This window comes from Talpa occidentalis, unplaced genomic scaffold (genome assembly GCF_014898055.3).
Source record: "Talpa occidentalis isolate TD23 unplaced genomic scaffold, MPIMG_talOcc4v2.1 talOcc4.10, whole genome shotgun sequence".
NCBI classification, from domain to species: Eukaryota; Metazoa; Chordata; class Mammalia; order Eulipotyphla; family Talpidae; genus Talpa; species Talpa occidentalis.
In genome coordinates this window covers 22,998,586-23,142,764 of record NW_023600993.1, presented here as the reverse complement: position 1 = coordinate 23,142,764, position 144,179 = coordinate 22,998,586, and the positions used below count along the sequence as shown (strand labels likewise).

At 40.4% G+C, this 144,179-nt stretch overlaps 1 long non-coding RNA gene across 3 annotated transcripts; it reads left to right on the top strand.

The window, feature by feature from the left end:
• Positions 1 to 44,861: 44,861 nt before the first annotated feature.
• Positions 44,862 to 143,470, top strand: LOC119252617 (uncharacterized). Of its 3 annotated transcripts, XR_008550976.1 has the most exons (6): positions 44,862 to 45,014; positions 65,769 to 65,856; positions 69,171 to 69,273; positions 70,440 to 70,545; positions 101,764 to 101,862; positions 143,070 to 143,470. It is a non-coding gene; the product is annotated as an uncharacterized LOC119252617 (long non-coding RNA). The 3 variants fall into 3 exon arrangements; XR_008550977.1 differs by lacking the exon at positions 69,171 to 69,273; XR_005126866.2 differs by lacking the exon at positions 101,764 to 101,862.
• The last annotated feature ends 709 nt before the right edge of the window (positions 143,471 to 144,179 follow it).

The following is a 144,179-nucleotide window of genomic DNA, read 5'->3' as shown; positions in this document are numbered from 1 at the left end:
TATGTGGCTGGTGTTTCCCTGCACTAAAATTGCACAGTACCCAACCTGTACAGCCAGCATAATGACCTGGGCAAATAGGAATACAGCCATGCACTGCTTAATTATGGGGATATGTTATGAGAAATGCATTGTTGGGCAATTTCATCATCACTGTGTGAATGTTGTAGAGTGTAATTACACAAACCTAGATGGTACAGCCTCCTACAAACCCAGGCCCTCTGGTATAGCCTATTGGGTCCACCTTTGTATATGTGGTTCACTGCTGACTGAAATGTCATTAAGAGTTGTGTGACTCTGGAGAGGGCTTATAAGATCAATACTAGAAAAGATTAGGAACAATGATTTTTGTTTTTTTTTTTTCAACATGCAAATTTGACCATGCCATCTCTGCCTCTTAAATCTTGAAGTTCTTCCCAGTCACTGGAATGGAGAAAACTTTTTAAAATGCCCCACCAGGTTTACCTGCTCTGATCCTACCTGATGTTCTAGTCTCATTTTGCATCATGTTCTGTCTATTCTAATCCTACATGCCTCTGGGAGTCCTTTGAGCTTATCATGTTTTTCCTGACTCAAAATTTTGCATAGCCTATTTCCTCAGTCTAGATTTTCCCCTCCCTCTTTTTACTTTTCCTCTAGCTCTTAGCTTGAGGATCATTTTCTTGAGAGAATCTTCACTGAAATGCCGGACCAGGTTACATTTCCCTATCTTACACCTCCCTTGCACCGTGTGCCTCTCCTTCATACAACTGCTTGTAATTTTACATTTGCCTTTGTTATTATTTGATAAATACATATAGGTCATTCTGGACACTAATCATAACAGCTAAATGTATTGGGTGCGCTCTCTGTGCTGGTCTCTCTGCAGATTAAATGAACTCATTTGCTCTTCACTGCGACTGGGTGAGGTTGGTACTATTGTTGCCTAGTCTTATTTTATAGATGAGGAAACTGAGACACAAAAGGAGGTTAATGCCCTAGACCAAGGTTATGCAGCCCAGGGGAACGGAGGCCACATCTGTTTTGCATGCGCTTCATATCCATCAGCCCAGTGTCTGAAATAGCAAAGGATCATGATTTTGTGGCTGCTGGAGTAAAAGGTATTAGAGGTGAATCTCAGAGAACTAGCGCTGGACGTAAGTTTCCAGTCATCTTTGCTGGATAGGGAGGAGGCAGCAGGAGTAGGTTGAGAGACAGGTTGTGAAGAATAACACAAAAGAATGCAGAAGAGAAGCTGTGGGTAAAGAAAGAAAAGACATTTTTTTATTGACCTTGAAGGGTGGTGACAGGCTGACAGGTTTCGAGGTGAAAGGCTAAGTTTAACCGAATACCTGAAAAATATTAGCAAAAAGGTCAGTGGTTGTGACTTGGAAATGGACACCAAAAAGGTGCTCAAAACCCCACTCGTGGATAAGGATGCTTGAGAAAGGGAAGGTGGAGGTGAAAGATGGTCCTCATTTCTCCCTGCTTAATCTTTCACCCATAGATAATACTTCATCAAAGGACACATAGAAATCCTCCAGCCCAGGGGCATATTTCATGAGGAAAGAGCTGCAGTAGGTCTGTACATTCACCTTGACTCAGGAGAAAAGGGGAGGGTGAAGAGAATGCAATTATGATGGATTTTGCTGGGCCACAGGAAGCCGTAGCTAAATAATAAATCACTGAAAAGCAGCCTTACTCTGGGATCGCCCTGATGCATTTTGAAGACCCGGTCTTTAGTCAAGCTCTGAGTTTCTCACAGTGACTGGCACTGTCAGCATAGTAGGCGTGGGGATGGTAGATGGAGCCCAAGAACAAGTGTCATTTCCTGTTGGTGGAGAGGGCAGAGCACTGGAGGAGGAATCTCAGCACCAACTGTTGTCCTTGCCTTTGACTTACCATGTGACCTTGACCAAGGTTTTCATGTCAATGGAATCCAGTGCCCACATTTAGTAAAAGAATGGTTTAGAACGACTGCTCCAGTGTGGAGTTTCTGAAATTCTTGTTAGGGCAGGATTGTCTGTGGCTTTTACTGTTGCTGGAGGGAGAAGAAAGGACACAGGAGGGGCTGTTAAGAGTTTACAACCTGAGGGATGCTGGAGAAGGCCTTAGCGTTCAACGGCTCTGTGGGTCTGTAAATGGATATGGAGACAGTAGTAAGCATAATAGTTTTATGTGTAAACTAGGAGGTACATTTTAACTCCTTGGCAAATTCACAATCCTCCTGGGAGACTTTGCTGTTACTTCTGGCTGCTTTTTTCTGCCTGAGAAATTATGAACAGTATCAGGCAAATAGTTCCTCTTCATAAACCTATTTGCTGATCAGCATCTGATACCAAGCGGGAGAAAAGACCTGAAAATACCAGCTTGGTGATAATCTGCATCCAGCAACGAACATTTCTCATTGTGGAGATGAAGCACCCTATAAAGGCGAAGATTACCTGGTATTGTGAGAGCATTTTTCTCTCCAAGTGCGCTCTAGTCTCCCCGAATCCTACCTTGGGTCTGATCCCATCCCTCCCAGGAGGAACAGTAGACATTTCCCCCTTTCATAGATGGGAGGCATGAAACAACAGGGGCTGTGACTTTGTCCAATGTCATATAACTATGGACAGCAGGAGTGGGCCTCCCAGCCTAGTTCTTTTGGTTTCACCTCCAAAATGCTATGTTTAAGATAGAATTCCTTTGTTGAAGTTAAGCTTAGCCGTGAAACTGAACAGTGAACCCTCTGAGAGGATACCAGCTCTAGAATATATTTTAATTCAGCAGCAACAATGACAGTAACTAAAGGTTGTCCATTTCTTGCCATGCCCTAGGTGCTGTCTTCCTTATTTGTACCCACTCTATCTATCTCCACATCCAGCCCATGAGGTCAGCACTAATGTTACTGCCATTGTGCACATGAGGAACTGAGATTCAGTGAGGTCATGTCACTTGCTAAAGCTCACTTCCATGGTAGTTTGCATGGTGTTGACATAACTAAACTGGAACCACATTCTGGGAGCCACTTTCACTTGACAGTGCTGGACTAGAGTTGACCAAAAGAGAAATTCACTTGGGATTTGCAAGGTGGAAGTGAAACAGAGCCTTCTGTCTCAGAGTGTTTTTATGGTGAGAATCTGAGAGATGGATGTAGAGATGTCATCAACAGGTGCAAACCTTTCTTTACAAGGCTTCTTCCATGCCAAATTTTCCTTCCAACTGCCAGCCCTGCTGTCCAATAGCAGCCCCAGGCCCACAGGCAGCAGCAGGACAAAAGCCTTCATTGATGTTTCCACCAGCACCCCTTTGGGGTTCTATGTTAGCAGTCAGAACAACCAGACTTCCCCATTTATCCAAGGGCTCTGACTGGTCCCTCATGCTGCTAAGCCAGTGCTTCGTTCTGGATGTATCTTTTGGAGGCCACCATTCAGCTCATTGCAAGGGGTTTATAATGTTAGGCAAATCATTTTGGCTTACAGTGCCTCAGTTTCTACAACTCTATGATGTTACACCTGCTACTAGCTCTTTCACACATAATTCATAAGAATGAATGAGTGTCGGGGAGGCTGTGAGCGTCTGCAAAACAAAGCAGTCAGATGGTGTTAAGCTGTTTGATTCCTTCAGCAATAGCCGTCTGTCAGTAAATAAGTCTCCATGCTTTATAGAACTAATGTGTCTTTCAAAGTACTCACTCTCGTGGAGAGAAACTTGAGAAATGGGAAAATTGGGCTCACTATGTGTGAAAGAACTGTGTCATCTTCAGGAAAAAGCTGGTGTACACATTTCTGAGAGCATTATTATGATTACAGAGAGACATGAACACTCACCAACAAAGCGAAAAACCATTGCTGCTAATATGCCCATCTCAGGGACTTGCTCCACTTCCCAGGCAGTTTCATGAAAAACTTTCTCTTGAATTTCCTGAAAAGAATCAATGCCGACTGGATAAATCATCACAGCCTATGCTTCCACTGACAAAGCTGGGGAGGACAAATTAGTGAAGTGTCCATCAGCCTAATGAAAGCTTCCAACAGGTTTGTTCACATCTCCCTTGACCAAGTTCAACTCATCCTTCACGCAGGGAGGAGAGTCCTGAGGTTTCTAGTCATGGGTCCAACCTCAACCTGGTCCTTATGAGCAATTTAATTTTTGGTTTCCCGGGAAATGGCAGATGGATCCTTGTCCAGTATTTGTCTTTTGACAATTCTACGCTTTCGGTTTAATTCTGTCGACACACCCTCACTGAACTACCCAGTGTGGGGTGCACTGAGAATAGGGGGATCCTGCCTCCAGGGACCACAAGTTGGTGGGGGCTGCCAGGAACACCAAGGTAAGCAGGGAAATGCTCTCTTGGAAGACTGCAGGGCACCATGGCAACACACGTGGGCAATAATTCTTTCTTGAATAGTTTTTTTCATAGTGAAAAAATAATTAAGATTTCTGGCAAAAAATGTAGATCAGAAGAATAAAAATGAAATTGCCTATAATCCCAATAATCCTATTGAGAAATAACAATTCTTAACATTCACTCTGTAGCCACATCTGTGTGTATCTTTGTATCTATGTCTATACTTTAATCTGTAACTGGATTCATATTATGCTTGTATCTGTCATTACTTTTTTTTAGATTTATTTATTTATGCATACAAGAGCTGGGGTACAGGCCTGAGATGCAGAGGGTGAGAGGATTCACCAGAGACAGAGTGGGGAACAGAACAGGCAAACTGACCGAAGTACACTGCTGAGGGAAGCAGCGGGCGAGGCAGGAGTGGTCTGCTGCGCCATGTGGGTTGCTCCCTGGCTGGCCAGGGATTGAACTTGTACTGCAGAGGCTGTGGACAGCTTCACAGATTGTGTCTTAACCCCTTGCGCCACCAGGGAGGCCCAGCACCACTTTTTAATTAGCACTTTCAACAGCCACATGTAGTCCAGATAAACTGTTGAAAGTTTCCAAGGCTGCTTTCAACTTCTGTTCTTTCCATGTTGGAGGCCTGCAACCAACATTCGGCCGATGGCCCCACACCCCAAATGCACTTGTATCAATGGCAACCCAGGGGTAGCCTTTACTCTGCAGACCCTGTGCTTTTGAGGGGAGGCAGTTAGAGGGCTGCTGGCCATGTTGCAGAAGACAGAGTGGACATCAGGGCAGGTGAAGGCCAATGTGAAAGGAGGGGTGGAAGGTGAACATCTTTGGTCACACTTCAGTCATTTTATTTCATGCTTAAAAATGCTTTCTGGTTATTTTCTTTGTTTTTTACTTTATGCTACAATTTCTTTTTGCTTTTACTTCCCCCAGTTATTTGGAAGGTATGTATCTTTTTTTTTTAAACATTACAGCTTCTATTCCATTTTTCAAAAATGTTTGGCACCTGTATTTCCCCAAACATCAAAGGAAAAAACGAACCTCTGTGTTCTGACTTCTCCTTCTAAAAAAATGGAAAGGTTATACATTTCTACTTCCTCCTACTCCCTATATTTTTCTTTTTGTTTATATAAGTTGAGGTGGTTTTTTTTAAATTTTTTTCCTTTTTAAAGATTTATTTATTAATGCATACAAGAACCAGGGTACAGGCCAGATGCGTGGGAGGGTGAGAGGACCCCCCCAAGAGACAGAGTGGGGAACAGAACAGGCAGACTGATGAAATACTCTGCTGAGGGGAGCAGCAGGTGAGGCAGGAGAGGTCTGCCTCACCATGTGGGATTGTTGCCCGCCGGCTGGGACCGAACCTGCACTGCAGTGGCTGAGGACAGCCTCACAGCGCCATGCTCAACTGCCTGCGCCACCAGGGGAGGCCCTAAATTGAGGTTTTGTACTTAAATTCTTATTAAAATTATTCTATGAATTCCATGTCCCATATGATGATTACTTTTGATATTTTGTAACAATATATATAACATTTATTTAGAGCCAGCTCTGTGTTTAACTGGGTTCAGCGTTTGCCATGGGTGTGTTTATACTGAAACTTTTAAAATGAGGTTTATTTTGGTCGCCTCTTGGGATGACTAATGAATACTTTAAGTAAAATTTCTACACTAACTGGTAGTGAGAAGGAGAAAAGGAGCCGCGGTCCTCCTGGAGCTGCCGTATCACAGCAGGACTGGAATGCTCTCCTGTTGGATGTGAAGGATCTTGTAGAACAGCAGGATTGGTCAGGCCACTGTGGCTGTGTTGGATCAAAGACAGGGTCACTTCATGCTCATGTCTGAACACAGACCAGCTGTGACATTGTCCAAAACACACATAGGTGACCAGACATCTCCCCGTCCTGGCCAACGTCACAAGTTCCCATCGTATGAACAAGTCTTTTCTAATATCCTCTTACGGAGGCACCTCAAGGCTTTTGAGAGTCCGTTCACCCTCACTAAAGTGAGTAATAAACCCAACTTGTGCAGGTGTGTTCTGAGTGGTCTAACACTGGGGGGCCTTTACAGGTTGATGGTTCCACTAACTTGTATCTCTTTTGCTCAGAACATTGTAGTCCCCTCCCATTCTGACACTGACTCAGTCCTGTGACTTGCTTTCACCAATTGGACAAAAGCAAACTTGAATCAAGCAGAAGCAGGAAAATGCATGCACCTCTTTGCTCTCTCTCTCTTTTTTAAAAGATTTTTATGTATTTATACAAGAACTGGGGTACAGACCAGAGGTGCAGAAGGGTGAGAGGATTCATCAGAGACAGAGTGGAGAGCAGAACAGACAGACTAATGAAATACACTGCTGAGGGGAGCAGCGGGTGAGACAGGAGAGGTCTGCTCGCCATGTGGGACCCTCGCTGGCTGGCCAGGATCGAACCGGCGCTGCAGAGGCTGTGGACAGCTTGACAGCGCCGTGCTCAACCACCTGTGCCACCAGGGGAGGCCCCTCTTTGCTCTCTTTTGAACTTCTACTACCACCCTGAGATTAAGCTAGCATGATGAGGCACAGGAAGTAAGTCAAGTGGAGCCAGATGTCCATCCAAGGCCATGGACATGTGAGACTGCTGAGCTCAGATCAGCAGTACTCCCCAGCTGTTTCAAAATCTTATGAACAAAAATAAAAGTTTGTTGTATCTCCTTAAGGTTTTGTGGTTATTTGTTTTGCAGTATTATTGGGGCAACAGATTATGGGTACAGTTTGCTGTCTAAAAATATATTTCTGTTGACAACCTCTTTGGTAGAGAATTATTGGCTCATACACTTTGCTTCAAAACTTTATAGATTTGCTTCATTGTCTTTTATTGTTAGGGTTTGATTTTTGCTTCTGGTAAAATTGTTGCAATTTTTCTCTTGGTATCACCAATTATTTGTAAGTTGGGTCTTTCATCTCCTTCCTAGTTTTCAGTTTCTTTTTCATCTTTTTGATTTTACATTGCATCTTTCATTTTCTTGGATTCTTTTCTTTTTTCAATCAGCTCCCTTTTAGGCTAAGCACAAAATTCAATCTCATTTCTTTTTACAACATATTTCAACCCTTGTTTCATAGATTTTCTGGCTTCTTAAATTATATTGAGTTACTTATAATAAGTTTTTTTCAAACATGCTATTACTTTGCATTGTCAGGGAAACTTGTTCCTTCTCCAGGGATGCAGAACTTTTAAACATTTTTCTCTGTATGTGTGTCTAGAATATTCAAACAAATGGGTATATGGGTTCTTCCTTATACCATTATCTTCCTCCTATTTAAGACACAGTCTTCTTGTCAAGTTGTCTCAAGTTGAGGAGTGAAAAGGTATATACAGCTCTTAGTCAAACTTCTAGTGTCTTGCAGACACTTACCTGCGAAAATTTTCCTGGATTATCTGTTCTTACTTTCGTCTGTTCTGAACGTGATGAAGAAAAGTATTTCTGAGTAACCTGAAGCAATGTGTGGGTCTTCTGTCAGAATTGAATATGAAAAACTACTATTATCAGTTTTTCTGACTCTTCCCTGTTCTGACGACTGTATAAAATCTCAGGATGCAATGCTGCATTTTCTGTCTCTGAGCAGTGGAGTTGCCATTGTCAGCGGATGAGGAGTTGGGCTGTCCACTACAGGCGCCACCAGTTTCCTGTGACTGTTGAGCACTCGAAATGTGTTTTGTCCAAATTGAGCTATGCTATACGTACAAAGTGTATACCAACTTCCAAAATCATAGTACGAAGAAAGAATGTAAAATATCTCATTGATAATTTAAAAATATTGATTGCATGCTGAAATGATATTTTTATACATATAGTATTCTATTATAATTAATTTACCTATTTCATTTTGTCTTTTTTCAGTGTGGCTGCTTGAAAATTTAAAATTATTTATGTGGTATGTATTATATGTACATTGGATAGTGCTAATAAAGAGCTAATAATAGAGAATGGGGCAAAAATCTATGGTCATTTCAGAAACTCAATTTCTGACAAGCACTGGCCCTGTGCCTCAGGCGTGGGAACACATAGGGCAGGTCTGTTTACCTTTTTCCTGTCTATTTTTTGCCATTTTGTTTCAAAGATCAAAACAAGTGAAGGCCACCAGTAATCTTTTACCCATAATGACTGTATCCGCTAAGTTTAGCCGTAGTTAAATTATAGCAAATTACTGGAAAACTTAGTAGCATCTGACAATGGGCATTTATTTCTCACACATTAGAGTATTAGCCTGGGGCTCTGATCTAGGTCAGACTTGGATGGGGCACCTTAACGCCACTTCTTTTCTCCATGTCTCTCATCCTTTGGCAGGTTAGCCTGGACATGGTCTCATGGTAACGGCAGAGGAGGAAGAGTTAGGGCAGGCTTAATCTTGTAAGCACATTTCAAGTTCCTGCTTATATCACATTTTCTGACTTCCCATTGGCCAAAGCAATCCTTGTGGCGAGCTTTCAATCCTAGCGGAAGGGAACGCTGAAATGACAAAGCAAAGAGCTTGAATACAGAAAGGGATTAAAAGTGGGGCCTCACCTCCCCACTGTGACTAGAGGGGATTCCTCCAAAAGTTGGGGAAGTACTATTTTGTCTAGTTCCCAATGATATTCCAATGTTGCTTCATAAGAAGGGAGAACTGCCGTGACCTTGAAGTCCCTCACTGTGTTTGTCAGTGGTAAACTGATAGGATCCCTTAACCTGCATTTGAAGCAGGGTATAGAATTGTATTAGTATCAGAAAATATTTCATTCTCATTTTAGATAATTATTGCAAAGATTTTTGTTATGGGGCCTCCCTGGTAGCGCAGGCGGTTGAGCATAGCTCTGTGAAGCTGTCCGCAGCCTCTGTAGTGCTAGTTCAAACCCCGCTGGCCTTGGAGCCACACTCATGGCGAACAGACCTCTCCTGTCATGCCCGCTGCTCCCCTCAGCAGTGTATTTCATCAGTCTGCCTGTTTTGTTCCCTGCTCTGTCTCTGGTGAATCCTCTCAACCTCCCAAGCATCTGGCCTGTATCCTAGTTCTTGTATAAATAAAATAAATCTTTAAAAAAATTTTTTGTTATGATTTTTAAGCTAGTAAAGATAGTTTTCTTACAACAATTATTATTTTATTATCATTATTATTATTAGCTTTTATTAGTAGTAATATTTATCACTTGGAGAAACAGCAATGCATATTGTTACCAGGGGTACAAAGAAAGCTGGAATTATTCAGTAATGTCTGTTTGCCCACCCGAGGATGAACTTGTATATTTGGAACCATGCTGATAGTTCCTTATTGGAACAGCCAGCTAGATAGGAGGAAATATTCAGGCCAAATGTTTGTTTTCAGTCAGTCTGTTTGACCATATTGAGAAGGGGTTACCAGCTAAAACATTGCTCTGGATTGTGGAGGGTGATATGAACCATGGAGTAGTTTTGTTTGGAACTAGGCAGAAAGGATTTGGATCTCAATTTTGCAACACACTAGTTGTGTGACCTTGGGCAAACTCCTTCACCTGAGAGGCTCCTCCCCTATTTATAAAACGGGTTGACACATTTCCACCCAACAAGGCAGCTGAAAGGATTAGGTGATGCAGCACAGCACTTAGCAGAAGATATGCCTGGGAAACTGTTCCACTGTGTCCATATGGGGGATTCCCTAATGGGTCCAACTCTGTGTTTTATTGACAGTGAGAGTCACAGCTCAGCTGAAATATTTTCTGCTTGCATCTTTTTCTCATTTTTTGTACATTAATTTATGCATGTATTCTTTTCTCTACTTGCTCATGCCTTGCGCAGACACTTACTGAAGTCTCATAGGTTGGGTTCTCCCAGAGAAGACACTGAGAAGGAGTTTGGGTAACAAAGTATTTGTTAGGGGCCAATACCTATGAAGGTAATGGGGGAGGAAGTAGGGTCAGATAGAGGAAAAAGCCAAATGAAGACACAGGATAAGTGGGAATCTAGAGATGTGGCTGTTGGAACTGTCTTTTGGCCATAATTGGTCAAGATGGCTATGCCTTTCTCCCCCATCTTGCTCATCAACTGGAGGAGGGCTGCTCTGGGAAAGGTATTGTTACAGGGCAGCCCCGATATTGAATGGGTTGCCTGGCTGTGGGTCCTCACCCGCGCGCTTCAAAGGGACTTATTAATACTCCACTACAGGCACACACAAAAGGTTAATAACAGGTTTATTTACAAGGGAAAAGGAAATAAGGAAAATGTACAACTCAGGGAGAAAATAGGGAAATAAAGTCTTTAATGCGTCCTACTGGATCTGCTGACCTGGAAACCCAAAAAACACTCTTAGAGCTGGCCGGATGTTGCGAGCTGGTGGAGAGCCAAAATGGGGGAACCCCTCCAAGTCCACGTGTCTGGCTTTATACCCACCTGGCTGGTTAACTCCACCCTCAGGTCCCAGCCACCTTCCCTTTGGTGGTGATGGGATTTGGAGTTCCCAGTGTCTTTGGCTTTGGCCTGGGGTAGGGGTGGAGTCCACAAAGCCTGTATGGAATTTGCTTTAGGACATCCTTTTCCCCCTAACAGTATGACCTCAGCAGGGTCAGGCACAGCTGAGTCAGTCTCAGGGGGGCTGAGAGACGAAGGCTGTGATTTGATGACACTCTATGCAGAAGGGCAGCAGGTCTTTCCTTGAATGGCATATAGGTGACATCTGTGTCCTGCTCTGGTGGCTGCTGTGGACAGACCTGTGTCCAGACCTGGGCTGCAGGGCCAAACAAGAAAGACAAGTCCCTTCACCCTGTGGAACTTAAAGCCTAGGCAGGGTTTGAGAATTTTTATTTGTCTCCATCTTTCAATAGAACTATCTTACCACAAAGCTGGGAGAAGACTGTCTTCAGTTATTACTCAGGAGGAGAAGAAAACAGATTCTTGGCTATGTTAAATCCCCTTCTTAAAATTATTTTCCGCTGATTTCAATAGTTCAGTAACTACTGGTTTTTTGTCTTGTGCCGGGCACAGTGTTAGGTGCTAAGAGTACAATGGTGAGCAGTATAATGTTTGTAGGAGCGACAGACACATAAAAAGAACTTCAACATAAATAAGAAGGTATGAGGTAAATATCAAGAGACACATAAAAATGCTCAGGCTAGGTCAACTTCCCCTGATCTGGGGGTCAGAAGCTTCTGAGCTGAGAAGGGAGAATATGAGTCAGCCAGATATATATAAAGTTTCTACCATAAGTAATTTCCCTCTGATTTTATAGAAAAGGAGACAAATCTGAAGCCTTAAAACTTTATGGGAAGTAGTCATGCCAAGAGTATCAGGATATTTGGTGGGACAAATGGATTTTTATGATTGTCAAATAAAGGTTCTCAAGAAGTTTTCCTTCATTTTAAGCTTTGAAATCTTAAAAGGTTCTCCTGTGGGGACAGAAAACTTCCCACTGGACGATGCTGGTTCATTGTAAATGATTTCACTCAGTGTGCTAAGTAGCAATCACACCTCTAAGAAGACATCTCTAAAGAAAAAAAACCTGCATGGTTCTAAATGCTATGTAGTGCACCATCACCTGATTTATCTGCGTTCTCTTGAGTTATTTCTACTTCCCAATAGCATTGCGAAATCCTGAGAGAGGCTGAAGGTAGACAGGCAAATGTCTAAGTGTGTCCCATACTCACACCGCAAGGCTTCCCTCAGCCTGCAATTCCCTCGATTTTTGACTCTTTTGTCACAAATATTAGGATTCTGAGGATTAGGGATCTTGAGCAAATTATATTATATAGAGGCCATGTGTCCTTACAAATTTTAGAAGTGTTATCAAGACCACATGCGAAGACTTATTTACTAATAGAAAAGCTGGGAAATTTCAAAGTCAGATGGTCTATTTGCAAACCTGAGGTGAACCACACTACCACAATAGCTGTTCTGAACCACACTGGCTAGCAGGGTTTCTCTGTACGGATGGCTCCAGTACAGAGGATATTAAGTGTATGCAGGGATTGTGTTGTCAGCATGTCAGGTCTAATTATAACCACCACCATGTATTAGAAATTTGTCAGGTGAATTGTGTCATGTGTAACCTGAAATCAGTCAGTTCACCTTTTCCCTTAGGCTCTGGAGGAAGTGGACCCACATCCTTCTTTCTCCTGGTTTAGGAATTCCATGTTCTCCTGAAGATTTCTAGAACCTCCTATGGCTTTAGCTGTCTCCTGGTCTTCTCCAACCTCTATTTGACTTTTGTTGAGTTTCTTATTCTCTGCTTATATTCTTGTTCTATATCAGCCCTACTGTCAACCCAAATGAGAGTCAATGGCTTTTTATCCTTGAGTGTCTTTTTCTCTATCTTCTCCCAAATAGCTACACTAACTGTATAACTGCTTTCACTGGAGATGTGTCATGAGATAGTCAGTATCAATAATACTGGATTTCTCTTAACCGTTCCTACTGCTGGAATTCCAGGTACCCCACCATGGTGTAAGGTATTCCTTTTTCTTTCATCAGTCTCTAGACCTCTTTTCTTGCTCATCTGATTTTGCCAACCAAGATTATTGTTCTTTTTCTGCTTGATTTTTATGTGTATGTGGAGAGATTCTGTTCTTTATTATTTAATTCTAATACAATAGCACTCAACCTTGGGCTGCATATTTGACAATCCTAAACCTTAGATACCATCCCTAACATTTCTGATTTAATTGGTTTGGTGTGGTGTCTGGATCCAGGTTTTCAAGAAAAAAAAGAGCACTTTCATGTGTTTCAAAATATGCAGCCAGGGCTGAGAAGTACTATATACCTATAAACCTCACCTAGCTCATGTCTTCAGAGATTCATCTGGCCTTACAGTGACTCTGCTACCAGATTTTAAAACACACACGCACACACATACACACACACACACACACCCCCATCATCACACATAGATTAACAACTTCTAAAGGTATCTTTCAATGTCCAAGTCATATCTATCAATTTAGGAGACAGAGTCTCAAGAAGGCCGATAACTTGCTCAGATTTGCAAAGCCAGGAGAAATTGTGGAGGATTTTAATATAGGAGAACTGTGAAATTCCAAATCTTGTTTTGCTTTTTTTTTTCCTCTCTCTAGCTTCTGTCACTGCACCTCCTGATTCAAGGAGCAGAGGTAGGATGGGCAAATACTGTGTTCAGTGTTCTCCGCCCCTTTTAGTTATCACTGCTGCTTCCACCCATTCCTGCTTCTCCCACTCCAGTATATTCTTGTCTATTTCTCTCAGGCATATGTTGTTCTTTCCTCAAAAGGTCTTCCTCAGGGCCGGGTGCAGAACTCCTCACTTATTCCCAGTAATGTGTTTCCTGTGTTAATCCTGGTTAACATTTATTGAGAGCTTATTATGTGCCAGGCACATTGAAAACCACAGAGGCTAGATAGCTTGGCCAAGGCCAAATGGTTAGTAAGAGCAGAGCCACAATGAAAACCTAAATGTGCTAGTCAGACTCAATATGCACAGGGATCACCTGGGATCTTTTCAAATGCAGATTCTGCTTCTGTGTGTCTGTGGGGGCCTGAGAGCCTAATTGCTAACAAGCTGCTGGGCAGTGTCGGAACCGTCCACCGTCTGTGCTCTCAGTGGCACGACTAGACAGCCCTGCTTGCATTTCTGTTTTTCCTATTTAAAATAGCTGAGACCTTGCAAAGAAGGTAAATTTCTCACACAGTACCTGAAATTATTTTTCCAGAGTAAAGTGGGCATGGGACATTCTCATCCAAAGATCCAAGACTATGACAAGGTCAGAGATTCCACTTAACATTAATTAGATTACTTAATTAAAAAAGCAACTATTACTCTGATTTAAAAAATAAGGTTCCTCTAGGATAGGGCAGTCACAATTGATGTAGGCAAGGTGATTTAGCATTGAAAGGTAGGGTGTTTGATGTTGAATAGTGACAGAGGATGTTTAACATCTGCCCTTTTGTCACTTCTTTAGTCAGCTGGGTGAGAAATCTACTTTGGCCATCCCCATGCTTCTGTGAAATGCAAACTGCAAGGGGAACATTAAAGACAGCTTCTAACAGTTGCATATCATTCCACAGAAACTCTTTTACCGAAGGCAATTTCTTCCACAATAATTTTTTTTTTTAGTTGCAGTTCTTCATTTTGATGTTCAAATTCACTGAAGCTCCGTGACTAGAGCAAGGGGTGATTAGTGTTTGAGGAAAACCACTTATCATTGAAACCTGCTGCTGCTGCTGCGGAGAAGGGCAGGGCTGCCCACACTAGGCAGGGTGTGGATTGCCAACTGCACATGGGAACGGCTTTCATTGCAGGAATGGGCAGACCTCCGATTTCCTCCTGAATCCAACTAGCATTGAGCGCTTGTACCCTACATGGAATACTTAATTACAGAGCAAAGTTATGGGTTCCAGTTGACGGAATAATCCAATCAATATTGCTTACTCCAAACTCTAATTTACTTGTCTTACAACTCATTAAATTTGAAATATTATTGATTTTCAAGTAGAAGGCTTAAAGGATAAATAAGTACATTTTATCTTGGGGACCTTGGTTTGAGTTTGATCAGTGGACCTGCAGGCAAGAAAGCTCAAATCTCTTCATTAGTCTGTGTTAGCTGAATAATCACACCAGACATGCTCCGCTGACGCAGATAAATTGCCAGAACCCCATGTTTCTCAGTCGCTCTGTTGAGTGGGCCATTGTCCTGTTTCTGAGGAGGTATCTTGATGGCAGGACATTGTGAATTGTAGGATTTGGAGGGAGATCCTTCCGGAAAGCTCGCACACCTCTGAAATCTACTACCTTGGTATTCCACAAATTAAAAGATGCCATGGTCTTTGTCCTTTGCCCTAGAAACTGTCTTGCTTGGTTTCCAGTAATTGTTTCTGTCTTTCCCCTTAATAATCTGGTCATATTCTCTTCTTGTGGTGTATAAGCAGCCTGCGATGAAGTCTCTGCTGCAGCCTACTCTACCTGCTGGAACCTGACAAGCCATGGTTACGTTTACCCAGTCTACCCACTGATGGGGATGGGTGGACTGGTGTGATGCAGGGATGGCCAGATGAATTACATCTGTGTGTGATGATTTTCAGTCTCGCTTTTTAAATATAATTTTTAGGGGTGGTGCCTATGAACATGATCTCTAACCCCCAAATTTTTGAAAAAATTTCAACCCCTCCCATCCTGTTTTCTTATTTACCTCACTGCCTCTCCTCTCCATAGGAAACACTGTTTCAAATTTCTTTTATATCTTGCTAGAGTTGCCTTATATGTACTTAAGCAAAAGCAAAATAATTTCTCATTTTTTTCTATTTTTAGAAAATGTAGCACATTATAACACTGTCCAAAACAGTTTTTTTTTTAATTTACTGGCATATTTGGGGTATTTTTCCATATTAGCACATAGAGAATATCTCCTCTTTAAAAAAAAAAGAGCTGGATCGCTTCCCATCCTGTGTCTGTGCCATAATTTGTCTATTCAGTGTTCTATAAATGGGCCTTTTGAGCCCTTCAGATATTTTTGCTATTACAAACACCTCTATAGTGAAATAATCATGCACTAGTGTACATAAGTGCAAAATGACTTTGTATAAAAGTCATTTTCCTGTTGTGCAAGTTTATATATGAGATAAATCCCCTAAGGTGGAGAGCTGGGTTGCAGGGCATATAACTTTGCTGCAGGTTTTCCACCGGTGTTTTGCTGTTTACCATCCCACCAACCATGTGTGGCAAGCTGAAGCTGGCAGCTTGAATCCTTCTTGGTAAGTGCTTGCATTTCTAGGTCAAAACTGTATGTTTGGGCTGTAAAAACAACACAGTCCAGTTAACTTATTGGAATGGATTGAAAAACTGGGGCATGGACTTTATTTAGGGAGACAAGAGAGGTGAAGAACAGCCAAGGATGTGCCATGTACTTGAGGACACAGTGCCACGTGTGCCACAAGATCTGTGGCCACTGGGCATCTCTCTGTTGCCAGGGACCCCACCCCCAACTTTACCTGTTCTGAACCCACCTGGGTTTCCCTCCTATGTGGAGGAAAGGGAAGGGAGGCTCTGCAAGCCCCTCTTTGGTTCCTAGCAAGAAGACCATTTGGGCATTGGGCAGCCAAAACAAGGCCCACTATGAAGTTGAACTTACCTCTTCATCTTTCATCTCTCTTACCACGAGGGTGCCTAAATGTATTTTCTTGGATTATTTGGATTTCAGAATCTGTGTTTAAAAGATCTTCTAGCTTTAGCCTCTGAATTGGACCTAGCATTCACCACTGCCCTCAGAAGGGAATTAATGCCACATATTAAGACTCAGTCAGTGAGTCTCCCTCATTTATTGATCACCTTCTGCATGCAGAGTAAGCACATACTTGGCAAAGGATTTGTTGTCAGGAATCCTTCCATCTAATTCTGTTTCAGGTTTTCTGATTGGTGGTTAGCCTTGGGCAAACCATTCTTCTTAAGCCTGTTTTCTCAGCCACGGAACAAGGATAATAATATTGACCTAATTTCTCTGGTTGTTGCAGGAATTCATTAATTGATAACTGTAAGGAACTCTGAAAATACAGTACCCTACACATACCTTTGTTTCCAAACCTGTTTTTCTTCAGCACTCCTGCTGCTTGTCATGTGATTTGGCTTGGCATGAGGAAGGGAACAGATGAGGGATTGGGGCACAAACATGACTGGCTTGGCATATAAAGAGAGGTGCCTGAGTCAGCATGGAAGGAGAGTAGTTAGCGGCTAGCAACTGTCGTTAAGGTTTCCGTGGTACATCACTGCCCGGGTTCCAGCAATCAAGGATCACAAAAGCACAGATGCCCAAGTCCTAATTGCTTTCTCTGGTTGTCATTCTCATACATAAATAAATTAGCAGCCCAGTCCTTGACACTGATGGTATGAGGAGCCCACCCTAAGCAGCTGTTACAGTGTGTCTGCTATTAATCACTCGCTCCCTTCAATGGTGCTGACCTTAAGGTGAAAACCCCTTGCTCTGGCTCTAGCCACAGAAGAGCAGTCAGCCCCATGAGTATGTGCACGTTCTGGGGAGAGAGAAGCTTTGATTTTTATCATTATTATAATCACAAATATAACATTTTCCGATCACATTAGGGTTTACAATGCATTTTTACCTTCCTGCTCTTCATTGAACCTCAGCAATATTTTGAGGCAGGCAAAAATTGGTTATCTCCACTTCATGATAGAAAAACTCAAATTCAGAGAGGTTACTGGACTGAAGATTATATAGCTGGGAAATGAAATCTTTTGCCTGGCAAGCCTAGCACTCTGTGCTATATCATTCTTTCTTTAAATGATAAATAACTGTCTCTAGTTCTCTCCTTTGACATTGAATTGCATCGACTCAGAGATGTTATAATATTCACCTCCATTCTCAAGTATGTGCTCACTATAGCCACATAGTGTGCTAAATGCATTACAGGCAGAACATCATCTAATCCTCATTCTTCTAGGGAAGTATCTTTGTCCGGTGGTGTTAGAGATAAAACAGATGAGGCTCTAAGAGGTTAATAACTTGTCCAAGGACACACAGGTAGGTTAAACATTCACCTGCAATTCCATACAATCATCTTAGAAGATGCCAGCAGCCGAGTGCCCAGCAATGCCACACATGGGCATGTTTTCTCATGTTTGAATGGAAAACAGCAGAATTTGTCTCAGGCCTGGGCGTCCTGGGCTGTTCCACTTCAGCTTACCTCATGGATGTGTGATTATTTCATTGATTTCAATAGGAGAGTGGTAAACCCCATGTGGTGAAGGCGGCAGGGTGTGGATTTCAGTAGAGGAGTGATGCAAAGTGTCACAAGTGTGTGACTTACACTGTGGACTGTCAGGCTCCTGTCCTGGTCCTGCTACCTGCTGTGTCTGAAGTGTCCCTGCCCGCCTCGTCTCCCCTGGGAGGCCATCAGACCTACAACTCGAACCTGGCTGCTCATCACCTTTGATTTTAGCTGTTTCATTTCCTGCCTACAGTTGCTGGCTTCACACATGTGTCTTGTCTTCATTTTCTGTCCCCAGGCTCCAGTGGTGTCAGGGATGCTGGTGGGAACACAGCAGATCCATATACTAGCTGCGTGTTTTTTTTTAAAGATTTATTTATTTATGCATACAAGAGTTGGGGTACAGGCTAGAAACATGGGAAGGTGAGAGAATTCGCCAGAGACAGAGCAGGGAGCAGAACAGGCAAACGGACTGAAAACACTGGTGAGAGCAGTGGGCGAGGCAGGAGAGGTCTGCGCCAAATGGGAATCTCCCTGGCCAGCCGGGAATCGAACCTGTGCTGCAGAGACTGTGGACAGCTCCACAGTGCTGTGCTCAACCTGCTGTACCACTGGCGAGGCCCTATCTGTGCATTTTGGGGGGGGGGATCAAGAAATTGTTTGGGGGAGCATGGGGGAATATTCCACCATCCCTTCCTGTGACAGTTCATTTCTGGAGGACTCTCAAGATCCCTGTACCACCTTCTTGTACTCCCTGGGATCACCTTAGAAATAAACTGTGTACCCACATTCTTGTCTCAGGTTATTCTTTTGAGGGACCCAAACTAGGGAAACACACTTCTTTTCTAATAGCTTTTAAGGGATCATTCACATGATCTTTCTTCTAACCTGGGTGGAAAATGGTGTGGTAATTAGGGCTTAGATTTGAATTCCCTTTATTATGTGAGCTTGAACTTGGGGAAGTTACCTAACTTCACTAAGCCTTCATGTCTTATTTTTAGAAGGGAAATTGAAACACATTCCTCATGGGTTAATTTCTGTGTGTATTAAATGTATGAAGTAGTGTCTGGTGTTCAGCAAGTGCCCAGTAATTGTCTGCTATTGGTCCAGTTACTATGTACTGTGGTGGCTGTCAACGCAGGGTTGGGAATGGGAGAGAGTTGTTCACATCCAAACTCATTCTCTAATGTTGAGTGGCTTTTGACAAGTTTCTTAACTTTATTACCATCACTTTCTTTATCTATGCAACCAGGCCAATAAGATGAACTACTTCATGGACCTGTGAGAGTTAGTATTGTGTAAGCAGGTAATACATAGCCTGGTGCATAATAGTAGGTGCTCATGAACCAATAGGTGTTATTATTGAATCTTCCTGGTCTCCAGTGGATTTAATGATCTCCTTATATTTTTTTTTTTTTAAAGATTTATTTATTTATTTATTTATTTATTTATTTATTTATTTATTTATTTATTTATTTATATAAGCACTGGGTACAGTCAGAGGCGCAGGAGGGTGAGAGAATTCACCAGAGCCGGAGCGAGAGCAGAGCAGGCAGACTGATGAAGTACACTGCTGAGGGGAGCAGCGGGCGCAGCAGGAGAGGTCTGCGCGCCATGTGGGACCCTCTCCTGGCAGCTGGGGATCGAACCAGTGTTGCAGAGGCTGCAGGCAGCTTCGCAACCCAGCGCGCAACCGCTGCGCCACTGGGGAGGTCATCCTCCTCATATTCTTTCTCTGCTTCCAGTGCACCTTTAAATGAGGGTGATGTGAGCTTCCCTGTCTCTCCCCAAAACTATAAGCTTCACTTGGTCAGGCCAAGTGTGGAGGAAGAAGGGACATCAGGGGAAATGAAGTCAGACTTGGTACTACAGACCTTGAGGACGTGGATTTGAAGGAGACAGAGATTAGTGAGAAGAAAAGACGGCCAAGTCTTTCCTCCCCTCCCTGAATCATCTGATGATTTTGTCTTCACATTTAGGCGAGAGGACCGGGGAGGGTCACGCTAGAGTCCAAAGAAATCACTTCTGGAAGCCATCTAGTGGATGGTGAAACTGTAATTTCAGAGCTGAGGAGGTGTGAACTGAAAGAATGTTAACTGGCACTTGCTCTAGATGCAGCAGGTAGGAAGGCAAATGAGGAGCAGGGGAGAGAAACTGGCCTCATGTGACCAGTCGCCTGAGGGGGCTCTTGGTTATGGGAACTTTCCTGGGATGACAGAGGGTTGAATTGGGGAAGGGGCAATAGTTAACCTTTTTGGTTAAAGTCAGATGCTCTTTCTAGAAGGCACTAAAGGCTTTGCAGAGGTGGGAGTGTTAGCTCAGACCTTGCTTTTCCAAAAAAAGCCATGAGGGCAAGCCAGGGAACAGGACAGAGATCGCTTTTGGGGGCAACTGGGCATGGAGCCATCTTGACTGTGTGTGGGTGGAGGCCCAGGAAGCTTTCTCTGAACTTCTTTCCCTTCAGTGCCATGTGTGATGACATCCTCATATCGAGGCAGGTAAAGCTGGACATGGCCTGCAGAGTAGGAGTGGGGGGCAGCAGTCTTGCTAGACTGATGGCAGAGGGCTGCTGTCTGGAGAAGAGTCTTGGCATCACCTTAGGACTGGCAAGGGGAGTTGGCATCTTCACTCCCTGCCCGGTGAGTGACTGACCAGCAGCCAAACCTGGCTGGAGCTTGTGGCTGGAGTGTTGGCCCTGATTTGCCTCAGAGATTCCCAGAGAGATTCCGTTCCTCTTACTCTTTCTTGCACCTCCATCTTTCCCATCCCTCCCCATCCCAGCTAATCCTTCTGTGCTGTTTTAGAAGAAACTAAGAAAATGGTGTAGAGGGAACAGAAGCCTGCGGTGGTTTCTGGGTTGGAGGTTGTGGCTGAGGCATTGTCTGCCACCTTTGGGGCAGACAGGGACCTTTGGTGGGGGGAGCAGCTGAGGTTTGCTGCAGCTCTGGACACGATAGAAACGTAGGGATGTAATATGGCTAAGGGTCCCTGCACCCAAACACCAAAGCCAAGCAGGAATCCACTCATGGCTTTTTGTGACCAGAACGACCCTCCCTCCAGAGATGATGTTTCTCCCCTGTCCCCACCTAAGCCCCTAAAAGTAAACTCCCTTGCGTTACTTCTTACCTGTCTGACTACTCTTTAGTTTACTGTGGGGTCCATTTTATATATTGGTGTTGCTGGGGTGCAGGCCAGAGATGCGGGGGTGTGTGTGTGCAAGAGGACTCACCAGAGACAGGTGGGGAGCAGAACAGGCAGATTGACCGAAATACACTGCTGAGGGGAGCAGCGGGTGAGGCAGGAGAGGTCTGCTGCACCACGTGGGTTTCTCTCTGGCCAGTCAGGGATTGAACTCGTGCTGCAGAGGCTGTGGATTGCTTTCACAGTGCGGTGCTTAACCCCTTGCGCCACCAGGGAGGCCCTGTTGCTGGGGTTTTGACTTGGTCTTCTTTTCTTCTCACTGACTTTCTCTGTCTTCTTCAAATCCAGGTCCTCAGGGTCTGTTGTACCAAGTCTGGCTTCATTTCCCCTGATGTCCCTTCTTCCTTCACACTTGGCCTGGCCACAAGCAGAATGCAGTCACTCCTTCCCCGAACTGTTCCTCCTTTTGGAATTCCCTACCGCAGCGAGCGGCACCTCCTCTCACACCGTTTGCCCTTGCCTCCACGATGGGCGCTCTTCTTCCCTCATCTGCTCCTGTCCCCAACACCCGCACGCCCCTGCATCTCCACAAGCACATGCCCCCAGGTGTGCTGCTTAATTTCCCCTTGTCCTCAAGGTCCGTTCTTCTCTTGCCCTCCCTGCTCTGTGTCCAAAGCAGCTGACTTCTGGGACCGCATCCTCTGGTCCTGGGCTGGGATCAGCCAGTGGGAGGCCCTGAAAGGAGAAAGAAGCTGATGTGCTTATTCCTCCTGCTCCCTTCCTGCTGGGCTGTGGTCTGGCAGGAACTGTTTCTCCCCCTGAGGCCTGACTCCTATTGGCTGCCCTCTAAGTTCCAATAACCAGGACTTCCCTTCGTCCTTTCGGGTCCAGCAGTGGCAATAGCTTTTCCTGCTGATTTTAGGCCTGTGTGTGACTGTCTCTTTTGGTGCTGCTAACTCTGCCTAGACTGTGCACAAAACATGAAATGCTCTTGAGCTAAATCTTGGAACACACAGGCGTGTCTTGCTAGGGTGCTGCAAGACACACCAGGTCATAGTGCTGCTATCTTGTCTATATTTATGAACTCTAACCTTGATTATTTAAGGGGCTTATTTTCAAAATTGAAGGCATGAACCGTCCTAGCTTATGGCTTCAGTCCCATCCCTCAGCCTTGTGTCTGCCTTGACTCTCCAGTGGTTGTTCTCACCAACATGACATGGAATTGTCAGTCCTGTTCCTCGGCTTTGTTTCCTGCCATGGGTAGCACTGATGACCCTGTGGGCTGCCCTGCAGGTCGCTCTGGGGTGTTCACTTGGATGCTGACTGACTCTGTAACATGTAGGCGATGGCACCTGCAACACCAAAGCCAGCACAGCACAGGCGCAGCTGTGCTCAGTCTGATGCTCTGCCTTCGCTGTCTGGAAATTCTTAATACTTTTTAAACAAGGCCCCACATTTTCACTTTGCACTTTTCCTGCAAATTATGTAACTGTTCCTGTGTATCATATTAAGCAATGATTTCGGCAGTGTGTGGACATGGCAACGGCACGATCCTGAATCACACACAGAAAGAGCGACTTCCTCTCCAGTTATCAGTCAGTTCTTCTGATGATTTCAAGGAAAATATTTATTTTGGTGTCAGTCTGTTTTTCACAGCTCTCTTGCCACTTGCTATTCCCCTGCTTTTTAATACCTGAGTGGGCCTCAGGTCCTGGACCTTCAGTGGGTTACATGGTAATATCATTTTATTTTCGTGGCAACTTTCTATTTGTGGCAATACATGATAGGATAGGAGACTAGCTTCCTGTTTATGAAACAGATATGAAGTTTTCTTTAAAAGTGAATTTCAAGAACAAATATGAATCAGTTAAAAGTAAGATGTTAAGGAAACAAGTGTAGAGGCGGCATTGGAAAGAACAACAATTTCCAAGACTTTGTGAGTTATTCTCATTAATGTGGGAGACATTAATTTGGGATAGAACCCATACTTCCTTCTCCCTTCATCTTCCCGCGCTGATCCCAAGCCTAATCTGTCCTTGGAGACTCAAGTGAAAGTCTATTCTAGGAACAGATATGAAAACCAGCAGAAAGAATGACAGTTACTCTCACTTAAAGTCTTTGATTTGATTTACATAGCTTTGGTTTTAACACTTACACATCTAAACCACAAATGGGTCCGAAAGGAGCAGAATCAGAGGCAGGCTGACTGCTTTTGTTGTTCAAATCATGCATTTATCTATTGTCAGGAATGCAAGGATATAAACTCCAGCAGTGCCTGAAGTAAGAAGGCACATATTTCTCCACAAACCTAGAACTAGAACTCAAGTTTCAGTGCTCAGCTGAAGGAGCTGGTCAAGGAGCTGACCAGGAATGGCTGGAGGGGTTTGAGTTCCCAATAGCCCATTCTTGGAGTTTCTGCCTGTATGCCCTCTTGGGCTGGCAATACATAATTTATATTCATGTTATGATATTTAAGGTGGCAAAAACTTTCCCTACTGGCTACATTCTTCATCTTATTACACCCATCATTGATTTCATTGGCTGGCATTTAAAAGAGGAAGCTTGTTAAACTAAGCTGTTATGCTTGTGGTTTTAGAGGTTGGCACAACAGATACTTCTAGGGATGGAAGACGTGTGCATGATTAGAAATGCATTTCTACTAACACTATCCACACTTCTAGGAAAAAAAAAAATCCTCATCAGCACAAAGAATCTCTAAGTGCATTTGCAGTAGCCAATTCCCGATCTCGCTGTCCTTCAAGCCAGCAATGGGGTGTGTAAAATTATTTCATTGCCTGGGAGAAGGGGGTTTGGTGCAAGTTCCCGTATCCAAACCCATAGTTTATTTAGGAGACATGATGTGGTCTCATTTCATCTCATTCCTCAGAACTTCTTGGTAAGTCAGGTCAACCACAGCCTTCTCTTCTGCCCTCAATTTCATGCTCAGCTTGGACAACCCAATACAGGAAAGCCAAGTGCAGAAGAAAAATTAATAATAGTCCTAAGGATAAAAAGTGAAAAAAATACTAGCTGCCTTTTCCAGGCATGATATGAACACCTTAAGTCATATTTATAAGGTCTTAGTACTATTGTTCAGGGCAGCATTATTCTCACTTACGGGGAGCTGATCATTGACCTGTTTGCCCTAATATCCATTTCTTGCCCTGCTCCACATTCTTTATGCTCCCTGGCCTATAGCCCTTTCAGTGGCTTAGCTAAAAGGAGGCATCGGTATGGAATTGGGGGGAGAAAAGAAGCAAGAGCCCAGATTTTCTCTCCCATCCTCTGCTCTTGCCTTGGGCAGCACCTCTAATAGCTGAAGCCACATCAGCTCTGTCGGTTGCCTCCAGCCTCGTGGTTCATCATTCTGACTTTGTCTTCTACTTGCTGGGTGGTCGCAGCTTCATGCTCTTAATCTTGCATGGCCTCCAAGTGTCTTTTTGTCTCTTTAGCTCTTACAAATACTAGATAGAAAACCCACCCATTCTCTGAGTTCAAGCCCCTTGTTTGAATGTCCTGTGCTGGTTTCTGGTTTCTTGATTGGCAGAGATTAGCAAATTTTTCTTATAAGGGTCCAAGTAGTAAATATTTTATTTTATTTTTTTAAGCTTTATTTATTTATTTATACAAGCACTAGGTACAGTCAGAAGCATGGAAAGGTGAGAGAATTCACTAGAGCCAGGGAAGGGAGACAGCCAGAACAGGCAGACCAATGAAATACACTGCTGAGGGGAGCAGCCGGCAAGACAGGAGAGGTCTGCGTGCCATGTGGTACTCTCACCGGCGGCCAGGGATCAAACCAGTGCTGCAGAGGCTGTGGGCAGCTTCGCAGCCCAGTGTTCAACTGCTATGCCACCAGGGAGGCCCTAGTAAATATTTTAGACTTTGAAAACCAGGAGGCAAAATGGAGATACTTAGGTAGTTATTTAATGAGAAAACAAATTTCTGCAAATTATTTAACTCATAGGTCATGTAAAATCAGATCAGGCCAGACTGGATCAGCAGATTTTTGACCACTTCAACATGGCAAGGAGAGGATTAAAACTCATTTTAAATGATTACTCTTTTTCCTGGTCTCTTATTTAGGTTTTCTAAATTCCTGCTATGAGTGAGACCATCTGGTATTTTTCTTTTTCTTTCTGGCTTATTTCGCTGAGCATGATCACTTCCAGCGCCATCCATGTTGCTGCAAATTGCATTTGTTTATCTTTTTTGAATGCTGAGTAATATTCCATGGTGTATATGTACCACATCTTCTTGATCCAGTCATCTATTTTTGGGCATTTGGGTTGTTTCCATAGCTTAGCTATTGTAAACAGTGCTGCTATAAACACAGGGGTGCAGATGCCCTTTGGAATTAATGTTTTTGTGTCATTTGGGTAAATACCTAGGAGTGGAATTGCTGGGCCATATGGAAGCTCTATCTTTAGTAGGTTAAAGAATCTCCACACAGCTCTCCATAGTGGTTGGACCAGTTTGCACTCCCACCAGCAGTACAGGAGAGTTCCTTTTTTTCCACAACCTCGCCAACATTTGTTGTTGCTAGTTTTTTTAATATGCCATTCTCACTGGTGTAAGATGTAAAAATCAAAATCAACAAGCAACTATAAACCAGAGACACACTACGGGGGGAAGAGAGGGCAGGGTGAGGAAGGATTAGGGTCAAAATAATGGGGGTGCAATTGAATGGGGAATATAACCAAAATGAAAATGCAAACATTGTGCAAAAATGATGTAAGAATTATATAAAATAAAATATTAAAAAAATTAAAAAAAAACTTATTTTAAATGATGTGAAAATCATTGAAAACCATTATCAAGAAGAGATGATGTGGTTGGATAACTTTCTTAAGAAAATCACTGTGGCGGGGGCCTCCCCGGTGGCGCAGCGGTTGAGCGCTGGGTTGCGAAGCTGCCGGCGACCTCTGCGGCTCCGGTTCGATCCCCAGCTGCTCCCCGGCCACCAGAGGAGGGTCCCACATGGCGCGCAGACCTCTCCTGCCGCCCGCTGCTCCCCTCAGCAGTGTACTTTGGTCCTTCTGCCTGCTCTGCTCCCCACTCTGGCTCTGGTGAATTCTGACTGTACCCAGTGCATGTATAAATAAAACACGCCTCTATAAATTTAAAAAAAAAAAAGAAAATCACTGGCTGTTACGTTGAGAATAACAGGAGAGCATGAAGAGATGCAAGGAGATGAGTTAAGGTGCCTCTGTAGCGATGCCGGCCAGAGAGGGTGGCAACATGGACAAGGGTGGCCATGGAGATGGCACAGCAGGTGACTGGAGTGGTATGTTCTCAACCCTGAAGCCAGAACGACTGTCTGAAATACAGATCTGGTCATATCCCTGATAAAAGCCATCTGCAAGTCACAGATTGTCCACAGTCCAGTGGGGGTGCCTCAGGGACTCAGTAACCCTATATTTCAGTTCCCTAAGTAGGGACATTGATAGAGATGGAAAAGGAACCTAAAAGAAGACTGAAGTGGTGTTTTCTGTGTTTCTGTGTGGTAGCCAGGAAGCCAGGCAACAACCTTTCCTTTGGATGGATTTGGAAATGATAGAAGCTACTGCTTCTGTGTGATGTTTTCCATGTTGTTTCATCAGATTTCAGGCCCTAGACGGCCAAAGTCCAAGGGATTTGCACCAAGCACAGTTAAATTAAAAGATAAATGCATGCTTTCTCACAGCACTACAGTGACTGAGAGCATCATTATAATTTAAAATTCCCATTTATAGCAGAAGTTCTTAACCTAAGGCACATGGAGAGAATTCAGGCATCTTAAAAACTTGGATTGAAAAATATTACTTATTTATTTTCACTAACATCTGAATGAAACTTAGTGCTTCCTTCAGTGATAAATGTAGGTCAGAAACCCACAGTAGAATTAACAGTTCCACTAGCTATTACAGATATTTTCATATCCTGTAACTATTGTTATATATATTTTGAAATATTTATTACTTCCCCAAATCTAAGCTATGGTATCTACCATCTTAGTCAGTGTATAATAAACTATTACTACATCACCAATTTGTTTTAAAAAATATCTTGGTAACTGTATTTCAATATAATTGGCTTCTTTTGTAATCCTGCATATTTATAACCTTAAAAAATGTTATTTGGAGAAGGGGTGCTGGCATCACCCCACTGCTGAAGCTGAAGGCAGAGCACGTTCCCTCCAAGTCTCCACTTCTACAAGCATTGCTTCTGCACAAGCAGTGTTAGTGAGTAGTGTGGGTTCTGGCTTGGGGACAGCTGTAAAACAGAGTTCCTGAAGCTTCTCTTTCCTTAAGCACCTAGTGCTTAAGAGCGAGCCGACTGAGGCCTTCTCCAAGACAGAACCACTTAGCTAATTGTGCTGAACTCAGGGCCAGACCTCAGGGAGAGAAAAGCAGCCTGTCTGGACCCCTATGGCAATCAATTATTCCCAAGGCAAAAAGATTGATCGCTCCTGCACGTCTTGGTCCAGTTAATAATATTGCAGATGCTGTTTTAATTCCAGAGCACATAACAACCCCCAACCTTTCTTTTGAACCTCTTTGCCTAATATGGGGGGTAGGATAGGGAATCCCAGAGACAGAGCAAAAAATGCCATGTGGGGACGATTTTAATACCTATGCATCTTGCTCTTGTTCATTTCCATAGCTTATCCATTTTTTCTAATCACCAATTTGGATTTGCTTCCATTCTTTGATCACCTTCCTAAATTTTCATTTCAGATCAAACAATCTTCTTCCCTGCATGTTCTGAAACTTTTGCCCAACACAAATCCCTCAAAATATCTTGTCCTTCTCAGTGTCACTTCTATCTTTAAAGATTTTTTTATTTATTTATGCATACAAGAGCTGGGGTGTAAGCCGAGACATGGGGATGAGAGGTGAGAGGATTCACAGAGGCAAAGTGGGGAGAAGAACAGGCAGTCTTTATTAAAAAACACTGCTGAGGGGAGCAGCAGGTGAGACAGGAGAGGTCTGCTGCACCATGTGGATTATCCCCTGGCCGGGGATTGAACTCGTGCTGCAGTGGCTGCCATAGCTTCATAGCACTGAGAGTTAACACCTTGTGCCACCTGGGAGGCCCCTCTTCATCTTGAATGGGGCTTGAGAAAACAGAGGCCTGGGGGAGGAGTAACAGATTGGGAATGGGAAGGAGAAGCTGGCTATTGCTTCCCCTCTGCTGGTTGCTAAGAGACCCTTCCAACTCCTTCAGGACCCTGAGAAGACTTTTCGTTCCTACCCAAACATCAGGTTTCTCTGACATTGCAAGGACTCATCCTTGAGAATAAAACCAATTCCAAGCCCACGCTGAAAGTTCAGGTTGAAGTGACAGTTTCTAGTGGTCTGTTCTGTAACTGCAAGGGTTGAACATTCTTTGTCTGATTGCAGAGCTTAGCTGCCCTGCCCGCTTCTCACTCACTGGTAATTACTCTCCTCTGCCCTCCTAGTAGCTTGTGGGCTGCTTTTTCTGGGATGGCTCAGAGAGCACTGCCAACACATGGCCCCACTGGGAGCATCCATTAAGGTCTTGGGGGCCCTGGAGACCAGTGTAGTGGAGTGGATGTCTTGGTTTTTGTCTTTGTTCCAAACATGAAATCCCCAAGACAGGCAGTGTGATTTTGACCTAGGTGTGGGATTACGTAATTCCAGCATTTCCGATGGGTGCACCTGTGTTAGTAATGGGCTCCGATGGTCCTGCTTGGGAGCTGAGATGCTCATAGCAGGCTTGGCTAGTTTGCACTCTTCTCTATTGATATTTCTTCCCCTTTTTGCCTCTCAAACCCCACCCCACAAACCAGAAGCCAAATATACCATCGGGGTTCTGGAAAGACGCTAAATTCCACTCAAATAGGACAATTTAAGAAGGATGCTGTGGGAGGATCACAAGGTTGCTGAGACACCAGGGAGCAGCACCAGAGAAGCTTAGACCTTATGGAAAACTAGAAGGATGGGGAGAAAGCCTGTCCCCGGGGCTGTGGGAAAGCTGGAGGCCTCGAGGGGGGCGGCCTGGCAGGGATGGGGCTGACCCATGGCATTTCCTTCTATTGGCCTGTGATTGGATCCTTTCAGAAGCCAGAGGGCAAGGAGTCACTTAGGGGGGTCCTGGAGAGGGAGCAGAGCTGAGACGGGTGGAAGAGACCTGCGGAGGGAGTGGGTTGTGGAGGAGGTTGGCTGCCAACCGGGAATAAGTGGAATTGAAACTTCTCTCACCTCACGCCTTCCGCAGTGTGGAGCCATTCTTTGCTTTTCTCAGAAAGGTCTGATCACACATAAAGATAAGGAGGTGAATTTTACCGAGGACAGCATGGGGCAGAGGAAGGCCTTCGTCACACACTCCATGACAGTGCTGTGCCATCTCTTCCCAGTGAACTGTCCCCCCACCAAAGTATGTTGGACCCTACAGATGAACTGGGCTTCGCTTCTTGCTCCTGTTCCTGTGTGGGGCCAGGCCCCTCGTGCCTCCTCTCCTTAGCCTGTGATCTTCCTGACCCACACACCTTGGACACTCCTCTCAAAGCAATCTATGTCTGTCCTGGCTTGGCCTGATTTGTGTTCAGCAAGTGTCTGGACTTACTGAAATTGTGAACTACCCTTTTTTGGAGGCAGTTGGGGAATTGTTTTTGTTTGTTTTTGCAGAGCAGAGAACATAAAGACCCTGAGCTCTTAGTTTGTACGATGGTGAGAAAGATTGATGGGACCTCGGAAGACATTGAGATTTTGGACAGGTCAGATATTTTAACTAAATTAAAAAATTTCGAATGTGGTAAAAGTATATATAACATCAAATTTAGTGACATGAATTTGCCTTTAAACTTAAATGACAAACTTAAATTTGTCATTTAAAATTATTCACCCATGTCATAGCATGTGACAAGATTTCCTTCTTTTTTAAGGATCAATTAATAATCCATGCACCACTTAAAAATGTTTCAGTCAACGAATTCCACGTATATGACCTGATTCCAGTAGATGCCAACATAGAGCCTCCGCGTGTAGGCTATACCATATAAGCGCATGTAAGCACACTCTGTGACATGTGCACCATGATGCAATCACCTTGTGATCATTTCTCATAATGCATCCCAGTCATTGAATGATGTCTGACATTGTTTATTCATCTGTCAATGGATATTTGAGTTGCTTCTACCTCTTGGCTACTGTGAATAAAGCTGCAGTGAACATGGGTATACAAATAGCTCTTTGAGAGCCTGTTTTGAATTCTTTTAGATATATACCCAAAAGTGAAATTGCTAGATCATATGGTAGTTCTATTTTTAGTTTTTTGAAAACCTCCACACTGTTTTCTATAGTGGCTGCATCCTTTTATATTCCCGCCAACAGTGCATGTGGGTTCCAGTTTCCCCGTTGTCAACATTTAATTTCCATTGATTAAAAAAAAATATATAGTTTTTGGTTAGAGGCCAGCCTAATGGGTGTGAGGTTAATATCTTATTGTGGTTTTGATTTTATTTCTCTGTTGACTAGTGTGTTCGAGCATCTTTTTATACACTTCTTGGCTATTTATCTTCTTTGGAAAAATGTCTCCTTAAATCCATTGCCCATTAAGAAATTGGATTATTTTTCTTTGTTTTTGTATTGAGGAGTTCTTTGTATATTTTACTTTATTTTTATTTTTTCTAAGGAATAGCTTTTTTGTTTTAAAGATTTATTTATGATTACAAGAACTCGGGTACAGGCCAGAGATGCAGGAGGTGAGAGGATCCACCAGAGACAGAGCGGGGAACAGAACAGGCAGACTGACTGAAGTACACTGCTGAGGGGAGCAGTGGGCAAGATAGGAGAGCCATGTGGGCAGCTCCCTAGCAGGGGATGGAACCCATGCTGCAGAGGCTGCGGACAGCTTCACAACGCTGCACTCACCCCCTTGTGCCACCAGGGAGGCCCTCTTTGTATATATATTACTTCTCAATATTTTCTCCCATTCTCTAGTTTGCCTGTTTACTCTGTTGATTTTGTTCTTCAAAGGCAGTATCAGGTTTAGCTTAGCTTTGCTGATCATAAGAATGTTTGGGCTCTTATTAAAAATACACATTCTTAACTCCTTCCTCTGGAAATGCTGATTCAGGAGACATAAATCAGGATTCATGAATCTATAGTCTTAATAAGAACCTCAGGCAATCCTCAAATCGAGCAAGCCCAAACACTTTGGATTCTACCTAACAGTGTGTCTCAGTTGTGGCTGCACAATAGACTTCAAAGAGGTACTGATATCTGATACCACTCCCAGAATTTATGAATTAATTGAGAATAATGAACTCTCAATAAACAGACCTGTTGGGATTTTAAAATGACCTGCTGGGTTGAAAACCATGGCTGTCTGCTCCTCCAGGTCAGGACCCTGCTTCTGGCAAAGTGCCTGGCTCAATTTGTATTTGCTGTACTCCAAACCTCACTTTATTTTAAAAGCAATTCTTAAATTTCTTTTATTTGAAAGTGGTTCTTTTTCCAGTGCAGTGGAGAGTTTTATAGCTATATCTGACACTTGTGGCCAAAAGTCTTGATGTTGTGGTGGGGAAGTTGAAAAAAACCTGACTGTCAGTTTACTTAGCAGCCGACCCAGTAAAGGTTACATTTTTTGCAGCAAGATTTGAATTCTTTCTGCAGAAGTTTGCTGCCACAATAGAACAAAAGAATGAGCCTTTTTTTCACTGGGTCATCTACAGTGGTTCTAACACAGCTCCTTGTAAATTACCCTGGACTCTGGGAAATATTGTCTCTCTTCCTCACAACGACTTCTTCTCAAAGATTGCTAAATAATTATTTTAAAACTATTTCTGCACTACCCTGTGTATTGTAGATATGTGTGTTGCTTTGTGGATCTAAAGAGCAATTTAGGGCAAAAAAAAAAAAAAAAACCTAACTGGTGAATTTATGATTAAGTTCCATTTATCCCTCAACAAACAAACTAATTAATAGGGGTGTCTGATAAGGGAAAATAATATAAGATTAAGATCCTGGATCTGATTCTTTGCCCACTATTTGTATACCTCTTGGACATGACATCTAACCTCTCTGGGTCTCAGTTTGCTTATCTGTAAAGTGGAGTTAATGCCTTCCCAGGCTATAAGAGAATTGAATGAGGCAAGAGCTAAAAGTTATTTGTCAACCTTGGTATGCAAATAAAGATTAGGCTCTACGTGGTTGTAATTACTGTTATTATTGGTGTTATGTGCTGTTATATTTGTCAGTGTGCATTTCTTTCTCAAATTTTATCTTTTAGCATCAGAGAGGCAAAGTCTTTGCCTTCATAGTGCCTGGCAAAGCCCAGCTGAATAACAGTCATCAGTATGTGAAATATTGTGTGCAAACTTTCTGTCTCCATTTATTCACTAACTTGTTCCAAAAATACCACCAGCCTCCCATCAGATGAACACAACTGGACCCACAGCATCATCTTTTTCCTTTAGCTTTTTCAGATGACAAGTACTTTCCAATTTTCTCACTAGTCACAGCAAGTCAAACAGAAGAGAAATTGCATCATCATTTATCCACAACTAGAACCCATTCATGTTCAAGCATGGACATTCTTGCTCTTAGGTAGATTTTAAATATGTTTATTGCTACAGTGGATGCAAAGTCATTTTGTCCTGAAATTATATGTGCATGTATGTACACCATACATCTGAATTTATATGTACATGTGATATATGTATATGTGTAATTTCCTTCAATTAATAGGAAGAGTTATTTTAAAGTATGGATAATTTTTGGATTTTAGAGTGGGAACTTGTGACTGAGAGATTGAAGGTGTGTGCTCTTGGAAGTGAGAGCCATGGCAGGAAATGATAACTTGTGGACCTGAGAACTTCTGACATTAGCATATGTGGAAGTAATGTTTATATACAAGGTCTTATGATATGATAGACAGGAAGGAGACCTTTATTGAGCACTTGCTGCATACTAGCACTGTGTTAGTGATTGCATTTCAGGTTCTCATTTGATTCTCATATAATACTGCTGGAGCGGTCTCATTTCTGCTGTATGCAATAGGCCCAGGTGTATAAGTGACTTGATCAAGATCATACAGCCTCAGTGATTTGTTTGGTTTCAATCTGTAACAAGTTCTCTTCTACTGCTCTTATTCAGAGGAAATCAACCACAGGGACACTAAGAAGAGATGAATACTAGAAAACTATCAAAGGGAGAGAACAGAAAAGAAGTTGTTTGACCATAAAATACATAGAAGAAAACATAGGCAAAACACTCGACAACATAGGCTTCTAAAATGTGTTTGTGGATTCATCTCCAATAGCAAGGAAAACAAATGAAAATATAAACAAGTGAAACTACATCAAACTAAAAGGCTTTTGCACAGTGAAACAGACTGTCACTAAAACGAGGGACACCCAACTGAATGGGAAAAAATACTTGCACACCATACATCTGACAAACTTTTGATATCCAAAAGCTACAAGGAACTAACACAACTCAATAAAGAGAAAACAAACAACCCAATCAAAAAATGGGAAGAAGAGCTAAATGGGTATTTCTCCAAAGACCTACAGATGGCCAACTGGCACATGAAAAAAAATGCTCATCATCACTTTTGGTAAAGAAAATACAAGTCAAAACCACAAGAAGATATCACTTAGACCTGTGAGAACAGCCCATATTGGAAAAAAACAAACAAACAAACAGAGACAACATGTGCTGGTGAGGCCACGGAGAAAAAAAGAACCCTTGTGTGCTACCAGGGGGAATGTAGAACTGGGCCAGTCCTTATGGAACAGTGTGGAGGAGTTTCAAAACATTAAAAATAGATCCATATTATGATCCAGCATTCCAGTCCTAGGTATCTACCCAAGGAAAACAAAACAAAAAAAAAAACAGTTGAAAAGGACACACACACTCCTAAGTTCATTGCAGCACTATTTATAATAGCCAAGCTATGGAAACAACCTTAGTGCTCAACTATGGATGAGTGGTTCAGGAAGATTAGGTATAGATACACAATGGAATACTACCCAGCTATACAAAGAGATGAAATTTTGCCATTTGTGAGAACCTGGTTGGAGCTGGGGTTGGGATTATGCTAAATGAAATAAATCAGAAGGAGAAAGACAAATACCAGATAGACTCACTTACATGTAGAATATAGAGGAATCAAACAAAGGATTAGATAAATGCACCAACAAACTACTGACAAACCCTAGAAATCCCACTGCAGAACAGAGACTACCAGAGATGGGTGAGAGAAAAGTTGGGAGGGAGCACAATGGGCTATGGGGATGGATTGAAGCTGCTTTGGTGGTGGGCATAGTATCATAACAACACTTGAAGGGGGAGGTCCTATTCCTCTAAAACTCGAGCAGTGATGTAGACCAATGTTATCTCAATTAAAAAGAGAAACAAAACATGTTTGATATCTCAAATGGTGCCATTAAGAGTCATTTATGTCCCATTTATGCCTAATTACCACATCACACAATCATGATTATGATTAAGTATCTGACAGATGACGTTAGCTGTACATTTTATTTGATCAGAATAAGGACGCACAGCACATATAAGCTTCACTTTCATTTCTTGTCCATCCAGTGCGGTCATTTGTTCATAACCTCAAGCAATAATGATTAACTTAGGCCAATGGTGTTCAGGCTAACACCTGTAGCCCACACATAAGCCAGGTAGAGTCACTCTAGCCTCTGTGTTCATCTTAACAGAAGAATAGGCCATTAATTTGCTAATGATTCCTCCCCGCTGTGTACAGGTATCATTAGGACAAACAAATACACTTAGACTTAAGTGACTCAAAGTTGCTGCCTTTCTTATTGAATTTGTTTAGATTGGTTTTTAAATTTTGTCATTATGATAAGTCTGTGTTCACAGTGAATGAGCAAATGAATTTGTTGTTCTTGGGGAGAAGAGAGAGATTGTTTAAAATTGCAAAGAATTGGGGAGAGGGAAATATAGCTGTGAAGTAAAACGTAGTGGATTATGATTCAGGACCCTTGTTCTGCCCCTCTTTGCTATGTATGTGTGGCTTTTCTCAACAACTAAAATGAGGATTACAATAATTATTTAATGTGGGATGTTTTAATCCCCCAAAGTAACTCTGAAACAAGAATTTTGAGTGCGTTTAGTTAACTTTGGAGGTGATTCAAGGATACACAGTGAGAGAGAGTTACAGCTTTGGGCACCTGGGGCCAATGCCATTGGGACTCTGTATTAATTTATCTACTAATGTATAATAAATTACTCCAAAATTTCATGGCTTAAAATAATAACAACTATTTATTATCCTTATATTTTTTATAGTGGAAGGAATTGGGGAGTGGCTTACCTGGGTGGTTCTGGTCAGGAACTCTCGTAAGATTATCGTCAAGATGTTGCTTGGAGCTGAATTCATCTGAAAGCTTGAGTGGGGTGGGGCATCCATTTCCAAGGTGATTCAAGCACATGGCCGGTGAGTTTGTGCCAGTTGTTGGCAAAAGGCCACAGCTCCTCGATGTGTGAGCTGCTTTGTGGCTGTTTGTGTGTTCTCATAGCAGGGTGCCAATTTTCGTAGGAACAGTTATCCAATAGAGAAGCAGCCATTTCATAACCTACTTTTGGAAGTCACATAACATTCCTCTGTAATGGCAGTCATTAGAAGTGAGTCACTTAGTATAGCCCACCTTTGAGGGGAGGGGGATTAGTTTCCACCTTTAAAAGGAATGAGTTTCAAAGAATTTGCTGATGTAGTTTACAACTCACACATACTTGTGTGACTCTGTGGAACACACTTCAGAATTTTCCTTCCTGAGAGTGGATGAAGCTGGGTTATTTATCATAACTCCTATCACTATTGGTTGAATTATTTTTGTAGAGGCAAAAATGAGCGAGAGTGAGATTATTCTAGTGGGCTCAATGGTGCTAAAGAGACATTCCTTGAGGTTCCAGAGGTGCTTGAAGGTTCCATGTGGACACGCTGTATTGCCTGGCCTGATTCTCGTCCGTAAGCAGAGCCACGAATACTCACTCAGCAGCAGGCCAGTTCAGGGATGTGAGCTCAGTGTAAGCCTAATTCTTACCTTATTTCCATGTATGATGATTGTAAGAAACTGCCTTTTCTTGCCTCATTTTTTTCAACTGAAAATGAGATGAAGATTGTGTTTTATTTCTTAGCACCCCTTGCTTGAACTAGCAAATGATTTCCAAATGCCATGTAAATGGGAGGTATTTATAAACATACACACATACACTTGTATCCACAAAGACAAATTGCACCCCTCTCTGCTCTGCTATTTCTGGCACTAACCTTCATTTATAATGCCATATTTATGTAATTACAGTGCTGTAGTGGTGGATCATGATTTCAGAATACAATCATAATCGCCATCAGGAGAAATGGGGGAGAAGATGAAATTCAACGAATGCAAAGCAATTAAATAGTCCTCATGAATGAGTTTTCCCATTGCCTCATATATTCAGGCGTTGGTGTGTTCTGCCTCTGGGGGTGTGTATGTGTGTGTGGTATATGTGTTTACACACACCACAAATCTGTGCCCAGGACTAGTTTTTTATTTATTATTTAAATATAAAATATTAGTACATAAATATGTATTTATTGAACATAAAATAGAAATATAGATTTATAGTATTATAATTATTTATTGTGAATACCCAGTGAAGTGGCTTATCACTTGGAGATTCCCATTTTTCTACTCAATTAGATCTTTTCTGTTTATCTTGTATCTTTGTGTTCAGGGGTTTGGCAACAGAATATAATTTTTAATGGCCCATGTAGTCCCCTTGCAAAAAGGGACAGTTTCGGGCCTCCCCAGTGGCGCAGCAGTTGAGCGCTGGGTTGCGAAGCTGCCTGCAGCCTCCGTGGCGCCGGTTCGATCCCCTGCTGCTCCCCGGCCACAGGAGGAGGGTCCCACATGGCACGCAGACCTCTCCTGCCGCCCGCTGCTCCCCTCAGCAGTGTACTTCGGTCCTTCTGCCTGCTCTGCTCCCTGCTCTGGCTCTGGTGAATTCTCTCACCCTCCCGCGCTTCTGACTGTACCCAGTGCATGTATAAAAACAAAACAAACAAACAAACAAACAAATAAATAAATAAAACATGCCTCTTTAAAAAAAAAAAAAAGTTTATCTCCCTCTTTAAAAAAAAAAAAAGGGACAGTTTCTAATGCATTATATTCCCAGTTACGTTGTTTCAAGTTGTTTCTCTGTGCCTGAAAAATAATTTCCTGCTTACAGACTCCACCTGTCCCTCTATTCTTGCTTTCTCAGCCCCCTTTCCTCCCATTATCCTTTTGCAGTATCCCTCCACCCCCATCACTGACTGAGATGCCACAAATTCAATAGAGTCCTATTTTTCTCTGCTGGGCAACTTGCCAGCTAGAAGCTCAGGGGCCTGGGTTGCTTTGTGTTGGGGACACAAAGCCTCTTCTGCTTGCAGTATTCTTGTGAACCTATTGAAATACTGAGTGAGTCCCTTTGCAGTGCCTGGAAAACCTAAATCTTTCTCTTCAATTTCTGGCTTGGGTTACAGGGAAGGCACAATATACTTCACCAGATCTTAAAACCTTAAAGTAGTTTGTGCTTTCAATTTGGAAGGTACTTTTTTCTTCCAGAAAGTTCCCCAGGTCTATCTCATATCAAATCCTGTTCTGAATAACATATTTTGACGCATTGATGAAAATATTTATTTTCAGTGTATTGCACTTTTACCAGATTGGGGGAGATTTCAGAAGAAAAGGGGTATTTTAAATTATTATTGTTGTTAACATGGTTGGGTTTCAAAGACTGTTCACGCATTACTCTGGACTAAAAGCTCATTGCCACTCTTTAGATAAATCATTTTTATCATCTCCCTTTTATACTTCTACTGTTTGTCCCTGACTACTATGCCCCTTTGTGTTTTGGGGACCAGGAGAAAACATAGGGAAGGAAGGTGGTATGAGAATGTAAATGGGAAGTCCACTCCCTTTCTATTTTTTCACTGAGTGTCACACACACAAGTCTGTGAGCATCCCCACAGATGTGTCTCCTGTACCCAGCGTGTCTTCTGGAAGGAGAGTGTCAAAAATATCATTTTAGCCAGTTTACATTCTGCTAGCTTCAGAATTTCATTTTGTTGGCTTTATAGTTCTCAAACTCTTTTTAAGGGTCCCTGAATGTGGATCTTTTTTGTAACAGAGAGATTGGGGAGGGAATGCATTTGTGTGTATCTTCTGATCTACTGATATATTATTCACGACTAATTAGAAAGCTAGAAAATAGGTTGGTTCCAGGAAATTCATTCCATTTCATAATTGAAGTGATAGTCTATTAAAATAATTAAAAAATTAAATCGGTTTCCTTTATATAGATTCTGTTTGCTGATCTAGGGTAAGGAGACCTGCTTTCACTAAGAATTCTTTTCCTCTAACTCAGTTCACTTCCTATTGTACCTTCTTTGGCTTTTGAAAACTTAGTCCTGTTTCACTGCTGGGTAAAGATCTCCTGATAGCATTTCCCTCATCTGTTGGTATCTGCACATATGCTAATAAATTAACTGTGCAGGATTGCTGTGTTAGAGTTTTGGAGTGGAATCCAGTGAACTGTAGCAAATTATTTTTATCTCCTGTTGCCTGTTAAGCAGTGGTTGTTATTCTAATATCTATATTTTGCATTTAGCTGTTTGATCCTCAAAGCCCAAAGGTAGCTGCCATGCATAGTTTTATGGTATTGGAGATGCCAGTTGCAGCTATAAATTCTTCTGGTTGAACTACATCCAGTTGCCACAACCTGAAAATATGTTCAACTATATTTCCACCCTGCACACCTATATATTGTGGCCTGTAGTGATATTACTTCCATACACATTCTTCTTTCCCTTCCTCACAAACCCACTGATTGCAAGATTGTCATGTTTCTGATTTTTTGGCACTGCATATTTCTGTTGCTACCAGGCATCGTTCTTTGATTTCCTTTTAACTCATATCCTTTGCCAAATTTCCTGCAGCATGTTTCTGTTAACTGCAACCAAAGGACCTAACTGAGAACAGATTTCTCTAGTAGCATGTCAATCTCTGTCCATGTCTCTGCTTTCCTTGATGTTATTTTTGAATGATTAGAATGAAAATGTAGATGATATCAGGGTCTAGAATGATTACAATAAATGGAAATGTGGATTAAAATATGTGCAACATTACTAATAATGGTGATTATACCTCAGCTATTTAGGTTAGTGGTAGAAGCATGTGTTAGAGTAGTAATAATAGCCTGTGTTTAAGGATTAACTATAGGAATGCTCCACATGTGGCATTGTTATCCCAGAGATAAGAAATTGAGGCTCCAGGTGACTCAGCTAACATTGGATGGTGATGGGATTCAAACACAATTTCTGACTTACCATAATGCTATTGGCAGTAACCCAAACTGTAATCTTGGGGAGTTGGACAGGGAGCAGTGCCAGTGGGGCAGTTCTGAGTCCAAAGGTTGTGGTGTAGTGTCAGAATTTGGGAATCTGGCTGTTTTACTCTAAGAACAAAGCAACCTGTAGGGTATTATTAACGCTAAGATAGTGTTCATGCATCACAAAAGTCAACATAGCAAAGATGTCAATTCTCCCTGAATTGATCTATAGGTTTCATGCAAATCTTACCAAAATTCCAGCATAGTTTTTAACAGACATAATCAAGTTTATTAAAAAATTTACATGGAAATGTGCAGGACTTAGAATAGCTAAAATATTTTGAAAAACAGAGACGTGGGAGTAATCACTTTACCTGATGGTAAGGCTTACTGCATAGCTATAGTATTCAAGACGGTGTGGTGCTGGAGAAAGGATAGATATTTAGATCAAAGGAATGGAAAAGAGAACCTACTTATAAACCCACACACATATGCCTCGCTGATTTTTGATAAAATTGCAGAAGCAATCCAATGGGGATAATGGTAGCCTTTTCAACAAATAGTGCTGGAACAATTAACCATTCATAGGCAAAAAATAAAACAAAATGATTGAAAGAACCCAATATAAACCTCATATATTATACAAAAATTAGCTCAAAGTGGATCTTAAGCTTTAATGTAAAAATATTAAATATCTAGAAAAAATATAGGAGAAAAATTTCAGGACATTGGGCTAGTAAAGCTCTCTTAGACTTCAACTCAAAGCATGATTCACAAAAAGAAAAATTGATAAATTGGATATCACCAAATTAAAATTTTGCTCTATTAAGTTGTATGAAGCTACAGACAGGGAGAAGATATTTTGGGCCACATATATGACACAGAATTTATATTTAGATTATTAAACAATCTAATTAGAAAATGGGCAACAGGCATGAATAGACATTTCACTGAAGAGAATATACAGATGGCAAATGAGCATAAGAAAATATATTAAACATCATTAACTATTAGGGAAATGCAAATGAAATTCACAATGAGACATAACTACATACCTATCAGAATGGTAAAATATAAACAATAGTAATGACATCAAATGCTAGCAAGGGTGTGGATAAATTGAATCACTCATGCATTGCTATGGGGACATAAATTAGTACAGTACTCTAGAGAATAATTTCACAGTTTTTTATAAAGCTACCACATACTTACCATACAACCCAGCATTGCACTCCTGGGCATTTATTTCTGAAAAGTGAAAACTTATATTCACACCCAAACTCATCTGTGAATACTCATAGAAGCTTTATTTGCTCCACACCCAAACTGAAACAACCCAAACATGCTTCAGAGGGTGCACATACAGGCAAAATATGGCACATCCACGCTGTGGAATACTACTCAGCAATAAAAAAGGAATTGATAGTCACAATAACTTGCATGGCTCGCAAGTGAAAAAAGCCAGTCTCAAATGGTTGCACTCTCTGATTCCATTTTTGATTCCATTTTGATAACAGCCTTGAAATGAAAAAAAAAATCATAGAGGTGGAGATCAGATTAGTGGTCATCAGAGGTTAGGAAGGAAGGAATTGACGGTGGTTATAAAAGCGTAGCATGAAGGATCCTTGTGATCAAACCTCTGTATCTTATCTATGTTTTTGACTGCATGGTTCTATATATGTGCTAAAGTAGCACAGAACTAAAAACAGGCACACACACTGAGTACTTGTAAAACTGGTGAGATCTGCATAAAGTTGGTAGTCTCTATGTCCTAATGTCAATTTCCTGAGTGTGGTATTATACTGTAGTTATGCAAGATGTCTCCATTGGGGAAACTGGGTCTACAGTTTCTAAGAGTCTACAGGCAATCTTTCATTCCTACATGTGAATCTACAATTACCTCAGAATGCAAAGTTTAAAAAAGCAGGTGAGTAACCAATACAGAGAGGACCTCAGGCAGTAACTGGTGTAAAGCTGGTGGTCACCTATTCCCCAGGGTAGGCCCGGCCAGCTGCACCTGGCTCCACAGCCCATCTTCTCCCCAAGTGATGCTGTCTTCCACTGACCCCCATCCACAGGACTTGGCATCACGGTATCTTGAATGTAGGTTTCCTTAAAACTTCCTAAATAATGAGGTCTTTTTCTGATGTCCATTTTCTGTGAAGTCTCTCCATTAGATGACTTTATGACAAATCTTTTATACTACTACTTTATTACCACTATTATTTTAACATATTACACAACTGAACTACAAAGCCAGATCACAAAGGGGGCACAAACAGAGTGCAACGTGTCAATGAATTTACTGCAGCATTCCTAACTTTGACCTAAAGATTCAAAGACTCCACATTCAAAGTTGATGGTATAAACAGACAAGAAGAATGGTGAATATTAAACTTCTTTTTGTCTTTTTCTCATTAAAAATAAAGAATGAAAAAAGTAATTACTGTATAACATGAGTTATTAGCGTTCTAGAACAGAATACTGAACATCTCTTCAGTGGAGAAGAAAAAAGTTTTCTTTTGATTTATTTACTTTCCAAAACAGAATGAGGACTTCAGAGGTCAGGGCAACATAACTGTAGTTCTCTGAGTCACTATGGTAAAATAAAAACTTGGCAATTGTTTGTCATGAATGTTCAAGGATTTCTTTTCCCACTTGCCACTCAGAATAGAAGCTAATCATAAAAATAGCTGTTTGACAAACAAAGCTGTTTCTGTATCCCTTCTAAGATCTTAATGGTTAGTAGGTAGTGGGCCGGATTTTTTAAGAAGGCAAAGAATGTCAGTTATTTTGCCATAGTCTTTCTTCCTTAAATTTTGCCAGAGTTCTACTTTGGAAGTGTTCAACATTGAACAGTGTTAAAGTGTGTGGTTAACCTACTTTTATATGTTATACACCTATCCAACAAAGACCAGAAAGGAATAATGAAGGATAAATAAAACCTTAAATTGGGCTCACACTGTAGATTGCATGTGAGGTTAAAGTTGTGTACCTCTTCTATAACATTCATAAGGAAGCTGCTTTTAACTATATCCTGAGGAAGTTCTGGAGATAAAAAATATCTTTGGAAAGATTATGCCAAGCCATGAGTAACTTCCTAAATGATCCCCCTGATCTTATGGGATAATGTTTAATATTAAGGCACATCGCTGGCATAGGAAAGACACTTGTTCATTGTTAACTGCTGTTGTCATTGTAACCATTATTAATTTTAATCATCAGAGTTTGGGAGCAAGAAAAACGTCATTGGATAGTCTCATTTCCTCCCTGTCTGTTCTGTTTCCAGGAGATCAGAAATGGAATGAGATCCCACAATGGTAAAGTTTTAGCATCATCCCCTGACCTTTCTCCCTTAATGTGTGGAGGAAGAAATATGGCTTTCATGGTCCCTGAACCAGGGGCAGATAAAACATCACTCCCTCTAAAAAAGTCTCGTGTACTCCACAATTTTTGGTTACAGCATTGGATCCCCTGAGTCTGACTACATTAGTCAAGCACGCTAGCCTGTACTCATATCCTTGGAATATTCTGTGAGAATCAAGTGGCTGGTGGTATACCCTGGCCCTTTGAGGTCTCTAATCATAACTTTCTTATACAGTGAATATAATGATTCTTTGACTTACAACAATGTAGTTTGTTTTGCTTAATGTTGAACTCTTATGTCAACATCTTCAACGGGTCATGCTGAGTTGGGCCCAGTAGTCAGAGAAATTTCTCTAAACAATATTTACCCAGTAAGAGAAGATGCTACGATTTCATTATTTTGGACTGCTATCAGCTCTACCCAGAACCCAATGCAGCCACTTACCCTTGCCAGGTCTATCTCTATTTTACAATGTCAAATTGGAGTAGCACACACAGCTTTATTGATACTGCCTTTTGGAAATGTCCCCTTTACTAATATGTTGGGTTCTTGGAAACATGATTTATTTTATCCTAACAAAAGCCTATAATATCAAATGTTAGCAGAGGGCTTAAGAATACATTTTCAATGATTCATTTCTTGTTCACTTAGCTATTGTAAATGGATAATTCCAAAAAATGAACGATAGAAACCTATTTATTTTTGACAAGTCCAGTTGGAATGTCATACCCACCATACCCCCCAGTCTTTCTAATTCCTATACCATTACTTCAGTGATCGCTCCTAGGTTATTTATTCCCAGAACTGTATCTCAAGTTCAGATTGCAAACTGAGTTCAAACCAGAACATGCAACTGAATATATACTATGTGTGAGGTGGTCAGTTAAAGAAGAAATATAAATGTGTAATACTCCTGAATGTGTTCAACTGTCCATAGAGAAATACACATTAAAATGTGATGAAATGGAAAACAAATTAATGGAATGATGGAAATTTGTGAAAGGACCAAGAATAAAGCTCCTAGATATTTAGTGATTCTTGGTGGCTTCAAGTCATAAAATTATACTCTTAATGATTTGATACAAGGTTCTAGAAGAGATGGAACTAACTAACATCCTGTGCCTTTCTGTTGGTTATGTTTATTGGGCTAGCATTGTGCTGGGGGTGGGGACAGGCAAGAGACATTTATGACAGTCCTTGACTTTGAAGACCTCGGAACTGTGGTGACTGAACTAAATAACCAAACAATTAGAAAACCACTGAAGGCAAAAGTTTTTTCATGCTCTAAATTTGAAAATGGAACTTCCATGAAACAAAGATAGCATTAGGTAAAGTAATGAAAGCCTTTCTGAAAAATGGGGCATTTGAATTGGATCTTAAATGACGTTTGTGTACAATTTCAGGGAGCAGAGGCAGAGCATTTAGGATGGGTATCCACGTGAGCCCAAAAAGAGAGGCAGGAGGAGTAGAATATATATGAGAAATAGCAAGAACAAAAGTTTGGTAAATGTGGGGGACCTTGAGAGGAAGTGAAGAATAAGATAATGATGCCAAGACTTGGTTATGAGGCTTCAGCCAAGGGGAGAGGTCTGGAGTCAACTTAAAAGGAGCTGGAAGGGATCATGCTCAGTGAAATAAGCCAGAAAGAAAAAGAAAAATACCGGATGTCTCACTCATAGCAAGAATCTAGAAAACTTAAATAAGGGACCAGGAAAAAGTATAACTATAAGAAAGAAAATATCAAAATCAACAAACAACTATGAACCAGAGACACTCTATTGGGGGTGGGGGGTGGGGGGCGGGGAAAGGAGGGCTTGGGGTCAAAATAAGGGGGTTGTAATTGTAAGGGGAATATAAAAATAAAATTTAAATAATAAATTAAATAAATAAAATGTGTACAAAGACCTCAAAAAAAAAAAAGGGGGGGGGCCATGGACAAGCTTTTTATCTCAGTGGACACTTCCTGAGAATTCTCTGTGTGTTCTTAGGGTTCTGAGGAAACAAAGATGACTAGAACATGGTCCCACCATGGAGGAGTGTGTAGGTTATAGCAGATGATAGATGTGAAAGTGGTGACTTAGGTTCAGTGGGAAGGATGATTACAGAAGAATGGGGAATTCAGAAACCTGGAGCACAAAGCCTGAGACAGAATTCAAACCAAAGGCAAGGGTAGGTCTAGCAGTTCTTCTTAGTGATGGTTGGGTGGTTTGTAAGTACACGATTTCAGCTGCGGTGCATCAGTTGAAGTTTTGATACAAGAGGAGAAGTTGAGATTACCAGATTGAGCAAAAATTGTTTTTCTCAATATGTCTTCTCCAATATTCATTGTTTATCTGAAATTTGGTTTAACTGGGCATCTGGTAGCTTGTTTGGCAAACTTAGGAAAGTTCGGTTTTATATACCATTATAATTTTATTAGTTCACTTCCTATAGCAAAGAAAGTACAAGTCAGGAACACCAGCTGAACATTCAAAGGGACCGTGGCCAGTTTGATTTGAGTGTAGACGTGTGACAAGTTCTTGAAGGAGGCCTTCATATCACCTCAGTTAAATAGCGTACAAGAAAGTATCACTTTGGCAAATATCCTTACAGGGAAAAACCCTATGTAATGAAACTTTTACTGAGTTATAATAAATTCTAATAAGGGTTCTCAACAATAACATTTTTTTTGATCTAAACATAAAGAAATAAGTATAAGAAAGAATAAACTCTGCCATATTTTCTTGTCCTGGTCATTGCTCCTAAATGTAATTTATCCTCTACAGTTGATGTACTGGACTGTGTACCGTTTTTATTTCCAGATGAAAGATGATAGGGGAGGTAGATTCTTCAAAATTTTATTATTTTGGAGTCAAAGATTCTAGCCGATTGCTATCTCCTATCTCCAACATCCAGCAAAATCTACTTAGCTCCCCAACTGCTTGCCAAAACAAAGCAAAATCAAACAAAAACATCAAAGATTCCAGAAAATTGGGACAGGTACAGGGGATAATGATTAAAGAGTAGTTTTGAGGAGACTTTGACATCAATTTCATTCTCTTAGTGTGGTCATGGAATTCTTTTTCTGTTTCTTTTACAACAGAGAGGTTTGACTTCAACTCTGCTTGTTACTAACTTTTGAAAGCTAGGGATGTGATTTCTTACCTTGTTATTTATATAATAAAACTCTGTAGCCACAAAACCATTTGAAACCCTGGAGCATTTGTAAGAATTGGGTTTTTGTTGAAGTATGTCATAAATAAAAGAATGGTTTAGCCCACAAAAATGCAAATCATAGTAAGAGGACACATGGAGGATACAGGGAATGGTCAGGCATCTCCGGTGGCAAGCAACAGAAATCCTTTAAGAAAACTCAAGTGAAAGGGGTTTATTTAAGGGGGCTCTAAAAGTTATTCTGCAGGATATGGCTGTGGCAACAAGAATATTTGATATGCTGCTCTCTGCCTCACTCCCTTCCCTTTCTGACACACACACAATTTTATTGCAATCATCCCAAAATGAAGTCAGCATCTTAGTTTGTTTACACATCTTCCTTGAGTACTACACTCACGGCTAAACAACTCGAATGTTGGTGTCTGAGTTCAACTTTCCATGAAGGGGACTCTGAATGCTTACCTTTAATCAAGTGTCCATCAACAGGATGTGGCAAGAGTCCCATGGTTTCCATCTCCTTAGTACTGACCATGGATATGGACAGAGTTGGACAAAGCAGCCAAGCCAAATGATATGATTTAGGTGTTTTCTCCTGTATATTTTCCTCTAATTGTCCCCAACCTGAAAGGGCTGATGTTGTGCCCTAATGTTTATGAACTTTTGTATATTTTAATCAAGCTCTAAATTTACTGAGTAAATCCTTCAGAACATTTGGCTTTATATTGTGGGTTTTTTAATATTTTTTTATATAATTCTTCTATTATGGGTTTTGTGGTGTAGCTTTCTGCTGAAGCCACTCATATCATGAACAGTATTGGGATGGAAGTATTATAACTAAGATCATTTCAAAGAGTTGCCTAAGGCAGTCGAATTTTCAAGGTCATGTGCTCTATCTCAGCTACAGACCTAGTCTTTCTGCAGACCACTTTCTGAAAGTGTGGAAGCAAAGAAATAGGTATCTTCTGATTATTACTGCTCTGTTCCAGTCAGAGGAATAATGTCACTGATAGCAAGGTGATTCAGGGAGGAGGGGCTTTCCAGATTGTACCTTAGACTAACCATGGGGCAGCCATGCTGGTTACCTTCCATTCTCTTTTCTAAAGTAGGTCAGATTTAATGGTAATGCCATCTTAAATCTAAACCCCCTTTTGTCCTATAAACACTCCATATTACCATGATAAGTGAGGACAGTGCTTGATGCAGCTTAGTGTTCAGTGGGAGAAGGAGGAATCTCTCTAAATTAAACTCTAATCAAAGGCTTGAGGCTTAACAAAAGACATTTCACTGAATAATTGGTTATAGCAATTGAGTTTTCTAGAGATAATTTTTTTGGCTTTCACTCAAGTTGTAATGTGCATTGTGTTCGAATGGGAGTAGACAAGAGGGAGTGGAGATGGCCTTTTACAGGCTTCCAGTTAAGCTTTTAATTTACACTGGTTATCTATATCTCTGGATGCTCCCACATCATTACCTGTGAGATAGTAGAGAGAAAAAATGGCATTCTATTTTCTGCACCCTTTTCTCTTTGAGATCTTGCATCTTCATTTAAAAGCAATCAGGCAGGCAGGTGAAGGGATTGGAAAAAGGATGACTTTTAATAGCTTTTGAGATCAAGATTCCAACATCCTCCTTAAAGACTGGCCCAGACCTCTCTGATATCCAATGTGGTACTTTCAGTTCTACCTTGTGTGATTTAAGAATTTCACATTTTTCAGATTAAAAATATCTTAAGAAATACAACAGGGTATCAGAGGTGGTATAATTAGGAGAGAGAGTACTCTTCCAAATCCACCCAAATTAATTCTATCAGTCAATTAGTATATATTTTGCCTGTGACATTAGTCTCAGTCTCTACAAAATCTATTAGGACTACACTTAAGGGAAGTAATTAAATATTGTACAAGAAAATAAATAAATTTAACTGAATAAAAATGGTTTCTATTAAGACATTTATAGGAGCATGCTACCCACTTGGAAATGCTGGGTGTTTATTTTTTTGATTCTACCATCACCCTTCTCCTTTCCAAAGGGTGTTTGGTTGGGTGGATGCTGGAATCTTAATCTAGAGGGTAAACCAGGAGAGTCAAGTGTTGCATATCTGAAAGTCCCAGTACAGACACCAAGCTCAATAAGGCAGGTTTAAGACCAAGATCTCAGCATCACTCAAGATCTGAGTGGCAGAAATCAAGACCAAAGTAAGTGGAAAACATTTGGGAAGGGACAGGGGATGGTGCTTGGAGAGATAAGTTGGAAGTGGTCTCAGGAACTGGTGTTAGGACTCAACATTTCATCGTCTTGTGAGAACATTCTAGAACAATGGTCCTAGTGGAGAGTCCAATAATGTCAGCCTGTGACTCTTGTGTCAAGCAGTATGGTGGTTGGGACTGTTGAGCATGCCTGCAGAGTATCAAAAAGGCTATGAAAGTCCTCTCTGCAGGAATAGCATCAACCTTCTTCATATTGTCCCATAACAAGAAAAATTTCCCCAAGTATTTGAGCCCTGGGTATCCATGGATTACTATAGCTCTGTGATGAATCCAAAAACTCTTAAAAAATAATGAACTAATGATGCTATGGCAGTGACTATTTGAGGCACCTGTGGTGAAACAATGAGGGCGTGTCTCTGCTTTGACCTTCTCTACCTTGGTCCAACAAAGCTCACACCCGCTCACCAAACGGTATACCAAAGGTTATATGTCCTGTGTGTACAACATAGCAATGATTTAGGGAGACAAAAATGGTGTAATTTTGCTTGTGTCTTGAGGACTCTAGGAACAGCAGGTGTGTATTAAGATACCTGACTACTTATTTCATCTGTGGAGCAGGGTGGGGGTGATCCAGGCAGAGGGAAACTGAATGACTGGGGCCAAAAATCAGATTCTATGAGCTGATCTTACACAAAGGAGGGTGGGGGAAGAAAGAAGGCATTCTGAATCATAAGTGCCATGGGAAAGCTAAGGATCAGACAGCAGGGACAGCACATATATTCATGAACCCAGGAGTCTGTGATAGAAAGATTAGGAACCAGAGAGGTATCAGGAAGATAAGAGTATGAGCCATCAATTGCTAAAATAACGAGGAGTGAAATTTACTAATTTAATACATCTTTCAGTCATTTAACAGGTGTTCATTGTTCATTATACAACACTTGCTTGAAAGCCTAATATGTTCTAGGTTCTGTGCCTAAATCTTGGGACACAATACTGGTGGGATTCAGACATCAACATGGTATGATAATTACTATGACTTGAAAGAGGGTTATGAGAATATGTAGGGAGGGCACTTGAGGAGTTTGGGGGAAAGGGGGAGTTTTTTTTTAAATGATAGAGAAAGCTGAACTGAGGTTCAAGGACCAGGGATTAAGTGGAAGATGATCCTTTCAGGCAAAGGGAATGATATAAGTGAAGACTGGCCAGTAAGAGAGAGCATAGTATCTTGGTTGGAGAGAATGCAAGTGTGGGATGAGGATTCAGATGAGGCCAGAACCAGAACTTGAAATGCCTTCTAAGCCATGGCAAGGATGTTGGATTTTTGAAAGCCATGGAGAGCCATTGAAAGGCTTTGAAGCAAGAGAAGTTCCATCGGAGCTGTGTTGTCTGGCTGCAGGTTCCATAATTTACGATTGAGATGGTAATGAGCTGAACTGAGAGGTGGCAGCGGAGCTAGAGACAGACTAGGTTGTTAAGGTGACAGAGTTTGGTTATTGGCCAGAGAAATGAGGGAGAGTTGGGAAGCACAGGTGACGACTGGATTTCTAGATTGTAGTCATTTCCTGTTTGGGGAACTAAAAAAGGAGAATTGGCTTTGGAAGGAGGCAATAAATTCAGTCTTGGATAGGTAGGGACTGGGAAGTGACAGTGCCTCTTTGGGTGAGGTTATTCACAGCACTAGACAGTGGCTCATGGTCAATTAATGGCCTTGGTTATTTTTCTCTCAGGCACAGAAGAGGATCTGCATGGAGCAAATAAGGAATTTGGGCTGGAATGTCGGAAGGATAAACCTTGAGCCACCCTATAGATTTATAGTAATAAAACCTAGCCTTTGAATGCAAAGAGACAAATAAACAGGATCTACATTTCAATGTAATAAAAGAAGTCATGGGATTTCACTTGTGCTAATGGTACTTGTTTTATGAAGTCCTTGACATGCTTCGGTAGCACAGCAATTTCTCTGTACTGTGCGTTTCAGGGGGGAAATTCCTGTAGGGGATGGCTCAGAATGGTATATTTCACAAAAGACATGCCCTCTCCCTGGGCAGGTGACCCCCTGTGCATCTGACTTTCTCCTTCTCGGGTCAGTATTTCAGCGTTGTCAGGATGCTGTCTGATGTCTGCCTGTCTTGAGCCCCAGAAGATAGCCATCTGTTGAGCCCTGCAATGTTTCAGCCACCAGTCATGCATCGTTATTCTAGCCGTGCATGCTGTTGCTTGTAGAATTTTTTATAGGTGGAGGCCTAGCTTATGTTCTGAATTAGATGCTTTCATCTGCCTGTGGCAAATTGCAGCATATGCTAGTAGAAATTCCCTCCTGGGTGATACTTGAAATATTTGGGATATTAATTTTTTCAGACATCCCACTACTCTTTTTAAACAACTCTTTATTACCATTCAGTCTTCAAATGTAAATGTGTACGTGTGTGTGTGTGTGTTTTGAACTGTCTAACACCAAAAGCATTTTCTACTTTCTCATTATAAACCTTCCCTTTGCCCAGAAGGAGAAAACACTTGTGGGAGAAGATATACTGCATATACTTCATATATATATATATATATATATATATATATATATATATATATATTTGTATATATGTATATATTCATACATACACTGACCTAACCTATTTAAGAATGCTTAAAGGTTGTATTCTGGCATAGTACATTTGTAACCTTAATGTTTTAAAGAGGGAATCATTTTGAATTTAACTCAATATCAGTGATACCTGCAAAGGTATAATTCCACTTAGTAGTTCCAGGTTACATGAAAACTCTAGCTTCAGGGGGAAAATAGCCAAAGGTAAATGGGGGTGGTTTGAGAGAGAAATGCATTTCAGAGGAAGATCAGTTGATGAAGGTTCATGCTAGAGGCACTGAAAAATAATCATTTCTCCTACCTCTGCCTGGATCAGAAGGACTCTATTCCTTGAGTTTGAAGACAGGCTCCCGTAGGGTGGGTTGAGCATGCTAACTGAAGGGGAACGTCTTAGACAGCAAGAATTTCCTCTGCTAGAAAACCTTTAGGAATCTTAATGTATGGTGGATTTAAAGTTGTGGGAGATTTTAACTACAAGAGATTGGGTGAATGTATACTCAATCTTGGAAACAGAAGTGAAATTAAAATGAGTAGCTACCTATGAAAGACTCTCCATCAGCCTTTGGATAAAGCCCAGTGTTCTCAAAATGACTCATGAAGCTTTTATGATTTGATCCCTGATTGCATTTCTAGCCCTATATTTTGTCATTCTTGCCCACCCCTTCCACACCATGGTACTTGCTTTAAAAGTTACTTTCTTCGACAAACTATATTCTCTCTCCAGGACCCAATGTGAGCTCTATATTCTACTTCCTCCATGCATGTCTAACTCTGCTTCAGTCTCCAAGATGGGTGTCATTTTTCTCTCCAAAGTCTTCTTCCCTTTGTAGATGTCCCTGTAATCTCCTGATTCTCCCCTTCTATAGCAAGTACAACACTGGATTGAAACTACTTGTTTAATCATCTGTTTCCCTGTCTCCCACTCCCAGGTGCTAGAGTAACTTTTGTAGAATCAAATTGTTGATCTGATGAAAATTTGAGAGAAAAGTGCTGAATTGTAAGCAATTGTATATTTCTTCAAAACTGTCTCCATCTGTGCCTCCTATTTAAATACACTTTTATGTGAATATTAGGCAATATTTATCCTTAGGTTTTAAACTAAAGCATGCTGTTGTGAAAGAAAGAATGTAATTTAAATGCTATCCTCTGTACTTCAATTATAATTTTCTTGGAAAAACTAATCTAACAAAACAAATTTTATTCCCAGTGAATTGGAGAAGCATACCCTCATGAAATAGTCGTGACTTAACAATAAATGACCCTGGTGCTTTTTTCAAGATTCTATAGAAGTTTAGTGGTAAAAGATAGCTCTATCTTCTTGTCTGTAAAGTTATAACTTACTAAGCATAGTTGTTGAGTGAATAAAATGAAGTCATGATTATAAAGGACTAGCTATGTCATCTAGCACATAAACAAAAATGTATAGTGACTTTTATATTTATAAACATGACTATAAGAGATTGGCTTGATCTGTTCCAATAGGTGATGATTTTAGAGACAGGCTTGAAACCTCATAATGCTTTCCTTATTGCACTTTTGAAATATTTCACTGTGTGCATGAGTGTGTACACACGTGTGTGTGCACACATGTGACCTTGCTGTATGAACAGGACTGCATATCAAACAGAGGGTTAATTTTCCAAACACCTTTCCCTGGTAATCTGCATTTTCATTAACTATCTACTGACCTTACCGTGAAGTTCAAAGCATCGCGTAGGTGTTCCTGACACCATTGAATACACTAATTAAGAATTGTGCTCGGAAGATAGAAAATTTTGAGGGTGTGTTCATAAAGTTCTAAATAATAAATTGAAAGATAGTTTAGTGTTCTCATTACAGCCATCTGTGTTAACTTCCCATTATAAATTGAAATAACTATCTTATTTTCCAAAACACCTGTTCTAAAAGGCAATGTACTTTTTACATAATCAGAATGACAACACTTTGAAAATACTTCACTTTGCTGGAAAGTCAGTTATGTTCCAGAAGAAATTTTCACCTTGGAGAGGAGAGGTAGGTTCTCATAGGTAATAGGGACAATGAATCACCAAACAAGCCCCCAAATAACATATAAAAAGGTCTCCCACAGATTTCCTTTCCTTTTCTTTCATTATTATTTCTAAAAAAAATCAATATATCCCTTTGGTTTTCTCCCATTTTACACAATCATTGTAGAAGCCAAGGTGTGATCAGTTAACAACTATTGAATTCTGAAAAAACTAGCAACAAAGCTTGCACCTTACATCATCCACAGAAATTGGAGCAATTTCCATTATAAGCTGGTGGATAAGACACTTTGTTTGTATAATCCATTTTCCTCCATGCTGACTACTTGTTTTGTAAGCAGTTCTGGTGGGTGGTGGCATGATACCCTAGTATTTCAATACTTTTCCTGCCAAGCAAAATGGCAACAGGCATTTAATGATGTAAGTGTATTTGAAGACAAACTTCAGTAGAACTAAAATAAGAGAATTCTGGTTTACAATGGTGGCGCCATTTTCTTGACATTGTTTACATAACCAGAGAGCAAAAGAAATATCAGTGTTTGTTTAAAGTAAGACAATTTGTGAGGTCTGTCACAAGAAGTAGAAAGATTTCTTTTCCTTTCTGGTTTCCTTTTAGCTATCTCCATAAAACAAAGGAATTGCCAGAAACCTTTAGATGCTTCTTCTCTCTTCATGAAAAGAACTACTTAATTGAAGTTACTGACTTTGCTTTTCCGTTCAAAAATCACCTCTACCCCCAGCGAAGGATGTCGGGGAAAGATTTCCGCCTTCTAGGAGGCTTAGAGAATTATAATTATCTGTCCCCATGTAGTATATACTTTCCTTTGAGTACATTAAAAAGCCATAAGATGCAAAATATATAGCACGTGTACTTTAGTACCTTTCAAATATAGGTTCTTTGAAGGCATGATGAATAAGTTCAGGGTGGACAGAAGGGAAGGCTGCATTTAAATAAATTTTGAGCAATTTTAAGATTCTGTGATGCTGTCACGTGTATCATGTCACTCCTTTGGGCTGACTGCCAGCTCACTTCCAATGTCATTTCTTCTCTGTCCCATACTCAGGCAGCTTCGTGTGCCTTCAGTCTCCTCCTCCTTAAAGGTGGAAAGTTTGCAGGGCGCAGGCAACTTGTTATTTTGGAGCAGACAAAAATAGTTTGTAGTGATCTGGATTTTGGATTGCTGAGTGGGGAAGTGTGGGTGAAAAGAGACTGGGACTCATAGAGAGTCATGTCAACCTTGCAAATGAGTGTGAAGTTGATCCTAAGGACAAGTGGGAGCCACTGAACATGTTTATATGGTTAGATTCTGATTTTAGAAGCAACACTGTTAATTCTGGGAAGCTGAATATGTGAGCCTATTTTATTATTCTTTGTACTTATCTATATTTTCAGAAATTTCACTCAGCTGAAGCATAAATAAAGCTCACTCTGGCTATAGAATAAAGGGAATTAGAGTAGATGAGTGCCTGTATCTGCTGGAATTTTGTGAAAGGGATACTGACAGGAGACAATGAAATGTGTTACCTGTAACAGCACCCCAGTAGCACTGGGGATACACAAATGGTTGAGGGGTATGAAGGAGGTAGAATCAGGATTGGATGTGGAGGGGAGTGAAGCAAACAGGTGTCATTGTTTCTGGAAGTGTCAATGGTATGAGTGACAGTGCACCTGGGAAGACAGGTGGAAGATGATTCTATCCATTTGGGACCCTTAGAAGTGTTTGTGAGTCATCGGAGCAAAGACGCCTTACAGGCAGTTGGATTTTTGAGTCTCGAGCACAGAAAAAAGTTTTGGACCACAGAAATAGACTTGGGCATTGTCAGTTTGTCAAACCCATAGGTGTGCATAATATTACCAGAGGAGTGTAAGAAAAGTGGAAAGCAGCCAGGGTGGATGATAAAAATCCTAGGTTCATTTACACATACTGCAATGTTAGAAGAAAGGATGCATGCAGTGAGCTTGAAAGCTGGCAGGTGAGAAGGTTCTCATCTGATGGCTTCTGTTTTCTCTGAGAAGGATCAGGAGAGGGACTTTTATAAGTTAAGAGGGGGATGGTAATATTTAGATTGACATTTGCCAGCGTGCATAATTGAAGAGAGTGCTGGCCATAGCAATGTAGAAAGACTCCAAGCAGCACTGAAGGCCCAGTGGAGGCTGGAGACCATGAATTTGCAGTGAAAATGGTATGGGGGCAGAGAGAAAATCATACTCTGTGCTAGTGCTTAGGAAGTATTTGTTGAATTTTACAAAACTAGGTAGGTAAGTAGATAGATGATACATAGATAGATAGATAGATAGATAGATGATGGCCAGATGGTTGAACTTACATTGAACTGTATCTTTACCTGAAATTAATTTATTTAAAAAATTAAATCATCACATCAACTAGCTATTAGTTCTTTTCTCACAAAAGGAGAGAAAAATAAAATAATTCCCTTTAAATGAGGCTCTTAGAAGCTTAGAAGTCAGACAAATAGATGCTATGCCTACTAAGCTTATGCTATGTGTTATTTTCCTCTGTGCCTTCATTTCTGTAAGTCTTCCTAAATTGGGGTAAGGAGATGAGAAGAAAGAGGGAAAAGAAGAGGAGGATGAGGGAATGTGGTGAAGATAGAAAGAAGACACCCTGATGTGGCTTTAGTGTCCCAGAACACCAGTACTATTAAGAATTCTAATGTTCTTTGGGCTCACTGGCATTTCTTTATCTGGATTTTCATCTTGTGGCAGTCCTACTGGGTCCCGGCCAGTTCACGTGGTGACTTTGTAGTTCACGGCGGTGACTGACAGCTTCCCCAACCAGGTTTGATGTTTGACAGACAACTACATCTCTCCCGCTAAGTGTTGGGTCTGAACTTCTGCACGGCTTTGCAAACCCCAGCCCGGGGATTCCTCAGGCTCCTCAATCTTTGCCTGACCCTTCCTTTTCTTCCTCCTTTTATCTAATTTCTGGATGGCATTTCATACGTCCTTTTCTTGACAGGAAGAGTTGAATCCCAACTGAATGATCGAGTGCAGTGAGTTGTCTTGATGTGAGTGACTGGTGTTTTCAAATCAGGGCAGAGGGTTTGGCGGGGGTGGGAGGTGGAGGTGGTCACCTGAACCATCCTTCCATGGAGATCTGCTCCTTTCCCCAGAGAATAGTCACCCTGGTGACCCTAGAGACATTACTTTTGGTAGTTTCAGTCTAACATCTAATGGGCCATGTCATTGCTCACAATTGGCCTTAAATCATGAGCTCTTTAACCATGTCAGAGAGGAGCTGAGAGATGGACAAGATTTTTAGACTAAACTGCCCTGATTCTTGCTGAATTATTGTGAATTGGGGCTATTGCCATGAGTTGAAATTCTGTGACACCAGACCAGGTTTTAGGATATAAGCTTTTTTCTTTGACAGTTGTACACAAATCACGTGTCCATTTTATTCATTCATTAAAGTGTTATTGCATGCCCACCATACTAAAGTGACTGCTGTCTTTCATGTTCCTGTGGGCTGATGTTTCTGCCTGTGATTAATACCAAGTATTTTGGGGGAAGAACTAAGTAATGCTCCTGTTTATTGAGCCCCTTCCATAATCTGTGCCACATCTTCTCTAGTCTCACCAAGAAGGCATTGAGGTAAGAAGTAATGAGCCCATTTCACAGATCTGAAAACTGAGACCTAGACATATGAAGTAATTTGCCAGCAAATCCCAGGACTGGATTTGAAGCCTTTTTTTACCCACCTTCAAAACTCATAATTTTTCCACTAGTGAATGGAGAAGAAAGAGAAATGAAGTGAAGTCTTCAATATTTGATTATTTCCCAACACAATTGTATTTTGGCATAGGTATCAACCAAGAACTCCTTTATCCTGGGTAAAAATCTCTATGAGGCTTATTTTCTTAGCAGTGAAAATGCATGTGAGGTCACAGATTGGTGAAAAATTTCTTAGTAGGAGGGTAAATGTGAAGACCTCGCTTACAAGGTGGCCTAGCTTGAGAGCTCTTAGCTATCTTGAAAAGCTATCTGGGTTATAAATCTTTATTTACTTTGCACTTACTCTCCCATGCACTTGACACTAATAATTAATTGATGTTAAGCAAGATGTTGAGCAGAAGGAGAGAGGGGGTCATCTTGGTTGAATGCTCTTGGGGGTCCCTTTGCCCATGTCATTTGTTTAATCCTCATGCATATTCTGCAAAATGGAGACGAAGAAACAGAGGTAAAGGATATGTATAGGAAGTTGATCAAAAGAAATTTCAAGATTTGAAGTCCAGTATACCTGGCTCCAAAGTTTTGCTTTGGACCAGTCTTTTACAATAGTAAAGATGGAATTTGAGAAAGTGTCTGGGGCTGAGGAGAAGGCAGTAAACTAGGAGTTAGATATTCTTTCAACAGGAGAGCAAACCTCTAACTCAATCTCCTGGGCTTTTGCTGTTTGCTCTTTATTTCAAAGGGGTGCTAATTTAGCACTGCAAAAACTGACTATAGCTACATGCACCCTATAAAATTTCCTTATTGGATACAAAAGAATCTGGCTCTTTCTTCAAGAACATCAGTATCTTGCAATGTATACTGTTTGGAAGCAGGAGGCTCAGTTGGAGTCCTGGGTCTGCTGAGGAACTGTGCATCCTGGGGGAAGACCTTTAAATTTACTTGGGTAAAGTCCTAAAACTCTTAACTTCTGTGCCTTTAAAATGGAAACAAGAGTACATATTGCATTCATTCAATCATTTATTCATACATACACCTGTTCCTTTGCCAGGCCCTGAGCTAGCTTTGAGTGTTGAGGGGTGAACAAGACAAGATGCCTGTTCTCAAGTTGCTCACAAGCTAGTAAGGAGACTGACCAGTACAGAGATAAGATAGTTTGCACAGGATCACAGCTAGACAGGGATGGCCTGGGGTGGGGAGAACCATCTAGACTGGCTGCTTAAATGAGGATCCCTGAGGTGATTGCAATAAAAGACCACAATAAAAGATGAAACCAGTGGAGAGAAGTGTACCCAGGGAAAGAAGCAAACAGAAATGAATATGTGCTTGATGTTTGAGGAACTCAAGGAGGACCTTGGATGTCTAAGGTCATAACACAGTGATATTTGGGAAAAGGTCTTGTGTATTTTATTAATTATATGAAAACTACCTATTATTTTTATTTCCCCTTTTCCCACTCACCTTTTATTCTTTCCTCCTGCCTTTCTTCTTCCTTCCCCTCCCTCCTTCCTGTGCTCCACCCATGCCAGTGCTCCCCAAACTCTGATTCACAAAGAAAACAAGCAGTATTTTAATTTTTTTTAACTTCTAGTCTGTTGTGAACTGATACTTTTATAAAATGTCCCAATACTGTCAAATAACAACAGAGTTTTCCAATACTGATCTTGACTTCTGTCCTTCCTGCACGCTGGGCTGGACCTGCCTAGTTCATAGATCGCAGGCCACAACTCCAAGAGCACCTGCCTACATAACAAGACATTTCTGGCTTGACCTTGCACTCACAGGTCGGGATGCTGAGCACTCAGTGAACTCTGCTGACCCACTGTGATGTCTGGTGTAGGTTCCAAAGAGCATGAGGGGAGAGCATTGTGCCCTGCTACGCTGTGCTCAGGAAGGAGCTCCTGGTGGACGGGATGATAGCTAAGATGAATTGAGTAGGAAGGTAGAGTAGGAGTTTGCCAGGTAGACCAGGAAGAGAGCAGACAAAGTGGGGCTGTAACTTGTCAATGTCTCATATGAACAAGAAGCCTTCTATTTTAGTGGGGCATGGAATTCAAAATATGCCCCAGGCATGCATGGAAAAAATCAAATCATATTCTGGGCCTCAGCATATTATCCGTGAATTCTGTAGATCCTCTAGCCTCTCAGAGACTAAGGCCTAGGGGTTGTTTGTTGTAAAGAATCATCCCTAATTTTCCTGATATTGTATAATAAAACAGGCCAATTAGCCTCGAGCCAGGGCAGCACTGCAGGAGATTTCATACAGACTCAGGAAGGAGAACAACCACGGGCGGGTATTTCCCACTGGGTCTCAATTCCTTTCTACTGCACTTAAAAAGCTAGAGGAAGGTGTCCAATAAGGATAGAATCTTTGCCAAGGTGAATTTCAAGCTAACACGAAGGGCTTGGGCAGTAATGGCCGACTCTTAAAGGGTGGCTGGACAAGGCTATTAAAACTCAAAGTGAGCACTGGATATTTGTAGCGGCCTGGCTAGTTCTACTGTGCTGTGAAACTTAAATGGCAGAGAGTAGCAGATCCTATACCCTGCCTGGGTACAGAATGAATAAATCCCACATTCCCAAGAGCAATAATGTTTGTCAGCAGTGACCAAGGGATATCCCGCACAGAGCAGAGAAGTTTTAATCACTAGGGGGGTCTCCGTTCTGCTAAAACACAACACAACACAACAAAAACAACCAAAAACCAAAACCAGAGCCTCTTGGCTTCTCAGGACAGGAAACAAGAGTCCTTTCATTTTACCTTAATTTTTGAAACAACCTAAAATCAACAGAAATTGTTTGGAAGCTCTAACTGGCGGAGTGTTCCCTTAGGCAAGGGGATGGAGTTGCTCTGGTCTCTTTTTTGAATAGCTATTTTCAGTTTGGCAGACTGAAGCTCATTATGCTTTTCTTGGAGACGTTTTTTTTTTGCCCTGTGATAAAAAAAAATTCTTGAAAATTTAAAGATTTGAAAAGAGCCCAGCAGCCCAGCAGTCAATCTTATCGCTCAGTCTCAGGCTCTGTGGGTACCACAAGTGTCTCCATCAGTTAGAACCCTGTTTCCAACAGGGGAGCTCCACATCTGTGGCAATTTCAAGCAGAGTCAAAAGCTTTGGGCTCTGGAGTCTTATAGACGCAGGGTGGAATTTTAAGTCTGCTGCTTCCTAGCTGGCCTAAATCATTTCGTGTTTCTGAGTTTTACTTCCGTCTATGTAAAACCGGGTATGATCGATTCTGCAAAATATCCTTGTTAAATTTTAAATGAGATCTACCAGGTGTCCTTCAGCACAGCATGTGGTCCATGGTATAGGATGCCTTTAATTAATGCTGGAAGCCATCATCATACTATTCATTATTACCTTTTCAGCTGACTCACATCTGGGGGGCCAGTGCATCCTCTGCCCAAAGCTTTGCTGCATGTGATAGGTGGGTTACTTCCCTCAGTGAGCTGGCCAGGTATTTCCACATTTGTTTGATTTGATGCAGCACTGAGCTTATCCTGTCATGTACACAGCTCCGGCAGACATAGAAAAAGGAATGAAATGACAGAAGGAATCAGTATCCATTAAAGACTCACAAAGGGCCCTCACACTTCATTTTGCAGCAGGCCCACACAGTAAGTACATCAGCTTCAGGTCACCAATGAAGAAAGAGGTCCTGCGAGGTTAAGAGGCTTGCTTAAGCTCACACGGGAAGTAAGCTGAGTGACGTGGATTTGTACCCAGTCTTTGTGTCTCCTACAACTGGATGCATCTTACAACACATAACACCTCTTTGCCTTTGATGAGTTCACCAGCTAGTTAGCATGAGAAAATGCACATATTGTTAGGCAGGGCGTAGATGAGTAGAAAGCTGTGAGATTCAAGTTGGAAGGGCAGTAGCTGAACATGCCAGCCAGTTTGGTTGCTTTGTCTGTATCCTCTTGCCTGAGGCTGTATGTCACAACCCCCGCTGAGTGAGCAGTGGGAAACATATGTGGGCCCAATAGTTAGAAGAGGCTAGTTCAGTGGTGGACCCGTGACCCAACCAGGGATTTGCCGATTCTGGTTGTTTTGAACATGGAGACTATAGATATCCGGAGTTGGGTGCTTAATTGGGCAACTGTGTAGAGCCAGGAGTGGTATACTAATATTCTATTATTATGGAACAAATTACTATTTAGAAATTTGAAACAACACTCACTTGTTAGCTAACAATTCTGTAGGTCAGAAATCCAGGCTGTGCGTGGCTGGGTTGGCACGGGACTTACTGTTTTAGAGGGCTAAAATTGTTGCGGCTGGGGCCTCCCCGGTGGCGCAGCGGTTGAGCGCTGGGTTGCGAAGCTGCCCGCGGCCTCTGCGGTGCCGGTTCGATCCCCGGCTGCTCCCCGGCCACCGGAGGAGGGTCCCACATGGCGCGCAGACCTCTCCTGCCACCCGCTGCTCCCCTCAGCAGTGTACTTCGGTCCTTCTGCCTGCTCTGCGACCAGCTCTGGCGCTGGTGAATTCTCTCACCCTCCTGCGCTTCTGACTGTACCCAGTGCTTGCATAAACAAACAAACAAATAAATAAATAAAAACATGCCTCTATTAAAAAAATATTTAAAATATTTAAAATTGTTGCGGCTGAACTGTGTTTCTCGATGCAGGCTCTGGGTAAGAATCTATGTCTAAGCTCTTTCAATCTTGGCCAAATTTAGTTTCGTGTGTGTGTGTTTGCAGAACTGAAGTTCTTGCTTCCCTGCTGGCTGTTGACTGGGGTCTGGTTAGTTCCCAGAGCCTGCCCACAATTCTTGCCATGTGGCATTCCTCATCTCCAAAGTCAGCAATAGATAATCTCCCTCATATTTAATCCCTCTCACACGTCTAATCTTTTTCTCAGGAAGAGCCCTGGCCCTTTTGAGGTTTGCCTGACTAGGTCAGGCCCACATGCACTGCCCCTTGTTTAAAAGTCAACTGTGCCTGGGCCTCCCTGGTGGTGCAAGGGGTTAAGACACAATCTGTGAAGCTATCCACAGTCACTGCAGCCTGAGTTCGATCCCCTGCCGGCCAGGGAGGTGACCCACATGGTGCAGCAGACCTCTCCTGACTTGCCTGCTGCTCCCCTCAGCAGTGTGTATTTCAGTATCTCTGCCAGTTCTGCTCCCCACTCTGTCTCTGGTGAATCCTTCACCCCCAACTCCCCTGGCCTGTACCCCAGCTCTTGTATGCATAAATAAATAAATCTTAAAAAAAAAGTCAACTGTGCCTTACATAACCTGCCCATGGGAATGAAATCTTTCTCATTCACAGCCCTGGAGCCCATGCAGGCATGTACACCAGGGTGTGGGGAAACTTGTGGGAAATACTAGAATTTTGCCTTACAGAGATGAGGTTGTTATTTGGGGAGCCATATGCAAGCAGAGTAAAGAAAACCAGAAAGGAATCAAAAAAGAGAGAGACAGAGGACAAAGAGAAAAGCAGCAGCAGACTCTGAGAAACAGCCAGGCCAAAGTCAGGCGAGCTCAAGAGTGGGGCCCAGGCTTAGCCGCCCTCTTTCTCCTGATACAATTTCATTTTCCAGCCCCCATAAAGTTCATCCTCTAGCCCTTGGGTTCCATGAAAGACTCCGGTGTACTTGTAATTAATTCTCCTTTATGCTTTCGCTCGCTGGAGTTGGTTTTTTTTTTTTAACTGAGTGGTTATGAATCTCCATCTATATACTCAGATGTAAAAGAAATTCATTTTCCTCTGTCTGTAAATCAAATTAATTTCTCTTTTGAGCCACTTCCACTTAGAAACAATCTCAATCAATTCAGAAATGCTCAGCTTTCTCTGATGCCTGAGTTTAGGGGAGAGGCACCTACCGCCCACCTGCAGAAGCTCTCACTGCCCGCCCCCCATAACCCCTGGACTTTTCCTGTCTTACAGGCCACAGACCTCCACAGCCTGCACCTATGCCTCTCATCCTGCTCTTGCTGTGGTGGCTGGGGCTTCTCCCTGCATTCCACACTCCTTCCTGGCCTTCTCATTCATCTTCCCTGGATTATCCCTCAATCAATATCCCTCAGTGGAGCCCTCAGTGATGGGAGCAGGCGTGTGACTCTGCTTGCACTTTCATCTCACCAGAGGGAAAATTCTGAAGACTGTGTTCTCCATGGGTTTGCAGAGTGAGAACAGACACCCAGAATGGTGGCAACCTTTCTTGGCCACCTTTCCATCCCTGTCTCGCTTGCCACTTCCCTGCTAGCATGTCCAGGGATCAGCTCTGGAGTGAACTCCTTACTTCTGGGGCAATGCAGCCTAAGACTGTTACACAGAGCTGGGTCTTTGCAGGAACTAGACTAGTCCTTGATGTCAACCGGCCACAGAAGTATGCTTGTGTGTCCATCTCCCTGTCATTTCTCATGAATCATGCGATAGATCGTCTTCAGAGAATCTCCTGCCATCCTCACCTTCTCCTTGCTACTTCTGGCTGCCCAAGTCTCTCTTCATGACTACTTTGCACTGGTGGATCAGTGGGAGCCCTCAGGATGTACAAATATACACTCAAAGCGAACATTTTGAGTGGAGTTTACAAAAGTGTGAGCAGGGTGCAGGAAGCTACCAGAGATAGCACAGGGGATAGGACATTTTGCGTTGGGGGCATTAGGGGATCATTGTCACTGGAGGCCTGAAAGGGCAAGGAAGGAGTGCTTGTAGGCATCTGAAAAGACCAATGGTATGAAGAGGGCTCCCCTATAGGAGTGCAGACTGGACTGTCAGTGGTCAGGTGAGGCGGGCTTCTGTGTACTGCTGCCAGCGTAGCCCACTAGGGGAACTGGCTGAAAGCCAGAAGTCATGGCAGCCAGCTGGCATCACCGACATACATCAGCCTTCTGGGGAGAGAGGAGGTAGAGAGCACAGAGCAGACCTGGAATCTGGGGGACAAGGGGAAGGTGCACGGCATACCACCATTTTTCTCTGGAAGCACACTGTTGCACAAGGGCTCTCTCTAGGAGATGGGCAAGAACACAAATCTCATTCATGTGCACTCAGATCTGGGGTGTGTGTGTGTGTGTGAGAGAGAGAGAGTGTGTGTGTGTGTGTACGCACGCGCGTGCGCATGCGCGCACACCCACACACACATGCTGTCTTGGCAAGAATATTAGTTTCTCATAGCTGCTCTAATTTATTATCACCACCCAATAAAATGACTTAACACGAAACATTTTCTCTTACACTTCTGGAGGTCAGAAGTCCAAAGTCAGTTTTACAAGCTAGATAGAGTGAGACTGGTTCATTCTGATGACTCCCAAGGTGAATGTTTCCCTATGTTTTCTAACTTCTAGGGGACACCTGCAATCCTTGACTTGTGGCCTCTTACTTCATTTTCCAAACATAGCATTTCCTCTTTGCTTCCATTATCTTATCACCTTCTCCTCTCTGTAGTCAAATCTCCTCCTGCTTCCTTCTTATAAGGACACTTGTGACTCCATTTAGAGAGAGCCCTTTGGGGTGATTCAGGATAGTCTGCCCATCTCAAGACACCAACTTAATCACATCTGCAAAGTCCCTTTTGCCGTATAAGGTAACATATCCACATTTTCCAGGGATTTAGAATCTGGCTATCTTTGGGGGAGCATTGTTCCATAGGCATGGACTCTTTAGTCGAATTGCTTAAGTTCAAATCTCAACCCTGCTATTTACTAGCTCCATGAAATCAGACACATTACTTAGCTTCTCTGTGTTTCAATTTCATCATCCGTTAAATTAGGAATAATAATAATGTACTTTGCATCATTATTATAAGGATTAAATGAGGTAGTGAAAAGCACTTATTCCAGACCACAGTGAACATTCAATAAATGTTGGTTATTGTCATTTTCACGGATCTTAAGTAGGGCTTGTGCTATGTATCTGTCGCTTTTGCCTGCCAGGTCCATGTTCTTGTTCTGCAAATAACACTTCTGTTTTTCTCTGTCCACATTTGCTTCTAACCCTGGGGATGGGTGTGAGACCTAGGCATAAACTCACTAATAGAATTTTCCAGGGTCTTGGGAGCCAAGTTGCTCCAAACAGTGTGAAGCCCTGCCTTTCCTAGTAGTGACCAAAAGGGAATATTTCCATGGTGTTGCTAAAAGCAGAATATGTAAAGCTGTTGCTATAGGTTTTCTTCTTCCTCCCTCCCTGCACCCCTATGTTTATTGCAGCACTATTTATAATAGGTAAGACTTGGAAACAAGCCAAATGCCCAAAAATAGATGACTGGATCAAAAAGATGTGGTACACTACTAAACATATAGCTTCCATATGATCCAGCAATTCCACTACTAGGTATTTACCCAAAGGACACAAAACATCAATTCCAAAGAGCACCTGCACCCCTATGTTTATAGCAGCACTGTTTACAATAGCTAAGGTATGGAAACAACCCAAGTGCCCAAAAATAGATGACTGGATCAAGAAGATGTGGTACATATACACCATGGAATATTACTTAGCATTCAAAAAAGATAAACACATGCAGTTTGTAGCCTCATGGATGGCGCTGGAAGGGATCATGCTCAGCGAAATAAGCCAAAAAGAAAAAGAAAAATACCAGATGGTCTCACTCATAGCAGACATCTAGAAAACTTAAATAAGGGACCAGGAAAAAGAATAACTATAAGAAAGTAAAAACCAAAATCAACAAACAACTATGAACCAGAGACACTCTATGGGGGGTGGGGGGCAGGGAAAGGAGGGATTGGGGTCAAAATAATGGGGTTGCAATTGTATGGGGAATATAAAAATAAAATTTAAATAAAAAAAAAGATGTGGTACATATACATAATGTAAAACTATTCAGCAAAAAAAAAAAAAAAAAAAAAGACAATCTAATGCCATTCACGGCAATGTGGATGGAACTAGAGGGATTTTGCTCAGTGAAATAAGTCAGAAGGAAAAAGAAAATATCGGATAGTTTCACTCATAGGAGGAATATAGGGGAACCAAATAGGGAATCAGGGAAAAATACAATAACAATTTTAAAAAAACACAACAAAACCAAACAAAAATAAACAATCAACTATAAATCAGACATTCTGCAGGGAGGGGGAGGTGGAGGGATCAAAATGAGGGTGGGTAGAACATAAGGGACTAAGGTGATGGTACATGGGTGAATTGGTGGTGGAAATTCTATGGGTACTACATGTGATGTAATATATATACAAATAAAGAAATTAATTTTTTAAAAAAGAAATGAATTTTTTGCTGTAGCCAAGGCCCATTGGTCTTCCTGAAGATTAGGATTCTCCTCTTTAGTGCTGTTCCCTGCTTTTCAGATAATGCTGCTGACAACTAGATCCAAGAACTTCCTCCCTTTCCTGGGTTCATCCATTTCTCATCCTTCCACAGGTTCCCAGGTTACATGTAAGTCTTTGCATTGTGTTTATATCCAAAGATTTCCATCAATGTACAAATTAGGTTTTTATATTTATATGCTGTTGGCTCTTTTTCACCCACTAGATTATCATTCTTTTTAGAGGTATGGGTCTAAACTGAGACATGGGGTACATACAAATATAAAGCAACTTGAAAGTAGTTATTGCTTTGAAGACTTTGTGTCCTAAGGTTGATAATCAGAGCAATGGACCAGCGAATACAAGCCACACAGAGAAGGATGGAAGACTGTGTTGTGAGGACCAGTTAAGCTTGGCCACCAGTTGTATCTGGATCTGAAGTCTACCCCTATGATTTTATCACTCTGGGTGGGTTACTTAATCATCTCATCTGCCTCTCAGGTTCTTAACTAAAAATTGGGAATGATACTAATTCCTCACAATGTTGCTGTGGGATTATAGCTATTATGTGGGAGGATCATAAGTATTGAGTAAAAATTATGTTAAGCACTTAGCCCAGAGCTTGACTCATAATGAGAACCTAATAATATTAACTATTTTTATTAGTGTATATATAAAAGAAAGTAAGACATTCATAATATATACACAGGCTGTCTAATATACATAAGGTGTGGAACCAGTCTAATATATACACAGTGTGGATGCTGAAAAAATATATATATATTTCACCCTAGAGACCAGGTAACTCTTTAGTGAGGATGATTGGCATGGGAAATGAATCTTCTATCCATTCGGATCTTAGTCAGGGACCAAGAGCCACAGGTTTTGACACATGGTGTCTGGATGTGGTCAGGATGTAGAAACATCTTACTGGTCAGATTGGGACATATTAGGCCTCACCAATTATTGGGGTACATACAGGACAGAGGGTCACTCTCAGAAGAGTGACATCACAGCTAGTCCAAGAATCAGAGCTGAAGTCCAGGTGCACCCTGGTCTCAGCAGAGAGAACAGACAGGAAGTATCATTGTGTTCAGACAAACCCCCCACAAATCACACATCTCCTCATGTGCCAACTTCAGCCTGCCCTGCATCTTTATGTGGCCTGGCACAGCCATGATTCTCTTTCTGAGAGCTGCCACCAAGTGCACCCCTGAAACACTGTCCCTGTGGACCTGATCCCACCTTCTGGCCATTGCTGGTTGGACAGATGGACATATCAGTCCCTATGCTGGGATTTGGAATTGGGGATGTGTAGTTATTGGTGAGCTGAATTGAGGACCTGGAAATTTAAGTGCTTGGCACAGTTATTCATGGGATAGTGAAGAAAGCAAATTTGGAAACACTGAGACAGATGTAGAAAGCACAGAAATGAGAGAAAATGGGAGGGAGGGACGGATGGAGGGTGAGAGAGAAAAAGAGAGAGAGAAAAGTGCCTCAGTCCTAGTTCTTGGTTCCATCAGGGATCTTAGATGTTTTTTGAGTCCTAACAAATATCACTCCCTCCTTTTATTTTGCTATCTTGAGAGACATTGTTATTAATTACTGAATCCATCTAAACAGATAACACCCAACTTTTCCATTATCCTTTTTTTCCCATTAGCCCCTAATTTAAAAATTAAATTTCTAAATTTAGAGATTTCTTTTCAATTAAGGACACTGCCTACACATTAATTGCCACCTATCATATTAAGAGAACGTATTTTCAAGGTCTATACTGACAAGTAACAATTTCTAGAATATATAAGGAAAATTAAAAAATCAACAACAACAAAAAACAATTTTCCAACTGAAAAATAGGTAAAAGATAAGAGCAGACAATTTATAGAAGAGGAAAACCCAGATGGCTTTAAGAAACGTGTTTCAAACTCGGTAATCAAAGAAAGTAAAAGTAAAAATAATAGTGCTATCACTTGGCACCTATTAGACTGACATAGTCTAGAACATTTGGATGCGGAGAGAGCTGGTGGGTGGGTGGATGGGTGCTGCCATTCTGGGGTGTAATCTGGCATGTGGGTCGTATGACATCTGTGCACTCTGTGCTGCTCCTGAATGTATTCCCCCCCCTCATTTCCCCCACTCATTGGTCTTCAATGGTGTGTAGAGGCTTTATCATCCCAGAATTCTTTGTGGTGGTGAGCAAAGCATCCTTTGCTTCCAATTGGAAGCAATTCCACTACCTGGGAACTGCAGACATGAGTGGTTCTCAACAACCACAAGAAATGCACTGGGGTGCACGTGGCAGTGAGGCTGGGCATGGAAAAACTACCAATCAGTAGAACTTGGAAGAGTCAGAATGAGATGCACAACAATCTATCTAAATATAATGAAAATATTCTCAAAGCCAATAGTATGTGTTTATAATATGTACTCTAAAAACATGAACATAGAAGCTGATGGGAAGGGGAAGAAGAGGCAGAAAGGGAATAAATAAGTAAAGAAATCAGAGAAGGGTCTTGTACAAACAGATCCTGGCAAAGTTTCAGAGACCAGTGGATCGTGTTAACTCCATCCTTTCTGCAGAAATCCACATTTTCCAATGTAGGGCTAAGTCTAGGGGCCCGTGCTTTACCTAAAAATCTGATAGTATGGGAGTGGTGACTCATGGGCTCCCAGGCAGCGCCCTCTTTGTGTTGCTCACACCCTGTTTTCTGTCAGATGAGCATGGCTGATGCAGGTGGACTTGGAGTTTTGTTGTGTTCCCATTTTCTCCACTATTTCCTGGCTTTGAATTGGCAGGATGTGTTATTGCTACAAGGTTCGATCTTCTCCTTTTGTCTGTTTAATTCACTCCTGTTTAATTTAAACCTTGCTTTCTCTTTCTCCAGATTGTTTGGGATTCAGACTCATTGCCAAAGCACTCCCGGATCACTTCCCTTTGGCATGGCTCACAGAATCAGGCTTAGCACAGTCACAGCCTCCTTGTGTGGGGGTGTTTTGCATGATCATCTTGTAACTGACCACAGTGCTGTCACAGGGGGCCTCAGGATGTACCACAAGATGCATGTGCCATATCCTATAGTCTGAAAGAGCCAAGCAAATCCAAGTGCCTCCACTGGGCACAAAAAGCAGTGGCAGTGTTGAATGTGGCTCTTACCTTGGGGTACAGCTGGCCCATGAGAGTGTTCACAGTTCCTAGGCAGGTTGGATGGTCTTGACTAGACACTCCAAGTGCTATTTATGTAGTGCTTAAGTTGTTGATTTTATGAAAGGAGAACCCCCCCCACATAAATTATGAGTCAGTTTGAGGATCCAGTCTCACTGATGGAAATAACATGCAACTATATAAAAAGAATTATATTGTACTTGTTAGTTTTTTTTGTTTTTCTTTTTTATTGATAATACTCATTCTAACCAGGGGACACTTTTGATTGGTCTATGCAGACACTACCCACAATGACAATCAGCAACTGCTTTTGGACTGAAGGCACTGGACACCCTCTATCTTGTCACCATGCTGGTCAGAGGTGTGATCACTCAGCCCTAGGTAATACCCCATGCCTGCATCACCACCTTCTCAATGCATGGTCTTCCCACCATGGAAAGTGAATCTCTTAGACAATGGGGTTATCACTTATCATTGCTCTTGGAATGCAGTAGAGAGCATTTTCTAATTTTGTCACTAACCAATTATGGTAAAATATTTTTTTTTTTTTTTTGGTGTCTGCATGCACCCAGACCACAAGCTTGTTCAGGAAGAGAAACTGTTCACCTCTGTGCTCTCAGTGCTTGATCTACAGTGGATGCTCAGTAGGTTTTACTACCTGAGATGGTTTTCTTCACCGGAGAGCTGGTACTGGCCTTGTGAAGGAGCATGGCAAGGTTGAATTTCATTAGAAGGTTTAAGACTGCACCAAGTCATAGGTAGACTCATTTTCATTATATCAGTTTTCTTTTACTGAAACTGTGCTGCCTAAAAGTCCACCCAATTCAGTAGCTGAAAACTACAGTAGTACATTTACCTGTTCTCCCATTTTCACACATGTATCTACATACTGGTTGACAGATCTTGGCTTTGCTCATGTGAATGTGGCTTGAATTTGTGGATTGGGTGCAGGGATACTCTATATCCTTTTTGCACTGGTGAGCCACATGGCACATACCCTTCTCATTGTAATAACTGAATATTAAGAGCATGTGTGAAAATATGTGCTGCATCTTAAGATCTGTGCTTGGAACTGCTATACCACCACTCCCAAGCCATATGGCTGAGCTGAACATCAGTGCACAGGGAGATGGACTTTAATTGGAGGAGCTGCAAAATGACAAGGCAGAAAAAGTATGTGGTAGAGAATTAGAAGTGACAATGGTACAGTGTGTTTATTTATACATGTTTTCCCCAATAAGCACAGGTTGAAATATTGGACCACAGAAAATGTGTGAGTGTGTGTAAGACATGAAAAATGAGGAGTAACGAACGGTCCATGTATTCTGTGATCTCCCATCTTACTAACTTGTAACTCAGGCATGATAATTGCTGCTCTTTCATTTCAGTTGAATTTGGCTTGCTAACCCCTTCCACAGGCACAGTAATAAAGAAAAACAGGTCACAAAGCTGTTCCGCTAATGAAGCAGAGGTCTAGGTGCTTTACAAGGGAAGGGTTGAGTGAAAGCTGAAAGAGTTACACACTTAGGTCATCATTTCAATTTCAGAAACTGTCGCTTTCACCTGCTGAGGAAATGATCATCTAAAAAGGACACACACAAGGGAGAAGAAAATTGTCCAAAGAGGCTGCAGTTGTTCACTGACAAACTAATGGTGAGTTTTTCTGAAGGGCTTCCATTTCCTCAGGATGCCAACATTGCATGATCATTTAAATGAAATGTTTTGACCAGCATGTTTGCAGGCAGTGCCTATTACTTTGTCTTTCAGCAGGTTACTTTTCAAGCAGTAAAAGAAGCCTTGGGGAAGAGTTGCAACCAACCATATGAGCAACTTCAAAACCCCAAGACACATTACCAAATTGTACCAACATGTGATCAGATACAGAAAACACGCAGAAAGGTCCTGCTGGGTGCAGAGGCCCTCATACCCCACCTCTCTTCTCTTCTTCAGAAATTAAGTGTTAATTTTCATTCTCCTGGACAATGTTTACATATTTTTTATCCATTTGTTTAATCAACATTTATTAAGGGTTTACGATGTGGTGGCAGCAGACTACGTTCTGACTAATGTGACCAACCACATCATTTTCCCCAGGACTGGGGATGTCCCTGGACAAGGGTCTTTACGTTTTAAAACGTGGATAGTCCTGGGAAGACTTGGGAGAGGCGCCCTATTTCTGAAGCAACGTAGTGAACAACCCCAGTCTGCAGCCTCACGAAGCTAACATTCTAGCCAGAAAGAAAACCCCCCAAAATGACACAAGCAAATGAAATCATGAGAATCATGATAAATGCTATGAAGGAGGGAGGCAAGGGCTTGAGGCAGAAAGTAATGGGTGGAGCCTACTTTGTATGTGGCAACCGAGGAGATGTTTAAGCTTAGGTGGAAAGGGGAAATTGGTGCTAAGAGAGCACTCAGAGGGAGGGAATAAAATAAGCAAGGGTCCTGACGTGGCAATGAGCTTGGTGAGAAGCTAACAAAAGGCACTGGGCCGGGGCAGGGAAAGCTGAAGACAGGAGTTCTGGGTGAGGCTGGAGAGTGAAGGAGTCTTGTAGATTTTAGGTGGCAGTTTAGATTTTTTTTTTATAACTTTCATTGATAAATAAGATAAATTCAGGGCCTTCCTGGTGGTGCAAGGGTTTAAGCACCGCACTATGAAGCAATCTGCAGACTTGGCAGCACGAATTCGATCCCTAGCTGGCCAGGTAGCTACCCACATGGCAAGGCAGACCTCTCCTGACTCGCCAGCTGCTCCCCTCAGCAGTGTACTTCAGTCATACTGCCTGTTCTGTTCCCCACTCTGTCTCTGGTGAATCCTCTCACCCCCCACATCTCTGGCCTGTACCCCAGCTCTTGTATGTATAAATAAATAAGTCTTTAAAAAAATTATAAAAAATAAGATAAATTCAAAAGTAATAAGTATATTTTTAATAAATTTTCTCACACTGAATATATATCTGCGTAACCAACACTCTCATGAAGAAACAGAACACAGGCAGCAACTTGGGGCCACCCCATTGTCCCCCTTCCAGCGATGTGACCCCACTCCTGCCAGAAGAAACTAAACTTCACCTAACAGCTTTCAGTTGTTTTATCTGTTTTCCAGAATAGTATACAGAAATCACGCGGTCAGCGTTTTTTGCTCAATGGTATGTTCTTGAAATTCAACCATATTTTTAATGAAATTAAATTTTTTTCATTGCTGTTGAATAATCTGTTGTGGGACTATCCCCCAATTTTTGTATCAATCATCATTAATGGACCTCTGGTTAATTTCCAGTTTGGATATATTTATGAATAGTGCTGCTGACAACAATAGTGTACCTCTCTTTAGGTGTGTGTATGTACATATTTCCAGAATGCATATATTTGTACCTAAGGTGAGGTTGCTAGGGTAGAGGGTATACATGTGTTCAGCTTATTAGATATTAACAGTTTTCCAGCCATTTTGCACCAAGTTACACTCACCAGCAGTGTGTGTCCCTTCTAGTTGTTCCACAGCCCCTCTGCCATTTTCATCCTAGCTATAGCCTCATGGGTTGAGTGGCCTTTCCGTGTAGCTCTAATTAGTCTCTGAAGACTAATGAGGCCCAGTCCCTTTTCATATGCATGTTAGTCATTTGGGTATTCTCTTTTGTCAAGCATTTATGTATGTGGCTCATTTTTCTATTGAGTAGTCTCTGTCTTGCTGATTTGTTCTGAATTCTTTTATATTCTGGTTCTGAGTCCTTTGTCAGATACATGCTTTACAAATACTCCTCTCAGTGGGATGACTTTTTACTTTTCTTGACGAGCAGATGTTATTAATTTCAAAGTAAGCCAGTTTATCTTATTTCCCTTCATGGCTGGTATTTTTTGTGTACTGTTTAAGAAATCTACAGATTCCAAGATAAGTGTTTGGAATTTCATTTCATGGGCAATCAGACAGGAATGAGCAGGAGAATGACGTGATTTGATTTACACTTGTAGAAGCTCATGTATGATGTTACCTAGAAATGAGAATGGGGGTGGAAAGGAGTTGGGTAAGGGAGTCCATGTGGGGGCGAGTGACATTAGCCTTGGTGAGAGACGATGATGGCTCAGAATTGAGAGGATTCATGAATGGTTTGGCTGGGGTGTTGTGGAAAGAAGTGGATAATCAAGGATGATCCTGAGGGTGTGGTTTGGAATGGAGTGATGACATTAACTAAGATGTGGGAATTGAAGGCACTTTGGGGTGATAGGGAAGAACTTGGTTTTCTTTTTTTTTGTTGTTGTAACAAAGTGAGATATTTTGTACATGTTAAGTTAGGGATGGCTCTGAGGCATCCAAGTAGAATGTCCCTAGACATCTAGATACACTAGTTTGGATCTAGATTTGGGGAGAGGAGTGGGTAGGAGGAAGACGGGTTGGTAGAAAGTCTGAACTCAAAAGCTCTTACAGCTTTCCTGATCTCCCAGGGGAAATATTCCTTTATATTCTTTCCTTTATATTCCTGTGTACTCTGTAGTTATTTTTTTGTCATGATATTTATAATTTTTAAAAACAAATCTGTCTCACTCCAGAGTCTGAGACTTTATTGAAAGATAGGTAGCAGATAAAGTGCCTGTACTTTGCATGAGTCATTCATTTTTGTTAATCAGATGAAGGGGTTTCCTTAAAAAAAAGAAAAAATCACAAAACTGAAAAAAAAATTGAAATTAAAACTTACCAATCAACCAGCTTTCACAAAATGTTCTGTGAATTTCAGTAATAAGTCAATAGGATTTTTTTTAAGCTTCAGTACTTGAGCAAATAGAAGAGTATTCATTTCCAGGATATTCAGTTTGCCTCCTGACAGACTAAAAAATGATTTTGAGCTTGGTGCCTTGACGCAAAAGGGAGGGCACCGGTACATCTGAAGGCATGCTTATTGCAATAGACTGGCTGGTCTTTGTCAGGATAACAAGAAGATGCAAATTTCCATGACAAAGCAGAGCCAAAACAAAAGCAAAAATAATTGGGGCAGAGAAGAGAATTGACACATTTTTTCCAGCTTGCTAGTTCCTATGATGTTAGCATCCCCCAAAGTTAGCTCTTTTAGGAGACAAGCGGAGAGTTGATGCATTAAACAGAAGTCGTGGTTGTTTCCAAAGCACCTTGTCAGTATCACGACCCTGCTTCTGCTCAGGCTGATTTTAGGGCTTCTCAGGGGAACATGAGGCTCAGGGGTCCAGAGGAGAAGAGCAAAATTTCAGGATGGTGAATTTACCTACCCTGAGTTTGGAAATGCTGCATCTCTGTGTCTGCACAAGTGGTAACCAACAGATACATAATGTGATCCACATTTGTAATTTAAAAGTTTTCAATTGCTGCATTAAAATTGGTAAAAAGAAGGGAAATTTATTTTAATCCTGTATATTAGTTAACTCAGTATATTGCCATTGTTATCATTCAGCATGCAATATAAAAATTATTGAGCATTTAATGTCATTTTTTGGTATGAAGTTTTCAAAATCAGGGATGTATCTCATTTCCAACTAGCTGTGTTTCCAGCGCTCAATAATGATGTGAGGTAAGTGGGCAACATATTGGTTGATGTACATCTAGTCTTAAAAATTCATGCAGATCCTGTTGACATAGTGTTTCCCAGAATTTTGGCTTTAATATGAATTCTTTAGACCTTTGTGAGGTCAAGAACATTTTCCTACACTTGCATTTTCTTCCTAAAAACATCCCAAAGTCTCAATTTGAATTCCTCTCTTCTTACAGCTGCTCCTACTCACACCATTCCTTGGTTCCCGTTTCTTCTAAAATCAGCTGTGGACCAGAATTAGTCCTGCTCTATCCTCCATTTCCATAACACAGGGTCCCAGGTGCTCACCATATTGGGTTTTCCTATTAATGTTATATCAAAACAGGAAATTAAAATAACAAATGTAGTAAAGGTACAGCATTGAGAAAAACTTAAAATCCTTCAAACCTTTGCCAGGTAATGCCCAAATCTTCAGTGAGATGGAAGCTGAAAGCTTTAACAATACCCCCTCTTTGGAGGATCTTTGGCATTTGTTTCAAAGGATGGGGCTCAACAAGGTGCCCCCTACTTCCCCACTACTCCCGCCGTTAGTGAAGGCCAAAAGTTGACTTCCTAATAATAGTCTCTCTTCCTGGCTGTCAGTCCAAGGAGGCAGCAAAGCTGAGATTGACAAGCAGACAATCTCTGAAGGGTTCTGAACTGACTGATATCAGCTCATTGAACCTCCGTCTCAACCAGGAATTACAACCAGGAATTACTTTGGATTTTAGCTCCGACAGGGCAGACTGGATGTGAGCAATTGCGTGGCTTGAAAAGGGGCACAAGGTTATGATGAAATGCGGGGTGGGTGTTAATGGACTTGGATCAGGGTGGCAAAAGGAATTGGCTCCATTAGCTAGTTAGAATTTAAAGGACTTTTAAAGAGGAAATAAAAAGTGAAACCAATTTATTTCCATGCCAACAAAGATAAAAGAGCTCTGTCTGAAGGCAAACTCCCATCACCTCATGCCTCTCGCATACCACGGCTGACGTTAGCAGCTGGGCTCCAGCACATCCTGGCAGGCTCAGTGCCGTGACAGCTCTGTGTTCTGAACACTCACTCTTTTCTCTTTCCCTGTCTGCAGTGAAATGTTTGACAGGCCCAACCCAGGGGAAATTCTCTCTTCGTGACCTCCTCAGAGAGGTCTCACCTTTGGGAGATTATCGCACTGAACTGTGCAGTTGCCTGGGAGTTAGGAAAAGTTAAGTAAGTAAGATGGCAGCTCAAGGCTCACTCTGAGTCAAAGGCTAGCCTGAGGCCAACTCCTGGCTGTCAAGAGAAGGTTGATGAGGAAACTGTGGTCTTTTCGTTAGACATTCATAAAAATAAGAATATACTCTGGATTCTGTCTCCAAAGACCCTTTGTGTCCTGAGATATCAATCATTACCTGTCTTGGACACATAATCTGGATATTAATAAATGATACAGGCAGCCATCCTATGCCTCTGTAAGGTGCCTTATTAGTGTGGAGTATGTAGGGAGACTTTATACTTGGCAGTATAATCAAGAACTGTTGTGTGGCAAATCTATTCCTAATTCACTTTAATATGTTTGGACACTCAGATAAATGAAGGGAGAGGACAATGTGAATGCCCAATCATTATGAAAAATGTTATTCCTATTGTGAGCAATTAAGATGTATTAAGCCCATTTCATGTAAGAAATATGTAGATCAGTTTCATGTAGGTTAATCACCTAGTTGAATGTAACGTCTCATTTTTTTCAAAAGGAAGATAAAAGACTCAGAATTCATTGGATGATGAATGCAGTCTAGGATTTAGATGATTTTCCCTGCCAATACCATTCTAGATGCTCTTATTGCCTCCTGTCCCAGTGAGAAGTCTTTTCTAGACTGTTGGACCTTACCCAGAAGCCATCTTTACTTCTTCCTGGGGAACAGAACTCCAATTTTATTCAAGTGTCTGCTGTTATTATGTGCCAGGATATGAGTCATGATTGGGTTAAATGCTCTGCATTAATCTCATTTTCCTTTGTGATTAGTTTATGGTTAGGCATGGACATGTGACCTGCTTGTGGTCAATGATGTACAAGGAAAAGATACTGTGGACCGCTGAAAATTATTTTTCTTTTCTGATAAAATGAGAGGGACTTCTGGGCCCCCTGTCCTGTTAGATGAACTTTAGATGGAAAGTCTATACACTTTGCTTAAGTTGGCTTCCTCAAGAAGTCAGTAGTAAGAAAAATATTTAAGTTCAGGAGGGTTTTCTTGAAAACTTTAACAGGGAAACATCAGTAGGAAAGTGGGGTCAGTAACAGAGAAAGGAAGGACGCCGATGGAGTGTGCAGTAATGAGGTTGGTGCACGTCGGACCTTCCGTCCCTAAGGAAGTCTGGGAGAATGTGCGGCACATACTGCAGAGTTGTCTCAACCAAGAGGTGAGGAAACCAGAATCTTTATCCACCAACTCCCATGAGGCATTGTCTGAGTGAGGGTTCCAGGGTGCTGCCTCCCTAGTACTCCCACTCTGCTCTTCAAAGGGGAAGAGAGCACTCTGGTGGCCAGAGAGAGCCAGTAGGCAGAGCGCTGCAGGAGGTGGCTGTGGGAAGCCTTTGGATCAAGGTGCATCAGAAGGGTGATTACTTAGGAAAATGGGTGCACCCTGGCAATTTTGCAAAGTTGCACAATGTCTTAACTCCAGAATCATCTTCCTCCAGGATTCTTTTTACACAAGTTAATAAACCACTACTACCAAGTCATTTTCATCAAGGTGACTTCTCACTTAGGGGCAGGGCTATTAGGTTGGCAGGTGCCGGGTTTAGCAGTTGAGTTGTTTACAGTAAACATCCATTCTGTTGGCTCAGGTGCCTGCTTTCTCTAGTCAGGGCCATTGCTGTGCCACTTTGATACTATGTGAAATACCTGTTTATAGAATCTAACTGGTATACCCCCTTCTTGTTCTTTTTGCTGCTAGCCTTTTCATCCCCTATTTTATCCACAGATTAGTGACTGACAAGAAAATCATCTTACAATCCCATTTTCATCTTACCCCTCTCTTTCTAGAACCCATAGTCTAAAGATGAAGTTTTTAACAAAATATTCATGGTCATTTCCATTCTGGCCCCAACCTTGTCTGATCTTATTACCCATTACTCTCATACATTAATAGTAATAATAATAATAATGATAAGAATAATAATCTACCCTCTCCATTTATTGAGTACTTACTCTGTGATAAACATTATACTAAATAAATAGTTTACATGTATAATAATCATCTAATTTTCAGAAGTAGCTTCAAAAGGTGGGTAATATCATCAAAATCACTTTATAAATGAGGAAACTGAGGTTTTAAGAAAGAAACAGATTAAGAGGAAACATTAAGAGGAAACAGATTCTAGACTTTTCTAAGTAGAGACACTGTGCTATAATCATTCCCATCTGGGCCTTTTGCCTTTATCGCTACACTTATATATTTTAATCTGACCAAAACCTTGTACAGTTTTTGCATATATATTAAGTGCTCAAAAATATTTGCTAAATAACTGTTCCCAAAGCTCCATGAGGAGACTAACACAAAGACTTTTTTTCTGAATCTCTCTCTGCCTGTGTCTTTCATATCACTTTGCAAAAGAGGAGGAAATTATCCCAAGACTGATAAGAAAAATAATAGTAATCAGAACTAACTGATTTAAATATTTATTGAGGGCATGTAGAGAAAAAGAGATTCTCATCCATTGCTTGCAGAAATATGAGGTGTCTTCAGAAAGTCATTTGACAGTTTCTATTAAGATGAAAAATATTTTCTTAGACCCAGCAATTACAAATTGTAGGAGTTTCTCCCATGGAAACAAAAGCTCTGGTACATAAAATGTAACATATGTAAAAGTGTTTTTTACAACTTTGTTTGTGGTGGCAAAAGCTGGAAAATATGTGAATGTTCATCCATAGTGGGGTGGTAGAATAAAATATCATTCATAATTTCACCACGAAATCTTACCCAGACATGTGAAGAGACAAAAGTAAAGCAATTCAAGACAATTTTGAAGAATCGACACAAGGTAACGTTGGGTGAGAAATGCAAGATGCTAAAAGAAATGTTTAATATAATCTTGTTTTTGTAAGGTAAATAATGTCTAAAGCAAAGGTATATGTTTGTGTGCTGGTGTCTGCAAAGGATTATATGAGTAAGGAAAATATATGAAAGACAGCAAAATGTTAGCATGGATTAGCTGGGATGGAGTGCCACTCTGGAAAGGGGGAATCAAGCTATTGATAAAAAGAGAAAAAGGACATTGTGATAAAGAAAATGATCACAGTTGTGCTTCTAGGCAAAATTAGCTGTATGTGTGGATGCGCCTATACAAACATTAAACTAGAAGTAAGAAAATAAAACAAAAATATTTGACAGCAAAACACCTTTTTAAATTCTAACATTCTGCAAATTATAAATAAGAGATATCAGATATCACCTTAAAATTGGTGAAGGGAGAAAACTTTTTCCATGGAGAAGTTCGTTTTCCTTGGTCAGTCTGTGATCACACCTGTCATCCTGTCTGCCTTTGCAGAACATGTACAGACTTGGTAAGGGTCATTTTTCTCTCCATAGGCTTGATGACCTCATATTTTTCTCTTCAGTGGAATGTAGTTTATTCAGGCATTTAGCGACTATTAACCTGAAGATGCAATACATTTTTTTCTGGTTCCCTGTACTGGTCCCTCCAAGTTACTTCGAATCACTTTACAATTTTATACGTGTTTACATGTCGGCGTAACACATGCACACAGTGAGATTTGTTTTGAACCTAGTAAAGTCCCACCTTCATTTCCTAGAAACCCCAGAAGCAAAAAGATGATGAAAAACCAAGACACAAGTTCCATTTTTTAAATTTTATTTTATATATTTTTACATCATTTTTCATTTTTGCACAATGTATGCATTTTCATCTTGGTTATAGTCCCCATACAATTCCCACCCCCCTTATTTTGACCGTAATCCCTCCTATCCCCCCGTAGTGTGTCTCTGGTTTATAGTTGCTTGTTGCTTTTGATTTTTTACTTTATTATAATTAGTCTTTTTCCTGGTCCCTTATTTCGGTTTTCTAAATTCCTGCTATGAGTGACACCATCCGGTTTTGGATGGATCTAGAAGGGATCATGCTCAGCAAAATAAGCCAGAAAGAAAAAGACACAAATTCCATTTTTAGCAAAACTCGAAGACAGAAAAAAATTCCAAACTGTGAGTCTGATGAAAGGTGTGCTGAAGAGTGAGTCAAGGAGGGGGTGCTCAAGAGGGGGAAGAAAGAGCACAGCTGGAGAGCTCAGAAGTAGCCAGAAATAAGTTATGTCCAGGAGGGAGGACTCTCTTGGGTAAAAATCTAAACCTTAGCAGTTGCCAGTACTCCCCAGCTTAGATTCCTTTCAAGAAATGGAGGAGAAGATTAAATGAAGGTTTAGGTCTATAAGCCATGTTTGCAGGAAGGTGTCTGTTTTTGTGGCAGCGGAAGGCTATGTCTTTGCACTCCAAGAAACTCCACAGCTGTCTTTCTTCATTATGGGAGAGGGAAAGAGTAATCCAACACTCTCTCTCTCTCTCTCTCTCTCTCTCTCTCACACACACACACACACACACACACACACACACAAATCCAAACCGTATTCAAGTACACCTGGAACAGGAAATCTACACAGCACAGACTTCCCACACATGCTTGTTAGAGAAAATACCTACCTGCTTTGATGCTGAGTAATGAAACATGTTCAGCACATCATCAATGCTAGGAAGAAAACAGCAAAAGTGATGGAAAACAGTAGACAATAGTGGCAGAGAAAGAGCCATATTCAGAAGCAAGCTACTATCTAGCAAATAAACATCACAACCAATTTTCTAACACAAATTAAATAAATTTGATTGTCTGGTCATCTCTATGGAGCTGGGATGTAGAGCAGTCGTGTAAAGATAGCAAGAATGCAGGAAGATAGCAAATATGACTTCAGCAACAGAAAAAAGAAAACAATAATAAACATTAGCCATTCTATAAATGAACATAAAGCCTTGGAAATAGGGATACATCAAGGTTCAGTAATTTTGTGACCAAAGACTGCCCGAAGCTGCAAAGAGTTAACAGACTAACAGAGAGGAAGTCTTTGTGCAAAATTGCATTCACTGAATTTCTTATAGCTTCAAATACTGCAAATAATACCTTACATCTGTGTAATGATCTGCAGATAACAATTTACTTGCTCTCTTGTCCTTTCGCTGTCCAATTCCATTAAAATTTGCTCTGCTCTCTTATAAAAAAAGTTTTAAGGGGAGAAGAATTATATTTAGCAGGTATAGAAATTAAACGAAAGGATTGCTTGTTAAATCACTGCTATTTCTTTCTCTTCAATGCTTTTTTGTCCCTTTTCCTTCCCCTCCCCTTTTATTCCTGCTGGGAAAGCTCAGAGCCCTAAGAAGTTTCTGAGCACTGGGGAAATCATCTTCATCAAGCACACCTCATTTTTTTCAAGGGGAAGAAAGAAGGGTGGTTGACAATGTGGGCTCTAGAGTCAAAAAACTCAGTTTAAAATCTGAGCTATGTCCCTTTCTGACTGGGTGGTCTTGGATGTGGTTCTTAACTCTCATATACCTCAGTTACCACATCTATTGGATGTGTATTGTAATAGTACCTACTTCACCAGGTTATGGGAAAATGAAATGTTTTCAGGGAAAATAAACACTTATCCCAGTGTTTGGTGCCCAATCACCATTCATAAGTACCAGCTAATGTTACTGCTTTTGTCTCTGTTCACTCTGCAGTTAAGGGAACAATTATCAAAGCTTTGGCATCCACAGTGGTGTCTGCAGCAGAGCTGTAACACGGGTTGGAAAAGAGGGCTTGGGGTGTGCATGACTCTCAGCCTCTGAGAACCAAGTGTTTTCTTTCCCTTGATCTCTGCAGGATGGAGACTGCCTGCTCCATGGGCCACAATGGCTCCACGTGATGTTGATTTCTGTGTGTGGTGGGTTAGGGCCAACATTTCTTTAGGAATTCCACTTTCCGCTGACTTTTCAGTGAAGATGGTAAAGATGGTTCCCTACAGCTCCAGGAAAAAGTAACTCCTGGGTTTTGTTATTTTTGGAAAACTTGTCTGCGCACTTCTTTGCTGGTTAGATAGATAAGACTTCTGCTTGCTAGGAGATTTCCGTGTATTTGTAGAGCTTCCAGGAAGTATTCGTAATGCTGCTTGAAATGTGACACGTCGTAAGGAATTGCTTTAATCTGATTGTTACAAATAGGATTCGCCTTATCTCAGAGTTTGATAAAACAGTTCTTGCTATACTAGCATTTATGCTTGAACGTATGAATATCAGTAATTTACCAGGTTTTGCCCACTCTGGGTTTATGAAAGGTTCATCAGGTCTAGATTGTCTGTCTATAACCACACTCAGAGAGAATTTTTTTTTTCTATCTTGGAATTTCTAATGACAATAGAAATACTAGCTAAGAATGAACTGTTCCACACTTTAAAATTAGAATATGTTATATTGACTATATATGAGCTTTAAAGCACTAGGACAGGGCCTCCCTGGTGGCGCAGCGGTTGAGCGCTGGGTTGCGAAGCTGCCTGCTGCCTCTGCGGCGCCAGTTCGATCCCCGGCTGCTCCCCGGCCACCGGAGGAGGGTCCCACATGGCGCGCAGACCTCTCCTGCCGCCCACTACTCCCTTCAGCAGTGAACATCGGTCCTTTTGCCTGTTCTGCTCCCCGCTCTGGCTCTGGTGAATTCTTTCACCCTTCCGCGCTTTTGACTGTACCCAGTACAGGTATAAACAAACAAACAAACAAATAAATAAATAAAACATGCCTCTATAAAAAAAAATTAAAAAAATAAAGCACTAGGACAACACACTATAAAAGATGTGTATTAATAGTAAATTCTCATATAAATTTGAAATATCCCCTTTCTAGGGAGGGAGTAAAAGCAGGCTTTGATACACCTAACCCAAGCAAATGGACTTTATTTTATTTTGGTTTGATTTCTTCTGTAAGGAAGAGAATGTTTTCCTTGACTCTATCAGGAGTCCTGATTGGGTCTGAAAGTTAAATGGACAAGGACAGATTAATTGGAGAAAAGCAAACATTTATTTCATACACATTTTATGTGACGCAGGCGCCCTCATTTAGTCATGAACACTGGGGAACAGACATGAGTGTTTGGTGTGAGGTTTGTTCCAGTGGGCAGACATGGGGAGGGTGGTGGTGATGGAGTGTGAGGTCAGTACAGTAAACTGGGGAGACTGAGCAAGGCCTGTCTGTTAGCTTTCTTTTCAGTGCCCCTCTGTCTTCCTTGAGAAGGGAACCTCTAGTTTTTATGACCTATTTCAGGGAAGAAAAGCAAAAGGGAGGAGGTCAGAATAACCTTCCTGCTTCTGCCATTTTCCCAGATTCCTTCAGCCTCAAATATTTCATCAGCCAAGAAGCCATGATTTGAGGTAGCATCTCCTAAGCCCTGTCACTTCCTCTCACTTTTTCCATGTTCTGCTCACCTTTCTCAGGAGAATACTGAACTCTCCCTGCTGGGATGTGCTGCTTTTCTCCCAGCCTCTTACTATTCGCCCCAAATTCCTAGACTCGATGCCCTTACTGATGTTCCCCTTCCACCCAATGCATCTATGGAAGTGTGGTCCCAGAAAAATACTGCCCCTTACTTTATTAATTATCCATATGACTGGCCCTGTCTGTTCCTTTGGAGTTGGGATATTTTTCTTCTAAGAAAATAAAGACTTTTCGAACTGATTCTTCAGTACCGGTAGGAAGGACTATGATAACGGAGATAATGAAGGTGGTGCTAACAGTCACTGCACTTCCTCTTCCTGTCCTCCCCAAACAACCTTGTAAAGAGGTTTTCATATTCTTTAATATTTAAATGATATTTTATATAAATTATATACAATATAATTTATTATTAATAATAAATATTATTTAATATTTAATGCTAGTATATGTCTTTTATAGACTACAAACTTGGAGCTAAGAGAATTTAAGTAACTTGCCCAAGATAACATCACTAATATGTCTTGTAGTCGGTACTAAAGTTCAAATACGACTGTGTAAAGAGTGCTGTGTTTCAACCACCAAGATAATAATAATAATAATAATTAAACATTTACCAGTATAATTTTTTTATAGAGGCATGTTTTATTTATTTATTTGTTTGTTTGTTTGTTTGTTTGTTTGTTTTGTTTATACAAGCACTGGGTACAGTCAGAAGCGCGGGAGGGTGAGAGAATTCACCAGAGCCAGAGCGGGGAGCAGAGCAGGCAGAAGGACCGAAGTACACTGCTGAGGGGAGCAGCGGGCGGCAGGAGAGGTCTGCGCGCCATGTGGGATCCTCCTCCAGTGTCCGGGGAGCAGCCGGGGATCGAACTGGCGCCACAGAGACCGCGGGCAGCTTCGCAACCCACTGCTCAACCGCTGCGCCACCAGGGAGGCCCCTATCAGAATAATTTTAAATGACAAGATAGATTTGGCCATGGCCTAATGATCCAAGTTATAATTACTCTGAATGGTAACCGACTGGAAAGAAATCTGAGGACTGATTTCGTCCACACCTGACATCATTCTCTCCTACAACTGGACATCAATTCCTTAATGACTGCTTAGAGTTCTTCAATAATTATAAAATTTAAGGATTTCATTGTCTTCACATACTTTTTGTTTTCTATTTTTTTAATGATGAAAACAAATACTGAAACCTTAATTTTCATTGAACTACATGAAGGGGCTATATTTGCAGTAACTCAGACACAGTAGATCATAGGCAACAATTCATGACCCTATTATAATTTCTACCATCTATGGTATGTCTTAGGGATGCATACCTTTTTGACTCCTTTGATGGCTTCTAGAATGCTGTTCATATGTAGGGCACTTGAATGAATAAATAGTGAAATGAGACTATTTAAAATATGTGTTTCCTGACCTTTGTGTTGTCCACATTGAGAAGAGTTATTTCATTCCCACCCATTCAATTTTATTTTATTTTATCCTCCCAGTGTGTATGTTCTATTGATGTTGATGGGATTTCTCCCCCTCTCTGGCCCACTGGGAAGAGAGGTGACATGAGCATATTACTGGAGTCCTATTATCCTGTCACATAATAAATGTGCTGTTATATGGCAGCTTGAGAGTTGGTGCTGTGAGTGTTTATATGCACAGCAGTGACATCATCCATACTCACTTGGGATTTCTTTAAATTTCTTCTTTAGTCCTGGTTTTGTTTGCAAGCTCTTTTAAACATTTGCATGGTTTGACTCTCAGGCTCTGTGATGGTCAGGCATGGAGCTGAGCAGTCCATGGGGCCAAGGCAATGCCATGTGCTTACCTGCAGGTCAGGATGCACTAGGACTGTTCTTGGGACATGGTCCTGGAAGACCCATGTGCCTCTTCCCTAGGCTGACTTGAGTTTTGTGGATTTCTGAGGCAACCAATCTTAGAGAACACGAGAAGTCTATATAATTTTAAATTGTATTACCCCATTAAAACATATTTTGTATTCCGTGCATTAGTTCATAAGCATAGACCCACTATATGGCAGCTTGATCGACATGATGCAATCTACAGCTCTTGTCTGGAGGCCCCTGAGCTGGTGTGGAAGAAGGAGCTCTTTGCAAATTGTCTCTGATCAAATTGTGTTTTCTCTTGAATTTGCCAACAGCTCAGTGGTGCCCTGCAAGTAGCTATGTTGTTTCGATCATGGACCTCATTTCAATAATTCTTAAGTTTACACTCAGGGCTAACTAATAAAACATGGTAAGGTCTCTATTTCCCTTAACTTGTTTTAAGATAAAGAGATCTTCAGATCTTTCCTTTCCAGGATCCACCAAGGTGGAGATTTTGCAGGGGAGGTAGTTAAAGCAGTAGTTTCTGACTTTGATATTTAAAGTTTAGAAGTAGCAATGAAAATATCTCCTCATCCTAAATCACCGACTTCTTCCCTAGAATCACCTTCTTCCTCCAATTTTTATTTCCTCTCCACACCAATTTCCTTGATTTTTGTTTTCACTTTGTAATATATGTATTTTTGTAAGTTGATTAAATATTTTATAGAAATGAAGTAAGGTGTAAATAAATGCACTATTATATGAATGTATTTTTTAAAAAACATGCTTTGTCCTTACTTAGCTTGTAGGCTCTGTGGTCACCAGGCATGAATCTGAGCAGAGACACTTTCTATAAAGCAGAAGTTTGGATCTGACTGATCAGAGTCAAAAACATTTACTGGCTAGCATTGTGGGTGCAGTTCCTGAGCTTTAAATGGCAGGCAGCCCTTTTTTCCCCTCTCTCATGTCCATTTCTACATATAAGGTGCCATCACAACTTGGGGGAAATGAGAGAAAACTTAGAGAGGAGATAAGAATTTAGTTGTATCTTATTGGAAGGAAGAAGTTGGGTAAGGATATTCTGGCAAGAGGAAACAGAAAAGCCAAAGAAATTAAAATAGTGACCTTCAGGAACTGTTGGTGCTTTGGGACATAGAATGTGAGACAGTAAGGCATGGTGTCTCTGAGTTAGAGAATGGATGGCTCTCTGAAGGTGTTTTATGATATGCAAGGAATTTTTTTCTGTTGGGGCTACTGATGGGGATTAATGAAGAAAATGATATTATGGGATTTTATATCTTAGAAATACCATTTTATATTAGTGAAATGTGTCTTACAGTCTGAAAAATTAGACTGAAAATGTTAAGTAATGTGTGCCTTATTTCTAACAGAAATGGAGTGAGCTCAGTTATGTTCAGTTGTTAGACAGAAAAGTACTCTTGGAAAATGGTAATTACCAAGCTCTCTGCTCAGTGCTAGGCTTATGAACACCTCAAGGGTAAGACTGTTCTTCTAGCCTCTTTTTTTAAGAAAAGATTTATTTATTTATGCATACAAGAGCTAGGGAACAGGCCAGAGATGTGGGGAAGGGTCAGAGGATTCACCAGAGACAGAGCGGGGAACAGAACAGGAAGACTGACTGAAATACACTGCTGAGTGGAGCAGCAGGTGAGACTGGAGAGTCTGCTTCACCATGTGGGTTGCTCCCTGGCTGGCCGGGGATTGAACTCATGCTGCAGAGGCTGCAGATTGCTTCACAGTGCGGTGCTTAACCCCTTGCGCCACCGGGGAGACCTTTCTAGCCTCTTGTATCTTAAAACTGCAACAAATCTCAGAGTAATCTTCAACTCAGTAACCTCATTTTATTTATCAAGAGAGACTGGTGCTTACTGTTTATTATACTTCAAGCTTCTCCGGTCCAGACCAGTCATTTTCCTATCAGATGTATGGGTTCATCCCAGGCTTCACCCAACTTGGCATTGTAGGAGGTGGGTCCACCTCAGGGCAAATGAATGAGAAAACTAAGCATGTAGGAAACCCAATATCTAGGAGGAAAATGAACTGAAAAATTATATAGACTATCTCAGTAGAGAGTCGGTCCAAAATAGTTGGCAGAGAGGCAAATTCCAGGTCAAAGGCAGCAAAACACAACTAGAGGCCTCATGGCAGCACCAGTAGATTCAAGACAGGAGCTGTGGGGCAGATCCGTGGCAATCTTAGAGGTGAGGAGGGTCTTGTTATAAAGGGAATATTATCATGATTATTAAGGAGAAATTCATTAAGCATCCTGCATTATATCCTTTTTTTCTTTTTTTTTTTAAGATTTATTTTATTTATGCAAGAACCAGGGTACAGGCCAGATGTGCAGGGAGGGAAAGAGTATTCACCAGAGACAGAGCGAGAAACAGAACAGGCAGACTGACGAAATACACTGCTGAGGGAAGCAGTGGGCGAGACAGGAGAGGTCTGCCATGCCATGTGGGTTGCCCCACGGACTGCAGGGATGGAGCCAGCACTGCAGGGGCTGCAGACAGCCTCAGAGTGCTGTGCTCAACGGAGGCCCTTTTTCTTTTTTTGAGTAAATGCTACTTGATTACCAGGAAAGTAGTTAGATATTGATTCAAAAAAAGTGTGGACTAAATTAAATCTACTGATATACTGTGTTGGAGCTGAAACCAAGATTTAGAAGTCATTGTAAACCAGTTAGGATACTATGTTGTAAGCAACAGAAATGTCATTTCAGTTGGCCCATTCGATAAAGAAGGTTTATTGTTTCATGCACCTGAGATTCCAGAGGCAATAAAGGCTCCACGATGGGATGATCCAGGAGCTTGATGTGGCAGCCAGGTCTCAGGGGCTTCCCTTTTTCTACTCTGGCTTCCTTGGGATCATTTTCTGCCTAAGCCTGGTTTCTCTCATGGTTTAAAGATGACTACCATAGCCAGTGGGGTGACAGGGTTTCTGCTCAATTCTGACCAGGTATAGAGATTGCAACTGTTCTGCTCAAGCCCTGAGTAAAATCCTAATTGGACTGCAGAGGTCACATACACGAGTTCATGCTTGTAATAAACCAACCCTGGACCACTGTTGGAGTGAGGGGGAGGTTGAGCTAATTCCATAAAGCAAATGAACATGGGTGGTATGGGGAGAGGTGGCTGCCCAAATAAAACCTGGGTCATAGAGGTGGAAGGTGGGAAAAGTATTGGGTGGGCAGTCAGCTGTGTCCATTGATAATTTCTGAACTGAACTGATGACATCTGAACTGAACTTTCAATACCTCTTACTCAGATTCTAGATCCCAACACTAGGGACTCTGCTTCAGTAGGTCCTCATTTTAACACAACTCTACTAAGAGTCTATCAATGATCCACCTTTGAGGCCCACAACCATACATGACTTCGGAAAAACTGAAAAAGAATGTTAATACGTTCTTTTCTCTTATAATAACGGTACGAGTTAATAGCCTAAAATTTAGAAAATACAGAAAAGATAAAGGAGGCAATTCCTTCCATGGGAAATACCTGTATTTCTCAAAGAGGGATAGTATTTATTAAATGAAAAAGTAGTGAGCATGACCTTGGAAAAATATTTCCATTCTTTTTGATGAATGCTTTACATTTCATTAGAATTCTTCTACATCTTCAGAGCAATTTTAGGACACTTGCCAACATCTAATGGTTCTGCTGCACTGTTAACACATAGGGACAGAGGAGCCTTGTCGTATCATCACAAGACTGGCTTTATGGAGAGAGTCATTAATCAAGGCAAGTAGGGCACTTTGCAAATACCCAGGTCTGGCGAAGACGACCACCCCGATTGAGTACACTTGTAACTGGGAGAATCTGAATGTAATACAGCCTTCCCTGCAACTGACAGGGCTTCAGCAATGACATTACTTGAAGGATTTCTCTATGGTTCAGGCTTGATCTTTTAGTTTATGTTTTGTTAAAGATGAGCCATGTTCGGTTGCACACACTGTGTTCAATTGCACTCCCCAGCTTTGGGCCGGAAGGAGCTCTTGTCACTCCTAGCTCTTTGGGGAAGCCCCTCCTCTTGCCTTAGGGGAGACATGTCCACACCCTCTTGGAAGAAATTTTGATACATGGAAGAGTTTGTGGATGTAGATAGATTTTTAAATGAGCAGAATGTGGTAACAAAATGCTGTGAAGTCATATGACTGTCAATGTCTCCCAAGAAAGATTTCAGGAAGTCACTTTATAGTCCATGAAAATTATAGTCATATAGCAGATTTTGCACTCTTTTTTATTGATTTTCTTTGTGCCATGGAGTCTTTTGAGAATGTTAGAAAAGTTATAGATCTTCTTCCTAGCAAAATTTATAAGTATATGAACATTTCAGTGTAATTTTGGCCTATCCTTGGATAGGTTAATGGAGCTTAGATTGAGAAAGATCACCTCTTGGATGAATGGTTAAAAAGTGAACTCTTCTGTTAGACTACCATAATTTATTTAATTACCCGTTCTGTAACTTGTGTGTTCTTTAGCAAGCTACTCAATCAATCTCTCTGTCCCTCAGTTTCATTATCTATGAAATGGTAATATGAGAACTTACTTCCTAAGCTATTGTGGCAATAAATGATATAATATCCACCAGGGATATAGTGCTGGAGGGAGACACAAGGTTAAGCTTACTGTAACACTTTTTTTGGCTCACTGATGTAAAGGAAGTTGTTATGGATATTATCCACTAGATCACATAGCATTCCCTTTCAATGAGTTTCTTTTATCTGCTATTTAATGGGAGAATTGTGAAGAACTTAATTTAAGTAAGGGAGTGATATCAGAGTTTTATATTTTCATTTTCTTTGCATTATACATGCAGAGGATGTGCAACAAGGAAGCAAAGCCCACTCGGGGGAAGAGAGCACTAGTCTAGGATGACACTTTGGGCACACACCAGGGATCACAGCAGGGACCACGAGCAAGGATGGAAGAGAGAGCTCTGTGGTATGGAAGGTGAAGGAGAGAGAGGAAATGACATAATACTGAGATTTCTATCTTTCATGGCTGCATGACTTAGTTCTAATTAGTTCTACTTAGTTCCATTAATCAGATAGCAACAGATTTCTCTTTGTTTTTCTTCTAAGGCACATATAATAATAACAGCAAAAACTTTGTTTTGAATGCTTGACTGGGAGAATTCTGTGGATGTTGACTTAGGATATCTGGGGAAAGTTGGATATAAGAAGGGGTTTGGGCTGAATTTTTATGTGGGAGTCATCGACACAGAGGTGATACTTGAAGTCCTTGAGAACTTAGAATAGCAAGAAAATGGCAAAATGAAGAGTGGCCAGAAATACGTCATTGTTTATTGAATATAACCAAGCAATCAGTAACTGAAGTAAGCCAGAGGGGAGGGAGGAGGAAAAGTATGATTTAGGTCACAGACTGTAAAAAAGGGGAGATATGGGAGCTTGCAGTAAAATCACATGACTCTAACTTGTCATGAGAGGTTAGAACTGAAAGACAATTGATGTTCTCCAGAAAGGTTTCACTAGGATGTTGGAGGCAAACTTACCAAAGTGAAATGACAAGGGAAAGGGACTAGGGAAATGGAAATTGTGGATGAAGATGACTTTTTTTAAGTCTCTGGGCTCTGCCATCAAGGTGTGAGGGTATCCAGAGAAGAATTTGGGGAGGGAAGTGTTTAGGGGGTGAGAAAATTACTAATGGGTGAAATCTGGATTTTTTTTCTTCCTGATGATTTGGCTTGCAATTAGTGAGCTGGCTGTCCTACTCCCCATTCAAAGAACTTCCCATATAGACATTAACTGTTGTCCAGAGACCCACAAAAGGCTATTACATTGATTGACTTCCCAGCATCTGTTTCTCAGAGAATATGTGAATACTGACCCCTGGAGTTGTGCAAAGCTATTACTTAAGCCACAATTCTTGGAAAACTTCAGTCCATCAGTGTGTCCTACATTCCTGGCCACAGTGATGGTTATGGATAAGTATATCAGTGGCATCCAGAATAAACCAGAGCCAAAGGTACTTTAGGACTTTTATTTAAACTCTCAAAGTTGCAGGTCCATACCAGGAAGCCTGACTGCTATTGGCAGTCGTTTTGTGACCATGAAGGTGGAGAATCTGTGGGGAGTAAGAGCTGAAAAATAGAGGGAGGGAAAATGGCCCTCTCTACATCAAATGAGCCGGGGCATCCAGCCCCCTGCTATGCTTTTCCAGACACTGAGCCAACAAATTGCGTTTATTGCTTAGGCCAGTTGGAATTAGGTTGCTATTTACTTATAATTAAAAGCATTTTAGCTAATACACACTTCCATTTCTTTGAACACAATTTTAGAAATAAAAATTAAAATGTCCATTTATTTTTTTGTACACTGCTGTTTACAGGGATATTTCCCACCCATTATCTCATTTGATCCTGATCAACAGTGTGTCATTTTACAGATGAACGTCATTAGTGGACAATTGGGAGTGAGAATTTGTAGTTCTGACTCTTATTCTCTATATCACCATGTAAATATCTTTTTAAAAGACAGCTGAATATTGAATTAGTAGTTTCATATTCCACTGCAATATCTGTCTCCATGTTATGTTTATATTTTTATGTATAGTCCTGAATCACTGAAGCCCCTGCAAAGCTGTGGCCTTTGTGAATAATCAATGCCTTACTGTGAAAATGCATCAAATATTAATGCTTAGCAAGAAATCACAAAGTTATGTTAAATGCTTTTAGCCAAACATGCTCAGATGGTGTACATTCTAGAGACCAAAAGGAACCTGAAGGTTTTTTCTTAGACTTATTTTAAGATTATTATTATTAAAAACATTTTTAATGCCCTTGTTTTTGAAAATTTTGGAGAATGGGAGAAGCAGAAAAATGGTAATGCTGAGAAAAAGAAGACCTGATTTTCAAAGGGACATAGTGACAATTACATACTTAAAATTTAATATGGAAAAAAAACCAACAACAACCCTGGAACAGTTCTTGAAGGTGGTCAGTGTTGTTCGTGGAAATTTAGAGAAGATTTTGACAATAACCATTATCAGTCCTGTCAAGCTAACTTGGTCACTGATAACATCAGTCATATCAGCAGCAACAGCTTTTTAAGTCCATGGTTATGGTTTGACAGCTCAAAAGTATTCCTTATTATTCTGTAATTCCAATGGAACTTTTGACAGTTTCCTGTGGTAGCTCTTCAGTTATAACGTGTAGGTTGTAAGATCAGAGGGTTCACTAGATATACTGGCAGTTTTTATTTATTTTTAAATTTTTTTTATCTGATATAATTATCACTCTTTTATTTATAAATTTTCAATTAAGGTACCATAGGTTTACAATACTGTATAGGATCAGAAATTTGGGATCATCCCTCTTCAGATATATGTTACCACACCACTTTCTCCACCAGCACACCCATACATATACAGGTAGTTTTTATTTTTTTTATTTATTTTTTTTTTACAGCTCTTATAGTAAGAAAAAAATTTTATTTCAAAATGACAATTCCAGAAAGATGCAAAGTTATGTAGAAACACAAGGTTATAAGTATTTTTTCAACAAGAAAGAGTTTTGTTTTATTTTATTTCCCTTTCCAGTCAACAGAACATTACCACACTTCAATGAGTCTCTGTTTTTATAATTTAAAATATTGGCTACCTTTAACAGTCTTGGTAGCTTTAACTAGTTTTACTAGTACTTTTTTTTTTCTTATATTCCCCATACAATTGCAACCCCCCCATTCTGACCCCAATCCCTCCCCTCCCGCCCCCCACCCCCCAAAAAGTGTCTCTGGTTCATAGTTTTTTGTTGATTTTGATTTTCATTTTCTTATAACTATGAATAACTACAGGTAGTTTTTAAACATAACCAATGAATTGGTGTGTGTGTGTGTGTGTGTGTGTGTGTGTGTGTGCGCGCGTGCGCGCGCACGCACTGCCTGGAAAGGATCTTGATTATGCACTTTAGTCTTTGCAAGTCTCCCCTTTTATTTCATCATTAGGCCCCTTTCATTCCAACTTTCAGTGCCATTTCACATCTGCAACATTCATTCTGGTGTATTTAAGAAATGAACTTCCTACCCGCCTTCAAAATGTTTATCTAGATTTTGGTTAGCTTTGAAAATATATGCTAGTTTAAAATTACATATGTTTAAGATAAAATCAAATTCTCTTTCTTTTTTTTCTTTCACTCAATATTATGCTTTATTTATGTGCACTTGGCAAATTTAGTTCATTACTCTTATGACATACTTTTTTTTTTTAATTAATAAATTTTATTTTTATATTCCCCATACAATTGCAATCCCCCCATTCTGACCCCAATCCCTCCCCTCCCGCCCCCCACCCCCAAAAAGTGTCTCTGGTTCATAGTTTTTGTTGATTTTGATTTTCACTTTCTTATAGTTATTCATTTTCCTGGTCCCTTATTTAAGTTTTCTAGATCCCTGCTATGAGTGAGACCATCCGGTATTTTTCTTTTTCTTTTTGGCTTATTTCACTGAGCATGATCCCTTCCAGTGTCATACTTTTTATAGCATTCCATCACAAGTGCTTGTTGCATTTTACCTACCCATTCCTCTAGACGTGCATCTTGCTCTCCCAAACAATGCTGAAAGAAACATCCCTGCACTTGTGTGCTTGTGGACTGTATAAGTGGTTCTCTGCAGCATATACCCAGGAATGAATAATGCTCAATTGTTCATCATGTCGTCTGAACTAGCTTATATTTCTGTCAACTGTTTCTCATGACTTCTATGCATTTGGTATTTCCAGCTTTCTAATATGGTAAATGTTGTGAGCATAGAGTTGTATCTTAATTATCTTCTTTTAGCATTTCTCTGATTAATAGTGAGATTGAGTATCTCTTCATATTTCTCTAAGTCCTTGGTGTTTCCTGGTTTTTAAAGTTCCCAGTCATATTGCTATAGATCAAATGTTTGTGTCCCCACCACTCCTAGTTCATTTGTTGTGACTCTAATTCCCAAAGTGATGGTATTTGAAGGCAGGACCTTTGGGAACTAATTAGGTCATGGAGGTGTGTAGCCCTTATGAATGAGATTAGCAACCGTTGAGAAAAGGCAAGTAAACCATCTTAAACCCTTTCCACCAGATGAGGCTGCAACTGGAATTTGTCATCTGCAAGCTAGAAGGGCTCTCACGTTAGCTGCCACCCTGGCTTGGACTTCAAGCCTGTGAACTGAGGACAATAAATTTCTGTTGTTAATAAGCCTCAGACTCTGTGGTTACACTGTTACAGTGGCCTGAACTAAGGCATATATCTATAGCCCATTTTTCTTTGCTTTCTTTTGCTGATTTTCAAATTTTCCTTACAAGTTCTAGATACTAGTCTCCTGTGTGTTATGAATAACTTGGATATCTTTTCTCTGCTACCTGTCTGACAATTCTCAAAGTTGTGGCCAAATCAACCCAGTTCTTCCTGTATAGTTTATACCTTTTGGATTCTATGGAAGAATACTTTCCCACCTTAAGGTTTCAGAGATATTTTAATATACTGTCTACTTTTACCTTTATGGTTTTATCTTTTCAATTCATGTCTCTAATATGCTTAGAGTTTTGTACATGCTGTCATATAGGTTTCAATTTCAATTTTCTCCAGCTAGTAAGCCATTTTCTTAGCTACATTTACTAAATAACCCACTCTGTTCCTCCTTCATTTGGGATGCCACCCTGTTGTAGCCCACATACACTTGCATATGTATGAAAATCTATGTATACATCTTTGGTCCTATTTCTGGACTCTTATATTTCATTGATCTCTTTTTCTCTTCTTGAGTTAGTGATGCATCTTAATTTATGTAATATAGTTTTGTACTATAGATGTATATCTTGCTTCCTAGTGAGATAAGTAAACATCTTCGCACTTATAAAATTGTTTCAGGGTTTTTGTGGAAATATTAAAAACATCTAAAATTCAGTTTGTCATCCTCAAAAATACATCCTCAAAAATACTTCTGAGTACTGAAATTAATTTAAAATGGTTAAAAAGCTAAAATTAAATTTACTGGAACCTAGGGCATTGGCACTCCTTATTCTGTGGCCCTCATATTTGAACTAATAGAACACCACTGACTTTCTTGGATCTTAATATATCCCAATCTCCCATAATTTTGTTTCTCTGGAAAACTCTAATACAATGTGCTATTAAGTTGAAAGAATTTTATAGCAAACACACATATGCCCAAATTAACAATTAAAAAACTAAAATTGAAATAAAAATTTTGTCCATTAAACATACCAATAAGAAAATGAATAGATGAGTCACAGACTGGGGGAAATTAATCACATAATATATATATATATATATATATCTTGTATATAGAATATGTAAAGAATGTGTATAATTTAATAAAACAGATAGTCTTAAAATGGGCAAAATTTTGGACATGTTAAAAAAGTTATTAAATTATCAATAAGCCAATGGAAATGTGCCAACATAATTGTTCAACAGAAAAATACAAAATAAGATCACAGTGAGATATTATTATCCACCCACCAGAATGGCTAAAATTAAATAATTTACCTAAACAAATGTTGGCAAGGATGCAGAACAACTACAAATTGTTGGTGGGAGTGTAAAATGGTATCACCATTTTGGGAAAGAGCTGAGCATTTCTTAAAAAACAAAATTCTTAAGTAAATACAAACCTATGGCGCAAGAAGTTTCACTCTCAGATATTTATCCAAGAGAAATAAAATATATGTTTATGCAAAGACTTATGTAAGAATGTTCAATTTTAATCATAATACACCCAAAGTGGGAAGAGCCTGAACAACAGGAGAATGCATAAGCAAACAGTGGCATAGCCAAACAATGGAATGCTATCCATTAACAAAAGGAACAGATTGCATTAAATTCAGTGAAAGAGACCTTACATAAGGAGTATACTTTACATAATTTGGCTTACATAAAGTTGTTGATTTTTTTTTTTAAAAGATTTATCCACCTATTCAGTCAAGTACTGGGGCACAGGCCAGAGGTGTTGGATGGTGAGAGGATTCACCAGAGACAGAGCAGGGAGCAGAACAGGCAGACGGACCGAAAACATTGCTGAGGGGAGCAGCGGGCAAGACAGGCAAGGTCTGACATGCCACGTGGGCATCTCCGTGGCCAGCTGGGAAGCGAACCCGTGCTACAGAGGCTGTGGACAGCTTCACAGAGCTGCACTCAACTGCCTGCGCCACCAGGGAGGCCCTAAAGTTGTTGATCTTTATGTAAAGATCAGGCAAAATTTTTCTATGGTGAGGAATAAATGAGTGCTGTGGTTGACTGTGATAGTGGGCAAGGATTTGCTAAGTAGGAGGATGTTCTATATCTTGTAAAGGCCTGAATCACAAGTTTATATGCACTGTCAAACATAGTACATGTGCATTTAAGATCTTGCATTTCATAACATGCATGAAATGTATTCAGGTGCATTTTATCACCAAGGGGAAAAAAAACTGAAAAGAAATATTGAACTTTAGTTCTTTAGTTAATATTTTACATGTGAACATATTAAGAGGGGAAATGGACTGATGTTTGCAATTTACTTTGAAATGCATCCCAAACTATGATGGGTTAATAAATAAATGTATAGATATGTGAGAAAGCATTTCTAGTAGAATATTAATAATGGAATCTAAGTGGTAGGCATGTATGGTGTGTGCTATAAAATTCTTTCAACTTGGTAGTGCATTGTGTTAGTGTTCTCCAGAGAAACGGAATTAGTGGAAAATTGAGATATATAGGGATAGATATGTATATTATGTAGTTTATTATAGCTATTGCATATATAATTTAAACATTATATTTATGTATCATATAAGGAGATTTATTATAAGGGATTAACTAGGTTGATTCTAAAGGTTGAGAAATCCCACAGTCTATAAGCTGAAGACCCATGAAGGTCAGTGGTGTTATATTAGTTCAAGTATGAGGGCCATAGCATGAGGGATGCCAATGGTGTAGGTCCCAGGCCAAAAGCAGCTCATCCAGGTAGAGACAGAGAGAGAGAGTCCAACTTTCCTCTACCTTCTCGTTCTATGTGGACCCTCAGTGAACTGGATGATGCTCGCCTGCATTGGGGATGACAACCTGCTTTACCTAGTCCACCAATTCATGTGCTGACCTGTTCCAGAACCACCCTTACAGGCACATTCAGAGCAAATATTTTATTAGCTATCTGGGCATCCTATGGCTCTGTCACATTGACATAATAAAATTAACCATTACATTCTGCTTCTTGAGTTTTCTATGTAATTGATCATATAATTTTCAGATACTGTTTGGAAAAACTATGTTTTCCTTCTTTCACAGTCTTTAACCACCTCTAACACTATGTTAGACATGATGATAACATGCTGTGTATTAGCTTGTTGACATCCTTTCCGACCTGTCTCGATGTGTTTAACTGAGGAGGGTGCAGGGAATGCAGCATTCGTTTATCTGGAGCCAGCAGTGTTGCAGAAGCTTCCTGGTTCAATAGGGAGCTTCCAGATCATTTTTATCTCTCATTTTAAATAAAAATATTATCTAGTATTTGATATACACAAAAGAATAACATATATGTAAGTTATAAGACCTACCTATATATAAACACCTGTGTTGTACCCACAACCTAACTCAAGAATTAAAATATCAGCACCACTGAGTGTGCCTGTTAGTGCTTCCATAGGAAGCACCTCCCACCCCAGACTTAGCCTCTGTCTTTAATTTTGCTTATAAAACCCTTTGTTTATTTTTTTAGATGCTGTTTTCACATTTGGGGTGAGCTTGCTTGAACTTTCAGATGTGGTATTATGGTATATTTTTTGCTTGCTTTTAGATGTCTCTAAAGGTATCATCTTAGTTTCTCAGTTCTTGCTTTTTCCCTCAATAATATGTTTTTAAAATTCCTTACTATAGTTATCTATAGCTATAGCTTATTCAATGGGTAATGCTATAAAGTAGTCACTAGTTGAATATTCCATAATTTATTTATCCATTTTCCTGTTGATGAGCACTTTAAACTATTTCCTTATTTGCTATAGTCCCATTATTAACATCCTAGAAACTATATCCTAGTATATATGTTCAAGAGCTTCTCTAGGGTACTCCTAGGCAAGGAATAACTATGTCTTAGGATAGTGAACTCTTGGACTTATGGGAAAAAGCCAAATTGCTTGTGTAGTTGCTCTAACAATTTGCCCCCTCCACATGCCCATGAAATGCATAAAGTTTTAATTGACTCACTCTTTGGGGTACAGTATAATCAGAGTTCTTTTTTGCTTATCTAGTCTATTTAAAATAACTTCATAGGATTTTAATTCATATTTCCCTCATTGATGACATAGTTACTCACCCTTTTTTTCCTTTGCTATTTGTAATTCTTTTCTGTGTAAAATATGATTGTCTTTTGTGCATTTGTTTATTCATTGAAGATTTTTTCTATATTTGCACATCAATGCTTTGTCTTAAACATGTATTTTGAAATATCTTTTTTCCTATTTTATGATGCCTGAATACATTGACAGTGCTTTTTTTTTCAATGATAGGTATTAATTTTAATGTAGATTTTATCATTCTTTTCTATTATAGTTAATGATTTTGTCCATTTGTTTAAGAGCTTCTTTTCTACCCTTGGGTCATAAAGATATTCAATGATTGCAACAAGCTGGTCTTTTTCATTTTCTTTTCTGAAGTTTTGGATGAGAATTGTTCTGCCTTCTCAGGATGAACTAGGGATAATATTTCATCTTTTGTTCTCTGCAAGAGTTTGTATTTTTGGAAGAATATATTTGAAAATTTGATAGAAACTTCCTAAAAAATATCTTACCCGTGGGAAGGTTTTAAATTACTGAGTCTGTTTCCTTTATGGCTCGAGTACTGTTTAGGCTCTATTTCTTTTCAAATCAATATTGTTAAATTGAATATTTCTAGAAAGTTATCCACTTTATCTGTTATCAAATTTGTTGGTATGAAAATGACTTACAATGTTTTGTGCTTTTTAATCTGCTGAATCTGCCTATATGTCTATCCTTTCATTCCTAACAGTATTTATTTTTGTCCCTACCTCACTTTTTCTTCTTGCTGAATGTTACTAGGCCTTTGTCCATCTCAATAATTTTTCAAAGAGCTAACCTTTGACTTTTTGATCCTGTTTTTTGATCTTCTCTGGTATTTTCTTCTTCCTCTCAGTTTTTGGGTTGACCTTGTTGTTTTCTAAATTCTTATTTTGCCTGTCTAGTAAATTAACTTCTGATCTTTCCCCCCAACACAAGCATTTAGAACTATAGATTTCCTTCTGTGCTGTCTGTAATCTCAGACAGACTTCCCCTAGGAAGATCTCCCTAGAGGCTTCAATTTAGGAAAAAACAGACAACGTTTAGCATCATGGAGACAAATGTGGATGAAAGCCATAAATAAGAATATCCAAACAGAAAGCAGCAGAGGTAGCTGATTGAATCATGAGGCCAGATCCTTATGCTTCATGGTGCATTAAAATAAACAAAAAAGACTCTTTTAAAAAGCTGTTATAAGCAAGATTTCCTATACTTATGACCAACTCTAGTCCTTACTGAGAGCATTTGAAAAGTTCATAGTATAGAGACTGACTCACATTGTCTCAGTCTATGACTCAATGGATCGTAGCTGTTACCACTTTGATGCCCTCCTGGAAGTCATATTTGCTTAGAGCATATGGACTAGGCTTATTAAAACATCCTCTGGATGCTGTAGGTATTTTACATTTAGGACTTCTAGGAGGTCAAATCTTTTCCCTGAAATCAGGTTACTCCCTGGGAATGAAATCAGGGGCTTGGGAACAGAATTAATAGATGGAGTTTAGAATTTATTCCCCAAAAGAGTGGTTGTGTCCATTGGAGCCTTCTGTGAATGAGACTGCGGAAATTCAGCAGGTAATTCTGTTTGGTTGACCTCTAGGTCATTTCAATCGTTATCCATAAGGCAGAGAGGATAGCTTAAAGAAAATTCTGGGTGGATACAGCTTACAAAGTTTCCTGCCCCATGTCTAATCAATGACTGCGCTGTTCATACAAATGAGATTTTACATTGATCACATAGCTGTAATTGAGTACTTCACTGTCTTTTCTGTGCAAAAAAATGGCTATGTTCATCTTGTCAAGTGGAATAAGATGATTACGTACACTGTTGTTGGATAATAGTTATCCCATCAATAAAACATGATTTCACATCTTTCTAAGGGAGCTAAAGTACTAACATTTATTTTGAAATAAAAGGGAAACACTTAGAAAGCCTTTATATATAAAATTCTCCAAGCCATTGAAAATATAAGAGATGCATTTGTAAATTTACCTTTTGATGTGTTATAGCTAACATAAGGCTGAGAAAAATAAAATAATAGCTTAGTTAAAAGGAACAGAGGGAATATTGAATCTGAAATCTTCCCCTCCCTGCTCATGTTAATTATGAAAATGATTGCAACTCTTGACTTCTAGTACCCACTCATGCCCTTCCCAAGGTGCCTTTATCACTTCTCCCATCAGGGGTGGAACCTAGAGCCTGCTTATGGCAATTTTTAAAAATAGTGGACCCAGTGGTCTATGGTAAACAACTATGGGTACATTGGCATTGTGGTTACGTACATCAGAGGAGGTAAGACCCTGTTCCCGTCAATCATTTATGGTGTTGTAAAACAATGTTACCTTGATGAAAATGAAAATTTAAAGAAATAATAAAATGGAGATTTCCCACATTCTTTGACACTCTTTCTATTGAGAGATAAGACTATTTCCTCTCCCCTTGAATCTGGGTAACTGCTCTAAGAAAGGAATATGGTAGAAAAGGTACTATATTGGTTTCTGGGCCAAATCTTAAGAAACTAGCAACTGCCATTTCTAGTCCATTGGTATCCTTGCTCTTGGTCCCCAGCCAGCACACTGTAAGGAAGCTAATCTGTCCCCTGAGGTCTCACAGGGAGAATTTGCAGCCATGTGATTGAGTCATCTTGGAGTAGAACCTCCGTCCCTAGTCGAGTTGCCCAGCTGACATCTAGTGGAGCGGGGATGAATTGTCCCAGTAGTTCAAGTGGTAGATCTGCTCAAATGGCACATCTGTGAGGCAAATAAATTGTAATTATTAAAGAATCTACTAAGTTTTGAGGTGATTTGTTATAGACAAACAGATAGTTGGAATGTTATCCTGAAAGCGAGCTGGCATTGTGTTTTGCTTTGGCCAATAAAGTGTAGAAGAAGTTATGCTGTGGCCAGTTCACATTCTTACAGGCTCTGGGAATGTCCGTGTCATTTTGTTATCCTCCCCTCATGGCCTTTGGAGGATGAAAGACCAATGTCCGGCTGCTTGTTGCCCTAGTCAATCGCTACCCTACTGCCAAAAATGTAAGACTATCTGAGACCATTCAATCCCCCATTCACTAACCACAGATGCATGAAGAGGCAGCAAGTCTGGCCCAGACTAGAACATCTTCAGTGTTCCTCTTACTGGAATAGTCTTGGTCTCTATGTGAATGAATGTTGTGAAGAAGCTGCAGATTACTCCTGTGGACCCTCTCTGCATACTTACAGCTACAACCATGATGCATGTTGGATGTCATGCTCAGGAGTTACATTAGGATACATGTTTGTCATCTGACAAACGAAGGAAAAAGAATGTTCTGGGTATGGCAAACTGAAATAATCACTGATTGGCTTCCCTGGTGGTGCAAGGTGTTAAGTCTCAGCACTGTGAAGCTGTCAGTAGCCACTCACTGCAGGCCAGGGAGCTAACCCACATGGTGCAGCAGACCTCTCCTATCTTACCCACTGCTCCCCTCAGCAGTGTATTTCAGTAGATCTGCCTGTTCTGTTCCCCACTCTGTCTCTGGTGAATCCTCTCACCCCCCACCACCCATACCTCTGGCCTACACCCCACCTCTTATATGCATAAATAAATAGATAAATAAATAAATAAATCTTTAAAAAATAAAATAATCACTGACATTTACTATCAGTATGAGACTGTGATTTTAATTGAAGTAATACTGCATTTTAACTTATGCTTTTCAGGTATGCATCATCACAAATCAACAAATGTGCATGCTACATTAAGTTCACCACTAAAAGCCCAAGTCTATCCTTCATTATATAAATGATGCCTTTTATCAGGTAACACATCCACTCTCACCCTTCCCTTCTAACCACTAATTTGGCTTTATTAAAAGTTTATTTTAATACACGAATGATTTTTTAAAAATGGAATGCACAGTCAGTGGAATGCAATATAGCACTGAAAATGAGGGCACTAAAACCACATAAATTTGTGGAAAAAAATCTCACACATATGATATTGCCTGAAAAAGCAACTTGGGTTGCAAGCAGGCATTTTCTACTAGACATCTCAAGTTTTTCACCAGCTCACTATGTAATTGAACACTGATATTTGGGTAAACTTCAAAAGGTGGTTGATCTTAATTTATTGATAGTTGAAATACTTATTTTATTAATTTCATAAGTGCATTTTCAAAGTTTGATAAATTCATTAATATAAAAATAAACTCTAATCCAAAGCCATCTGTCACAATCAGTGAGCTTTTAATATTTTAATAGATAATAATTCTTGATAAGTATGAGATGAACATATATAACAATGAAGTTAGACTTTAGATTTAATTTCAGTAGTTTCATGGATACTGCAATTACATTGCAGAATAAGATGTTCAGAAATTTTATTTGTGCATTTATTTAGAATATACTTGTACCCTAATCCAAGAATTTGGGCTCTACTTGCAGGGCCTGGTTTATTTCCAGCTCAGTTTGTCTGTGGGAACTAGAGTGCAGCAACAGGGCAAACGCCTCACATTAGGTCTATTAAATTTGCATTACAGAGGCTGTCAGAGCTTTAAAGCTGATTCAGACTTACCTGCAAATGCTTCTGAAACTGTGACTTTTACTCTCGAATATCTCAAATATCTTCAAGATTTGCGATTACATCAGCTTTATATCCTTCACCCTAGGAACTGAGTTACTTGCCATTTTCCATGTTTTCTGAAATTGGTCCACAGTCTTTTCTTCCTCTGTTGTTTAGCTTTTGCTATAGGTTACATTAAATCACATCTTCCCTTTTGGAGGTTTATGCATCCACAGCCTTTGACGTGTGACTTTGCACTATATATGGAGTATACGTCCCTTCCTCCCCACCCTCAATTTGGGGCTCAACTGACCCCAATTTGCTTTAGCCAGTGGAATTCTAGCAAGCTTGATATGAGCTGAAGTTTGCTTGCATGGTTTAGTTTGTTCTATTGATCTTTTTGTCATCACCATGGGGAGAATTTGTTTTAGATAAATAGTCCAACGGTAGAGCAGATCTGAAGAACTGAACCCTACCTACATCTAAAGCAGAGTCCCCTCAGCTGACTTGCATGCCTTTGAGTGAGATAAATGTTGACTCTAGGATTTGGGGGAGGGGGAAGGTTGTTAAATGCCAAAAACTGACTAATATAACTTTCATGCTGAGTCACTCACAGCTGTGTAACTCCAAATAGTTCATAGTCAGGAAATTTGGTAAATTCTGTCAACAAATACAATAATTATTTTACAATATTATAATAATTGAAAACATCCTATAGATCTAATAAGTATCTAGTTTCTTCTTTTAACAAACTATGGATTTAAATTTCTCCTTAGATGTTTTTAGGCATTCTGTTTCTTTTCTGTTGTCAATGTATAATTTTCAAAATGTTAAAAACATAATTCCCATACAAATATAGGATGAATAAATGTCAACTATTTAGTCAACTCAGTAATTAGGTACAAGTGGGATAGTAATACTGGTTCCATGAACATAAAAGGAACAGTTATTTCTAGACATTAGCAAAAAGTTGTTAAAATAAGGTTGCTAGGCAATATACAAACCTGGGAAATGTTCTACAAGCCAGTATGACATTAACCTTTGATATTTTCCTATCTACTGGGCCATAGAAGTAGATGAAGAACAATCAAACAAGCAAATGTTTTTATTCAGAGTTTGCTGTAGCAAGGGAGTCAGTCGACATCACTTACATTTTTTTTTAAAGATTTATTTATTTATGCATACAACAACTGGGGTGCAGGCCAGAGGTGCTGGTGGAGGGAGTGAGAGGATTCACTGGAGACACAATGGGGAGCAGAACAGGCAGATTTACTGAAATACACTGCTGAGGGGAGCAGTCAGCGAGATAGGAGAGGTCTGCTGCGCCATGTGGGTTAGCTCCCTGGCGAGGAATGGAACTCAATCCACAGTGACTGACAATAGCTTGAAAGCACTGAGACTTAACCCCTGTGCCACCCAGAAGGCCAGATCACTTGCCTTTTAAAAGAGTCTCAAAGGCAAGCATAAGAGTAGGAAAAATTCATAGCAATAAAAAAAGGGCTTAAGGGCTTCAGTCCTGACTGGTAGGGCTATTGATACAAGGAAGTCGTAGCTCTAATAACTCGAAACAGGGCATCATATGCCATTGATTGGAGGTATTTGTATGGCTTTCTTTGATCTATCCTAAGATGGAATTAGGGATAAAAATTAAAGAACATGTCAGTTATCGATTCAACCTTAGCTATTTTTGGCTGTCTTTTTACAAAAGTTGTTTGGCTTCCTGGATTGTTACTGGAGATAGCTGTCTGACTTCCTGAGCTATTTACTATAGACAAGGAGTTGGTTTCCTGGGCTGGTTCCTACTGGTCATGGGTCAGAGTTCTATTTTTATATATGGTTTGACCACTATCCATTTGTATATTTAATTTCTCAGTATAGGTATCTACCAAATACCATATAACTTCATGGTGGTGGAGGTCTATTCAAATAATAAGTTGTAAGTCAAATACAGGTATGTTTTCTTAGAAAATTAAATTTTTTTTGTGTTATCCCATTATACAAAATTTTAGTATGACATTGAAAGTCGTGCCACATCATTTTTAACCCTATTTCTGAGTTTTTGGATCATTGTTTTCTTAAAAGTATAAATAAAATAAAGTACAGGAAATTGTTAGCAATTGATATATCGGGAAAAAATAGAAACTGTAAGGACTGGTTAGAAGCACTGTCAATATATCAGCATATATTCAATCCACAAAGAAAAGACAATATTAAAAAGATCTATGCTGACTATGGGATGAGCAACATTCTCCAATTGGCTTTACCAAGTGTACAACTTGTATTTTTAAATCTTTGTCTGATTTAGTGGTTTACTCTCTTTCTCAGTTAGTTCACAATCTGAGAGTTGGAGAGACAGATGTTGTCTATTTTTCTTACCCCATTTCACACTAATTACTTCCTACAACATCTCATTCAATAAACAAGATAAAAAGATCTATTTCACAGATTCAATTGGTCAGCAATGCGTAGAAACCTAGGCACACAAACTTTCTCTTTCAACTTGAAATGCCACCTTCTTGCAATGCATATGACTCAGTTTTGCAACTTTTTTTTAAAGATTTATTTATTTTTATACAAGAATTGGGGTACAGGCCAGATGTGTGGCAGGGTAAGAGGATTCACCAGATAGAGCGGGGAACAGAACTAAAGAAATACAGTGCTGAGGGGAGCAGCGGATGAGACAGGAGAGGTCTGCTTTGCCATATTGGATTCTCTCCAGTCGGCGGGGATCGAACCCACGCTTAACAGTGTGGCAGACAGCTTAACAGTGTGGCGCTCAACCACCTGCACCACCAGGGAGGCCCAGTTTTGCAACTTTTTTGATCAAACTTGTAAAATTCTCAAATTCTTTCCTGGTAGGTGGCTCAAGTGTATTAATTCACATGTCTTTGATAATTAGACAAAATCATGTGAAATGGACAGCATTCCATGCCATCTTTAGGGTGTCTCTGGTATTATGTAAACATAAAAACTACATATAAACTTGTTAATTATGGTTGGCATCTAATTATGCAGATGTTATGCATAATTATGCATTATGTTTTATAAGACAGTGTGGTGGCATTTTTAACAGGGAAATGTCTTCAAAATGTATTAACTTAAATATGAATTTAACTAACTGGCTTCACCCATGAGAAAAACAAACATCTATTTTTATGCTTAAAATTTTATTTGAACTGAGTTTTCTCAAATATTATTGATATTATGTAGTTTACTATTTCCTATGGTGTATTTTGTGCCCCAAATATCAATGACTTGACTGTCCACTAGATGTCAGTGCACCCCCACACTGCAGTTAATGGTAGAGTATCCATCTGCTGACAAAAATTGAAAAATCTGTCTGCGTGAGAAGTCACATTGCCTTCTTCTTGGTGGTATGAGAGATGCCATAGTTGTACTTTCCATTCTTTTTCATACAGAACAGGGGTGGATTGCATTTATCATAGGCTGATTGTCATCTGCAAACTGTACTCAATAATCACTTGCTTTCCCCCTTATTAAACATGACCATCTCCACCAGAATTTGAAGAGGGTAATCAATGCTTTGTTTTGCTGTGTTAATGACACAGAATGGAAATGAATGCTAGTATCCAAAGACACACAAATAAATGTGTCTCTCAATCATTTGACTCATTGTAATGATCTCCAGAATGGACCATTATCCACCCAGTGATTACAGTCATACTGCCTCTTATCACTTTAGCTGTAAAACCACTGAAACTCAATGACATCTTCCCAACACAGGCTCAGAGTATGTGTAGAATGCACAATATGTAGGCTAATAGAATCATGTTTTGGCTTCACATGAACAAGCATTTTAATCAGGATTCTCTGGTGTAGTCTCAGAGGTATATGTATGGTTGATAACAATGGTTTCTGATACTCTGCATGGGAACAATTCAGATTAGCAGTCTTTGAATCATATCTGGTTGAGATGAAGCTGAATTTGCCAAAGTGTGCTTTAAGGACATTGTAGGATGTGAGCAGATGATGTGAAGGTGTAATAGAGTATAGTAAAAGGATTCCAAATAATATACTGGGAAAACCAAAATCAAACCAATGTCTTTTGTACTCTGTGCATTATGAATAGCCAAGATGGGGATATAGAATGAAGGATTTTTCACTTTTTTTAAACCTTAGAATAATTTTTTTTTCAGAATAATTTTTAAAAAAAAGTTGATTTTGAAATGTGAAAAAAGACTGAAAGACTTCGGACATGCAATTAGATACTTTGTCTCATAATTCCTTCCCCATCCCCTTGCTCTTTCCTTCCACATCATATGTTGAAAATATATTGTATCAGACACAATGTGGAAAAATTGTAACAATGTAGATGCCATACAAAGAATGAAGGGTTTAATCTTTGTACTTCAGTATATTTTGCGTTTAAAAAGTTTCAAAACCAACACACCATCTGAATTGTTTGTTCACAGAGGTGACCATCAATGATTGCCACGTTTTTTCACTGGGGAAGGAAATACTTCCCTATGCATTCAAAGGAATCTTTTCACATTGTTTTGAAATCTTTTAATGAGTATTGACAAAAAAGAGGTAAGAGAAATCTAATAGAAAAAATTGGAGTTGTTGGCATGACAGAGAAAGTGTTTGGAACAGAATTAAGTGATCCACAGAGTGTGCCTTAAAAAAAAAAAAACAACACAATATATAAAAAGGACCATTAGATGCAGAGCCAGGGTAAAAATGCAGAGAAATTGAAAGTATGTAATGGGGCACATCAGTGTCTGGTGGAAAGCAGGGCTTTAATTATGAGAGAATTCTTCATTTGCTATTTCTCTCCTGTGAGCAATAAAACAAGGTTCCTTAAAATGCTCACTGAGACTTGAATGAGGCAATCCTCAGGCTACTAAATATAGATGCAACAGTGCCAAAGCTGGGCCTCATTTCCCCTGGGAAATTTCTATGTGGTGGGCACCATCTGCTCTCAGACCTATTAATTCACCCCCAGAGTCATGTCCTAGGGATTGAGAATTCTTGCCTTCCTTTACATACTTTCTCGCTATTTGTGACAGATTTCTAGGGTTTTCTAATAAAATCACAGAAAAACTGGAGGAAGAGTTGTTGAGGTGTAAATATTATCTTTGCTATACAACCAGTATTAGTTTATTTAATGTTTCTTACCTCAGTCTTTGTTCTAGCAAGGCCCTCCACATGGGATGGTACTCTATCCCAGCCCTCACTTTCTGTTCACTGAATTCTTAGTCTTTTTTCAAGATTCACTTCAGTAATCCTGTATTTAACCTATCCTTTCCTGAATGAATGGAAGGAAATATCACCTGAATCATTCTGTGTCCTGAATCTCTACAGGTGTCTGACATTCAGTTGTAGTATTGTCATTGCAGATGAGAAGAGAAAGAAAAAAACTTTTCTCTTCTCTTGGGTTAAGTAACTGGGGCTTGTGAATTAAACTTACTAAAGATAGATTAATAGGAGAAAATACATACAAAGTTTATGTGCAGGAGGGCTCAATACAAAAGAATTAAAAATCCAAGGAAATGGCAAGACTTGGAAGCTCATGAACTATTTTAAGAAAAGGCAAAAGCTTGTGGAGAAGTGAGTGGACAAAGGAAAGGGGAAATTTGTGTTTCTAAGAATGGTAAATTGTGGGAATGCTTTTACATATGGTAAAACTAACGAAGATAGAATTATTTATTTTAGTCCAAATTGTACAGATTCATCTTGGTGCTCACTTTCCCAAATTCTTAATACCAATAAGCTCTCCCGAAGAGATGATTGATGGCAGTCCTCATTTCTCCAAAGTTTCTTTTCTGCTTTTACTCAAAGGAATTGCTGAGAAGGCTTTTTTCCTCATCTGTAGTCAATTGTCTTCAGTTAAAATGCACCTTAAGCCAATGTGGCATATTTTGGAGTGGCATATTCTGATCCCATCTAGCATTTAATTTTTTTTTTTTTTTTAGAGAAAGAAGTGAATCCCAAACAACCATCCTAAGAAACAGAAATTACCACTCAGATTTTATAGCTGAGGGAACTAGGAATCATAGAGACTTAATGACTTGTCTAAGATCACAAAGTAAAGAGAGCATTCAGCTGAGGTGTGTGTTATGGTTAGATCTGGGCAATATTGCAATTATGCTAATAATAGTATAAGGAAAGACAATAAAGGACAAGTTACTTAAAACTGTGAGAGGTGATTCAAAAACCATTTCTTATTACTATGTTCCTCTTCCTGATGTATGCTGCTGCTGGAAAATTTCTTATAACTACTTGTTTATCTTATTTTTATTTCTAGATACTAAGCTCCTTTGAGAACAGGTAATTTGAATATTATAATATGCTTTATCTTAGCTCATAGTACCATTTATCCCAGAAAATCTGAACAAGGTAAATTTGGGGGAAAATAGAATGATTTTCTAGCAACTTCTTGCCCCTTTGCCCTTTTCACCTCCTTCTGTATAATGCTCTCAGGAGGTGTCCTATCTCCTCGTTGTTACCACCCACTAATATGCTAAGCAGGGATTGCAAAACCAGATAGAAGTAGGCTGTGTGTTAGACAAAATGTAAGGTGCTTGTGCTGCAGTTTACTATCATACTTTCCAAGGACATTGCCTTAAGACCAATCTGATAAAATGAAATGGAGAAAATGATATACAACTATGAGTATTTAGTAGCAGGGAAGAAAAATTTCAATGGGCTTGATTTTATTTAGTAACCATTACATTCTTGTCTAAGTTCTTAGGCCCCCCAAATACCCAGTGCCTTTATTTGCCTATCTTGTCCAAGACATTCTATTCAACACCAACAGAACACACATCCTTCTCAAATGCACATGGACCATTCTCCAGAATAGGTCATATATTATGCCACAACACAAGTCTTAATCAAGTTATGATTAAAATCATACCAAGTATCTTGTCTGACTTCTGAACAGAGAAAAATCCATGACCAGATGACTCACTTCTGGATTCTACAAAACATTCAAGGAAGAATTAATACCAATGCTTCTTAAACTTCCAAAAATTAGAAGAGGAAAGAATATCTCCAAACTCATTTTATGAGACTATCATTACACTCATAGCAAAACTAGACAATGATACCTCAAGAAAAGAAAATTACAGGCCAATATAGGGAAGAATATACATTCAAAATACTAGCAAGCCAAATTCAACTGTGCATTAAAAGGAACATACACCATGATCAAGTGGGGTTTATTCTTTTTTTTCTTTGATTTCTTTATTTATACATACTAGAACTGGGGTACAGGCCAGAGGAGGGGTCATAATCTCCATTTTCCCAAGGCCTGTCAAGTGATTCTTAAACATCAAAATTTTGATCTATTTTAAGGAAGACCACCAAGCCAGGTCAACAACAGCAGAGCACAAGCTGACAGCTTCCAGAAATTTCATGTGATATTCTCCCCAATGTCAAATTTCTACTTGTGTATGTTAATGTAAATTAGTTTGGAGAATGAGATGCTATATAAATGCTAATTACTCCTGGGCAAACTTAATCTCCTATTTACCACTTAGGGAATTTCCTTTTCAATCCACCTGTAAAGGAATAGAAGAATCTTTTGTTATCCTTACATTGTTAATTATAATAAGAGTTAGACATAGCGCCAAGATGAAAGAAGAAGAGATAATATCCAATATTAGTGAGGTATAGAGGAACAGGCATACTGTTGGTGGAAATATAAAGTGGTGTAATAAAAAATCTTGTCTTACAATTTCTCCTTATAAGAATTTATCCTCCAGAAACAGGTGTAAGACATGTATAAAAATAGTCATTGAAAAAAAGATAGGGAGCAATCCAATTGTCCTTGAATATGGAATTAACTGATCATATTATGGTATATCATATGGTGCATCAGTTCAAACAAAAGAAAATCTTCACACACTAAAACAGAAATATCTTTCTAAGATGTAATATTTCCAAGACATTGTTAAATATATGGGAGAAAAAATGTGGGAGAACAATATGAAAACCAATTTTGTTTTTTAAAGAAGATGAAAATAGAATACTTTAGTGTATATGTAAAAAAACAGTTGAATGTAGGTGCTCTGAATTGTTTACAGTGACACCTCTGTTTTATATTTATAATGAGAAGAAAACAAGGAAGGTATGTTGATACCCTAGTAAATTGCACAGACAGAAATCTAAAACAGGTCTCTATTTTCTTGGCCTGTGCACTATAGTACTTGAGACAGCTTGCTGTGAGAAAAGCATGTTTTGATTAATAAGACATTTCGTGATCAAGAAAGTTAACTAATAGGAAGTAACTAGCTTGTCATACAAGCAAAATGAAATTATTTACTATACAAGCAAGTAAAAACTATACCAGGAAGATATTTAAGCCAGACCAAGTTCTTATACATAGCAGGGACCAAGGAAAATGTGGTAACAAATCTGAAGACGTGTGAACCTGTCTCTCTTAATCATACACACTGTTGTAAGCCAATGTCCCCTTAATAAAGAAATACTACCAAAAAATCAAATTGTAAGGAACAGTGGAATAAAAGCAAATCAAAACCTCTTAAAACCGAAAGCAACTGTTTCTCATAATAAGATGTATAGTCTATAATTATATTCTTTGATATATCCTGTACTGAAGAGAAGGACAGGTTTTTAGAATGAAGTGTGAAATTGCTCTTACAGCAATCCTCTATTCCCCTTCCTCAGAAAAACAGTGAGTAAGCCAGGTTGGAAATTTGAGTGCAATGATATAGGTAGAATTGTGGGCAATTCAAGGGCATTGGATTGCTCTGGGGGCATGTTAACATGTTACCTGGGGACATGTTAACAATAGAAGCCTGTGTCTAGTGAGGTGTCCTATAGAAATCCAGGAAGGCTGCGCTCAGGCTGTGGGAAGCCAGAGGACATGTATGTTCCAGGCTGGAGGATGGAGTATCCACAGCCCAGGGACTGTGTACCTTTCAGTTTTGGGGACACCAATGCCATGTGTGAGTGAGGTCTTGTTTCTCCCTGCCAAAGAGACGTAATAAGGTATTAATGGAGAGTTAAAACTGGGAGTCTCAGGTTGTAGAGCTAGTCTTGGCTGTATCACCAACTAAATCGCTGATTTTGAACAGCCTTTTTGAAAAATGAAACTAATGGTAGTGCAAACCTAACTCGATCATTCATCAAATCAGGTGGTTACAGGGATTTAAATGAGATTTGCTTACAAAGTGCTCAGCACAAAGCTGACACATAGTTAGCACCTAGCAAGTGGTTATTAGCATTGTTATTGATGAAGTGTTATGATCCGAGGCCGGTATTCTTTTACATGGTGTATTACTTCCTCTGTTTCTGTATAACAAATTAGAATATTTATGATCTCACGATTTCTGTGGGTTAGTAATTTGATAGTGACTCATCTGAACATTCTTCCTGGGATCTCCCACAACTCATTACAATCAAGATTTCTGTTGCAGCTGTAGTTTTTTGAAGGCTTGACTGGAGTGGCGGACCCACTTCCAGGATGACTCACCCACAAACCTGAAAGTTCAGACTGTTATTGGAAAGAGTCTCAATTCTTCACTGTGTGGACCTCTTCCTAAGGCTGCCTGGCTTCCCCCTAGAATGAATTTTTCAAAAGAGTATGGCAGAAACCTTACTTTCTTTTTTGACCTAGCCTTGGAAGTCACACTCCTCACTTCCCAAAGTCCTACAGGTTACACAGGTCAGCCCTACTTAACATGAAAGGGGACCATGTAGAGATGTGAATACAAATGAAGCTCTAATTCTCACTTGACCAACATCCCATTTTGAGACAGTAATGGGCCTCCTGCCCTTCTCCAAGAGAGTACATTCAAGGAAAGATAGATGTATATATGCAACAAACCAGGGCAGGGAAAGAAATTTATAAGCCAATGTCTTAGTTCTTGGGTAGGCAGCAAATAAGCATCAAACTCATAGTATTAAACAACACTTACTGTGTGTTATCTATATGATAGGGATGTACTAAATATTTTATTTGTAGTAGCTCACTTAATCCAACTCTGTAAGGGAGGGGTGTCAATCATCCCATTTTCCAGATAAGGCAACCAAGATAGAGAGAAATTAGTAATAGCCCAGAGTTTCCCAGGAGTAAAATTAGAGATTGGGTTTCTGCTGTGACAGACTGACTCTAGAGTCTATACTTTTAATTTTGACTTGTATCAGTTCAACTAGGGAAGTAGAACCATCATGAATATTATAGAATAAGGAAACTATTACAAGAATCGATCTTACCAGTTGTAGGAAGAATTATAGAAGTAAAGGTCCACTAATAAAAGCTGAAAATCAGAGCTTTTTTTTTTTTAAAAAAAATTCTGCTGAATTAAACAACAGAAATTAATGTTCTCATGGTTCTGGGGGCTAAAAGTGCAAGATCAGGTGTCAGCAGGATTAGTTTCTTCTAAGACCTCTCATTTGGCTTGTAGATGGTCTTGTGTCACCACTTGGTCTGCATTCCTGTGTGCCTGTGACTTAATCTTTTCTTATTATTAGGCCATCACCCATATTGGCTTAGTATCCTCCCATGTGACCTCAGTTTTACTTTAATTACCTATTTAAAGTTCCTGTTTCCAATATGGTTACATTCTGAGGAACTTTTGTCCCCAAACAGGTCACTAACCAGCCCTGGTGGGGGTCAATGAGTCAGAGCTTTCAGGAGAATCAGGAAGCTACTATACGTGTCCATCTGCTAGAGTGGAACAGCAAAGGGAGCTGATATAGAAATTCACGGAGATTTTCAGCTCTCCCTTCCCGTCATCTGTGCATTCTCACTGGAGGGTGTCCTGAGCTCCCTGCTGCTCATCAGGACAGACAGTGTGAAAGGTGTGTGGAAGTGTATCAGGGAAAATCAAGGACAAACTGGAATCCATTAATGCCTCTGTGTCCACCCCTGCTACCAACACTGACGTTCAGAGCATAGTGGCTGCTGCTACTCTACCATGTCCAAATCTCACACAACTTCTCTTTGACCACTCTAACTCAGGCCACATAAAATAAAGGATTCTGGGAAACAGAGTTCCAAACATAACCAAGTTGCCATAAGAACAATACAACACAGAATATAACACTATATCTCTGGTTGTTAAGTTGCCTCTGAAAAATAGATGTCTATAAAATCACTTCAGTTCTGAAATACTCTATATTTGAGTTTCCATTGGCCAGCCTCTTAGATACTATTCAAACCCATTAGCACCACAAATAAGCCCTTTGCAACAGTACTGAAAAGAATTACCAATTCATGGTTGCACAAAGTAAGGGGAAATAACTTTTATTAAGTGCTTATTGTGTGTCAGGCACTGTGCTAAGATCTTTTTTTATGTGTTATGCCATTTAATTTAATTGCTATTCTAAACAGTATTATTGACATACCTGATTTGCAGATAAGGGAACTTAGACTCAGAGGAACAAAGAATTTTCCTTGTAATCACATATTTAGAAATAATATAATGGCTGATTTTTGCTGCATTCTTATTCTGTTCCTGGCACTGTGATTTAAAAGCATTATCAATTTTTATGAATACTATACTTAAGTTAGAGGGTATTGTTATTTCTACTTTACCTTGGAGTATAATGAGACACAGATTATTTCAATACCTTGTCCAAGGTCATACAAGTATTCAGTGGTAAGCCCACATGCGGCAGAGATACTGGTACTCATCAGACATTCCATCTTCTCCCTGTTAGCTCCCAGAGTCCATTATAGTTAATTTAGACACGTGACTATCAATGGACAATGTGCTGTAATCAGAAGTAATTTATATCACAGCTGGGCTGAAGCATAAAGTGTAGGTGAAGTTTCCCTATTCTTGCTTCTCTTACTGCAGTACCTAGACATGTTCCATTTGGTGGAGGTTCCATCAGCCTGGGTTCCTGAGTAACTGTATGGAGCAGAGCCACCTATCTTGATAATGTTATAGGGCAGCCCTGATATTGAGCGGGTTGCCTGGCTGTGGGTCCTCACCCGCGCGCTTACAAGGGACTTATTAATACTCCACTACAGGCATACACAAAAGGTTAATAAAAGGTTTATTTACAAGGGAAAAGGAAATAAGGAAAATGTACAACTCAGGGAGAAAATAGGGAAATAAAGTCTTTAATGCATCCTACCCAATCTGCCGACCTGGAAACCCAAAAAGCACTCTCCGAGCTGGCCAGATGCTGCGGGCTGGTGGAGAGTCAAAATGGGGGACCCCTCCAAAGCCCACGTGTCTGGCTTTATACCCACCTGGCTGCTTAACCCCACCCTCAGGTCCCAGCCACCTTCACTTTGGTGGTGATGGGATTTGGAGTTCCCAGTGTCTTTGGCTTTGGCCTGGGGTGGGGGTGGAGTCCACAAAGCCTGTATGGAATTAGCTTTAGGACATCCTTTTCCCCCTAACAATAACAGTATTGGATATATAACATAAGCAAGAAGAAAGCCATTTTACATCAAAATTTAGGGGTTAATTTGTTGCTGTAGCATAACTAGCCTTTTCTGACTAACTCAACCCTTGCTGGTCTAACTCTGTGATTCTGCCTATTTTTTAACCACTAAGCTATGTTATCATCCCCCAGAGACAGGGCTGGGAATGAGCACCTAAATGTCAAATAATATATGTGATTACTCTTTAGAAATATGAAAGCATAACATAGGTGTAAAATATTGAGAAATCATCATGTCCCATCTGGTGACAAGTACTGGACTCACCAAAGTCAATTAGGTCAATCAATGATCATTTCCCTTCACAGAATTTCAAGGACTGTTTGTAATATATTACCTGGGAAGCAGAGGTGCATTTTCTAGAAGTTCTGGGAGGAGAAAAGGAGGGTGGATTAAAATGTAGAGCAGGTGACAGCTAACTCTGGACTGCCCTCTGTTTTTGGAAACAGGATTTTATTGAAACACAGACACACCAATTCACTCATTTGCTCATCCCATTGCATTTTGTCTATGGCTGATTCTGAGCTTTAACAGCAGAGTATTTGTGACAGAGACCTAATGGCTCACAGTGCCTAAAATAGGTGCTCTTTGGACTTTCATAGAAAAAGTTTGCTCATCCCTGATCTATAGGCATTAAAATATGATGCTAAGGTGCAGAACTTTCCCCTAGGGATCCTGAAATACTTTCCATATCTTTCCAAGGGATTTTCTTACCTCCTGCAAAATACCCTCATGTTAAATTAAGGCCTTAATGGGCCCCATAAAAATGCAAATGATTACCTGCTAACTCATTACCCCAATTAACACATTGGCACTAATTCCTTTTCCAGTCTTTCTTGCCTCTAGTAGTTCTCCTGAGGGAGAATAGTGAACTGTGGAGGGAGGAAAGAGTTGCGATGGGTTAGGGGAAATGTTGGCAGCCTTGTTAAATTAACAGTAGCATGGCAAATAGAGAATCAATATCACTTGCTTCAGAATTTGGGTCCTATCTTGCTGTTTAGAGAACTCATAACCATTCTTCTGTGAGTAGATCCTGCTTAATTGCTAATTCCTGTTCTCAGGGTTTGGGGTGCAGCAGCTTTCTGATCTAGGGGAACAAAAAGGTACAGACTCTCATGAATGATCTAACATCAGCTCTTGGGAGTAACTCTTAGCTCTTAAGTTCCTGTCACACATTATTCCTCTGCCTGGAGTCCCTGACCCTGTTTTCCCATTGGCTAAACTTTATGCAGATGTCAGAGGTAAGGTTAGGTTCATTTCCTCCAGAAAACCTTAACTTACTGGCCAAGAGTAAGTTAGTTCTTCCCTTTGCCTGATACTACTCCCATTACCAATACTTCCCAGGCTATTGGGGACCCTGCCTAGGGTCCATTCTTCCAAGGATTCCTTTCAAGCCCCTTGTAGAATGGACTCGTCTCATGAGGCGAAGAATCCTGGTCCTGCTTCTAGATCATTCTTTGAATCGCCAGATCCTGAAATATCTGTCCCAAATGGCTTTAGTCTATTTCCAAGACCCTGAAGGTTCTATTTACAGAGAATAGAGAGCTTAGCTGGTGTGCACCTCTGGTTCTAAAGGTTGCTCAAGGGATGGTTGTTTGGTGTGGGGGTTATGAAGAACAAGTTGTGATACAATAGTGGGGTTTTACATGAGAACCATTGAGGTGTAGGATGAAGCCTGGTGTGAGAAGAGAAGGAGGGTGGGTTTTATAGACCCTGCAAATGCTAGTTGTGGGCTTGGCCATCATAGCTCTTCCCCTTGAATATTTCTCAGATTCTTAAATCATTAAACTGTGAAAAAATCAGGGTCAGGCATTCTTCTTAATTACAACCTGGCTAAATTGACAGGTACCTTGCTAATTGCTGTAGTAGAGAGAAACATCTCTTATCTTCCCACCTGGAGAAAAAATATTCATAAAGGCTTAAAGTTCACCCCAATTCTCTCTCCCTCTGTGTACCATCTGCAGAATTCTGTTGAATGGAGGGCCCTGGGCTTGAAATGAATAAACACTTCCTGACAGATTTTCCTTCTGCCATCTGACCTATTTCTAAAGGATGAAGCTTCATTTAGAGAATTGGTGAAGTAAATTGACCTTACAAAATTGTAATGAGACCACATCAGCCTAAGAAACCTTGAATCGTGGTGAGCTGGAGGAGAGAGAGAAGTGGATGTGTTATGAACAAAGGAGGCGGAGGCTTGTCCAGCCAGCAGGGATGTTACTGTTTTTCTCAGGCAGAATTTCTGACGAAACTGGTTTCTTTATTTAGGACCTTGGGAGTTTAGTTCTGCTCAACACCTGATTTAAAAAAATTGATTTATTAAACATCTATTATGTTAAACATTTGGGAATTCTGTGAGTCACTTGAAATTGAGCTTGGTGGGACTATTTACACAATAGAAATTGACAAACACTACAAATCAGGGCTCCCTTCCCCAACCCTCTGCCCCAACCCAGCTCATCACTGTTCACCTGAAGAAATCATCATCCTGTTCAGGAGTGCAAGAGTCAGACACAAAACACATTTCTTCTTAAGTCTTTAATTTTTAAATCATAATAGATATATGGTGGTTATAACAAAAAAAAAAAAAACAGAAAGTATGAAATACAAAAAATAAACCAGTTCTCTTTCTTTCAGTCCAATATCCCTTTTACAATTATGCCAACATAAAAAACAATTTTTTAGAAAAGTGGAATGAAGCTATATATATTTTTAATTTCACATTTTTTCTAGAACTATATTGTGAACATTTGTCCATTTTAGATCCCTTAGATCTACATCATTCATTTAATGAGTGAAAGTATTCCATAATTGTCTTTTTAATGTCCAATTAGATCATTTCCATTTGATTCCATTTTTGTTTCTACAAATAATGCTCCAATAATCATGCTGTGCACAGAAACTTATTTCTATGCACGTGTAGATGTGTTTCTTGAAGATGGATTCCATGATTGCTGGTTTGTTAAATAGTGTCTGGGAAGATAGTGCTCAATTATCCTGAAAAAAATATTGTATTGATGCCTCTACTTCCAGCAAGCCTGGTAGTGCATATTCTCCCAAATTCTCAATAATAATTGTTACCAATAATTTTAAGTTTTTGGAAGTTCAGCTATGTTGTCATTTTAACTTTCATTTCCTTATTCACTAGTAAAAAGCTGTCTTGTTTTGCATTTGTCTATCTTTTGTGAATTATCAACTGACTTTCACTCATTTTTATTGGAAATCAGTTTGTAAGCACTATTTAATATATATATATGGTCATTGGTCTGTAAAATGCATTGCAAACATTATCTTCAAGTCTGGTTGTCTTTAAACTGTGCACTATCTTTATCCACATAGAAGTTTTCTAAAATTAAATGGTCTAGGAGATGTTTTGTGTTATCCTTAAAAAGGTTATTCATATCTCAAAGTTTTCAAATATTATCTATTACTCTAATATTTTCTATTAAATTTAATTTTGGTCACTTTTTAACTTTTCTGAATTTATATTTACATGATATAAGAGTGGAAAACTTATATAGAGAAGAGTATTTGTTATATGCATTAGTATTTGTAGGAGTAAAGAATTGGAAACAACTGTATGTCCATTACTAGGGGAGTAATTAAATACATTTTGGTAAATCTAGAACATGGGATATTAAACAGCTCATACAAAGAAATAGGTCTATACCTATTGACCTGGAGGATGCCTTTGTTATACCAGGAGAGGACACATTTCAGAGAAGTATATGTGGTATGCACTGTGAGTGTTTATGCTTAAGACCATGTATGTTTTGTACTACTAACTGTGTGGTGACTCCCATGTGATTGGCATCCCCAGAGTTATGCAATGCAGGACCACTATCCACTGCACTGCTTCATTAACTGATTTAGGTGATGCATAATATGCAGATCTCTGATGAGTTCCCCTCATCTCCTTTCCTCTTTTAGTATTCCCCTAACATGTCTCTTTCTTGGTACCTACCCTTCCCCATTGAGTTTTTAAGAAAGCAGTGGGCTGGTTCCATTCCAAGGAATCTGATGGGATGATGAGAGAGGTAAGCTTCCCCAATAAACTCTAACAATGCAGACAACTTCCACCACAGTCTCTCCTCTCACTTTGCCTAGTTGGAGTTCCTCAGCTAGGGTCCCGCTTTCTGACTTCTGGCAGAATCAGATACTATTTTGTGCATTCAGATTCACCTTAGGTACACAAAAGAGCAAGTAATATTTGTAGTAAGTCACTGATACTGGGAGTTGTTTCCTCTGTAGGAAAATAACAGATTTTCTCCTTATTCTTTAAAAACAAAATCCTAACTTTATTGAGGCAGCAATGAGCTCAACTAAGAGAATACATTTTTAAGCTTTCTTAAAATTGCTAGCGGAAATAAAGTGCTGAGTCAGATTTCTGGGAAATCTGATTAAAAGGGACTGACTCCACAGAGAGATACACACTTTTTGTCCTTCGGCTACCTGGCAAAAGGTCTAAAATCTGCCACTGGGTTAGAACCTCTCTTACTAGTTCTGGGTCTGGCCACCCCAAATGCAAACAAAAGGGCTTTTGTTGAACAAGAGAGAAATGGGCAAAGTGAGAACTAGCAGGGTGGAGGGAGAAAGAAAAGTCCAGTTATAGCCTGATGGTATGAGGTGGAGTTATAGTTACTGGAACTGGCTGGGTAAGGCAGAAGCCTGCTGCTGCTGTGGATGGGGTCTCCCTCACCCTGGGGTGTGGCAAAGGCTGGCAGGGCTGCTGCCTTCCACAGGAGCTCCATGACAAGAGAGAATACCCACATGCCTCTCTCCTTTTAAAGGCTCACAGATGGCTGCTCAGCTCCATACCCTCCCCAGCAGCCCCCTTCCTCAGGACAACTGGGGGATAGTCAGACCACAGCACTGCACTGGCATGTGCCATCTGGCTTGGGTGGTGTCTGATCATCTGGGGCATATTTCAGCTTCTCATCTGCACCAGAAGTCTCCAACAATTACCTCCTTTCTTTCTGATTCTAACTTCCTATGTGAAAACTGGAGCCTCAGAGGCCATCTTTGGATCATGAGGTTTTTTTGGGGGGGATGGAAACCAAGTTCTAGAATACTAGAAGAGAAAGGGAAAAGCTTCACATCCTAGTGACTACAACCACCATAACTATCTAGGCTGCCTGCCTAGAGATAAAGAAGAGATAAAGAAGAAGAGAGATAAAGAAACTTCTATCTTGCTTAAGCCATGCCCAATCATATTTAGTATAATGCTGAGTGAGGATGTAGATTATAATGGCCTATCAAGACTTTAATTTCAAACATATTAAAATAGAATAGCTGTGAGAACAAAGGCTAGAAGATAGTAGAGCCAAATGATAAGAATGACTTGATTATGTGAAGGAAAAGTTTGCTGCGTGATGGATGGTGAGAGTCAGTCTGGGGAAAAAGGCAGTGGTGCAAGGGAGTAAACTCAATTTGGTGCCTAGTTCTAACAATAGGTTCTAACTTGGTGCCTATTTCCAACTCTATAACTATATTTGGTATTTGGTTTCTAGTTTTGTGTAGTGGTATCATCTTGGGCATATTATTTAATTTCTCCAAGTTTCAGTTTTCTCATCTGCAAAGTGGAAACAATACAGTGAAACCTTATGGAAAAGTTAATTGTGACTATGTGAAATCAACTGAAGTTAGAGACACTATTAGTTCATCATCCTCACAGAGACTTTTCGAGAGTAAAGGGGCTGTCACTGAGTCTTCCATGGCCACACTAGGTGGGATGCAGCTGGGGTTTGGGGCCAATCCTTTCGTCCTAGTGGAAGTGTTTTTAAATTCATTGTTTGTTGCACTTGTTGTTTATAATAATCAGCTTAGTTCCTACTCCTCTAATAAATGAGAACATCTTTTTTCTCCCACAAGGCAACGGAAAAAACCCCTAAAAGTCATACGTGCATAAATTTCAAAAATACAATTCCATGTCTTATGCAACTGAATTTTTAAATTCCATTTATCTCATATTAAGGTTTTGCTGTAATAATGCCTACAGTAATACAATAATAATACCAGGGTTGTCACAAGAATCACATTCTTTAAAAAGCTTTGGGGGATGCTAGGTGTTTTCATTAAAAGAGGAAAAATATGAAGTGACAGTTGTTGAGGTGACAGTAATCACTCTGGAATATAAAAGTCAGCAGCAAAGAGTGACATGGGCCAGCATGAATGATATGCAAAGAGGATGGCAGTTACATGCCCTCTCCTGACCTTATCTCTGAAAGGTAGTTTTTGGGAAAATTGCGGTGAAGACATCTCTAGACAGTAAAGCATAAAGAAACAGAAATGGGGTGCTCCCTCTTGGCATAAGGGTTGAAGTCTCAGCACTATGAAACTATCTGCAATATGGGTTCAATCTCTGGCCAAGGAGCTGACCCACACGGCACAGCAGACCTCTGCTGACTTGCCTGCTGCTGCCCTTAGCAGTGTATTTCATTAGATCCACCTGTTCTGCTCCCCACTCTGTCTCTGGTGAATCCTCTCACACCCTCCACACCTCTGGCCTACACCTCAGTTTTTGTATGCATAAATAAATGTTTAAAAAAAAGAAATGGAAATGGAAGCAAAAAAAAATACAATATTATTCAAGTTGAAATCTTTTTTCCAGTTATGCCCATTATGGTATAATTATCATTGTCACTGACTCTAATATGTTACTAAGCACAATGAATTATTATGATGATTATTACTGTTGTGATTATGTAGCAACATGATCTTTTAAGTCACTTTGAGAACATGAAATAATTTTCCTGTAGGAGCTGCTCCGAGACGGGTGCAATTAGATCACTATCCTGGACCAATTACATGTGTGAAAATTTGCTTCAGATATGTTCTCCATTTGCCTAGTTCCTTGTCTGAAATCAGGCCATTCATATATCATTCCCACTCATTAATTCACATTTAGCTATTCCTGTATGTACACTTATACGAGTGCTTACGATTTGCCAGATGCTTACTGTAGCAGTGAACAAGACTGCAGACAATGCTGTCAGTTTCCTGCTGAGCCATCAGCCTGCTTGTGGGGTTTCCAAACACTAGTATTTGTATCCTTTTGCCTGAGGATACCATCACAGGCAGCAGCCTGTAAATAATGACTGATAAGAGTTAGTGTATATATGCCCCCAGTACCTCACTGTTCAGATGGGCATCTTTTTAACCCAGTTTGCAAGAGTTATCCTTTGGGATTAAAATTTGCTCACCCGGAATGGCAGTGGCTTGATAAAACAACCTTAAATAATTGCTTTTCCTTCCTAGTCTCACTGCCTTACTGGAGCTATCTGGAATCGCTTCCCAAATTCAAGTACTTACATCTAATCCTTTTCTGTTTTTTTTGCAGAATGCTTGAAAGTATAACTCCTGCTTTCAAAACCCTTATGCAAAAAAGTATGCAGACTCAATGGCCTATAGGGACCAGGCAGTTTTGGCAAATGAGTAAACTGATTTGCCTCCATGAGTTTACTTAGCTATCAATATATTTATTACTTAAGGAGCTCTGCTTAAAGACTTTAGCTCATTAATTGTTCTTTCCTCCCAAGATACAGTCCTTGATCTCCAGGGGGCCTAAGGAGGATAGATTGTCATCAGTTAGCAACTAAATGAGTGACAGCACATTCACCACCCATCATCTGTTAATCCCTGTGCATCCATAAGCTCAGTCACTTACTACACTTATGCCTACCCTCTACCTACTTACTATCAACCCATAAACATATCAACTCATCCATTCACCACCCAGCCACCTATTTCCTTACTGATCACTCCCTCACTCCCCTTTCTGAAGCATTAAAGAAAACCAACTTCATTTTGGCTATTAAATTGTGCTACAATGTAGGGGGCAACAAGATATTCTTAGGGGTCAATAGCACCTTCATCAACTGACCTCAGCCCCAGGGACTTCCTTTCTTATGAGCACTTTGGCAGTTTCACCTCAAGATGTATTTGCTTTGGCTAGTTCATCTCTTTAAATTTAAATTTCTTCCCCATCTTTACTGTAGATAACTCATATTTACCCTTTGGAGCTTTCTTTAAAGTTAATGCCATAATGGGTGCTATGCTTTGTCACAGAGACCTGCTTGAGGGATTACTCTCCATGTTAGTAGCTGATGGTTCAACGCACCCACTGCTTGGGGATTGACTGGTCAATGTGAAGGTACAAGGATCTGACTTTCGCCAGAAATTGGGATTTCTCCTTAGGTCCATCTCAGCTGCAGTGTGTCTCATGGGATTAGTTGAAGTCTCCATGAAAGCGACGATGACGCAGTTTATCTTTTCCCTTGTCCAACTCTCTTTCCTCATGCCCTTCTAGTGTATTCCCAAATCTCCTAGATTAAGGGTCTCTTTGTAAGGAAACTTGATTGAAGACATTACCTTTGCGAAATCTTCTCAACCTCTTTTAGTCCCAGCCCATCAAAACAGGAGGAAAGAAAGACACAATCACTTTATCAGCTCCTCCTCTGCATTCCCCAAGGCACTTAGTTCTTCTGGTGCATCTGTCAAGTTTAGTTGGAAAACAGAGCTACTTTCAATGTTAGGGGATGTCTAAGCCTATTTGGGTTGCTATAACAAAAAAATATAACAAAATGCCAGTGGCTGGTAGTTAATAAACAAAAGAAATTATCAATATTTTTTGCTGTTCTGGAGGCTAAGAAATCCACAATCAAGGTGTCTGCATTATTGAGGGTACTATTCCTGGACTCAGATTTCCCTTTTATCCTCATGTGGTAGAAGGGAAGACTACGAGTGCTGTGGGATCCCTTTTGTAAGAGCACTAATCCTTTATAAGAGGCTCTACTATCATGACCTAATCACTTCTCAAAAGCCCTGCCTTTTTTTTTTAAGATTTATTTATTTATTTATTTATTTATTTATTTATTTATTTATTTATTTATTTATTAATACAAGCACTGGATACAGTCAGAAGTGTGGGAGGGTGAGAGAATTCACCAGAGTCAGAGTGGGGAGCAGAACAGGCAGACGACGGAAAGCACTGCTGAGGGGAGCAGCGGGAGCTGCAGGAGAGGTCTGCGCGCCATGTGGGACCCTCACTGGATCGAACCGGCGCTGCAGAGGCTGCGGGCAGCTTCGCAACCCAGCGCTCAACCGCTGCGCCACTGGGGAGGCCCCAAAAGCCCTGCCTTTTAACAATATTTGGTTTCTAATATGTAAAATTTGCGGAGAGATAAACATTCAGATCATAACACAGGGTTTGGGGTATTTCTTACAAGAAGTGGGAAGCCATCAAGGAAATGATGTCCTGCAAATAGGAACTTAGAGCATCAGAGAAAGATTTATTCATTGTATTCTTATTTGTCTACAGCACAGGCATAGGTAGACGAGGGAACTTGTAGGAAATCTGATATGCTGTGTGTGTCTGGCTGCTCATGTGGGACCCTGAAGAAGGTGCTCATGGGAAAGAAATGAAGAAGTTCTGCCTCTGTGAAAGCTATTGTCTCTGTGGAATCTGTCTCTTGGCAGGGGAAAATCAGGAAAGTGCCTGTGATGGTCTTGGGGACACTATTGATTATCTGGGTGAGCTGTTAGAAATATTAGCAGGATGCAGAATGAAGGGGAGAGGGAGGACAAGCTGAGGCCCTTTGGGGATATCTCCATTGCTTCTCTTCATGTTTGATCATCACAATGTCCTAATGGCCTTTGCTTTGCTTTTGCCTTCCAAAGCTCTCGAATTCCTCTTAATGAATTTACCATAGAGCCATGGGGGAAGGTGATCCTAGGAAATGTAGTTCCTATCTACAATCAGGAGGGGTACCAGCAAGTTGCTGGCATGCACATAGAATATTTAACACCTGGCCACATTGTTAGATTTTTCTGTCTTGAGGCTCCTTCTGTATCAGGAGTAGACTGGCTGTCTAGCCTGTGGACCAAATCTTTCCTACTTCCTGTTGTAAATAAAGTTTTATTTGAACACAGTCATATGTTATGTCAGGCTCCTTTCTTGCTACAATGGTAAAATTGAGTAGCTGTGCCTGAGATGATATGGCCACCAATTCTAAAGTATTTACTAATCAGACCTTTACAGAATCATTTGTCATCCCATGTTCTGGATTGTAGGATCTGTGAAGTCAAGACTATTTTAACTTATTTTTGTGCCCCCTATATCAATGTCTTACACACTGTGTGGAAAAGTCTACCAAATATTTGTGAAAGGATTGAATGAATTTGGGGAATATCACATAAGCCCATATAATTATTAATGCAAGATTCTGATACATTTAGAAATATAAGTAGGCATAGCTGTTGGAGAAATCAAGAATTTTGTGGTTTGGGGCAGAATAGATGAATAATCATCAGGTAGTTTAAGGACTATCAGGAAATTCTGGGTAGATTTGATGCTGGCACTAAGTTCCCAAAGAGTAAGGAATGAGGAATGCAACATAAAAATGAGAAATCTTAAATTTTAGATCTAGTTCTGTTGTTTTCTAGTCATATGACCTAGAACAAGTTTTACTAAGAGCACTGAGTCTCCTTTGTCTCAGTTCTGGGATATGTATAAAAGTATTGGTTTGGTCAAACTCAGGGAAATTTTGTGGTAAGCTGATGACATGATGGCATGGTGTGCTCTGGAAACTGTGAAGTAGTTTCCAGATAAAAGAGATACCTTTGCTGTAAGAAATCATTTTCAGAATTAACATGGGATACCAGATTTGTCAAGCCCGTATTCTATCTGTGTTTCTGTAGGGGTCTTAAACCTGAAAGACTTAGTTGAGTCAATAGCACCTTTGGCTGTGCCCGTAATGGGAGCTGAATGCCTCAGGTGTCGGAATACATGGTTGGATATTGGAGAAAAGGGCTTTTTCTTCTAAACATCTTTTCACTTTCTCCCTGGCAATGGGATTCATTGTTTTATAGAATAGCATCTGATTTGCCAGCAACATTTAGGTAGCTTATTGATTTAACATTTCTTTAGAAATGCTAAGTATTATGTGGTCTGTTGACAGTAACAAGGAGTTGTGCCTTAAAAGGGGAATCTGATGGTTGCTTCCAGAGCTTCTTCAATCACTGTTTTTCAGAAAACTGTTTTAAATTGGGTTTATGTTCCATGTTGAGTAGTCTTTCACCCCATCCTCCACCCCTACTTCCACTTTCTCCTTACCCAGCAATCAGTGGGCATTGCAGTGTCTTTGCATGGTTTCTAACACACTTCTGCTCTGTGGAGTCATTTCACAGTGAGATAACCTAACCTTCGGTACAATGCTGAAGTTCACTGTGTCAGAGCAATCAGGTTTCAGATATGATTTGCAAAAATGCATTTCTTCATTGACTCAGAACATGAACACAGACAAGAATTCATGGAGCATGTCCTTGACCAGCCACTAAAAGGGCAAGGAAGTCTCCTAGATTATAAAAGGAGGGAATCCATCTAGAATGAATTCCTTTGGGGTGGAGGGCTCTCTCGCATCTCCTCCCTTCTCATAGCTTCCCACTTGAAAGAAAAAACAATTTATTGATTTTATTAGGCTGTATTTAATTTGTTGATGGCTTCCAAGGTCAGCAAATTCTTCTGAATTTCTTTCTTCCCTTTTTTCTTGTGTCTCTACTGGCATGGTTGAAATCAAGGTGTCCCCAGCCCCTCATTTCCTCTTGGGGTTTTCTAAATGCTTAGATTTGGAGAAGTAACAGGCTAAAATGACCAAATTGCCCTGATTTCCCTGGGACATTCTGGGTTTTAGCACTGAAAGTCCTGCCTCTAGGGAAGCGCCTCAACCTCAGGTAAACAAACATGATTGATCACCCTAGAACTTATTTCACCCTCCAAAATACCATGCATATTATAACTCAGCTTTTCATGGGGTTTTATATTGGAGACTTTGGTGACTGTCCCAGCTACTAATTAAGTACAGATCAAAAAATGTTTTTTTCTTCTTCTTTTTTTTTTTTTGAAATTCTCAATTGACTTGTTTTCCTTGTACCTGTTCTCTTTTTGTGACCTCCCCTGGAGAAAAAAGGTGAAAGGCAGGATGGAGCCCCTGCTCTAATGGCTATAAAAGTGATTCCTCACATTTAAAATAACTGTGTGCTTTATTGGCCAAATGGACCCTGCAGTAAGTGTCTTGGGGAGTAGAAAAAGCAGAGGTTGGTGAGGACAAGAGAAGAGGAAAAAATGGGACAATTCTCCAAGGGGGTCTTGTTTTGAAGGCGTATGATTAGGTCAACATTACTGAGCTCCCATGTGGTGCCAGGCCCCATGCCAGGCCATGGGGACACTTAGGTGAGTGAGGCTCAGTCCTGGCCCCAAGGAATTCCTCTTCTTGATTTTCTGGTAACTTTCAGTGGTGTGAACTTGCCTCTTTCCTTGTGCTACTGAGGGCAGATTTGAGATGGTTCCATGTGGAAAGGCACACTGAGGTTTCTTTCCTCACCTGTGACCATGGCAAGAGAAACCTGCTCAACTTTCAGAGTTTCAGTGAAGTGCAAATGCCACATTGTTTCTTGGCATGGGATGGACAACACTTGTCATCCAGCAAAAATGGGCATTTATCAAAAATCCAGATTTCTATGAAGTACAGTATAGGTTATTAAAGCTCCATCACACCAAATTTGGGATGATCTATTCCCCTTCTGGCAAGAGGGACTGATTTCTGATCCTTAAAGATTTATCAATCAATTTTCATGATAATGCCAGTAATAAAGAAAGCTCCTGACCTTCCCAAAGCCAAGGCTAAAGCCAAAGTCAAAGCAAAAGCTCTGAAGACTAAGAAAACAGTACTGAAAAGCATCCACAGCGCCCCCACCACCCCACACACACAATTTCTGCATGTCTTGTCACCTAACTTCTGGCAGCCCAAGGCCCTGAGGCTGTGAAAGCAACCCACACATCCTCAGTAGAGAACTCCCAGGAGAATCTCCATTGACCACTGTGCCATCAAGTTCCCTCTGATGAGTCAGCCATGAAGAAGAGAGAAGACAAAAATCCACTTGTCTTCATTATCGATGTCAAGGTCAACAAGCACCAGATCACACAGGCTGTGAAGAGGCTCTGTGACCTTGACATGGCCAAGGTTAACACCCTGCTCAGACCTGATGGAGAGAAGAAGGCACATGTTCCACTGACTTCTGACTATGATGCTTTGGATGGTGCCAGAAAGATTGGAATCACTGAAACTGAGTCCAGTGGCTAATTCTAAATATAAGATTTTCCAATATTTAAAAAAGAATGTCAATCATTGCCTCACAGATGAAATTATGGAGAATTGCTTAAGCCTGATCTCTTCCCGGGTCACTCTAGCTCCTGAATGAACTGCTTTCAGATTTTTTATTGTGAGATTGATTATCATCACCTCGTAGGCATATCTTCCAAAAATCGAAAAATTTTCATCTTTTTGAAAAATGAAAACTCTGGAAAACTCTGGATCCCATTCTTTGAACAATAACCACCTGGATTTGAATGGAGAGGGCGTGAAGTTCCGGGTCCCAGAAGTCATTACACCCACTCCTTTCTCTTTCATATTGTAGCAGAGAGTAGCCATTTCTCATTCCTGATTGTCCCTTTCTCATATATCTTGTCTTCTAGGTCTATAGATACTAGACTTTTTAAGCCCTCAGATTGAACAGCATACTCTCCTTATAGTGACCATTTCTTCCCTCCTTTGTGCCTCTCCTTCTATCCCTCTCTTTCTCCCCCCACCCTGTACCCCTACTCCTCTCCTCCCACACCACCTTCCTCTCTGGTACTAGAGCTTTCTGTAGAAGTGAGCATCATCTACAACATAACATGCACTTACGCACAATGTGGATTTTAGTCCAACCATCTACATCAGCAGCTCTCCAGGTGTGGTTCTCTGATCAGCAGTATCGACATCTTCTAGGGACTGGTTGTACATACAAATTCTCAGTCTGCACCTGAATCAGAAACTCTGGGGGTGAGGCTCATTAGACTGTGTTTTAATATGCCTCCAGGAAATTCTGGTGCACGTAAGCCTGAGAACCACTCCTCTGCACTTTCAAGAGGTACCCATTTACTAAAAATAAAATCAAAGCCTGGGCAAGACAAATTTTCTGACTGTCATCTGAGTGTTACATAAAATCCTTCCTGCTTCCTTCCCCATTCCATGGAGGTGAAAGAAGTGTCTGCTTGTAGCCCAGAAATCACCATTTCATGAGGTGTGTGAAGGCCCCTTTTTTGAAGTCTTGTTCCCTTTCAGTTTTAGGAGACATTGATTGTGGTCCAGAAACATTCCAATCACTGCAAAAGGAATGGAAGTGGCAAAAATCCTCCCTTATGGGCTGTATGTTTTCATGAGCTACTAATTGTTCTCTCCATTTTTCCTTGGGCATAAGTCTTGTCTCTCCAAACAAGTGGTAAGTTCCTTATGGGTAGGAGTTGAAAGCTCAGCAAAGCCTGACTGATTGATTAGAAGGAAATAGCTTTATTTGTTTCCTTCATCAAAGGTTGTTGTGGCAGAGGCTGGAAAACCCACTTCTCAGTTCACCTGAGGAGGGCTTTGGGGATAAGAGCTGCTGAGGTAGCTGCTAACTCTGCTATCTTGGGTTCAGGTACCTTATCAAATGAGACTCAGTGTCCTCTAGGCCAGGGTCCTGCTCACTGAGGGTTTGGGAGACCCTCCTTTGGGAACAAAGCTTGGGAATTACTTTGTCCCCAGCATGCTGACCATCGTGCCCCCCAAAAGTAGAATCCTGATTCTGGGAAAGCTGGAAAGAGGCAATGGATGATGGGTGATTATTTGGTTATGTGGTTATTTCATTGATGGCAAGGCCTTGACCTGATATGATTTGATTGCATGGTGGCTTTTACTAAACCAGGTTGGAGCAAATGAACTGCATTAATTCCTTCAAACTTGCTGGAAATTGTGACACTGAGGGGGTAAGAAGTGTACCATTCAACTACTTGGGGAACCATTCACTCATTCATTCACTTACTTACTCTTCCATTCCAAATACCCCTAGGAAGCTTCTGCTGTGTACTGGGCAGTGAAAGATTTCTCTCTGTGTGTGTATGTATGTGTTATGTGTTTCTTTTCTGTCTGGTTCCAAATAATGACTTTGATACATCTGCAATTGATTTCATTAAGTTAATTTTATTCATAAAGTTGGGGACACAAGGAATGGATGCAAATTAATGCTAATTTCTGAATTAATATTTTGAGCTAGGGCCTTTGCAGTTTTTTAAAGGGAGAATTTCTGCAATGGTATTGGAATCAGAAATAGAGATTTTGTTTCTCTCCTCTCATTTAAGCTAGGTAGATTCTCAGCCTGAGAATGGAAGTTTCTGAAGTCTTGAGGACTTCTACCCTAATTTCATTTTAGCCCTTGGGACATGGTCATTAAATGCTAGAGATCTTACCTTTTCCTTTCCTCTCTCATAACTCTTTCTTTGTCCTGGGTCAGCATGTTGATGAGGTATTTTCTCTTCCATTTGGCTTCCTCTTTTTTGCCCCTTTGCTTTGCATGTATACATGGTAATTCAGGATGGCTCTTAGAGGAAAAAGGGTCTGGGGAATGTGTACATTTCAAGCCTCTGCACACATGTTTCTGTATTAGCTTCAGAGCCAAGGGTAGGGCTGGGGTGGGGTGGGGATTCTTATATGGAGGAGTGAAGAGGAAAACTTTATTTACCTTACAGACAGTAATGACCTCACTCTAGTGTGCTCTTTTCAGCTTTAACAGTGAGTCTTTTGTTCTATGTGGAGGAGAGTCTCTCCAGTGAAATACTTTCTGCTTGCTCCCTCTAAAGGCCTCCACACTACAGTAGTCCTTTACCTTCTTTTGGGTGGTGTTGGGGTGAGAGGTATTCTGATTTCTGCTTCTGCTTCTATTTCTTTGATAATTTGAGGGCCTTTTTGGGAGACAGGAGGCATGGTGTCTATGGTTAAATTTAGGAATTTGTGTTCTAGACTAGACTCCTTGACCCAACCCATAAGACCTTTGATGATATAACCCTTGCAGCCTTGCCAGTCAGATCTCTTACAGTGTAGACTTCCCCTTCCATCCCTCCCACAGCAACTTAGCATTCTCTCAAAACTGCACTACGTAGTACCTTTGGGCCTTTGCATGCTTGTTCACCTGGGGAAACATCAAATCATCTTTCAAAAAAAAAATCATCTTTCAAGACTCAGGTCAAGCATCTCTGCCTTAATCAAACCTAACAGGGCCTCCTCTCTCCCACCTCACAAGTAAGTACACCCACGAGAGCTGACTACTGTTTCCTTGAGTTCTGAGCATAGCTCTGCTGGGGTGTTTATGATACCATTTTGCAATGAATGTTTTCATAAACAATAGGGTATTATCATAGTGTTTCAGGGAAGAGGCTCTGAAGTAAGACTGCATGATTCACTTCCAATTCTGCCATTTACTAGCCCTATAATCTTAGCCAGATTTCTGATTGGTATATTTTATTTTATTTTATTTTTATTTTTTAAAAATTTATTTATTTATTTATACAAGCACTGGGTACAGTCAGAAGCGCGGGAGGGTGAGAGAATTCACCAGAGCCAGAGCGGGGAGCAGAGCAGGCAGAAGGACTGAAGTACACTGCTGAGGGGAGCAGCGGGCGGCAGGAGAGGTCTGCGCGCCATGTGGGACCCTCCTCCAGTGGCCGGGGAGCAGCCGGGGATCGAACCCGTGCTGCAGAGGCAGCGGGGCAGCTTCACAACCCAGCGCTCAACCACTGCGCCACCGGGGAGGCCCTTGATTGGTATATTTTAGTTTCTGTAAATGGGGATAGTAGTAATTATAATGACTCACAGGTTTGTTTTGAGGATTAAAGGAATGATTATTGCTCCCTCTCCTTTACTTCTTCCTCCCCCTTCTTCCTTCATACACCTAATTTCTTGTACCTGTTAATTTTTCCTTCTGTACAGCTGCTCATGAATAGTGGATGCAGTCTAGGATAATTGATATTTTAGTTTTACATTTTTAAAGAAATTTTCTGTAAATTTATAGCAGAATTAATAATGTTAAATGTTGGCTTCACAAAATTTCATCAAGATAAAATGTTGATAAAGCAAGTCCAATTTTATTGCTTACTACAATAAAGGAATTGACAACCTTGACAAGATCTTAATGCCATCTCAGAAAGGAAAGGGCAAAGTTGCAATACTTCTGATTCCATTAGAAGTGGGAAGAGCTCATGGTAAAATGGTGTAGGGTTGGTTGAGAATATGGGGCCCTCTGGGAACGCGGGGCAATTGAGAGACTATCCGGGGGATGAGGGAGCTAGTGACCATCTTGACATGGCAAATTTTAAATCCTGAATGATCAAAGGCAGCAATTACTGATAAATGTCAATTGGGAAGTTTTTTTTTTTTTTAATTTCAAGCAGAGAACGAGTGGTAAAATAACTCTTCATCATAAAATTTTTTTTTTTTTTTTTATATAGAGGCATGTTTTCTTTCTTTCTTTATTTATTTGTTTGTTTTTTTGTTTATACATGCACTGGGTACAGTCAGAAGCGCGGGAGGGTGAGAGAATTCACCAGAGCCAGAGCGGAGAACAGAGCAGGCAGAAGGACCGAAGTACACTGCTGAGGGGAGCAGCGGGCGGCAGGAGAGGTCTGCGCGCCATGTGGGACCCTCCTCAGGTGGCCGGGGAGCAGCCGGGGATCGAACCGGCGCCGCAGAGGCCGCGGGCAGCTTTGCAACCCAGCGCTCAACCGCTGCGCCACCGGGGAGGCCCTTCATCATAAAAGTTAAGTTACATCTGCATATCTGATGCTGTATATGAATCAGTGCTGGCAACTCTGACCCCTTCCCAATTCAATGCAAGTTTTCTGCACACAGGATGGATGGATGTGTGGAAGGGTGGATGTGTGCACACAGGATGGAAGGATGTCAGGAGGTGTTAGGTTTTTCTGGAGTCCACAGAAGGAGTTTTCTTTAGACTTTTAAATCCCTGAGGCTGATAAGAACTAGGGCCACCAGCAGAAAGTCCTCGGGTGAGAATTCAAGTACAGATTCCTAGAGAAAATGTATCCTGCCATGGTTGCAGTCCCTTGAGAGGTGGGTAGAATGGTTCAGAGAAGTCAGGAGGGATCTAAAGAGTAGGGTGAGTCCTTAATTCTGAGGCCCAGAAGTGCTAGTGTGTGCAGAGTGATCAGGGACTGGTGATGTTTATCTTGATACCCCCATAGTGATGGCAACCACTGACCAATGGGACAGACCTTGCACTATTGTCCTCAGCCCAGGGCTGATCACCCCTGGGGGTGAGTCCATTTGATACCCACCCCAGGCCATTTTTTTTTATTTATACAAGAGCTGGGGTGCAGGCCAGAGGTGTGGGAGGGTGAGAGAAATCACCAGAGTCAGAGCGGGGAGCAAAACAGGTAGACGGACTGAAAGTACTGCTGAGAGGAGCAGCAGGCACGACTGGAAAAGTCTGCCATGCCATGTGGGAATCTCCCTGGCCAGCCGGGAAATGAACTGGTGGGGCAGAGGCTTGGGACAGCTTCACAGCTCTGCGCTCAACCTGCTGTGCCACAGGGGAGGCCCCCCAGACCATTTTTAATGCCCCCTCCTTTTTTTAAAGATTTATTTATTTATGCATACAAAAGCTAGGGTACAGGTCAGAGATGTAGGGGGTGAGAGGATCCACCAGAGACAGAGTGGGGAACAGAACATAATGCCCCCTCCTTTCTATGACCATTTTCAGAGATAATTATATTCATGACACTCATGAACGATTCAGCAATAATAAGTTTCACTTGTTTTTTAGATTCAAACAATTATTAATGAAGCATTTCAAATTTCAATGTGTTATTTAAACTCAGTAAAATATTGCACGTTTGAACTAAACTTTTCACTTCCCTGTCATATATTATGGCTTTCTTTTCATTTAAGTTTTAACACAAATCAAAACTCCGAGTGTTCACCTAGTAACAGAACTCAAGTGACTCAAGTTCTGTTTCCTTACCTTGTATAGTTATTGTGCTGTCACTGTTTATTTAGAATCAATGGCACAGACGCAGAATATGTAGTACACTAGGGACTGGGGAGGTGCGCTGCAGGTGAAGTGGGCTGGAGCAATTCCAAACAACTGTGAACTTATTCACCATAGGAGCTCATAACTGAGTCCAGGTGTATTGGGGGCACAGTGCATAATGGAGAATTTTCTCAATTAACTTAATTTCAAGAGAATACAATGTCTATTGAAAGATAAATAATAAAAATGTGCTAATTTGAAGCATAGTTATGGGGAATATAACCAAGATGAAAATGTATACACTGTGCAAAAATGAAAAATTATGTAAAAATATATAAGATAAAATAAAATTAAAAAAACTTAACAATAACAATTATTTATAACAACATAAGATTTTTGGAAAAAGGTATATTTTATCACTGCCTTTGTTTAAATTACATTGCATGGTGAAAGCAAAGAGAAGACTGACTCCTAGTTGGCTTAAGTATTGCTTTTCTTTTCCTACAAATACCATACCTGTTAGCCACTGTGCTCAGGGTAGACTATTCCCCTTTGCCTGCTCTTTGTAGACTGGGGCACCTGAGCCAATGGTGACGAGATCTAGAACCCAGAGCATGAGAGAATAACAAGCAGAGCACTGGTCCAGACAACTCTTCAGAGAAACAAAGGTACAGGAAAACTACCTTTTAGAACTTGAGTAAAACAGCAGTAAAAATACCAGAAGAAATTTGACTACAGCACAAGGAAAAGAAAACATTTTTAGGAATAAAGACCATAATCTTTTAAAGTAAACAAAATTGTAGATGAAGATGGAAGATGTTGGTGACAGTTGAGACCTAGACTTGAAGATCAGCAGAAAGAAGTTGAAGCAAATTTGCAGAGAAAGAACATGGAGAAAAAACTTATGCAAATTTGTGTATTAGTCCATGAGACCTGACAGGTGACCTAGAGTAGTCCTGGAAGGAGCAAAGAACAGATGAAGGAACTTATTTATAAACAAATACTAAAAACAATTTATCTGATCTGATGATACAATTGAAGCTAAAGAAAACTCCTAGTCTGCAGGGCAAAAATGTTCTGATTACCAGGCAGTACTGAAGAAACAAGCCATAGATCTTGGTCTATCTTGAGGAAATTCCTGCATGTAAAGGGTAAAGAGAAAATCTTATAAACTTCAAAAGAGAAAAGAAAGCTAGAGAAAAAAGAACCACACTGTCATTTGAACTGCATTTTGACAACACTGCAAATTGGAAGATAGGGGAATGTCTATATATACTTCCAAGAGAAAAGGCATGTGCCTGAAGAATCTTAAATGCAACCAAGATATTGTTTATCTTTCAGGGTGAAGCAATCAAATTTATGGATTTGCAATAAATCAGAGAAAGTATCATCCTGTAGGATAACTGAGTAGGATAACCGAGGAAGAAGTCTAAACAGACAATCCCCATAGTGAAAAACAATGGCCAGTGATGGGATGAATAGGACTATGTGATGGAGGTGCTAAGTGAAGATTCTGAGCTAGCAGAGGCTTACTACCTGAGTAATAACCTACAAATGAAAGTAGCAAACTATTCTGGTAAAGCTGGGTTGAGGGAATGTAAAAACATTTGAAAGGTCTCAATTTAAGGGGTGTAAGGAAGAAGAGAGGAAGAGACAGACTTGAGATCTGTGCAGGGTCCCATGTTCAGAAAGCCTCCATGCTTGATTTCATGCTCTGCTGTTGCTGTCTTGAAATTATTAATACTTTGGAACAAGGGATCATTCATTGCCATTTTGCAACAGGGCTTGGAAGTTGCAGAGCTAGTCCTGAATACAGGTTGTTAACAGACTAAGTCCTGAATTGACCAAGTTTAAATGCAGAAGAGTTACTTGAAGTGAGAAAGAGTAAGTTTTTTTTCCCCTGTTCAGAGTAGTTTGAGATTTTGGTTAAGCTGAGAAAGAGAGAAAAATACCTTAGATGCACACCATCTTCTATGAAGTTAACAGCTGATAATATATAGGCCATTTCCTCATCTGCATATACTCATGAGACATCTCACAGTTTAAAAGTTGAATAAAGGAAGGAAGCCACTGGAAGACATCTCACAGTTAAAAGTTGAATAAAGGAAGGAAGCCACTGCTTGTCATCTTATGCCACACTAGACACACTGTATGCAAAATTCACAGATTTTAAGGAATGGCAGTCTTTTTGGTAATGGAAAGCATTGTCTATATCCCAGGCAATAGTCTCTGATGTTTTGTTTTCAATTAAAATATTTCAAAAACTTCCAGGTACTGTGCTAAAATTACTGGGAAAAATGGGATAAGTAAATCAGAGCTACCATTAGCAATTTAGTAAGAAGTAGCCACCTTTCTTAAGCACTTCCAATCTTTTGAGTGGAATTGTGTTCTATTGTTAACTTGTGTTCTCTTGCTAACTTGTGAAGTTTTTCCTTGCTATAAATCTTTTCTTTCCATCTCATGGGGTCTAGTTTACTTTATCACACCTGTTAAGGTGGGCACCTGTGGGTCTTGCTGTCCAGCAGCTATGCTCTTTTCTGGTACTTGAACTAATTTTGTTCTGGGAAATCCTTTCCTTTCCAAATCCCCAAACTTTGATGGAGAATCTACTTTCTGCTTCTGTAACTTTAGTTCATGCAAGGGTAGTCATGTTTTGTCTTCCAAACTGGTATGATTTGAGAGCAAAAAGGGATAATACTAACAATTATGATGGAGCAGCAGTATATATGTGCACTTTTCCAGTCAGGCCTGGATGTGTGGTCATCCTATTCAGAGAGGTCATCTAATCCAAGTCCATTGAGTAGAGTGAATATCTGGGAGTGTAGGGAAAGGATAAGCCCTCTCTCCCCAGAGGCAACTGGGAGACACAAACTCTTTCTCCTCCTGATGCTGTTGTAAGGGTGCCTGTCTGGGAATCACTACAGTTGAAATTATAAAGCTTATTCCTGAGGTGACAAATCCAATATACTGAGGAAGGCAGAGGTGGTGGAATCCCAGAGAACCAGAGTTTAATCCCTGACAACGCAGTTCCCTGGCATCTTCCATACGCTGTCCCTGGGGGAACACAGTTAATAAGTTCATATCCTCATCTCTATCTAGAAGCCTCCCCAGTACACTCTGCCCTCCCTGAGTTGAGCTGTTTTGATTTTTCTAAGGAATATCTCCTTTGGGAAGTCCCACCACCATTTTAGAATAGATCACAAAGCTGATAAACCAGCTCAGCCTCCAAAATTTTCTGATTTTGTTATTTCTTGAGTACTCACTGTCCATTCATTCAGGTTTGAAAACTTTGAGTCATCCACTCTCAGGTCTTCTTTTATTACCTGAACTGCACAGTTCATTTCCTCCTATAGATCCAGAGGAGAGATTTCCAAAGCTCCATGGAGATTGTTTTCCCTCCAGACCTCCTGAATGGATTGTGTCCTAGTCTCCTCATTAGCCTTCTGGCTTATAGTCCCTCTCCCAGAAGGCAAAGCAATACAATAATGTTTTTGTGCCTTTTTTTTTTTCTTTGTGTATCTGCTTGGCACAACTTAAGGACTTCTCCAAATAAGGATTTAAATGCACAAAGTAAAATACATGGGATTACAAAGTAAACCAATTACATTAAAATATAGTAATCAAAATAGAACCCCCCCCCCTCATACATATGCTAGAGCAGTATTTAGTGATTCACGTGTGTTTCTATTAATGCTTCAGACAACAAGATCCAATGTTAGGTTCCATAACAACTATAACTTTGAAGCTGTGATGAGTCTGAATGATATTTTTATATATCAGCAACAACTAAAATAGGATATAAAAATACCTATAACTTTTATGCTGACGAATATGTAAGTATTACTAATAATACCGCAGTCTGTTGCCTACATTCAAAATAGAAGACGATACATTGCAATCGAAGCTTAGTGTAACAAAGCTGTTAATTTTTTTCCACCTGAATACAAGGATAACAGGTTATGGGCCTCTACTTTAATTAGCCCTCCATGTAGCTGCCAGGTCAGTTCCTCTCACACAATCTTTTCAATATGTCACCTACTTGGACTGTTTCTTTCTTTTTTTTTTTTTTTTTTCTAGAGGCATGCTTTATTTATTTGTTTTGCTGGTTTGTTTGTTTGTTTTGTTTATACATGCACTGGGTACAGTCAGAAGCGCGGGAGGGTGAGAGAATTCACCAGAGCCAGAGTGGGGAGCAGAGCAGGCAGAAGGACCGAGGTACACTGCTGAGGGGAGCAGCGGGCGGCAGGAGAGGTCTGCGCACCATGTGGGACCCTCGCCGGCGGACGGGGAGCAGCCGGGGATCGAACCGGCGCCGCAGAGGCCGCGGGCAGCTTCGCAACCCAGCGCTCAACCACTGCGCCACCGGAGAGGCCCTGGACTGTTTCTTATTAGACCAAAATCAAATCAGTGAGCTTGGCATGCACCCACCTCTATAATATTTACTCCAATATCCATCAATACACCTTGGATTTTGCTCGCTAGCTGGCCTGATTTCTTTGTTATCTTGAGAGCATACCTCTATCCTCTATGTTTCATTTAGACTTTTCTGTTTGTTAGTGAAAGAAACAAAATTGGATGAAGTTAAAATGGATTCAAGCATGAATGGACCCAGGTGCACAAATAATGCTCCCTGGTATCTTTCTGTCTACATTTCTTGATTCTTTTCTTTGCATTGGCTTGCATTTCAGGCAGGATCTCCTTTATTCTGGCAACACAGTTCCACAAGTCCAGACTTTCTTACATTTTTCAGGTTACCAATCCTAAGAGAAAGAGATTCTCACTCTAAATGGAGCCAAGACAAACCCTTAGAATGCCTCTGAGTACTAAGCACAGGGCTAGAATATTCTAACTGGTCATCCCTGGTACTGTGCCCAGCCCCAGAGCTGAGGATGATGTCAGCCTACTCGAATAACATGGACATAAAAGGAAGGGGTATACCATAGAGAAAAATCAGGCTGCTATTACCAGCAGAACTATCCTTAAAATGGGCAGTAAAAAGCTGTATAAATAGCTCCTATTTTACTTAAAGACTAGGTTTTAGTTCCTTCCACAAATATGGTCTTTGCTTTCATTTTCCCCTAGACAAATCCCTTCATTCACATAAGGGCAGGTGAGCTAATTAATGTCATTGAGCAGCTACTGTGTGCCAGGTGTTTTACACCCATGTCTCAGGCTTAAAATTCATAGTCACAGCTTGCAAGAACAGCAGTGTAATTCAATTTCTTTCTCTATAATCAAACTCAACTTACTCTTTGTGGTGGGGGAACATTTTTGTCATATCAGATAACTCAGAATCTGTTGGCTTAAAACTTAATTTCTTTTTGAGGCAATAATCAATTCAGGCTTAAATGCAGTTAATTCAAAGTTGAAATTTCATGTCAAGTGTGATCTCCCTTCTTAGGGTTTCTCCCTCCCCTCTTTAGCTCCAGGATTATGCCTGAATACAAAGGAAAATATAGACAGCATCTTGGTCACAAGGGAGGGGGTCCCCCATTGACTATCCTCACTGGTCTCAGCTGAGCTCATTTATTCTTTCATTTATTTTTAATTTTTTAAATTTTTTTAATTTAAATTTTATTTTTATATTCCCCATACAATTACAACCCCCTTATTTTGACCCCCAAGCCCTCCTTTTGAGCTCACTTATTCTTGCTCACAGAATGTGGACCTTCATCCTGCTGCATACCTGGAGTCTACTGTTGTTGTGGACGAGACAGTCATGGCAAGCTTCCTGAAGTCTGGGTACCTGACAACCTCTTCCTCCTGACTCCAGGTGCATGCCCTGTTCAATGCATGGACCTCTGTCTGCCTTAGGTCCCTCCACTGGGGCTGAGGTACAGTGGCTTTCTATGGGAAGCACAGCTAGCTCAGATTCTCTTGCTTCCTAAATAACACAAACCTCCATTTACCTTCCTACTTTATTGTAGGGGCACACAATAAAGGATTCTCAAGGGGGCTCCTCCCAGAACTATTGCAGTGAGCTGAAATCATCCCATCTGGTTTTTCTAGCATCTCACACCTCTGCCTGCCCACTTTCCCTCTGGGACAGGAGAGCTGCATCTTACATGTAATTTGTCCTCTTACGTGTTCTTTGTCTTCATGCACGTTCCTCCTGGGGGTCGGCTTTTTCTCTTCCCTGCTTGGCAGCGGGGTTTCTCTCCGGACACATCCTCTTCCTCTGATCTTCTGAGTTTATAAGTTTTTGATCATTAGCACCAGCAATCACTTTTTTCCTCTTTTTCTCTCAAAAAAAGCATAGCTCTTAAAAAAAGGAAAGTCATAGCTTCCAGAGTCAGAGCTTCCATTAGCTGAATACATTTCAGAGTCTATTTTATTTTTTAAGATTTATTCACCTATGAATACAAGAACTGGGGCACAGGCCAGAGGTGTGGGGGGTGAGAGGATTCACCTCTCCTGCCGTGCCAGGTGGGTAGCTCCCTGGTTGGGGATCAAATTCATGCTGCAGTGGCTGCAGATAACTGCATAGGTTGCGTCTTAACCCCTTGTGCACTAGGGAGGCCCTCAGAGTCTATTTTGAATGTCAGAAGTGGAACATCTAATGTTCTGTTCTTGTCTGAGTCCTGTTCTCCTCCCAAAGTGATGGGTGTCTCAGCTCCAATGGCTGGAGAGCAACAGGTCAATAAAAACAACCTGTATTAGGCTTTTAGTTTTCCCCAAAGCCTTTATTACTCTGATTCAGAAATATACTCTGGGGACTGGAGGCATGGAAGGCTAACGCTAAAGGAATTTCTTTTGAATTTCTAAACTATACTCCCAGACCTGTCTGTGTAATAAATCATCCATTTCCTACCTTATCCCCATATAAAGGGCACTGTGGTCAAATAAATTTTGGAAATGCCACTCTCAGTGGCTTTACCGTATTGAAGAATGGAAAGCCTCTGCATGGAGATAACTTAGGTCAAGTCCATCTTTTCCACATGTATTTCACAGCAAGATGTTCTATTTTCAAGAAATATTGCTTCAACTTTTGGGGGACTATATACATTGGGGAAACATCAGCTGTGCAAATAGACAGTCCCTAGCTTTGAAGAGAATGTAAGGAAAATATGCAGAAAAGGAGATAAAGGAATAAAAACATGATCCATTTCCTCCTTCGAAATGGAAATGACACCAAAGTTGCCAGAAGGACAAAAAGCAAAAACAAAACCAAACCAAACCAAAACGTTGCACCATCTTCCACGCAATCCCTAGGGAAGGAACACGTGGGTCACCTACTGCTATGGAATTCTTATTACGATGAGAACCATTATGGAGAGACTTCTCAGTCGATTAGCTGATGTTGCTGAGGAAACTGCAATAATATCACTAGTTTGATTTTCTGGGTTGAAGAGAACCAAGCAGCGGGAAATAACCTCTCCCTCCCTGTTCTTGAGCCTTGTGTATTTGCCTTCAGCGAATACACCTCAAGATACAATTTTAAATTAAAAAACAAGAAAGTATATTGGATTAATTCATCATGGCTGGTTTTCTACCTGGAGCAAAACAGACTTTTTAAGCTACCCATCCAAGCTTGCATTAGAAAAGGCACAAAACCCGGGCTGGAGTTTTCACAACACCTCAGCTCACTGGTCATCTGAAGCCAAGAACTGACATGAAGTCGGGGGACAGAAAGGGCAGAGCCCAGGCTTCTTAAAAGTGGCCCTGCCAGCTCCCCTCCTGGGCTCACAGGGCTGCCCTCTTCTTGATGAGCAATTTTATCTGCTGGTTTCACTGTACGTTGCTGGAGGATTCTGAGCTAAAAATGCTATGTGGTTAATTATACAGCTAATGATCTCTGGGGAGTTTGCTTTCTGAGCCTATCACTCTAGGCAATGAGTAGAAAAAGTGCCACATAACATCTTCTGCCTTTGTGGAGTGAGTTAACCAAGTCAGAATGAGATTTTTGAAAGGTGGCACATTCATAAGAGGAACATTTGGGGAGCTTGAATTCTTTGCATCCAGGCGCATCTGTAATGCCTTTGCCTTCTTTCTGAAAAGGTGCATGGTGGGGACTGTATTCTCTGCTTTATATTCGTTTGTAGCAGAGTTGTAGCTGATGGTGAGAAAGGAGGTGACAATTTACTAGCGTTACTTCATCCAGGTCATTAGCTCAGCTAAAACTGGGGTATAAATTTCTGTGGAAGAATCAAAGAAGGGATTTGGGGGGACTAGTCTTTTCTTCCACACATATATTAATTAGATATATGGGAATAGATTCCAGAATAAATCTCTACATTCATTGGAAGTCAGTGCTGGGTGGAGAATAAGGCTTTTCGATGGAGAAGAGGTGGTGCAGACTATTGCTGTGTTTTGTCATAATTTTTTAGCACAATACATGTATTATATTGATAATAACTTAAAAGAAACGTAGGAGTCCCTGTATGTAGGTGTGGGCAGGCGATGCAAGTTGAGAGGATATATCTTTCCAGTTTCACTTCATATTTATTCTTGTTTCTCTCTGAATATAATTTGAGCCTGGTATTCTTAAGCTTCATTTCAAACCAAAAAAAAAAAAAAAGATATGATTCCTAATTGTGGACAAATAATAGTTGGGGTTATAATTTCATCCTTTTATCTAATCTTTTTTTTTGCTATGAATATAAAGAAAGTCTTCTCAGTGGACATCAAATGCTATAGTGATGACAATTAACAAGTGACATCTCAGAAACTTACGTAAGAGCTGTTTACTTCCCAAGGTGTTCAATTTTTCCTTATGGGAAGAATGGCATCTTTCCACTGTGGCTACTCTCTGATTTCATAGCCCTTTAAACTAAGATACAAAAATCTTCAATCTGGAGATTTTCATTTTTGCTTGTTTAGGTAGTCGCTGCCAGATTGTATGCTCTCAACTTCTTTGCTAGTAATTATTCTCCCCTTTCCAAATTTCTATCTGCCACTGACTTGGAGAATATCTGGTCAAGTCCAACTTTCTTGTTGACTGGAGTGCATTTCATGAGCTCTCTGCCCATCTGCTGTGGGAAAGAGGTCCACAGCCACAGAGAAGAAACAAAACGGTGAGATGAGACCTATCCAGGTCAAGTCCCAAGGAAGTACCTGAGGGGTAATGATCACAATCATATTAATAGTATTATTTTTAAAATATCTCCTGTATAATAATAATGCAACTGTAGTTCAATGTACTGTAATTTGATATTATGAAATACTAGGGTTTTTTTTTTGTAGGTCATCTCCAAACAACTCTCCAAGGCAGCTGCTTTATCATCCCCACCTTCGGGGTATGAAAACACACTTCAGAGATGTGTCGTATCTTACCAGGTTCAACAACGAATCAGTGAGGTTCGGATTCCAACACAGTACTGTCTTACTTCAAGCCCTGTGCTCTATGGACAACATCTGACTCTGAATTTCTGGAGGTCACCCCATCCTAGATCCAGCTCCCCAGTGCTTTCTGAACATCTACTGTTTTAAGCACTGTACTAGCTTCAGTAAAGAACATACAACTGGATCACAGAATTTTCTTTATAGGATCATATCATCTCGGTGAAGAGCAGGAAAAACATAGATACAAAACCCACAGTTACAAATACAAAGCCAAACATGCTAATTTTCCCAGGACAGTCTTGAATATTGCCTGTTGTTCCAGAATAATTATGAATAGTGTGTCCTTTCACTCTCAAAAGTGCCTGGATTTGGTGATCGTATATATGGTTATTATAGCAGCTATCTTACCATCTCAGTGTACAGCATTTGATTTCCAGCATCTGCATTTCTTTCATTTGGAACTTTCTCTTCCCACTGTCCTTGCTAATGGGACAGAAGTTAATGTCATCTGGGATCGGCCCTCTAGCAATGACTGGTGAGAACAGATGTATCAATACGTCAACTTCCTTACCCTTCAGGTGGGAAAATTGAGGTACGGGCACCCCATCCTAGCTCACTGGCCCCACAGAATTAAGCACCAGTTATCTGTGATGGTTATTGGCTTGATAATGCACTTTTTATTGGCTATAGTTCCTCTTCTCTATTACCTTACAATGTTTCTAAATAATGTATTTGCATTCTGATTCTTGTCTGAGTGTTTCCTTTTGGGAGTGATCCAAACAGCCCCCTTATTTACAGAAAAGTTGAGGACTGGGTGGTTTTATGTAAGGTACAAACAAAGTGAGGTTGTGACTTGGACTTGACCTTGGCAGTTGAATGCGATTTAGGACTGTGTGGGGAGAGGAGGGCAGTACAGGTGAAGTGAAGGGGATGAACAGCCAGATGTACAGAGACAGATGAGGTGGACTTTGGTTCTGTGAGATGAGGCAGGACAAGGAGCATTGGTCGGTG